This window comes from Carassius auratus, unplaced genomic scaffold, assembly GCF_003368295.1.
Source record: "Carassius auratus strain Wakin unplaced genomic scaffold, ASM336829v1 scaf_tig00216209, whole genome shotgun sequence".
Lineage (NCBI taxonomy): Eukaryota > Metazoa > Chordata > Actinopteri > Cypriniformes > Cyprinidae > Carassius > Carassius auratus.
This window is the reverse complement of record NW_020528458.1, coordinates 127,983-255,778: the sequence shown is the minus strand read 5'-3', so window position 1 is coordinate 255,778 and position 127,796 is coordinate 127,983. Positions and strand designations below refer to the sequence as shown.

At 38.2% G+C, this 127,796-nt stretch overlaps 4 protein-coding genes and 1 long non-coding RNA gene across 5 annotated transcripts; 3 read left to right on the top strand and 2 right to left on the bottom strand.

Moving 5' to 3' along the window:
- The first annotated feature begins 11,543 nt into the window (after positions 1 to 11,543).
- Positions 11,544 to 31,722, top strand: LOC113097378 (gastrula zinc finger protein XlCGF57.1-like). The gene is made up of 5 exons (XM_026262622.1): positions 11,544 to 11,566; positions 14,718 to 14,782; positions 20,583 to 21,614; positions 24,415 to 24,618; positions 30,020 to 31,722. Exons 1-5 carry the CDS (start codon positions 11,544 to 11,546, stop codon positions 30,202 to 30,204), a joined length of 1,509 nt encoding a protein of 502 aa, XP_026118407.1. The 3' UTR covers positions 30,205 to 31,722.
- Positions 31,723 to 39,730: 8,008 nt separating this feature from the next.
- LOC113097379 (gastrula zinc finger protein XlCGF52.1-like) lies at positions 39,731 to 42,769 on the top strand. The gene is made up of 3 exons (XM_026262623.1): positions 39,731 to 39,898; positions 40,699 to 40,777; positions 41,087 to 42,769. Exons 2-3 carry the CDS (start codon positions 40,744 to 40,746, stop codon positions 42,310 to 42,312), a joined length of 1,260 nt encoding a protein of 419 aa, XP_026118408.1. The 5' UTR covers positions 39,731 to 39,898; positions 40,699 to 40,743; the 3' UTR covers positions 42,313 to 42,769.
- A 653-nt stretch (positions 42,770 to 43,422) lies between these two features.
- Positions 43,423 to 47,886, bottom strand: LOC113097380 (gastrula zinc finger protein XlCGF7.1-like). Its single transcript, XM_026262624.1, has 3 exons — positions 47,667 to 47,886; positions 46,687 to 46,888; positions 43,423 to 45,823 (listed from the first exon to the last, which is right to left on the bottom strand). The coding sequence occupies exons 2-3, from the start codon at positions 46,742 to 46,744 to the stop codon at positions 45,186 to 45,188; spliced, it is 696 nt and encodes a 231-aa protein (XP_026118409.1). The 5' UTR covers positions 46,745 to 46,888; positions 47,667 to 47,886; the 3' UTR covers positions 43,423 to 45,185.
- A 1,080-nt stretch (positions 47,887 to 48,966) lies between these two features.
- On the top strand, positions 48,967 to 111,206 carry LOC113097377 (gastrula zinc finger protein XlCGF26.1-like). Its single transcript, XM_026262621.1, has 7 exons — positions 48,967 to 49,034; positions 51,289 to 51,344; positions 54,056 to 55,099; positions 70,804 to 70,824; positions 91,457 to 91,460; positions 110,660 to 110,892; positions 110,971 to 111,206. The coding sequence occupies exons 1-7, from the start codon at positions 48,967 to 48,969 to the stop codon at positions 111,204 to 111,206; spliced, it is 1,662 nt and encodes a 553-aa protein (XP_026118406.1).
- On the bottom strand, positions 84,027 to 87,410 carry LOC113097381 (uncharacterized). Its single transcript, XR_003288836.1, has 4 exons — positions 86,771 to 87,410; positions 85,870 to 85,939; positions 85,262 to 85,443; positions 84,027 to 84,299 (listed from the first exon to the last, which is right to left on the bottom strand). It is a non-coding gene; the product is annotated as an uncharacterized LOC113097381 (long non-coding RNA).
- Positions 111,207 to 127,796: the final 16,590 nt, after the last annotated feature.

Genomic DNA, 127,796 nt, shown 5'->3' with positions numbered 1-127,796 from the left:
TAATCAATCAATCACCTTTATTTATATAGTGCTTTAAACAAAATACATTGCGCCAAAGCACTGAACAACATTCATTTGGAAAACAGTGTCTCAATAATGCAAAATGATAGTTAAAGGCAGTTCATCATTGAATTCAGTTATGTCATCTCTGTTCAGTTGAAATAGTGTCTGTTTTAATTTGCAATCAAGTCAATGATATCGCTGTAGATGAAGTGACCCCAACTAAGCAAGCCAGAGGCGACAGCGGCAAGGAACCGAAACTCCATCGGTGACAGAATGGAGAAAAAAACCTTGGGAGAAACCAGGCTCAGTTGGGGGCCAGTTCTCCTCTGACCAGACGAAACCAGTAGTTCAATTCCAGGCTGCAGCAAAGTCAGATTGTGCAGAAGAATCATCTGTTTCCTGTGGTCTTGTCCTGGTGCTCCTCTGAGACAAGGTCTTTTACAGGGGATCTGTATCTGGGGGCTCTAGTTTCCTGGTCTCGCTGTCTTTCAGGGAGTAGAGGTCCTTTCTAGGTGCTGATCCACCATCTGGTCTGGATACGTACTGGATCCGGGTGACTGCAGTGACCCTCTGATCTTGGACACAGACTGGATCTGGTGGCCACGGTGACCTCGGAACAAGAGAGAAACAGACAAATTAGCGTAGATGCCTTCTTCTAATGATGTAGAAAGTACGGTGTTAATGTGAAGTGTTCCGGTTCCAGTTTACCTAATTAATGCCAGTCTACAAAATCCTTTAACGGATTTGGATATTAAAAGCATATTAGTATGTTATGTGTATGCCAGGTTAAAGAGATGGGTCTTTAATCTAGATTTAAACTGCAAAGAGTGTGTCTGCCTCCCGAACAATTGTTAGGTAGGTTATTCCAGAGTTTAGGCGCCAATAGGAAAAGGATCTGCCGCCCGCAGTTGATTTGATATTCTAGGTATTATCAAATTGCCTGAGTTTTGAGAACGTAGCGGACGTAGAGGAGTATAATGTAAAAGGAGCTCATTCAATACTGAGTGCTAAACCATTCAGGCTTTATAAGTAATAAGCAATATTTTAAAATCTATACGATGTTTGATAGGGAGCCAGTGCAGTGTGGACAGGACCGGGCTAATATGGTCATACTTCCTGGTTCTAGTAAGAACTCTTGCTGCTGCATTTTGGACTAGCTGTAGTTTGTTTACCAAGCGTGCAGAACAACCACCCAATAAAGCATTACAATAGTCTAACCTTGAAGTCATAAATGCATGGATTAACATTTCTGCATTTGACATTGAGAGCATAGGCCGTAATTTAGATATATTTTTGAGATGGAAAAATGCAGTTTTACAAATGCTAGAAACGTGGCTTTCTAAGGAAAGATTGCGATCAAGTAGCACACCTAGGTTCCTAACTGATGACGAAGAATTGACAGAGCAACCATCAAGTCTTAGACAGTGTTCTAGGTTATTACAAGTAGAGTTTTTAGGCCCTATGATTAACACCTCTGTTTTTTCTGAATTTAGCAGTAAGAAATTACTCGTCATCCAATTTTTATATCGACTATGCATTCCATTAGTTTTTCAAATTGGTGTGTTTCACCGGGCTGCGAGGAAATATAGAGCTGCGTATCATCAGCATAACAGTGAAAGCTAACACCATGTTTCCTGATGATATCTCCCAAGGGTAACATATAAAGCGTGAAGAGTAGCGGCCCTAGAACTGAGCCTTGAGTACTCCATACTGCACTTGTGATCGATATGATACATCTTCATTCACTGCTACGAACTGATGGCGGTCATATAAGTACGATTTAAACCATGCTAATGCACTTCCACTGATGCCAACAAAGTGTTCAAGTCTATGCAAAAGAATGTTGTGGTCAATTGTGTCAAACGCAGCACTAAGATCCAATAAAACTAATAGAGAGATACACCCACGATCAGATGATAAGAGCAGATCATTTGTAACTCTAAGGAGAGCAGTTTCAGTACTATGATACGGTCTAAATCCTGACTGGAAATCCTCACATATACCATTTTTCTCTAAGAAGGAATATAATTGTGAGGATACCACCTTTTCTAGTATCTTGGACAGAAAAGGGAGATTCGAGATTGGTCTATAATTAACTAGTTCTCTGGGGTCAAGTTGTGGCTTTTTATGAGAGGCTTAATAACAGCCAGTTTGAAGGTTTTGGGGACATATCCTAATGACAATGAGGAATTAATAATAGTCAGAAGAGGACCTATGACTTCTGGAAGCACCTCTTTTAAGAGCTTAGATGGTATAGGGTCTAACATACATGTTGTAAGTTTAGATGATTTAACAAGTTTATACAATTCTTCCTCTCCTATAGTAGAGAATGAGTGGAACTGTTCCTCAGGGGGTCTATAGTGCACTGTCTGATGCGAAACTGTAGCTGACGGCTGAATGGTTGCAATTTTATCTCTAATAGTATCGATTTTAGAAGTAAAGTAGTTCATAAAGTCATTACTGCTGTGGTGTTGGGAAATGTCAACACTTGTTGAGGCTTTATTTTTCGTTAATTTAGCCACTGTATTGAATAAATACCTGGGGTTATGTTTGTTTTCTTCTAAAAGAGAAGAAAGTAATCAGATCTAGCAGTTTTTAATGCTTTTCTGTAGGATATGCTACTTTCCCGCCAAGCAATACGAAATACCTCTAGTTTTGTTTTCCTCAGCTGCGCTCCATTTTTCGGGCTGCTCTCTTTAGGGTGCGAGTATGCTCATTATACCATGGTGTCAAACTGTTTCCTTAACCTTTCCTTAAGCGTAAGGAGCAACTGTATTTAAAGTGCTAGAAAAGAGAGAGTCCATAGTTTCTGTTACATCATCAAGTTGTTCTGAGGTTTTGGATATGCTAAGGAATTCGGATACATCAGGAAGATAACTTAAAAAGCAGTCTTTTGTGGTAGAAGTGATGGTTCTTCGATACTTGTAACAAGAAGTAGAATTTACAATTTTGGCTATATGAAGTTTACACAGAACTAAATAATGATCTGAGATATCATCACTTGGCTGAATAATTTCAACACTATCAACATCAATTCCATGTGACAGTATTAAATCTAGAGTATGATTTCGACAATGAGTAGGTCCTGAAACGTGTTGTCTAACACCAATAGAGTTCAGAATGTCTATAAATGCTGATCCCAATGCATCTTTTTCATTATCGACATGGATATTAAAATCACCAACTATTAAGACTTTATCTGCAGCCAGAACTAACTCGGAAGTAAAATCACCAAACTCTTTAATAAAGTCTGTATGGTGCCCTGGTGGCCTGTATACAGTAGCCAGTACAAACATAACAGGGGATTTATCATTAAAATTGGTTTCTCTGGATAATGTTATATGAAGCACCATTACTTCAACGAGTTATACTTGAAGCCTGCCCTCTGAGAAATCCTGAAAACGTTATTATAATTGAAGCAACTCCTCCCCTTTGCCTTTTAGACGCGGCTCGTGTTTATAACAATAATCTTGGGGGTGGACTCATTTAAAATAATGTAATCATCAGGTTTTAGCCAGGTTTCTGTCAAGCAGAGCACATCTATATTATGATCAGTTATCATATTATTTACAAAAAGTGTTTTTCGTAGAAATGGATCTGATATTCAATAAGCCAATCTTTATCATTTGTTTATCCATATTGCATTTGTTTTTTATTTGTTGAACCTCAATTAAATTGTTAACCTTAACTTGGTTTGGACGTTTTTTGTATTTCTAGTTCGTGGAACAGACACAGTCCTCTATAGTGTGATATCTAGGTGAAAGAGTCTCTATGTGCTGAGAATTAACTTACCTCTGTGACGGGAGGCAGCTAGCAGACGGTCGGTTTTAGCCAGTCTGTCTGCTTCCCTGACCTGGGCCCCAGTTAGTCAAGTATAAACACTAAGACTATTTGCCATATTTCTAGACAGGAGAGTGGCGCCACCCAGGAGGGATGAAGACCATCTCTTTTAAACATGTCAGGTCTGCCCCAAAAGCTCGTCCAATTGTCTATATAACCTATGTTATTCTGTGGGCACCACTTAGACATCCAGCCATTGAGTGATGACAATCTGCTATGCATCTCGTCACCACGGTAAGCAGGGAGGGGACCAGAGCATATTACAGTGGTCTGACATCGTGCTTGCAAGTTCACACACCTCTTTAAAGTTATTTTTAGTGATCTCCGACTGGCGAAGTCGAACATCATTAGCGCCGGCATGAATACAATCTTACTGTATTTACGTTTAGCATTAGCCAGCACTTTTAAATTTGCCAGATGTCAGGCGCTCTGGCTCCCGGTAAACATTTGACTATGGTGGCTGGTGTCTCTATATTCACGTTCCGTACAATAGAATCGCCAATAACTAGAGCACTTTCATCAGGTTTCTCAGTGGGTGCATCACTGAGTGGGGAGAACCTGTTTAATGTTTTGATCGAACAGAAGAGCGGTGTTTTGACCCACGACTACGCTGCTCACCGTCACCCCAGTTGCCCTGCTGCAGGGGCTCTGCTGGAACCGGACAATGTACAGGAATCCCTGAGCAAGACGCATCCAAAGCCCATATCTAGAGCCCTAACATTCTTACTGTCCTCAATTAAAGTTTGGATGCGTGTCTCTAATTCTGAATCTTCTCTGTCAGCCTAACTGTTTCCCTGCATTTAATCACATGTGAATCCCTCATCAGCGACAGAGATAGATAAACTGTACATGTGGCAAGAGGTGCAAATAACAATTGTAGGAGAAGCCATTACTCACCGTGCTTGATGAAATATTCTTACTGCGGTTGTTTGATGAACTTGTGGAAAAATGGGCCGTCCCTTTTTGTGGATTCACATTACTTTTCATTCAACAGTTTGCGTTCCAGACGGACATAAAACCTAAGGATGTAGTTTTCATACTAAACTTTAATATACTAGAATCAGTTACATTTTTCATAAGGCTACATCTATCATTACCATGTGTTGTCATTTATCTTAATTTCCATATTTACATGCCGCAACTTTGTGTGATTTTTAATTAAATATCTGACTAATAAATTTGCTCGTTTCTTCTCTAATCCTCCCCCACAAAGGACTGTTGATGCTGATGAAATACCATGCAATCTGTAATTTTAAGTCCTTTAAAATATATTTGTGGCAGATCGGCTTAAAAAAAAAACAGCTAACCTTCGATGGTTTCATTGGGCGCACGCACGTGCCTGTCCCTAAGTTAACTTCCGATTAATGTTTGTTTATCAATCTGGCCTTAGCGCCGTCTGCAAAAGCAGATAAATTTAAGGTGAAGAGTTGACTGAAGTTGGGCTCAAGTGTTTGTGCTGTGTGATGTGTTTCCCATACATTTGTTTATTTATGGCACTCACAATATCAAAACTGACCGATTTTTCAAAGGCTTCATTAAATAAACATGAGCACGTACTGCATAGTTAAAAATCTAAACGATGTGCATGTGTGTTTGTATCACTGTATTTACATTTTCTATTTAATTTTCATTTCATCTTGTTATGTCTGATGAAGTAGTGTTTGTGAGCTCAGCGCTGCTTTGTGTAGCTACAGTCTGTTTCTCCTGCTTTAAAGCACCTCCTGCTGGCAGAGAATTAATTAGCATTTCCAGTCAGTCTTGTGTATGCAGCAAACATATTTAGCTATTTATCAAAAATAATCTAATCTAGACATTTTTATTGATTTTTATTTGGAAGTCTACCGGAAGTTAAATTTGAACACAAAAGCGCACATGCGCAGTAACGTTTGTTTATATTGTTGCTATTGAAATCGTCTATAGAGCATGGGGAACTACGTCACTGCGCATTGCATTTTGGGTAGTCGCGGCCATGTTTGGGGACACGCTCATCAGTAAAAGTGAAAGTGAAAGTGACATGACATACAGATCAAGTGTAAGATTACATGTAAAGAAAAACAAAAATGCGGTATTTAGAAAAAAATCAAGACAATCAACGAACTCAATCTGCACGAACACAAAGAGTGGTCGGATGATCTTAAAGAGTTGCCGCTCGTAACCTTCCCCAATGTGTTTTCTAACCTTGTTTGTAGTGTCAGAGCGTACACCTCTGATCAGTTTAAACATGATAAATCTCTCGAGTCTCACCTGAAATTTACAAATGGATGGGTGCAGAACCTTCAAACTGTCCACGTCAACGAGCGGAAAACTGTTGTCTGCACAAAGGTCTTGAATTAATCAATTTGAACAATTGTCTTTCTATGTACCTTTTTCACTTATTACATTATCTATGTTCTTGATACTTGAAGGTTACTGTACTATACTTGAAGGATACTTGAAGTGCACTGAACGTATAAATTAAATAATCTTCCTTTTTTTTCAATTTTGACTGCCCTACCTGTGGTCTTGATACTTGTTTACCTAATTACCTTTTATGTGTTACACTGCCACTTTACTTTTTAATATGCGTTATTGTAAACTGTACAAATTAACCTCAGTGTGTTATGATGCACAAATAAAGAGATACAGAATTGATACATTTTGCCGTTTATTACTGTAACAGGTGCAATATGCATAACACTGATAATGCAGGAGATGTGGTTCATGCATAGGTAACATTTAATGTAAGTCTGTCAAATCAATTAATCACATCCCAAAAAAAGTTGTTTATATAACGTACATTTCTGTATATTTATATATATATAAATGCACATACATACTGTCAGACACAGACGAGGACACAGAGGATTCAGTGATAAGGTAGTTTAATGTGAATCAGAGGTTTCAGACACAGGTGAATCTTGACACGTAGACAGAACGGTGACAACACAACTTCCCTTATGGTGAACGGTGATCCAGATGGTGCTCAGATGAAGACGATGGGGACAGGAAGACTGACGAGGATGAAGAGGGTTCAAGAGCTCAGGTAGGTTTACTAATGGCTTTCAGGCAAGAGAGGAGATCGGTGCAAGACCAGACGATGAGTGATGGTGACTGATGGCTTTATATGTGGTTCTGGTGATGATGCACAGGTGTTCAGAATTCGGGTGATTGGGGACGAGTGGGTGTGGCGTAAGTGTCCGATTCCGGGAGTGTAGAAGGTGTGGCTGTGACAGTACCCCCTCCTCCACGGGCGGCTCCTGACGGCTGGGATCTTGTGCCACGACAGGGTCTACCTCGGCCACGAGGAGCGGGGCGGTCTGGATGGTCTTGATGAAAGTCAGTGAGAAGGCTGGGGTCCAGGATGTCGTTACGATTAACCCAGCAACGCTCCTCCGGGCCTTAGTTTTCCCAGTCCACAAGGTACTCCAGTTGAGGACCCCGTCGTCGAGAGTCGAGGATAGCTCTCACCCGGAAGATGTCGTTGTCGTCTTCGATGGCCGGAGGAAGAGGTACGGCATCATCACCAGGTTCTGTGGATGGAGGAGACAAAGGTTCAGTTAAGGGTTTGAGGAGTGAGACATGGAATGAAGATGAGATACGGTACTGTGCAGGGAGTTGGAGTCTATAGGTCACTTCGTTCAGTTGCCGTTCAATAGTGAATGGTCCGATGTATCGGGGACTCAGCTTACGGCAGGGCAGCCGGAGGCGGATGTCCCTCGTCGAGAGCCAGACTTGTTGTCCAGGTTGGTATTGCGGCGTGGGTCCTCGACGAGCGTCCGCTTGCTCCTTATGCCTCCGCACTGCCCGCTGGAGATGCATGTGAGCCAAGTCCCAGACCCTCTCGCTCTGTCGGAACCAGTGATCTACCGCTGGGACCTGCGAGGGCTCACCTGACCATGGGAAGAGCGGAGGTTGGTATCCAAGGACACATTGGAAGGGGGTGAGCCCGGTGGTAGATTGCTGGAGGGAGTTCTGAGCGTATTCGGCCCAGGGTAGGTACTGGCTCCAACAGTCCTGGTTACGGTGGCAGTAAATCCTCAGGAACCTCCCCAGCTCCTGAATCTTACGCTCCGTCTGGCTGTTGGTTTGAGGATGGTATCCCGAGGAGAGACTGACGGACACCCCTAGAAGACGGAAGAAAGCTGACCAGACTCTGGAGATGAATTGGGGGCCTCTGTCGGAGACGATATCTTCTGGGATGCCAAAGTGACGGAAGACGTTGTGGAGTAGTGCCTCTGCCGCTTCGAACGCAGTGGGGAGTCCTTTGAGAGGGATGAGTTTACATGATTTTGAAAACCTGTCGACCACTACCACTACACAGGTGTAGCCTTGAGAGAGAGGGAGGTCAGTCATGAAATCAATGCCGATATGGGTCCAGGGACGTTCAGGAATGGGCAGAGGCACCAGTTTACCTTCCGGGAGTCTTCTAGGGGTGTCTGCTATGGTGCAGACGGAGCATCCTTTGAGGTAACGGACCGTATCCAGAGCCATCGATGGCCACCAGTAACGCTGTTGTAGGAGCGAGAGGGTCCGCCTCCTGCCTGGGTGTCAAGAGCCCGGAGAGGTGTGAGCTAAGTCCAGGAGGGTAATCCGATGTTGAGGGGGGACGAAGAGTTTCCCTTCTGGACCTCCCGGCGGAGCAGGGTGTTGAAGGTTTTCTTGTTCAATCAGATGATCAATATTCCACTGGATAGGACTAACTATCATGGCTGGAGGGAGGATTGGTTCTGGAGATTCGGGTTCGGGATCTGCTTGATGAAGACGGGAGAGGGCGTCGGCTCTATTGTTCTGGGAGCCAGGGCGATAGGTGACCTTGAAGTTGAATCTCGTGAAGAACAAGGCCCATCTAGCTTGGCGATGATTCAGTCTTTTGGCTTCACGGAGGTATTCCAGGTTCCGGTGGTCAGTTACCACCTCGAAAGGGAACTGGGCTCCCTCCAGCCAGTGACGCCATTCTTCCAGAGCCAGCTTAATGGCCAGTAGTTCACGGTTACCGATGTCATAATTCTGCTCCGCCGGGGATAGCTTCTTCGAGAAGAAGGCACATGGATGGAGTCGTGGTGGATTCCCCTGCCACTGGGAGAGGACTGCTCCGACCCCGGTGGATGAGGCGTCCACTTCCACGATGAACTGGTGGCTGGGATCAGGGTGGATGAGGATTGGAGCGGTCTTGAAGGCTTGTTTGAGCAGGTGGAAAGCTTCAGTGGCCTCGGGGTTCCAGGACAGAGACTTGGGCCGGTTCCGGAGGAGAGAAGTTAGAGGGGAGCTGAGTAAACTGTAGTCCTTGATGAATCTTCGATAAAAGTTGGCAAAGCCCAGGAAGCGTTGAAGTTCTTTTATGGAGCCGGGTTGAGGCCAGTGTGTGATGGCGTCCACCTTCCCCTGGTCCATCTTCACGCCACATGGGTCGATGATGTAACCTAGGAACTGGACTGAGGGCGTATGGAACTCACATTTTTCGGATTTGAGGTAAAGGTGGTGTTCCCGGAGTTTTCGGAGTACGAGGATGACATGATGGATATGTTCTTGCTTGGATGTGGAGTAGATGAGGATGTCGTCGATGTAGACAATTACGAACTTGTTAAGGTAATCTCTGAAGACTTCATTCATGTAGTTTTGGAAGACGGATGGACTGTTGGATAACCCATACGGCATGACCCGGTATTCATAGTGTCCGGAAGGAGTGATGAAAGCGGTCTTCCACTCGTCCCCCTTCCGGATGCGGATTAGGTTGTAGGCGCTCCTCAAGTCCAGTTTCGTGAAGATCCTGGCTCCGCGTAGTTGTTCCAACGCCGCTGGGACCAGGGGAAGAGGATAACTGAATTTAACAGTTTGTGAATTGAGGTGGCGATAATCGATGCACGGCCTCAAGCCTCCGTCCTTCTTGGCCACGAAGAAGAAGCTCGAAGCGGCAGGGGAAGTAGATGGTCGGATGAACTCCTGAGCGAGGGCTTCCTGTATATACTCCTCCATGGCCTTCTGCTCCGGGATGGACAGGGGATAGATTCGTCCTTTAGGAAGGGTTGCTCCAGGCAGGAGGTCAATGGCTCAGTCCCATGGCCTATGAGGTGGTAGCTTCGTTGCCAACCGCTTACTGAACACATCCTGGAACGCCCGATATTCAGGAGGGATGATATGATCCATCTTCGTGTCGGGGCTCTCCACTGATGTGGACTGGACCGGTAGGGAAGACTTCCTTAAGGGAGGACTGACCTTGGGGATTTTAGCTGGAGGAGTGATGCAGGTATGATGACAGGACACTCCCCATTTCAGGATCTCGCCAGTGGGCCAATGGATGTGAGGTTGGTGGAGGTTAAGCCAGGGGCGTCCCAGGATGATGTCTGCGGTGGATTCCTCCAGCACCATGAACTTGATGTCCTCTTTGTGCAGGAGTCCCACGCGGAGGATGATTGTGGGGGAGAAATAGTGGACACGACCCTTGCCCAGCGGCTTTCCCTGTATGGTGGTTACTTTGAGTTCGACAGGGCTTCGGTGATGTTTGGCGTTGAGACAAGTTAAGGTTTGCCGGTTGATGAAGTTCCCCGCCGAACCGGAGTCGATGAGGGCTTGTACTGAAACAGAAGAGCAAAGGTGTCTTAGAGTAACCCAGGTCTTAGTTAGATGAGCAGTTTGAGGAGGTATATGGATGGTACTCACCGCTGGGCGTGGAGGTCGAACTGGACAGGATGGTAAGAGGTGTCCATCTCCCCCACAATAGAGACATAGCCCGGCGTTGATCCTCCGCTGACGTTCCGATGCGGACAGATGGTGAGAGTCCACTTGCATGGGTTCAGGTGCTGGAGGAGCGACAGATGGTATAGCGGGCGGAGGAAGTACAGCGGGAGTGAGCAGATGACAGGCAGTGAGTCTCTGGGCAACTCGAATGGATTTCTGAATGAGATTCTCTAGTCCTAGTGAGTCTTCGTACACAACTATCAAACTTTGTATCTTGTCATTCAATCCGTGGCGATATGCTGTAATTAAGGCAGTTTCATTCCAGCCGCTGATGTAAGCGAGAGTACGGAAGCGTATGGCATAATCACTCACAGATTCATCTCTCTGTTGGTGAATGGTAAATAATTGGTCATGGACAGACAATGCAGAAGTTTGATGGCCAAAGACGGATTTTAACTGGGAACAGAAGTTAGTGACGGATCCAAGGGCAGGTGAGTTTGAGTCCCAGAGAGATTCAGCCCATTGGAGGGCCTTACCTGAGAGTAGGTTGATGATGAAGGCTACTCAACTGCGTTCGGAGGTGAATAAATGAGAGTTGGATTCCATATAGAGGGAACACTGTAGCAGGAACCCGCTGCAATCCTCCGCCGTGCTGCTGTATGTCGCTGGTTTGGCCATGGGACTCGCAGGGGCAACTGAAGAAGTGAACGGAGTTGTAGCGGTGTTTGAGTTGTTGACAGCCGGTGAAGAAGGGGGAGTTTGTTGCATCAGTGAGGACCGTACTGCGTGAACCAGTTGCGTGAAGGGATCCGCGGTGCGGTCCTCGCCCGTGTCCGAAGAGCTCTGCATGCGGTCTGGTCTTCTGTCAGACACAGACGAGGACACAGAGGATTCAGTGATAAGGTAGTTTAATGTGACTCAGAGGTTTCAGACACAGGTGAATCTTGACACGTAGACAGAACGGTGACAACACAACTTCCCTTATGGTGAACGGTGATCCAGATGGTGCTCAGATGAAGACGATGGGGACAGGAAGACTGACGAGGATGAAGAGGGTTCAAGAGCTCAGGTAGGTTTACTAATGGCTTTCAGGCAAGAGAGGAGATCGGTGCAAGACCAGACGATGAGTGATGGTGACTGATGGCTTTATATGTGGTTCTGGTGATGATGCACAGGTGTTCAGAATTCGGGTGATTGGGGACGAGTGGGTGTGGCGTAAGTGTCCGATACTGGGAGTGTAGAAGGTGTGGCTGTGACACATACGTGTGAATATATCAGACCAAAGGGACAATCCTTCTTGTCCTTCTTACTGCTGCTAACCAAGCTATGTGACGCCGCTTTGTTAACTCGGAGACCTGAGATCAAGGTGCGGTTTTCCAGCAGGAAAGCTGAAAAATCGCACTCCATTCAAAATTATTTTTCCATGCCGGTCATGAGTACGAGTATGGCAGTTAATTACACAACAAGCTTTTACCATTGTAACTTATTTTTAGCTGTAGAGAGCAAACAAAACAGTCTATTATCAATTCAATAAAGTACATTCAGCAGCGTCCGTGTCCCCAAGTCCCAGAATGCATTGCGTCGCTGACGTCACGTTCTCAGACTCTATAGACGCACAAAGTCATTTTCCCCGCTTATTTCCATTCTCTAGTCGCTCCACTCTCCAGTCCAGTGGGTGGCGCGAAAACACACGTGTCTGTTTGCCAAATACCATTAAACCTCAGAGGAAGATTAGTTTCACCGTGCGAAACAATTAATCACATCTTTATATCATGTAAGAAATATATATTAGAAAGGCAAGAGTTTAAGAATCAGCTACGGGGAAATAGGTATGTTAGAATATAATGTAAATAATATAGTAACATATGGAAATAATGGCCAAGGACGGAGATATTTGTTTAATTTTCTGAGGAGAACTGGACTGGAAAGACGAGTTTAAATAAAAGTGAGTAAGCTAGAGTGAGACAACAAAACTAACGTGGAGGGAACATATAAAGTACACAGTGTGTAAATGTAAAAAAGTGCTTAATGTAATGAGGTGTCTTGCAGGATTGGACTGGGGAGCAAGTTTTTCAGATCTGAAATATATTTATATTGCACTAATAAGGTCTAAATTAGATTATGGTTGTATTGTGTATGGGTCAGCAGCAAAATCTGTATTAACTGAATTGAATTTGATGTTGTGCAGACACAAGCTTTAAAGGGATACTCCACCATGTTTTCATATTAAACTATGTTTTTCCCTTAACTAAGACGAGTTGATACATACCTCTCTCGTCTCAGTGCATGCACTCAATCGCTTTGGCGCGCGGTGACACTTTGAAAGCACTTAGCTTAGCCCATTCATTCAATATGGGCTAAGCAGAGAAGCTTCCAAACACCTCCACGTTTTCCCTATTTAAATACAGTTACTCGCGTAGTGTAACTCGACCTAGGACGGTAACACAAAACAAAACGTTGCGCTTTTCTAAGCGTGTAAAATGGATAACTATATTGTGTGGCGGAATACCATGGCAAGTGCTTGTAAGCACTTCGTCTTGGCGCAGTAATATCTTCACTAGAGGGAGCGGGGACTGGTGAGAGGATTTTTCACGAGTGAAGATATTACTGTGCCAAGACGAAGTGCTTACAAGCACTTTATTCTCCAGGCTTCTGGTTCCTCGTGATTTATTCTCCAGGTTTCTGGTTCCTCGTGTTTTGCTCGTGCTGTGGTGTGGACTAACAAGCCAATCTGGACAATGGAAAATACAAAGGTGGACATAGAGCTGTTAATAATAAAAGGCTGCAGTAGGAGTACAGATATAGTCAGTGAATATTATACATATATGGACTATATGTACAAAGATAGTATTCAGATATTTACAGATGGATCAATGGATTTACAATCAGAGGAAACAGGATCTGCTGTATATATACCTAGTCATAATGTGGGATTAAACAAAAGAACATCTGACAGCTTAAGTGTGTATACAGTCGAGTTGTATGCAATATTACTAGCATTAGAATGGACTGAACAATCCGGATGGGACAAAATTTTTATATGTAGTGATTCTGTTTCTGCCCTTATGAGCATAAAGTCTGGTGTGACTAGCAACCATCAAAAATTACTTTATGAGATTTTAATTACAAACTCAAGAATAAGTAGACAGGGGAAAAACATTACATATTTATGGGTACCAGCACATGTGGGCATTCAGGGAAATGAGAAAGTAGACAGACTGGCAAAAGAAGCAACAAAAAAAAAAAGGAAATATTGATGTCAAAATTAAATTATCAAAATCAGAAGAGTTTAGTGTGGAAAAAGATAATGGAAAAATGGCAGCAACAGTGGGATAATGAAATCAAAGGGAGACATCTGTACATGATACAAAATAGGATAGGTATGGAAAGTAAGAAAGGGGGGAATAGGAAGGAACAAGTCATAATGAACAGACTGAGGATTGGACATTGCAAGTTAAACAAAACTCTTCATATTATAGGAAAACACCCAACAGGATTATGTGATGAATGTCAGGAGGAGGAAACAATTAATCACATCTTTATATCATGCAAGAAATATATTTTAGAAAGGCAAGAGTTTAAGAATCAGCTACTGGAAATAGGTATATTAGAAAATAATGTAAATAATATAGTAACATATGGAAATAATGACCAAGGACGGAGATATTTGTTTAATTTTCTAAGGAGAACTGGACTGGAAAGACAAGTTTAAATAAAAGTGAGTAAGCTAGAGTGAGACAACAGATGGCAGTAATGTAACACTTTGGATGCAAACTGCCATAAAAGTCCAATGAAGAAGAAGTGGTTTCACCGTGCTCTGTTTTATTTGGCTGTAGTGCTGTTTTGTTACGAAATGTTAGAAATGTTGTTTCTGTAAATAGAGAAATACAGTTTTTGAATCAGGTCAATAAATACCTTTAATATTCTCATCCTCACAGTCGTGACTAAGGTTTAAAGCAAGCAGGAATATCATCTGAACTGAGATCTGCTGCTGTGAAGATTATGTTTTTTAAAGAGGAGAATGAAGAGAACACGAGTGAACCAAAAACCTGGAGAATAAAACAGGAGGAACCAGAAACCTGGAGAATAAAACAAGAGGAACCAGAAACCAGGATGATAAAACAAGAGGAGCCAGAAACCTGGAGAATAAAACAAGAGGAACCAGAAACCCGGAGAATAAAACAGGAGGAACCAGAAACCTGGAGAATAAAACAGGAGGAACCAGAAACCTGCAGAATAAAACAGGAGGAACCAGAAACCTGGAGAATAAAACAGGATCAAAGAGGTTGGTTTTTATTCTTCACTCATCTTTAATGACTGTTTGCCTACAAAAGATGGAATGAACAAATAAAAGCTTAAACATTTAATGAAACTGATGCCTAGGTCTAGGTAATGCCTAGAAATCTATTATTTTTTTTCTTTCACTCAGCTGTTTTTGTCAGTTTTGCAACATGCAAATTATTGTTTATTGTGTTAAAATAAAGCAGCTGTTTTAGAGAGAGAGAGAGAGAGAGGGGGGATAGATGGTCAAAATTATTGGCACCCTAAGAAAATATCATCAAAGAAGGTTGTGAAAATAAATCTGTATTTTTACCTTTTGATATTTTTTTTAAAAAAAAGGCTTTCACAGGCTTATTAAGAACATAAAGACTGGAAAGGCAATGTTAATTTGAGGTTAAACCTGCTTCCTGGTAGGTTTAATTTAAGCCTCAATTTAGTCTTCCTCCAGGAATTCAGTCGATTGAATTTTGGACTAGACTAAGGCTGTTTCTACGGTGGCCGTATAAATAATTTTATTTGCTGCGTGTTTCTTTGTTTGGCTGTGTTTGAGTATTTGCAGTGCATCTGTTGTCAAATTGATGAAGTTGTTTTCTTAGTTTGCAGGTGTTTTTTATTTTATTTTACATCCCATTTCTTTAATTAGTTTCACTGTGAGTATTAACAATTGTTAATATTTAGGCTGGCTTGATAAAATTCAAATCAAACACACTGAAGCCCATTAGACTCAGTCAGACTTCTATGTACTATTTCTAACCCATTCAAACAATGTTTTTTATATATATATATATATATATATATCACGATTCACAATTTTATTACAATTCTTTGTCATGTTGGTTTTACGATTTTGCATGTTGTCTGAAATTACAGACAAACTAATTTCCCTATTATAAAGACAGTCTTTGTAACAAAAAAAAAAAAAGAAGCAGATATTTAGGCCAAAGAGGGCGAAGATAAAAATCTTTGTTCTAATTTTTTAATAACAAAGATAAAAGAATGACAAAGATACACATTACAACTACACATAATATACAGATAAAACAAGCCATGCTTTATTTTTAAGATACAATAGCTTTATTTAGCAGGAGCATTCAAGAAATTGAATGAACAAATATAAAAATAAAACACTATATAAACTGATTCCTAAAGCAACTGTATAAAATTTCTTCCATCAAGAGCAGTGAGTGATTTTTCTCTTTGTGTTTTGTTGTTTTATTAATGTTAAATGAATAGTTCACCCAAAAATAAAAATTAAACCATTTACTCACTCAAAGGTGTTTTTAAACCTGAATGAGTTTCTTTCTTCTTCTGAACATAAATGCTATTTTGAGGAATGTGGAAAACCAAACAGTTGAGTATTTTTTGCTACTTCAATGTGGACCAGCGACTGTTTGCTTACCCATATTCTTTGGTAAATGGGACATTGACCTTTAACAAGACAGAAGAAAAGGAGTAATAAGGGAGGAGGATTGCAGAGAGGCAAACTCACAGAAATATCTGATAGAGATCATGATATAATCTTACAATAACCAACTTCAGTTTAATTGAAAACCTTGTGTTTTTTAATGTGATGTGACATTCAGCTAAGTATGGTGACCCATACTCAGAATTTGTGCTCTGCATTTAACCCATCCGAAATGCACACACACAGAGCAGTGAACACACACACACTGTGAACACACACCCGAAGCAGTGGGCAGCCATTTATGCTGCGGCGCCCGGGGAGCAGTTGGGGGTTCGATGCCTTGCTCAAGGACACCTAAGTCATGGTATTGAAGGTGGAGAGAGAACTGTACATGCACTCCCCCCACCCACAATTCCTGCCGGCCCGGGACTCGAACTCACAACCTTTCAATTGGGAGTCTGACTCTCTAACCATTAGGCCACGACTTCTTTTTAAAGTATTAGTTAAAGTGCAAGAGATAACTTGGTTTAATAATCAGGCGCTGTTTGACAGACTTAATCACGCTTCGGGTGTATGCAGCGCTCAGAAAAAGCACAGGTCAGACCATCGTGCTGCCTGGCATTCGCTAGAATTGACCTGTCGACTGTGTCTTCTCCTCCTATGCGGGTTCGGGTTTGAACCTCTGCACCGCTGTCGGCCAGTGAGGATTGCACTCTACATTTGGCTCTGATTAATGCTAGATTGCTAGCTAACAATACTTTTTTACTTAATTCTTTTTTTACTTCATGTTAGCTGGATTTCATGTTTTTGGCAATAACCTGGCTTAATAATCCAGTGTGCCTGAAGCTTTCTCTATTTCAGTTTTATCACGTGATAGAAAGTCTAAGGCCTTCTCAAGCCGAAGGGCAAACTCATCTAATCTGCGGCCTATTATGCATCAAACTAAGATTGATGTAAAGACACAAAGCACTGCCATCAAGCTAGCACTTTTAAACATTCACTCACTAAAACATAAATCATTTCTAATCAATGACTTTATAACCACAAACAATCTGGATTTTATGTTTTTAAACGAAACATGGCTTGAAGACAACTGCAGTGCAACAGTCCTTAATGAAGCAGCCCCTCCTAACTTCACTTACATGAGTGTCTGCAGGACTGTTAGGAGAAGTGGGGGTGTAGCTGCTCTATTTAAAGATGTCTATCAATGCAAGCAAGTGTCATTTGGTCAGTACTTGTCTTTCGAATATCTAGGGATTGTGCTGAAAGGTGTTTATTATTATTTACAGGCCTCCAAAATACTCTCCAGCCTTTGTTGAAGAGGTCACAGAAATGTTATCAATAATTTCCTCAGAGTTTGACTGTTTTGCAATTGCAGGGGATTTTAAAATTCACATAGATAATGCAGAAAACAAAACTACAAAAAAAATGAAAATGGTTCTAAACACTTTTGACTTGACTCAGCATGTGCATGGACCCACACACAAAGGTGGACACACTCTGGATCTAATCATCAGTAGGGGTCTAAACATTTCATCCATTGTTACTAAGGACGTAGCACTATCTGATCACTTCTGTATTTTCTTTGATATATTGATCTCTGCTACCACTGAATCTAGATCTGTCTCTGTCGGAAGGAGATGGATAAACGAGAACACAAGTGTACTATTTATGGAGGCTATATCTTTAACACCAAGCATTTCTGCAGACTCTATTGATATTCTCCTTGATTCCTTCAACTCAAAAGTTAAGAATGTTATCGATGATATTGCTCCAATAATAGTCAGTAAGAAAACAATTAGACAGAAATCAGTTTGGAGAAGATCAACAGCAGTTCAAACTATGAAAAGACAATGCAGAAAAGCAGAGCGGATGTGGAGGAAGACGAAACTTGAAATTCACTATAGCATCTATAAAGACATCCTTCATGCTTTTAATGTGAAACTAGCCACAGCTAGACAGAACTTCTTCTCAAACCTTATAAACAGTAACTTAAACAACACTCGTACTCTTTTTGCCACTGTTGAGAGACTGACAAACCCCCAAAGTCAGATTCCCAGTGATATGCTCTCAGACAGCAAATGCAATGAGTTTGCTTCTTTCTTTTCTGAGAAGATCATAAATATCAGGAAGGCGATTAGCACATCCTCAAGTAATGCAGAGGTCAGACAGATTCATCCAAAATATCAAAAAGATACTATGTCTATTTTTGAAACAATTGATAGCAAAATTCTGGAAGACATAGTGCAGCACCTAAAATCGTCTACCTGTTGTCTTGACACACTTCCCACATCTTTTTTCAAAAGTGTGCTTGACTGCTTAAAAGCAGATCTCTTAGAAGTGGTGAATGCCTCACTTCTTTCTGGGACATTTCCAAACTCCCTAAAAACTGCAGTTGTAAAGCCCCTCCTGAAAAAGAGCAATCTTGATAACACAATTTTGAGCAATTTTAGACCAATATCTAATCTTCCTTTTATAGGCAAAATTATAGAAAAGGTAGTTTTTAATCAGCTGAACAAATACTTAAACTCAAATGGATACCTGGACAATTTTTTAATCTGGTTTCCGACCGCATCACAGCACTCATTAAGATAATAAATGATATTCACTTAAATTCTGACTGGCAAAATATCGGTGCTGGTATTGCTAGATCTCAGTGCTGCGTTTGACACTGTCGATCAAAACATACTACTAGATAGACTGGAAAACTGGGTCGGGCTTTCTGGGATGGTACTCAAATGGTTCAGATCATACTTAGAAGGGAGAGGCTATTATGTGAGTCTAGGAGAGCATAAGTCTAAGTGGACGTCCATGACATGCGGAGTCCCACAAGGGTCAATTCTTGCACCGCTCTTGTTTAGCCTGTATATGCTCCCACTGAATAAAATAATGAGAAAGAACCAAATTGCCTATCACAGCTATGCTGATGATACCCAGATTTACCTAGCCTTATCTCCAAATGACTACAGCCCCATTAGCCGCATTTCCACTGTCGGGCCAGTGCGAGCCAGGGCTTAAAGCGGGCCGGGCGGGACTCATAGCCCCGGGCCAATAGCACAAGGCCAGAATAGCACAGGGTTTCCACACAGTGGAGCTTGAAGCACCGCTGCGCATCACTAAAACACGCCCTTTACACGCCTCTCAGAACAATGTCATGCAACCTCATCATTTCACCATCAAAGAGAAGTTATCAGAAAACTAAGAAATAAGTCACTGGAACATGCGCGATCACAAAATGAACATGATAAAAGCGGCAGTTTGTTTGCATGCTTTGTTATATATTCAAATTCAAAAGCATCGTTGTTTTAACTATAGAATTGATTTAATTTATCAGGACTCAAAATTAATCACACATAAATACACTTATTTCTATTTTATTTATTTTTAACACTTATGAAAATAGCCTGCTATTCAGTCTAGACTGTTTCTGTTCATTTGAAGCCACAGTAGCTGTCATATTTAGAATGAATGATAATATCTCTATTTTTATAAAAGCTCCCGAACAAAAAACATTATTAGGCTATATTCTTTTATCATAGGCAACGTGAGATAAACTCTCGAGACGAGGCTTGTGACAGATAATATAAGTTACTTAATAAATACACGATTGTGATAGAGAATAAGAAGTTGATGTCTGATTTCTTCAAGCTGTCATATGTTTACTATGGTAACATGTTTAGCGTGCATATCTTTTTCATCGCTTATAAATATTTCTGCCTTATTTAGTGATTATAATCCACATTGGATCAAGTTATTTCAAACACTCGCTGCTGACTGAAAGAGAGTTTTGAGCTCGACTTATTTAAAAAAGTGTTTAATGCTGGTGTTAAAGCTGTTATCTTTCTGAAATGATCCACAGCGCAGACTCGCTATTTTTATAAAAGCTCCCGAACAAAAATCATTATTATATTTTGATGATATGCAACGTGGAGCAAAACTCTTGAAACGAGACGACAGATAAAATGTTACTTAAAGACAACGGAAACAGTGCAGTCAAACGTGTGCTACAAAGTCAGTGCTGTACTACAATTAAATATATATAAAAAGTGGCAGAGCAAGAACACATCTGCTGCAGTTTTAGATTTAGTTTGTTGTAACAGAAACAATCTTTAGAGAAACTGAATAATAGAGCAGTAAATAATAAGGAATAGTTTTTTTCAACAAAATGTGTTTGTGTAGTTGATCAAATATTTAACATTTGTCATTATAGAAATGTGATTTGTGTCTATAATGCTTTAAAAATTATATTTTGAAGATCAATGTACTTCACTCATGAAAAGTTTCAGGAAGGGTAACATTTTGAAAATGACATCAAAAGGAGAAAAAAATTGAATAGAAATTGTCTGTTAGACCAGGGTTGACTTTTATGTACTTTCACATTTCTGTTCTTTTCTTTTAGAGTTTAATGAAGAAATTAGTGAAGATGGGGAGAAAGATCATGTCAAAACGGGAGATAAACCTTTGAGTTGTTCTCAAACCAAACAGAAAGATTTGAAGAAAAGAAGAGCTAAGAAATCTTTCACCTGCACTCAGTGTGGAAAGAGTTTGAAAAGAAAAAATAGTTTTGATGTTCACATGAGAATTCACACTGGAGAGAAACAGTACACATGTGATCAGTGCGGGAAGAGTTTTGCACGAAGAGGAACCCTTATGAACCATATGAAAATTCATACAGGAGAGAAACCGTACACATGTAATCAATGTGGAAAGAGTTTAAAGTGTAAATATAGTCTTGAGCGTCACATGATTGTTCATACTGGAGAGAAACCATACACATGTGATCAATGCGGGAATAATTTTGCATTGAAAGGAATCCTTATAACACATATGAGAATTCATACAGGAGAGAAACTGTACACTTGTGATCAATGTGGGAAGAGTTTGATTAGCAAATGTAGTCTTGAGATTCACATGAGAGTTCACACTGGTGAGAAACTGTACACTTGTGATCAGTGCAGGAAGAGTTTCTCACACTCAGCAAACCTTAAGAGACACATGAACACCCACACTGGAGAGAAACCGTACTCGTGTGATAAATGTAGCAAAAGATTTTTGAGGGCTTCAGACATAAAGCAGCACCTGAAAGTTCATACAAAGGAGAAACCACATTCATGTAATTTTTGTGGAAAGAGTTTTTCACGTCTACAACATTTGAAAGAACATCAGAAAATACATGCTGCTGTGAGAGACCACGTGTGCTTGGAGTGTGAAAAGACTTTTACTTCAGCAAACTGTTTAAAACGGCACCAGAGGATTCACACTGGAGAAAAACCTTTCAAGTGTTTACACTGTGATACGAGATTCAGTCATGCAGGAAATAAGAAAAGACATGAGAGGATTCACACTGGAGATAAACCGTATCACTGCACTGAATGTGAGAAGTGTTTCAGTCGTCCATCTGCTCTATACAATCATAAAAAAAACTATCACAGTAAGTATTCAAGATACAGCTGGAATTCTGATCAAATAAAAGATGTTGTTCCTCTCCAGATAACATTTTATTATTTTGGTTTCTTTTAATACACCGTTTTTAAACTGTCATGTAGCTTTGCAACTGATCCTTCTGTGCCTCTCTTGTAAGAAGGGATGGGTACCAGAAAACGGTATTTAATGAAAAAAATAATAACATTAAAGAGCTTGACTGATGTGCAGTATCGTGAGAATTATAATAACGTTAAAATCTTACATTTAATCATTTAGCAGACGCTTTTATCAAAAGCGACTTACAAATGAGAACAACAGAAGAAATCCGATCAACAAGAAAACAACAACTACAGTATACAAGTGCCATGACAAGTCTAGTCTAGTACAGAACATATAGCCAGGATTTTTTTGTTTTTGTTTTTTTGTATAAGAATATGAAAGACAAGAAAAGGTAAGTGCTAGTATTAGTTGGTTAAGTGCTGGCGAAGAAGATAAGTCTTTAGATGTTTTTTGAAAATGAGAAAAGACTCCGCAGTATGAATTGAGATTGGGAGGTCATTCCACCAGCTAGGCACAGTCCAGTACCTTGAATTTGATATGAGCGGCTACTGGTAGCCAGTGTAAACTAAGGAGTAGAGGAGTATTATGAGCTTTTTTGGCACACTGAAGACAGCCCTCGCTGCTGCATTCTGGGTCAAGAAGTTGGGTGGCTTGCTCTGACAAGGAGGGCCTAATCTTCCTAATGTTGTATAAGGCAAATCTGCAGGACTTGGTCATTGTAGCAATGTGGTCTGTGAAGCGTAACTCATGATCCATCACAACTCCTAGGTTTCTTGCCATCCTGGAAGGAGTTATGGGTGACGAACCCAGCTGTATAGAGAAGTTGTAATGAAACTTTGGGTCAGCTGGAACCACCAGCAGTTCTGTTTTAGTAAGGTTGAGCTGAAGGTGATGGCTATTCATCCAGCTAGAAATGTCACACAGACTGGCTGAAAAATAAGCGGGTCATCTGGTTGGAATGAGAAGTATGAGTGTCTTCAACGTAGCGGTGATTAGAAAAGCCATGCTTCTGAATGACAGATCCTAATGACGTCATGTAGATGGAGAAGAGAAGTGGTCCAAGTACTGAGCCTTGAGGAACCACAGTAGCAAGTTGTTGTGACTTAGAAACATCACCCGTCCAAGACACCATGAAGGATCCATCAAAGAGGTGGAACTTAAGCTTTACTGACGATACACCCATGATAATCGCATGCGATTAATCGTGCAGCCCTATTGCAGCGTGAAGAACGGAGTTGATAATGTGAGTAATTGAAGGTATGACTGAAGAAGAAATCGCTTGAAGGAGATGAGTGGGGATCAGATCAAATGGACAAGTAGTAGGATGATTGGACAGGATAAGTTTGGAAACGTCCATCTCTGAGAGTGGAGAGAAGGAAAGAGAGGAGAGACTGATATACACTGTGGTTGGTAGAGTTTCTTGATTTATGCCATCTCCTCTCTGCAGCCCTAAGTTTAGAGCGATGTTCACGGAGAACATCGGACAGCCAGGGGGCAGATGGGGTGGTGCATGCGCGTCTAGATGACAGTGGGCAAAAGTTATCCAAGCAAGAGGTTAGAGTGGAGCAAAGAGTGTCCGTAGCACTGTTCGTGTCCAGAGCTGAAAACTGAGAGAGTGAAGGAAGTGAAGATGAAACCACAGAAGTTAGGCGAGATGGAGAGAGTGAACGTAGGTTCCGTCGAAAGGTGACTTGCGGTGGAATTTGTGCCGCTTCAGGAGTAACTGCTAGGTTAGCAGTAATGAGGAAGTGGTCTGAGGTGTGCAGTGGAGCAACTGAAGAGTGTCCACGGAGCAACAGCGCGTGTAGATGAGGTCCAGTTGCCTGATTTGTGAGTCGCTGTAGTAGACGCTCGCTTGAGATCAAATGAGGACTGCAGAGTGTTGAAGTCAGCTGCCTGAGGTTTATCTAGGTGGATGTTGAATTCACCAAGCAGTACCGGAGGAGTACCATCTTCAGCAAAGTTTGATAGCAGCACATCCAACTCCTCCAAGAAGTTTCCCAATTGACCTGAGGGACGTTAAATGACCACAAAGTGGATTTTAACAGGGTGGGTTACAGTAATGGCATGTGATTCAAATGAACCATTACCTGTAGGTGATGGCTCAAGATCAAATTTCCATTATTTCGATATAAGGAAACCAGTACCTCCACCCCTCCCAGTTGTACGAGGAGTGTGGGAACAAGTGAAATTAGTGGAGAGGGCTGCAGGGGTGGCAGTATCTTCAGGTTTGATCCAAGTCTCTGTCAGTGCCATGAGGTTGAGACTAGAATGAGTAGCAATAGAAGAAATGAAGTCTGCTTTGTTAACAGCAGACTGGCAGTTCCAGAGACCAACTGGAACAGAGAGCGTAGTAGTAGAGGTCAGAGGGACAGGCCATATATTTGTCAGATAGGCCTTCCTTCGATGTTTTTTTCTTGCTCTCCGAGTGTTAGTAGTGATAGTAGAGATCTGAAAGCACATAGTGGCTACAAGTGACCTTAATAAGTATTTGAGAACAAGCTATAAAAAAATTAAAGGGGAGAAAAGCAAATCTCATGTGCCTTTTCGTTTTCCTTGCTCGGTGGAGTCACGCAGGTAGAGTCGATGGTCCTTACACTCTTATATCTCAACGATACCCAGGGCTCGAGTTGAGGGGGGATGGCAAAAAAAAATGACAAAAGCATCTCCTCAGTAAAATATTATAGAAACTGAAGTGCCTTAAACAAAAATTGTACCACACTGATTTTTTTTTTTTTTTTTTACAGCAAAGTGTTTAAAACCGCATGAGAGGATTCACACTAGAGAGAAACCTTATAAGTGTTCACACTGTGACCGGAAATTCAGTCATTCATCAAATCTGAAAAGACATGAGAGGATTCACACTGGAGAGAAACCGTATCACTGCACTGAATGTGGGAAATGTTTCAATCGTTCATCTGCTCTACACAGTCATACAAAAAACTATCACAGTAAGTATTCAAGATACAGTTGAAATTCTGATCAAATCAAAGATGGAGTTCCTCACCAAAAAACTGTCAAAACATTTTATTATTGTGCTTTTTTTTATTTGTTGTTATTTTTAAAATTACAAATTATTCTTCCCCTTAAGATGTATTTAAAAAATGCAGATGCAAGATATATTGTCATGTAGCTTTGCAACTGATCCTTATTTGCTTCTCTTGAAAGAAGGGATGGGTTAAAAAAGAAGACAACAGAAGATATTACTTTTTTCTTGATTACAATTGAAGAAATTCTCCTGACGTAATGTTATTTTACTTTATGTGTTACTGTGAGGCGATATGAGAGCTGACATTATCAAGTATGTCACAGACTTTGCAACAAACAAACAAAAACATGTCTTATTCAAAGTCCAAAGGCATTCACTGCGCAATTAAGTTTATTAGATTGCAGTTAGAAAGGCCTTATAATTCAAGCAATGAAAGAAAAAAATACCCATGTATGAGTTATTTTTATATTCATTGCACAAGCAATGTATTTTTCTGAATATCAGCACAAGTGCGCAAAAGCAAATGTGCTATTATTACTTTGTTACAGTGCATAGGAATACAGTGTTTTGTTTCATTTTTTGAATGAATCAAGTGAGCCAGTGATTCAGTGGTCCTTTCAGATGGATTCACTTGTTTTTGGGAAGTCGTGGCCTAATTATTAGATAGTTGGACTCGTAACCCAAAGGTTACAGGTTCAAGTTTTGTAGTGGCAGGGATTGTGGGTGGGAGAAGTGAATTTACAGTGCTCTCTCCACCCTCAATACCAAGACTGGGGTGCCCTTGAGCAAGTCACTGAACCTCCAACTGCTCCCTGGACACCGCAGCAAAAAAAAGGCTTCCCACTGCTCTGGGTCTGTGTTCACTGCTGTGTTTAATTTAGATGGGATACATTTGTATTGCTGTTACTGTGGCAATCGACAACAGCACAGGTTAACCCTCTGCACACGTTTTTATGTTTAGTTATATTTAAAAAAATTCAATTCAGTCAGGCGAGATGACATATAGCAGTGGCGGCACATATTATATCCACATTCTGATTGGTCAGATCACCTCTCAATCATGCTCCCTGCGAATGGTCAATTGCATAGTTAATCAAACATTTTTAAAGGGTTCGTTCACCCAAAAAGAATCCTAGGTTTATATGATTTTCTTCTTTCAGATGAGTTCTATTAAAAAATGTCCTTGCTATCTAAGCTTTATCAGTGCAGTCAGCATTTAAACAGTCCACAAATAAAGCATGCACATTCATAATAATTCATCGCTCACACAGTTCTGGTGGGTGAATAATCTCATTAGTAAATGCATGTATTTTTGTAAGAAAAATATCCATATTTCAAACAAACTCTTTTCTCTCACTTCCAATGTCTGTCATTTGTGGAAGCTGTTCTGGCAGATGACGGAGCACGTATGCACAGTGCACGAACCTCTGAGATATGCTAGTCTTGAGTTTTGTTTATTGGAGCAAAGGAAGGAAAGTTTCTTTACTTAAGCAAAGGAAAAACAGTCTACTCTTGTTTATATCTAAATCCTCTGACAATTTTTTTTTTTTTTTTTTTTGCAAATCCTCAGTTTGTACTTCCAATTTTCTCTGCATCCGTCACTAATCACGCAACGCCTGTCAGGGATCTGGAAGAAGTACCCATTAGCACAGTGATCCTCAAACCTGGCTCGCGAGATCCAGAACTCCTGAAGAGTTTAGCTCTAACGCCAATCAAACGCACCTGAGTTTGCTAATCAGTGTCTTCAGGATCATAAGAAATCCAGAGATAGGTTTGTCTGATTAGGGTTGGAGCTAAACTCTGCAGGAAATTGGATATCACGAGCCAGATTTGAGTATCACTGCATTAGCAGATTGAGTGATCTGGGTTTATTGACAAAACGGGCTGATACAAGAGGGTAGTGAGGTTCACAGGTGATATAACATCAGGAACACAGTAAACTAAGAAGCAGCAAGGGAAGACCACTGGAACAGTCTCTGACAGCAGGGTCATTATACGAAAACGTGCCATTTTGTGTCCCTCAGGAAAAAAAAGCTCTGTAAATCTTAATAAAACATAAAACAAATAGAATATTTTATATTTTAGTTTCCATAATGTCTCATAATATAAGAATAAATTATTTTCTGTTTCTTTGGATTTTAAAGGATTTTAATCACATTTTTGTAGAAAGCATCTTGAAGAAATGTTGAAAATGGCCTGTCCCTCAGTAAGATTTTTCTACTTCTACTTGCTATCGAGGCCAAAAAAGTCAAACTATCATAAAAAAACATATACTTGTATAAAGCCTTAAGTGTCAGTTCATTAGTCATAAATGGATTTTATTCTTAACGTGTCAAATAAAATAAAAAACACACAATTTAGTCGGGTCCCTAGGTTCTCGTCAACCCTGTTACTTTTTATAAAAACACCTCTTTAAAGATAATGGACTGTTCCAAAAGTTGCATCAGGTCCAGGAAGTGACATTATCTGACTTTCATGAAGTTGATGGTAGAAGACAAGTAAGTGTTCTCTTCTTTTTAATTAATTTTCTTTGAGGTTATGTAATGTCTGAAAGACAGGGACACGCTCATTGTGTCAGCCCTGTTACCAGAAAAGCATATGTTAAAAAGTTTTTTGTACAAATTTAAAAATTTACATATATGATAATATTTAAGGCTCTCATTAAGGCACGTAATGTAGTGTCATTGCCTATACCTCATGGCTAGTAATGGCTGGCAATAACCTTTTTCGTCAACCCTGTTACCGTCAACCCTGTAACCATTCCAGGGTAAGAGGGTTGACGCAAGTACGCTTTTGTGTGTCTTACCCATGTTAAGAAGGGTTAAATCAAGGGCAACTGGACTTGGTACGTCCATATTTGAAGCTATTGCCTCTCATCCAAGGGGTTTCTTCATTTCTAAATGACTGATGGGGAGTGCCAGGCATTTAACCTCTGTGGGGTTGTCACCCCTGAGCCAACCCTTCTTGGATAACTATGACCTGGATGACTGAGAATTTTAACAGACATACTTTTCTTACAAATAGTATACATAATATACATGTTTTTACAGTTTTCATCCCTAAAAATCATGTTTTTTTTATTTATTCTACTGATAGATAGGCTAAAATATGTTGAGGTTACTGATCTATACTGATACACACAAGTGCATTGGGTTTTATAAATGTGCTTTATAAATCAAAAGTCATTATTATATTTATTATGAGAAGTCAATAAATTAACAAGCTTTTCAGTTTGCATTTGGGATACTCTCCATACATGCACTCCATCCAAATAGTTTGAAAAAGTTTTCTTGTCAAAAAATAAATCAAGCTTGTGTGACTTGTATGGTTATTTGATGGCATGTGAACTACTTACATTTACAGTATGCTACACAATCATAAATAATCAGGGCTGGGGTGTAAAGAAATACATGTAACAGCGTTACGTATGTAAAATACAAAATATGAGTAACTGTATTTCGTTAAAATTACATTTTAAATAAGGGGTAATCAGATTACAGTTACATCTGAAAACTATTTTAGATTACCAGTGATTACTTTTATTTTGATGTAATTTATTAATTTAATATTTAAGTTTGGGGATTTCAAACAATACCGCGACTGATTTTTTCCCGTTACAAGCACATAACGACACAAACATTCTCCTAGAAATCACACTATGCATTCAGTCAACAGATCCATACGAAGCATGCATAAAATAAAGGTTTATGAAGTCAAACAATAGCTTTATGTGGTTTACAGATTAACTTCTTTATTCATTCGAAATGTTCAGTATCATCTTTGGCTCGGTAATGCAAGTTCACGATCCAGTTCGTGAACAGATGATTCTTATTCGTGAATCTTTTAAAATAATAATTTCCTTTATTTATTTAATGAAACCAGTGTGGAAACCAATGCTTCACTAACGGGATAGATCTGGGTCAGGGTATATTCTGGCAAACCGTTTACCAATCAAGTTTCTCAATTGGCAAAGCAAACTGTGGTACACGCCACTACCAACACACAATGGGTAAATCTGTGTTTTCTCAGCACAATATCATAGAAAGTATGAGGTTTGAGAAGTAGAAGGCGGGGCAACAGTTAAAACGTTTTAAAGTTAAAGTTCATGCAAACAGATAAGTTTCGGTTTTTCATCATTTTTATTCATCCCCTTAAAAAAATAAAACTTTCAATATTCTCAATTCACAAACACTCTTAATATAACAAGGGGGAGTATATCTTCCACAGTATATCAGATTTGTTCTATACATGTATTTAAAACCTTTTCAAAAAGTAATTAATATGTTGGTAACAGGGTTGACCAAAAACACACATTTAAATTAGTTAAATGAAAAAAATTAAAAAAATAAGATAGCCTGAGATGGCACGGCACATTTTCCTGAGAGGTAAGGATCTACTTAATCCAAAAAGGGGCTTAAAGATTTTCAAAACAGAAATATAATGACCGAAATATAATTCGTATAATGACCCAGCAATAGACGGCCATCCATCAATTATGAATATTAGGCCGCAAACATGAGGTGTGAGCAGTTTGAGAGCGAATGGGGGAATGGCGGGTGTTTTTTTTCTTTTAGGGGGGGGGGGTTGAGCAACTGGAATGGTGCCCCCCTGGGAGTTGCGTTGCTGCTTATACCGAGCGGTGATACTGCTGTAATAATTTTGTTGTTGTTATAAAAACTAAAACTTTAAAATGCATTATATAAAAACAATGAGGCAATAATGATTGGTTAATAAAACTGTTAATTATGTGTAGGCTAATACAAAATAATTTATGTACATAACATGTAATTGCTGCCTAAGGAGGATCAGATCTTTGTTTAGGCTATTTGCCAAAGCATTTAATTCAAATATTCACTTAATCTTTTATTTTTTTCATTTTCAAACCGTTTTGCTACAGATGACACAGCCTCTAACTTCTTTAAAAAAAAAAAAAAAAAAAAAACATGTGGACATCACAGTCCTTACACCAATAAACTATGGTTTTATCATAGTAAAACTTTTTTTTAAACTTCTTTTGCATGATTTCTGAATGCTTGAGACTATAAAATAAATATAGTCATAATAAAGTTATAGCCATTGGTATATGTCGAGAGTTACAATAAATTGTGTAAATAATAAAATGTATTAATTTATGAAAATTTTATTTTATTAATGTTCTATTTTCACTCCTATAGTATTTTTTTTTTTTTTTTTTTTTTTTTCATATTTGAGGAAGGGGGGCACAACAAAACAATCCTGCTTAGAGCACACATTTGGACAGCAGCGGCCCTGTTACATCAGGGTTCACTTCTATTTTCACATTTCTCCGCTTTTTTTTTACAAGATACTGAAAATAAACCATTTATTTTTTACTTTTATTTCAGAGTTGATTGAAGAAAATGAGGAGAATGAAGAATTAAGTGAAGTTGAGGAGAAAAATCAAGTCAAAACTGAAGAAAAACTTGAGTTGCTCTCAAACCAAACAGAAATATTTAAAGAAAAGAAGAGCCAAGAAATCTTTCATCTGCACTCAGTGTGGAAAGAGTTTGACAAGCAAAACGAGTCTTGAGCATCACATGAGAGTTCACACGGGAGAGAAACTGTACACTTGTGATCAGTGCAGGAAAACATTTTTGAGGGCTTCAGACCTGAAGAATCACTGAGAGTTCATACAAAGGACAAGTCACATTCATGTCATTTGTGTGGAAATAATTTTTTTTGTTTGTTTCTACAAAATTTGAAAGTACATAAGAAAATACATACTGGTGTAAGAGAGTACATGTGTTTTGAGTGTAAATTTTTTTTTTACTTTTAACTCAGTGATCTGTTTAAAACCGCACCAGAGGATTCACACTGGAGAGAAACTTCTTAAGAAACGAGATTCAGTGTGTCATCAAGTCTGAAAACATGAGAGGATTTACACTGGAGACAAATCATGCCACTGCGCTGCTTCTGGAACGTGTTTCAAATATTCATCTGCTCTACACAGACATAGCCTACAAAAAACATTCACATCAAGGCCCCATAAACAAAGGTGCATTTAGCTGTGTTCATCCAGACGGATCAAGCATTTTGGGAGCCTGAAACCGCAATTGTATTTTTTTAAACCAGATCCCAGAGTGGATAAATCTCAAATTGACACCTGATCTTTTTCGTGTGGACAGTCAGTCTGTATATTTTTTCAAACAGTGTTATCATCACCATACGTCTTTACCCATGGTGTTGATGATCCCTAAGTATATCATCTTCAGATCCAGCACTTTCAGATCTGAGTCATCAACAAATGTGAAACAAGAATGCACTGAGCAAGAAAATATACAGTATTCAGATTTCAGAATAAATCTGTTCTAACCATGACATGACAAAGAAGCATTATCTATCATTTTCACAGTAAATGAAGTTAATCTTCATCTTCGAAACCAGCTGATTCAACTGAGATTCAGATCAAATCAGAGATGGAGTTCCTCCACAAAGAACAATGTAACAAAGGTTTTATTCTTGTATGTCAGTTTGTTTCATGATTTAAATAATATCGTGCTTTCTTATGAGTTTCATTAAATCCATGTTCAGTTGTCTTACTGTATAACGCATTTCACCTGTAGTTTGCTTACATTTTCATGAAGGAAAGTAGCTTTTTACAAACTGTTCTTGTTCAGGACACTGAAGAGGAGACTAACACTTTTAAGAGATACCGAGATAAATTTTACATTTGTTCTTCATTATTTATTTTAAAACAAGTCATTCTTCGATGATATATTTAGAAAACACAGATGCAAGTTATACTGTCATGTAGATTTGTAATTGATCTTTAATTGCTTCTCTTGTAAAATAGGAATGAATATCTGAACTCCGTAATCATGTCATTTTGTATTTTAAGGTGCAAATATAAATATAAATAAACAAATCAATCGAGCATTCAGACAGATCATGGCATAAGAAAACAATTTATCCAGTTTAATAAAATAAATGAACACTAATAAAACAGAGTAACAAACCGATTCCAATATTTCTTTTCCACATCATGGTAAAGTTTTCAGACTAAGAGGCATTCACATATAAATGACTTATTATGGTTGCTATAAGTGATATAAGTGTTACTTTTGCAAACATTACTTGAACTGCTGCTGATCATTAATCTTTAGTCAATAATATTCTGACCATTGGTGGTCGTCTCTACATTTCATTGTTGTTGTGTTCAGTGGATGTTATCGAGCAGCCTCCCACTAACCCAACAGCTGAGTTACACAAACACTACCCAACACTGAAAAAATAAACCAACAGGCATAACTCCACAATGCCCCAGCAGTTTTTAGTGTAGTTAAAATAAAATCAGACTATATTTAGATTCACATAGACATATTATGCTGCTGCAGTAGTTGATAAAGACGAATAGTGTTTGTTTTTGTATGAAAACAACAAAATTTCCCTGAAATTTTCCATGATTGAGGTACATTGATCTTATTTTATATATATAAAAAAAAATTACATTATATAAAAAAGAATAACTAGTTTCTATAAGAATAACTCAAATGTTTGAACAACTACACAATTATCTTACATGCATATTATTGAAAAACAAAAAAAGTACCAATAACAACAAATGTTAACCTGCTTAAAGCTTTATAATTTGTTCTGTATTTTGCAGTATTCTCATGTTTTTTTCTCCGGGTTTCAGGTTCCTCATGTTGTATTCTCCAGGTTTCTGGTTCCTCGTGTTTTTTTCTCCAGGTTTCTGGTTCTAGAGCCGTTGTTAACTGAATAGATGCGCAAATCCACGTTCATTATCAGCGATTATTTGTGCAACTAGTCAGTTAACAACGGCTCTGTGTAGTAATAGCTGCTCTATGTGAAATCACGCACCTGATGAAAGTTACCGCTGATTCGAGAACCGACTTTACTGACAAGATGCGCATTAATTATCGGACGATATTTATTGCGCACCCCTAGGCTCACACAGTTCTGGTGGGTGTATAATCTCATGTAGTAAATGCATGCCTTTTTGTAAGAAAAATTTCCATATTTCAAACATAAACTCTTTTCTCTCACTTCTATTATATGTTATATGCGGAAGCTGTTCCAGCAGATGATGCAGAACGTATGCACAGTGCACAAACCTCTGAGATATGCTAGTCTTGAGAGTTTGTTTATAGGCGCAAAGGAAGCAAAGTTTCTTTACTTAAGCAAAGTAAAAACAGTCTACTCTTGTTTATATCTAAATCCTCTGACATTTTTCTTTGCAAATCCTCAGTTTCTACTTCCAATTCTCTCTGCATCCGTCACTAATCACGCAACGCCTGTCAGGGATCTGGAAGAAGGACCCATTAGCACAGTGATCCTCAAACCTGGCTCGCAAGATCCAGAACTCCTGAAGAGTTTAGCTCTAACACTAATCAAACACACCTGAGTTTGCTAATCAGTGTCTTCAGGATCATAAGAAATCCAGAGATAGGTTTGTCTGATTAGGGTTGGAGCTAAACTCTGCAAGAAATTGGATATCACGAGCCAGATTTGAGTATCACTGCATTAGCAGATTGAGTGATCTGGGTTTATTGACAAAAAAAGTACCAATAACAACAAATCTTAACCTGCTTAAAGCTTTATAATTTGTTCTGTATTTTGCAGTATTCTCATGTTTTTTTCTCCGGGTTTCAGGTTCCTCGTGTTGTATTCTCCAGGTTTCTGGTTCCTCGTGTTTTATTCTCCAGGTTTCTGGTTCCTCGTGTTTTTTTCTCCAGGTTTCTGGTTCCTCGTGTTTTTTTTCTCCAGGTTTCTGGTTCCTCGTGTTTTATTCTCCAGGTTTCTGGTTCCTCGTGTTTTATTTCTGGTTCCTCGTGTTTTATTCTCCAGCTTTCTGGTTCCTCATGTTTTATTCTCCAGGGTTCTGGTTCCTCGTGTTTTATTTCTGGTTCCTCGTGTTTTATTCTCCAGCTTTCTGGTTCCTCGTGTTTTATTCTCCAGGGTTCTGGTTCCTCGTGTTTTATTTCTGGTTCCTCGTGTTTTATTCTCCAGCTTTCTGGTTCCTCGTGTTTTTTTCTCCAGCTTTCTGGTACCTCGTGTTTTTTTCTCCAGGTTTCTGGTTCCTCGTGTTTTTTTTCTCCAGGTTTCTGGTTCCTCGTGTTTTTTTTCTCCAGGTTTCTGGTTCCTCTTGTTTTTATTCTCCAGGTTTCTGGTTCCTCGTGTTTTATTCTCCAGGTTTCTGGTTCCTCGTGTTTTTTTTCTCCAGGTTTCTGGTTCCTCGTGTTTTATTCTCCAGGTTTCTGGTTCCTCGTGTTTTTTTCTCCAGGTTTCTGGTTCCTCGTGTTTTTTTTCTCCAGGTTTCTGGTTCCTCGTGTTTTATTCTCCAGGTTTCTGGTTCCTCGTGTTTTATTTCTGGTTCCTCGTGTTTTATTCTCCAGCTTTCTGGTTCCTCATGTTTTATTCTCCAGGGTTCTGGTTCCTCGTGTTTTATTTCTGGTTCCTCGTGTTTTATTCTCCAGCTTTCTGGTTCCTCGTGTTTTTTCTCCAGCTTTCTGGTTCCTCGTGTTTTTTTCTCCAGGTTTCTGGTTCCTCGTGTTTTTTTCTCCAGGTTTCTGGTTCCTCGTGTTTTTTTTCTCCAGGTTTCTGGTTCCTCTTGTTTTTATTCTCCTGGTTTCTGGTTCCTTGTGTTTTATTCTCCAGGTTTCTGGTTCCTCGTGTTTTATTTCTGGTTCCTCGTGTTTTATTCTCCAGGTTTCCTGTTCTCTTCACTCTCTTCTTTAACAAACATCATCTTCACAGCAGCAGATCTCAGTTCAGATGATACTCCTCCAGATATTCCTGCTTGCTTCAAAACTTTTTTTTTTCTTTTTTGAGAGAGCGCGGTAAAACTTATCTTCTTCAAACAAGCACCCGCTGGACTGGATTGTGAAGCGGCGAGAGGAGGAAAATAATATGGGGAAACCCACATGAAAAAAATACTGTAGTAAACTGTAGTACTTTCTATGGTAAACTGTAGTAAATTATAGTACATATATATATATATATATATATATATATATATATATATATATATATATATATATATATATATTATCGGTATATATTACAGTTGTTTTACTTATATTGACTAAAGTGAGTTCATAAAATGTAGTAAATTGTAGTACACTGTAGTATATTATAGTATTTACTACACATTATTAATGTATATATATCATAAAGTTGTATTAAAGGGGGGGTGAAATGCTCATTTTCACTCAATCTGCTGTTACTCTTGAGTACCTATAGAGTAGTACTGCATCCTTCATATCTCCAAAAAGTCTTTAGTTTTATATTTATAAGAGAAAAATAGTCTGATTTTTCCGATTTTTTTCAGAAAAACACGAGCCACTGGAGGCGTGACGTGTGGGCGGAGCTGAAAGAATCACGAGCGCCAGTAAAGCTTTTGCGTTGAGAGCGTTTGGAAGCTGTGACATTACCGTGAGGAAAAAAACATCATCCAAAACAAACCATGGCTAACAATCAGATTCAGCGTATATTTATGATCCAGAATCAGATCCAGAGGCTGAAACTGAACAAGAGCAGCATCAGCAACGACGTCTCTATGTGGTATGTACTGAAACTGTATATATTTGCTTAGCGGTTTTGGAAAATGACTAAGTTCCACTTTATGTCGTCTTTTTTTTTTCTATGTGCTTACGCGCCGATAGCTAAGTTAACAACACAGAGATATTTGAAGCAGTTTTACTCACCGCCTGCGGTTCCAACACACGATCGTGACCCTTTTTAATTGGGATTGCATCATCCTTAAGAAATAAACGATACGCAAATCCGGCGTCAAACTGGGCCTTGTTTGTAAAACAAGCATCTTCGAAATGCAGGGAACAAACACAAACACTTGCACAACTCCGTCGATGCTCTGTAAAAATAAACTCCGTTCCACTGGTCCCTTAATGCTGTTTTTTTTTTTTTTTTGGTAATCTGTGCAGGGTTGTCTTGCCCTCGCAACCAAAAACACACTTCTTTTGTGACATTTCGTGACGCTCTCGCTGTGATCAGTGAATGTCTCTGCTCTGCTCTACGGGAGCGTGCGCTCTTCCGGCAGAAGTGCCTTAGACCCATATAAGGAAATCCGCTCCATCTAACGTCACACAGAGCCATACTCGAAAAAAACTTTCCGAAACTTGTGACAAACTGGAAGGAGTATTTTTGGAACAGAAATACTCCGTCAAGCGTACAACTTAATTTTTGAAACTTTGTCCATGTTTAGCATGGGAATCCAACTCTTTAACAGTGTAAAAAACTCAGTATGCATGAAATAGCATTTCACCCCCCCCTTTAACTACAGTGATAATCAGTGAGTTACTATAGAAAATATATAGTGTGTTCAGTGTTCATAAATAGTGCTCCTGTACTTTTAAAAACTGGTACAGTGTCACATTTATGGACTTCTGTTCTTACTGAATTTCCTTATTTGATCATGTTCCTTTTCTTGCTAATTAATTTGCCCCACACCTGTTTCTGTTTCCTACTGATTACATTACCAGTATTTAAAAATCTGTGCTCTCCATTATTGCTGGGTCCGCTATTGATGTTTGATAATTTGTATTTGTGTTTGGTTGTGCCCTTTCTCTCCTGTGGATAATTAAAATAACTATTTTTATATCTCCTTCATGCACAGTGCTGTACACACCAACACATGTGACATACAGATAGATATAATTTGTATCTTAGTCTAAAGGACATTGTATAAGGCAAAAAAAAAAAAAGTTTTCCTTATAATACTTTAACTACATGACGACAATCTTCCAGAGAGGCTAATTTTATGTGCTGCAGGTAAAAACGCTCTCAAAAACTTCCTGCCTCATTTCTATCAGAAACTGATAAACAAAATATTTGCAATACCATAAATAATGATAGCAGAAAGTTATTAAAATGTTTTAAATGCAGACAAATAAACACTATCATAACTGTCTTAACCTAACTGGCATAGGCTAAGCTCTTAAACGACATTATTCTCAATCAATATCTTCATGAACACATTTTTTTTAATTTTTAAGCCATTTTTTTCTCAACTCAACTTTAAAATTCACATTACTAATAATTAACTTTTCATTCATGAAGAAATGTAGCAAAAATGTGTCTCAGCAAAAAATAAAGCCATTTTAAGATGAAAATGAAATCTCCGTTCCCATGCTGCACCGTTGATCCACCGGTGAATCCACATTGGTACCATGGTTGAATCAACGTTGGATTTTCCAAATTGGATCAAAGTTAATATTGTGACGTTTCACCATTTAAATTGTGACGTTGTTTCACCAACTTACCTTCCACATGGGCGAATTTTGTTCATTCTGTAGACGTTAGATTAACGTTGAATTGGGTGTTTATTTTTGCTATGAGAAACAAGGTTGATAACGCAACACTGTTTCACTGTCATACCTTTCAACATGGGTATTAGAGCCTAGTAGTCATTTAGATCAACATTGTACATTATAAAGGTTACAAATCAATGGCTTTACAATCAACTTCTATAACTACCACATGCAAAAAAATTTAAAACAGCAGTTTTATGTGGAAACATACTGTATAAAACAGATGACTGAAACCAGCTGATCTTTTATTTTGGTGAAAAAATATAGTTTTTGCGAAAACGTGTAAGGATGAAAGAAACTGAGATACTTTGATCTCCTGAGAAACAGACAATACAAACATATATGGGCATCTTCTAGACACCCCACAGAGAGGAGGAGCAGGAGACCTCCTCCCCTTCTGGCCATTTGTTTCATTTTCAATCCCTTCACCCATTCTTCCTGCTACTCAGTCTGCTCAAAATGATTACATGAAAAATGTCAATGCAAGTGAACTAACACTCATGTATAGTATTATTGGAAATGTCTCAGTGCAACTGGTACAATGGTCTCAGTCTCACAAAAGTAGATTAGAAGATAATACAGATCTGAATAGTCAAGAGATATATTGATTACTGTGATGGGAGTGTCCTTTCTTAGGGTCTTCCATGTAAATTACCCCCTGTTCCCATTGAGTTGTAAAACCACCCAGGCTTGGGACCTGAGTTAATGCAAATTCCAATTGTTAGTTTCTGTCTCCATCTCGGGGGATGTTTGTCTTGGTCTGAGGTATTTAAAGGATTGCAGAAAAAGGATCAGGGTGATTCTGTAGCCAGAAAGCCCGTAGTGTGTTGTGTGTCTCTTCACTTCATACTATGTATTTTCTAAGGTCAGGTATGCATATTTTACTTTTAGATTCATCTCTGAGAATTCAATGTTTTATAATGCTATGATTTGATATGTTTCAATTGGATATGTAATTGGAAGAATACATATTTACCTGAGTGATAATAAATTGTTACATTTGATTTTATTCTGTTTTACTCTGTGATTATTGACTCTAGTAGATTACGTTGTATCCCTGTTAGCAACATGAGCACCCGAATGAACAAGTTAATATAAGAGTAGGAGTTAACTAGAATAATCAAATGTCAGAAGACATTTGATTTGATTTGTGTTTAACCTAAATTGAATAACTCTACGCGCTGAAAGACAGAACACGAAGGAAACCTTCATCCAGCACCGGATAGCTTCCTTGGGCCGAGTGCCTGGACCTTACACATGTTTTACTAATGTGTGTCATTACAAGAGATTTGTACATTTGTGCAGTGAAAATGTATGTGTGTGGGGGGTGGTTCTTGTGCATATAGTGTGGTTTTGTTTCAGGTGATCCTTGAAAGTGTCAGCTCTAGGTCCTTTCTGACGCCGTCCCCTCCATTCACACATTCGTGTGATTTCTGTACTTTACTGTAAAAACTAAAACAAAAACACCAAAAATAAATCATAAAATTTCAACTTTGATATTGTGAAATATATTTAACTGAAAACAAACCAAACAGTAATTTCAATTTACAGTTCAATAACAGTGGGGTTGGAAACAAATTGCACAACAATATTCATTAGGCAAGGCAAGTTTATTCATATAGCACATTTCATACACAATGGTAATTCAAAGTGCTTTACATAAAAGAGAGTAAAATAAACCTAAAGAAAAAATAAACAAAAATAAAACAAGCAATTTTAAAACTTTGAAAATGATTTAAAAATTTACTTATTGAAAAGGAATTTAAAACAGTTAGAAATTGACAATTAATTTAAAAATAAAAAAACGTGAAAATTTAAAATACAGTGCACTTAAACACTTATTTAATGTATTCAGATGAAAGTTTACAATATTAACAAATGATTCACAAGCTGTGTTTTCAGAGCCCCCAGTTAAACTGTTTTAATCAGAAACCTAGCTATAGATACAGTCGGCATCTAGTCATAGCTGGGGGCGTGGCCGGCGTGGGGGAAAACACTGCGAGCATCGTGTGTATCTGAATGGCAAAATGCACATATTGAGCACTCATTCCCAGAGACACGTAGAACAATTGTAGTCTCTTTTGACTTTAATATTCGTATACACTAGTACATATCGATATTTGATTCATTTTGCAGCCCTAATATAGATGTATTCATTCAAAAATAGCCAAATCCCGTGACGTTCTGCTTTATACAGCAAACTCTATTTTTGACTAGATTCCGCGATTCAGTCGTTTCGCAAACAGAGACGGGGTGAATTTATGAATGAAAGTGTAAAAGTTCTGACACAAAACTAAGTTGTTACGTGTCCACATGCTTTTCTAAGTGGGTTTTTGTTCGACACAATTGGCTAACGTTACATAGTTTTGCTTCATGTAGAATGATAAGGCTAATTATATATGCATTCCACTTTCTGAAACAACCTTACACAGTAAGCGTTAATAATGAACACAGTGTTAATATAGCCTGCCTGTGATGAATGCCGACTGCACACACACACATGCTTGGGATTCCACAACTTCCCTTGATCATCCTCACAATTTATAGCTTGTAGCCATTTTTTAATCTTTCCTGCTCTGTATGTTTGTTAGGAACTATGTAGAACTTCAATTCATAATTTGTTAGTTTATTGGAGGTACAGAAAACGACACAGCAGCTCTTCGGCGTGATTGTCCCGTTTATTTCAATTGTCGCCAAGATAATGTTTTCCCCCACGGGCTAAATTCACATCACGTGACGGGGCGTTCCTGGGGGCGTTCCCAGACCAACCGGCTGTATCTATACAGTGTGATTAGAAAACATGCGTCAATACTACACACTCCAGTTCAGATGTTGGCGGTAATGCACTGATAAGCTAGTCTGCCAACCCCCAGCAAACACTTAAAGAAGTAGGAGAAGCTGCTGCTTTCGGACGCAACAGTCCTTTGAGGAGAGGTGAGTAGTTAACAGCATGAAACACATTTTACGCAACGTGTACTGTGTTTTTTCATCGACTATAGCGCTGTTTGTGTGTTTGCTTAGTTAAATATACACATAGTAGAACAACAGCATGCGAGGAAAACGTGTTAAGTTAATTGACCTGAGTGATTTCGTGCCTTTTTCTTATATTTTTGTGAATGATTGTTTGAATGTTTGGAGTGATAATGTTGCTGTTACTGAATGTCTCTGTTAAGGAATTAAAGGCGAAGCGATATAAAGTATTGGTGCTGTGTTTTTTTTTTCTAACGCAAATTTCTTATGGTCGCTTTTATAACGGATACAGTTAGTAAGGTATTCTCAAGATAATCGCTAAATGTTGCGTAAGGGACAGTCTACAGATTCCAACCACAGTGCAAAACGAAAACAACAAAGTAAACGATTTCCAACCAGTTATACAAATGAATGGGTTTTACAACTTTGTAGTAAATGTGAATGGCCACACAGACTTAATGAATGCGATCTACACATTCCCAACATATAGAAAATGGGACCACAGCATTTTCCCCCTAATTGAATACTGTATAAATGTATAAAGAGAAATAGGAAATCGTGTGCTTTATTGTATTTGTATAAGAGGAGGTATTTAAAAAAAATATTTCCTGTAAAAAAATATATATATATTTTGTCACTAGGAAGCTACTACAAATGTGTTTTTAAATGATTTGTGTATGTAAACATAATACACTTTGTATTTGTAAGGCTTCTTAAATGTTAAAGTTGGTTTGAATTGTTGATTTTGGCAAATTTTCTTCTAGAAAGAAATTCACGTTCCCTGAAGCTCCTCCCACAAACCCTGCAGAATGAAACAGATTGAAGAGACTGAAGAACACACAGGTTGGTGTTTATTCTTGAACTCATTAATAATGCTGATGGTTATAAAGCTTCAAGCTAATTTAGATTTTTTTCAATAACTTTGTTAGATAATTGTGTAGTTGATCACACATATTTAATAGTCAGATTTGTGCCTATAATGCTTTAAAAGTAATATTAATTATAAGATCAATGTACCCAATTCATGGAGAGTTTCAGCGACATATAAAAAAAACATGCATCAAATGAACTAAATTTGGGACATCAATGGTCTACTTTACATCCGGGTTCGTCAGGGTTACTGAAAATGAACCAGTTTTACTTTTATTTCAGAGTTCATTGAAGAAAATAAGGTGAAAGAAGAACCGAGTGAAACTGAAGAGAAAAATCATGCTAAACCTGGAGAAAATCCTTTGAGTTGCTCTCAAACCAAACAGAAAGAATTCAGTAAGAGTAGAGTCAAGAAATCTTTCACCTGCTCTCAGTGTGGAAAGAGTTTCTCAAGGAAATCTAAATGTGATCTTCATATGAGTGTTCACACTGGAGAGAAACCATACACATGTGATCTGTGTGGAAAGAGCTTCACACAATCATCAAGCCTTAAGTTACACATGTACATCCACACTGGAGAGAAGCCATACAAGTGTTCACACTGTGACAAGAGATTCAGTCAGTCAGGATACCTGAATATACACAAGAGGATCCACACTGGAGAGAAACCGTACACATGTGGTCAGTGCGGGAAGAGTTTCACAATAAAAGCACATCTTACAGAGCACATGAGAGTTCATACCGGAGAAAAGCCATTCACTTGTGACCAGTGTGGGAAGAGCTTCACAATAAAAGCACATCTTACAGGGCATAAACGAGTTCATACTGGAGATAAACCGTACCCATGTGATCAATGTGGGAAGGGTTTCACACAATCAGCAAACCTTAAGAGACACATGAACATCCACACTAGAGAGAAACTGTACACATGTGATCAATGCAGAAAAACATTTTTGTGGGCTTGGTACCTGAAGAAACACATGAGAGTTCATACACAGGAGAAGCCATATTCATGTGATTTGTGTGGAAAGAGTTTTTCATGTTTAAAAAATTCACAAAATCATCAGAAAATTCACTCTGGTGTGAGAGACCATGTGTGCTATGGGTGTGAAAAGACTTTTATTTCAGCGGACCGTTTAAAACTGCACCAAAGGATTCACACTGGAGAAAAACCTTACAAGTGTTCACACTGTGACAAGAGATTCAGTCGGTCAGCAAACCTGAAAACACATGAGAGGATCCACACTGGAGAGAAACCTTACAAGTGTTCACACTGTGACAAGAGATTCAGTGTGCCAGGAGCCCTGAAAAGACATGAAAGGATCCACACTGGAGAGAAACCGTATCACTGCACTGCATGCGGGAAGCGTTTCAGTCGTTCATTTTCTCTACACAGTCATACAAAACACTGTCACAGATCATCTTCAGATCCAGCACTTTCAGATCGGATGCAGCATCCTCAGCAAATGAGACACAATAATGAATCAAGCATTAACATATCGTCTTGATAAATCTGTCCTAACCAGACATTACAAGTGACATGATGAAGAAACATTATCTAGTTTTCACAGTGAATAAAGCTCATCTTCAAAACCAACAGATTCAACTGTGAGATTTAGATTAACTCAAAGATTCAGTTCTTCCCCAAATAACAATTTAAAAAAGCTTTATTCTTGTATATCATTTTGTTTCATGATATGAATTATACGATGATCTCTCACAAGTGTTTTTTTCCTCTCCATTTCTGTCACTGATGGATTTTGGTTCCTTGCCACTGTCACCTTTGTCTTGCTTAGTTTGGGACACTAAATTTCTGGTAGGATTGTTGACTTGACTGCAGACAGAAACTATTTGAACTGAATTAAGATGGACGCTGAATCAACAACGAACTGAGTTGATCTAGTGTCCTCTTGCATGATCAGCACATGTTTTTTGTGCAGTTAATGTATCGACACAAAACATATTTTTTAATAGGTGGATCCTACATCCTCTTTTCCCCGGGATTTCAAAATATACCAAAATGTCTGGGATTCGGCTTTTGCTTTCTACAGTCACCAATATGTGTTGTATAACAACTACATAACATATTATGATTTAAGTACACGTTGATTGCCTCAAAATATCTTAATATACACAAATGCCAAATAATAACTTTAATAAAAAGTATTGTTTTTATCTGTAATGTAGGCAGACAAAACTGTCAATGGAGGAGCATAAAAAAAGAAGGAGAGAAAGAATTAACAGTGACCCAAAAAGCAAAGTTAGAAAATGAGAGACAGAGATGGAAGGATAATGTCCTAAACAAAATGTTAAAAAAGTAGGAGATATAGGACCAAGAGTATTGGAGTAAAGCAAAGAAAAGGTCCAGGACCCGGTTCCCATCGCTAAGTAGTTCTTAACCTATTCCTTAACCTCTCTCTTAATGTTATGACACGATTCCCGACACGTTCGTATGCAAAGTATATCTTCTGTAAGTCACACTTTCGTAAGGTTGGTCTGGACCATTCGTAAGCTCTCGCTTAGCATTGTTTGAGCTCAAGATGCTAATTGTCATCACTGTGCAGCAGTCTTTAGAAATCAGTGCAACGCAGTACAAGTCAAACTATGGTATTACAACAATGATTTTATGTTATGGATATTTTAAGACTAATAATAAAATATGTTCGCAATTGATACAGGCCTATTTATGAAGTCGATTTTATGTGGTATCAGAACTAAAATGGTGGTAATTAGCCTAGGCTATTTGGTAATGTCATTAAAGCGTTTAAATTGGCAATCACTTTTGATAATTACAATCTGGCAAACAATTTGGGTATAAATGGCTAAGATCTATAAATGAGTAAGCATGGTGGTGTCCAGTAAGTGGAACGTAAGAGGCAGCGTGTTAAGAAGCATCCTAAGGGACACTTCTGGGAACACACTTAGGAACATAAACAACTTTGGTAAGATATATCTTTCGAGTCTTCTTATCGGGGAACTGGGCCCAGAGCTATGCAGAATAGATGGCTGAATGAAATAGTCCACCAAAAAGCCCTCTGGACCAGACTGTTGAGGAGCCAACTTCAAGCAGGCATGCCCTTGCAGCTGAGAGGGAGAGGAGAAAGGGAGATAAAAGTATTGAAAGAAAAGGTTAAAGGGGATGAAGTAGTAAATATAATATATACAATCAATGAATAATGGACGGGAGCAGATTGGAGGAGAGGAAGCAGCGAGAGAGATGCTTAAATAAAAACTAAACAAAACAAAAACTCCCACTAACTAAAGTTAACTAAACCAAACTATCTATCAACAGAAAATGTAGAAACAAACATCTACAGAGAACAAGCATTACTAACCCTAGTTTTCTAAATACATCATAAATGAAGAACAACTATTTATTTCAAAAACAGAAGTTACAGCCTCTTCTTCCGTTTCCTGAACAAGAACTTAGAAAAAAATCTTCTTGTCTTCATGAAAAATATGCTACAGCTCACTAGAGATGTTACGAAGCTTGTATCAAAAAAAACAACACATTTCATATTGAAGCACTGTATCAGAACTTGATTCGTTTTGAGAAAAGCACATGATCTTTGATATGCAAAGCTTTATTCGCCTGAAAATCATGTGACTGCTTCAGTATGTGGTTCAAACTATCATATTTATCATAATTTAAATACTGTGCTGAAAAATAACTTTGGCCATGACATGACTGAGGGAGGGTTAAAATAAACGGATCACAGATTGAATTTATTAATTTGTTAGACTTATTTTAGTCCCAGTACACCGACACAAATTAATGACTTTGGCAATTACCATTATTCAGGTAAACCCCTTCCCTTGAGCGCAGAAGAGCCAATGGCAGTCGAGTATCAGTTGCACAGGGAGCAGAAGTTGGACATCTGTAGATGGAAACATGGGAAAACGATGTTCCTGGGATACTTGTTACAGTGATTCCAGGTATCCTGAGAGGATAGGCAATGGAATTTATTTTATTCTATTTTCTAAACCCAAACAAAACTGAGCAAAATGTTTCAAAACATTCTCTCCATTCTGTGCCAGAATTTATACATTTAAAAAAAATATAGGAACAAAGTTTTCACACTGATTGGGCGGGCCTTATCGATTGGTCAGTTGTGTTGAAAGCTTTGCTGGTACAGAACACTTGCATTATAAGGCAACTGAACATAATATAAAACGCATAAGCAAGCACATTGAAGAAAAATAATTAATCTGTGATATTGTTCTTTGGGGAGGAACACCATCTTTGAGTTGATCTGAATCTCACAGTTGAATCTGCTGCTTTTGAATTCATCCAGATGATATTTCACTGCTCGATGCATTATTGTGTCTCATCGGTTGAGTACGCTGCATCAGATCTGAAAGTGCTTGATCTGAAGATGATCTACTTGCTGTGATTGTTTTTTGTATGACTGTGTAAAGAAACTGAATGATTGAAACACTTCCCACATTCAGTGCAGTGATACGGTTTCTCTCCAGTGTGGATCCTCTTGTGTGTCTTCAGGTTTCCCGACTGACTGAATCTCTTGTTACAGTATAAACACTTGTACGGTTTCTCTCCAGTATGAACTCTCACATGTGCCTTAAATTGTTGTTTTAGTGCAAAACTCTTCCCGCACTGATCACATATGTGCAGTTTCTCTCCTGTGTGGACTACCTTGTGTCTGTTCATGTCTCCTGACCGACTGAATCTCTTGTCACAGTGTGAACACTTGTGAGGTTTCTCTCCAGTGTGGATGTTCATGTGATCCTTAAGGTTTTCTGAACGTGTGAAACTCTTCCCACATTGATCACAAGTGAATGGTTTCTCTCCAGTGTGAACTCTCACGTGAAGCAGAAGATGATGTTTGAATGAGAAACTCTTTCCACACTGAGTGCAGGTGAAAGATTTCTTGGCTTTTCTTTTCATTAAATCTCTCTGTTTGGTTTGAGAGCAACTCAAATGTTGTTCTCCATTTTTGACATGATTATTCTTTTCGGTTTCGCTGAATTCTTCATTTTCTTCATCTTCTTCAATCAACTCTAAAATAAAAGTAAAAATGATAAATTTTCAGTAACACTCAGAAACCCCGATGAACCTTGATGTAAAAATCTAAAATAATAATTGACAATGATATATAAAATGTTGGTTATTATAGTATTTTTTTTAATTATACACTTCTGTTAGTCTGGTAATACCAAACTCTGCTACTTCGCTGTGCTTCGTAGACAGACTCTGGAAGGGCATAACTGACAAGCATTTACTTTCTTGTGGAGTGGCGCCTGACTGAAGTTTAAAATCATTGGTGTACCCATTAGCCAATCACATAACGTTTGGTTATGATGTGTATTATTCGCCACCTCAGCCACTGTAAACACAGGTATGCTGCGGAAAAAACTATCGAGCGACCAAGAGGGACACAATCACAATTATCGCCTTGTGGACTTTGACCTCCCTAGTTTCTCGCGGACGATCGGTAACAGTTGATAAATTAAACTTTTCCCAAAACCTGTCAGGAGTAGGGCCGAAACAACACCTTCATTCAAAATGTTTAACAAACACTCTTCTTGTTCGGGCTTCAGTAGACAAATGCTGGGAATATTCTCCACAGTAGGGGTGCGGGATAAATATTGTGCGATAATTAATATGCATCTCGTCAGTAAAGCCGGTTCTCTAATCAGCGGTAAATTCCACCAGGTGTGTGATTTCACACAGAGCAGTTAACAAGGGCTCTGTGTAGTCAGGCTACACCTCTATAACATTACATGAAGGAAGTACATTGATCTTTGAATTATAATTTTTAAAACATAGACAAATCCCATATTTCTGTAGGGAAATAGATTAAATATGATTGATCAGCTACACTAATATCTAACAGAAATGAAGAATGAATAATACCACAAACCTGTTTCTTCTTGAGTATCTTCAGTGTGTTTGATTCTGCCGGGTTCTGGATCTCTCATCTTCTCTCTGTCCTCTTTAATAAACTCAGTCTTTACAGATTTCAGATCTTCCTGATGATTTAATGCTCGTCTTCACTTTAGCATTTATTGCTAAATTACTAAATGTGTAATTGTCATTGGAGGAGCTTCAATGGCCATGAATGTCTAAGGGAAAGAAGCAGATTTGCCAAAATCAACAATAAATAAAGCAAATCTATAAATAATGTTATAGTCAGTTACTTACACGCATGCATGCATATAAATATATGTGTGTGTGTGGGTGAAGAGACAAAAGCCTACATAAAAAAAAGTATTGCTTCTTTGTAGATCATTATATTACTATATTAAAAGATACAAAGAGCACATTAGTTTAAAATGCTCACTCAGTAATACTGTAAACTCTTGCGGTAATTCAAACAATATAAGCATTTCATAACCACATGAGACAATTCAGATCAATACATGAACAGATTTATAGTATATAAAAGAAATCTGTTCATATCCATGTATTGATTTAAAATGTCCCACGAAGCTCATTAGATAAGCTAAATATGATGTATTTATCAGGGTTTGTAAGTAATTATAATCATGTAAAGTGACTATAACAAGTTTGATCTGCCAAAGATAAACGACAGAGAAATAACGTTATTAATAAAATCTCATTAACATATCTTGATAACGGGTAACATTCATTCCTCTCCCAGATCTTGAGACATCAGTAACAGCAACATCACTCCAGACATCGAAACAATCATTGACACAATCATAGGAAAACGTGTTCTTGTTTGTCACTTATGTTTCTTTAAGTTAGCAAACGCATAAGCAGCACTGTGCACGATTAAAAAAAAGTCGGGAACGACTCGTATACTGTTGCATAAACATGCTGTGTAAAGTGTATTTTACAATTGTTTAAATAATATGTGAAATACTGTGAACTGTTTACCTCTCCTCAGGAGACTCACGCTGACTAGAGAGCGCGCTCTGGTGATGACGTCATCGCCGCGAGGCGGGATCTTCAAAAAAGCTTCAAATCTTGAGTACGTCTGCGTCCGAAATTACATACTCAATGAGAAGGTACTTCATTTCAACAAATTCTTATTTAACGAGCGCTAAAATAGTACGTACTCTACAGCCAAATTTGAGTATGAACGTGATCCGCCATGTTTACGTTATCATGTGACGTATGACGTTACAACATGTGCAACAACTTCAAAGATATGACTGCGACAGGTTTAATATCTACTGTCTCTTGATATTTTGATGTTAATGCTATTTGCTGATGTTTTGGTCTTGTTGAAGACACAGCTTTTATATAGTGATTGTAGTATAACAAATACATTTTGTGTGGATTTAAGTTTTTATATATTTAACCCAACTGAAATGACCCACAATTTAATCCTAAAATTAATTATTTTGTATTAGGAAAGCCCAAAATCGTTATCTCATGAATATTTAATCTACACACAAAATTGTCTTAAATCTGCTGTTATCCTCTTTTTCTTGATTAATTTCTCTCGTTTCATCCCTGAGGCTTATAATAACAAAAAGCAACAGCAACAAATGTATTTTTTTAAATGCATTTTGGTTATATAAATATTGATTATTTAAAGTGATTTAATCCTTTTTTCCTCTGTTTATAATTTCGTATTATGATGTACTGTATGCAAACCCATTACAGTTATGTTTTCTCTTGTCATTATGATTGTTTATTGTTAAAGATACTACCATCTGTCCCTGAGATTGTATGCAATTATTCGTTCTGCAGTAATAACAATATAATAAAAAGTAAATAAGAATGACAGGTACACAAACACCTCATAGCATCAGTAACAGGTTTCCTCTGGAGATGATTTAGTCAAACAAGCAAATTGTAAATAGTTTTTTTTTTTTTCTTATGCCTCAGCTATGCATGACTTCAAACTAGACAAATGCAGCCAAGATGAATACATCTAAATATTCAGTCAAGTAATGAATGAATGCATGTGTTAACTAAACAATTACGCTATATTTTATTTACTGACAACAACAGGAGACATGAATAAATGAGTAAAAATAAAAATAACCATCACAACAAATAAATACAAGTCCACAACACAAAACTTAATTCAATCATTGTTCTGTTTTTGAATGTTTACAGACAGTGAACCCACATCCGTCCATCAGGTACTTCACTGCTGCAGTCAGGCTGAATCTGATCATGATGAGAGAGGGACATCGAGTCCTTGTCTGAGAGGACAGAGAGGATGAGGAAGACCATGATGAAGACCCTGATCCACACAACCCTGAACACATGCGGGCAGTGGTGGATGAAGTACACAAATCAAGTGCTTGAGTGAAAGTACAGATATGTATAATAAAATATTACTCCAGTAAAAGTAATAGTACTCCTTTTTCAATTCTACTCGAGTGAAAATGCAAAAGTACTTGATTTTTTTAATGTATTTAAGGGTTACTGTATACTGTTTATGTCCAGAAAGGTAATAAAAACATCTTCAAAGTAGTCCATGTGACATCAGAGGGTCAGTTAGAATTTTTTGAAGCATAGAAAATACATTTTGGTCCAAAAATAACAAAAATGTTGACTTTATTCAGCAGTGTTATTTTTGGACCAAACAGAAAGCTCTTGGATTAAATCTGAAGATGAACGGAGGTTTTACGAGTTTGGGAACGACATGAAGGGTGAGTTATATTTCATTTTTGAGGGAACTATCCCTTTAAGAAAAAAAGTACTGACAGATAGATTTAGCAACATTATATAGGCTCCTTAATTACATTTTATATTAGAACAAATTTTACATAATCCTACTGCTCAAAATATCTGTAGTCAAGATACATTTTTGTTGTTGATTTGGAGTACATTGACGAGAGTGATGCAGTAATGTTCAGTGTGAAGACTGCGATGTACCTGAGAGAACACAGATCTGATCTGATCTTCACCAGGAAGAAAAAAAGTGTTGTTTTGCAGAACATCACAGTTATGACATGAGAATAAGGCCTGAAGTTCGGAAGAACATTCTAGCTTCACAACAGGAAAATACAATTATATTTTCATAATGATTTTTGTTTCCTCTCAAACCTAGTCTGTAAACACCCCTGGCCAAATACCCCCAGAGGGCATCACTTCCCACTTTGATAATTACTACATAACCATGTTCTGGACATAACATGCTTTCTTTTCCCCCAAATGTAATCTATCAAGGTGGTTGAATAAAAATATTTGGACTTTATTTTTTTTAATTACCTCTACTTAGCACAAGCAAACTTGTTAGCATCACTTATTTCCAGTATGGCTATTAATAATCATATCTGTCTACTCAGCTAGTTAATCCAAACAATATAAAAAAATATACTGGTGATAAACAGACGTCATATAGGGAATGCATAGCATCTTAATAAAAGTGTTAACATTATGTCAGCGGGGGAAATTAAACGTGCATGAGTTGTTTTATTTAATCTGTTTTATTTTATTTTTTTCTTTTACCTAAAACATTGGTGTGTCAGCATCATATGCATTTAAGCATTTCAATGGGCTTAAATAGATCAATCTTTACGGCAGATGTAGTTGACAAACACCTGACAGTTTTGACTTAAATATGATTTTCAGTTATAATAATTAATCCCAAATTTCGAAATTAATAACTTACTTTTAGCAGCGCAGATCTCCCGGTTCTTACTTGCCGGAATCGTATAGTAAACGGTTTGAATCAGTGAGTTGTCGACTCTGTAACAGCTGCAATCAGATCATTCTAATTCGTAAACGAATCGTTTGGTGCGATTTGCGATCCGATTTAAAAGGTTCATTGAAAATACTCAGTTCGTTCATGAATCGTGTGATATATTAAAAGGAGTAACTATATGTTTTATGAAGTGTAGTGAAGTACGATTTTATGCTTTGGAATGTAGTGAGGTAAAAGTTACTAAAAATAAATCTACTCCAGTAAAGCAGCTTGAAAAGTGTACTTAAAGACAGTATAACAGCTACTATCCACAACTGCGTACTTCTTTCTTCACATGAATACTCAGCATTCAAACATACTCATGCTCGACCACTGCTTTTGCCTACTATGTAGTAGGGAAGTATGCCATTTCGGACACAGCGACTGAAGATCCGTCTGCTTCAAATCTGCACCCTTCCTCTCCTCCTCTCATTGCTTCACTCTCCAGTCCAGCGGGTGGCGCTAAGCACATTCGTTTGTTTGACAAACACCATTACGTTTAGTTTCACGGTTTTGTTTTGTTGTGATGCTGTCTTCATACAAACTGTTAGAAATGGTGTTTCAGTACAGTTTTTGAATCAGGTCAGTGTAATAATCTCATCCTCACATTCGTGCCTAAGTTTTTGAAGCAGGAATATCTGGAGGAGTATCGTCTGAACTGAGATCTGCTTCTGTGAAGATGGAGTTTGTTAAAAAGGAGAGTGAAGAGAACACGAGTGAACCAGAAACACTGAGAATAAAACACGAGGAACCAGAAGCCTGGATAATAAAACAAGAGGAACCAGAAACTACAATAATTAAACACGAGGAGCCAGAAACCTGGAGAATAAAACAAGAGGAACCAGAAACTATAAGAATAAAACACGAGGAACCAGAAACCTGGAGAATAAATCAGGATCAAGGAGGTTGGTGTTTATTCTTCATTGATCTTTAATGATTGTTTACGCATAAAATATGGAATGAGCAAAGAAAAAACTTAACATTCAATAGAACATAGAAACAAATCCAAAGAAAGCAATAGCAGTGGAAAAATACTGCTTGAAAAAATAAATAAAAATAAAGCAAGCAAAGTAAACTGAACACATCAGGTGTCAAATAAAAGAAAAGGAATGCCTAGAAATCTCTTTGTAAAAATTCTTGCATAAATTCTTCTACTTCCGCTGTTGTCAGTTTTGCAACATGATTCACGAGTTACCCTAAGAAAATATGAGCAAAGAAGGTTGTGAAAATAATCCTTTATTTGTACCTTATGAGCTGATATTTTCAGAGGCTTATTTATTCATATCTAATAATAATCTAATAAACAGCTAATAATTTTGATACATAAAGAAGTGAAGTGACATTCAGTCAAGTATGGTGACCCATACTCAGAATTCGTGCTCTGCATTTAACCCATCCAAAGTGCACACACACACACACACACACACTGTGAACACACACACGGAGCAGATTAAAGTTCAAAAGAACTATAAAGACCCATAGGTATCATTTTACAATAAGACCTTATTATTTAACCTTAGTTAATGCATTCACATTCACAATGAGCAATAGCTACATTTGCTACATAAGTTATTAATCTTTGTTAGAAAAATACAACTCTTTGTTCATGTTATCTCATAAAATAACAAAGCTGCAATAAAGAAAACACTTTCAAACAATAATATAAATCCCTAAAAACCCATGAAATCCAAGTCCAAAGGATCAACATCTGTTTGTATTTTATTGTTTTACAACTGTTTTGTTTTCTTTACAAATCATGGATGCACTTTTTTTTAATTGATATTAAGACTTTATATGTTACAATTGTAAATTTAAACTGTGAACCTTTAGAGTAGGGTCTAATATTTATGGTCTTTTTATAAAATACATTTTATAGGTATAATACATTTAGCTAAAGGATCCTGCAAGCACTTTAATTTACATTTTTATTTATTTATTGCTAAGGTTTGCGTATGGTGGTGTGTTCTTACAACATACAGAACTACAAAATTTTGCTATAAGTTTGAATGCATCATAATAATTAATGTAAATAGTGTTCATAGTCTGTTTGATTACATCTTTAACTGATTTTTCAGTACATTTCTGCCATATGTACATAAACTGACAGTGACCACTGATAAGTGACTACTAAATATTGTAAAAACTTAATTGCTTTGCAATTTTATTTTGTCACATAAACATAAGACTATCAGTTTCACCTTATTAATATTAATATATTTAACTTTTAACTGTAACATAGGCTGATTATTCTTATAGATTGAAACAAAAGTGCACTTTATAGCAATTAATAGACTGTGCACTCCTAATACTTATGAATAGAAGAAAGTGCAATGCCAAATGTGGTGAATAGGCCCAGCCTACTAAATAAAAGAGCCAATCATTGATTGGTAAAGTCATTGCATCACTGCACAGCTGCCATTAGAAAAGCTCTGGTTCCCATAGAAATATGCAGCGTTCACAAACTCGCGCTCATGACTGCGCATGCACGTTTGCTCCTCTAGCCTGGAAAATAAACCCTTTTTATCGCTATTTGAGCATAAGAAACAACAATTATGAGGCAGTTGTTGTAAGATTTCATTGGTGATTTTAAATATGAAATTAGATTGTAAGCTTGGTGAACAGTTATGGAGAATTTTATGTTTCCTCATTCAAAATGATAGGATCTGCACTTGCATGTGGGAGGCATTTTAAAGATGGCCACGGAGTAAAATTACTTGTTTTCAAGGGACATTAACGGTCTTTCAATACCAAGTATGCAGAGTTCAGACTTGCATGCTTGATGGTTCGGACTTCACAAACTCTTGGGGACGGTAGGATGAAAGTCTGATAATTCTGCAAATGCAACAGCAGCTTACTTGATAACGTCAGCCAGCTTGACTTGGCTACTCTAATAATCCTCACTGTATGTTGATTTATAGTAAGACGAAATATGATTTCAAACCCCACTGCCTCTTTCCGCTCACCACGGGGACCTGCGGGAACCTACGGGTTTGGACAGACAAGGCGAGAGAAAAGGAGATAGAAGGATGAGGAGCACAAACAATCATTAACTAATACTTATAAGTTATAAGTTAACAATGAACTAATCATTTACAAAACATGAATATACATTTATAAATAATTAACAAGGGACATGATAACATTTTATAAATGTTTTATTAATTCAGTTATAAGTCATTTATAAATAATTAAGCCCAACGACTCTTTATAGATGCAGACTTGATAAAAGGGGCAGCGCAAGAACACATCCGTCGCAGTTTAGGATTTAGTTTGTTGTAACAGAAACAATCTTTAGAGCTTTTGAATGATATAGTGGAGCACCAAAAAATAAGGGACACTTTTTCAACAAAATATATGTTAAATAATTGTGTAGTTGACCAAACTGTTTAATAGTTCTCCTTTTAGAAACGTTTAGAAATTACATTTTGAAGATTGATGTTCCTCATTCATGAAAAGTTTCAGGGAGGTAGCATTTATTAAATTGCATCACATGAAACACAATTTTGACTAGAATTGTCTGTTACACCAGGGATGACTTTTATTTACTTTAACATATGTTTGCTTGTTTTTTTTTTTCAAGTTACTAACAAATGAACGGTTTTTGCTTTTATTTTAGAGTTTATTGAAGAAATTGAGGAGAACCAAGAATTGAGTGAAGATGAGGAGAATCATCATGTCAGAACTGGAGACAAACCTTTGAGTTGCTCTCAAACCAAACGGAAAGATTTAAAGAAAAAAGCCAAGAAATCTTTTACCTGCACTCAGTGTGGAAACAGTTTTTCAAGAAAAACTTGTTTTGTGCTTCACATGAGAATTCATACTGGAGAGAAACCATACACATGTGATCAGTGCGGGAACAGTTTCGCACAATCAGGAACCCTTAAGAAACACATGAACACCCACACTGGAGAGAAACCGCACAAGTGTTCACACTGTGACAAGAGATTCACTCAGTCTGGATACCTGAAAGCACATGAGAGGATCCACACTGGAGAGAAACCGTACACATGTGATCAGTGCGGGAAGAGTTTTGCACGGAAAGCAATCCTTTTGAAACATTTGAAATTTCATTCAGGAGATAAACTGTACATATGTATTCAATGTGGGAAGAGTTTCATATACAAAAGAAGTCTTTATGTTCACATGAGAGTTCACACTGGTGAGAAACTGTACACTTGTGAGCAGTGCGGGAAGTGTTTCACACAATCATCACAACTTAAGAGACACATGAAGATCCACACTGAAGAGAAACTGTACTCGTGTGATCAATGTGGCAAAACATTTTTGAGGGCTTCAGATCTGAAGAAACACCTGACGGTTCATTCAAAGGAGAAGCCACATTCGTGTCATCTGTGTGGAAAGAGCTTTTCACGTTTTTCATCTTTGAAACAACATAAAAAAACGCACACTGGTGTGAGAGAGTACATGTGCTTGTGTAAAAAGACTTTTACTACAGCGACCAGTTTAAAACAGCATGAGAGGATCCACACTGGAGAGAAACCTTACAAGTGTTCACACTGTGACAAGAGATTCAGAGTGTCATCAAGTCTGAAAACACACGAGAGGATTCACACTGGAGAGAAACCGTATCACTGCACTGAATGTGGGAAGTGTTTCAGTCGTTCATCTTCTCTACACAGACATACAAAAAACAATCATAGTTAGTATTCAAGATTCAGCTGAGATTCTGATCAAATCAAAGATGGAGTTCCTCCCTAAATAACCGTCAAAACATTGCATTATTTTGCTTTCTTATTCTTCTTCACTGTTTTTCTTAAATGACTAATTATTCTTCCACTTAAGATGTATTTAGAAAATGCAGATGTAAGGTATACTGTCACGCAACTGATCCTTCTGTGCTTCTCTTGTAGGAAGGGATGGGTACCAGAACATGGTATAGATCATAATTGTGAGAATAGTAATACTCTTAAAATCTTAACTATACCCAGGGCTCGAGTTGAGGGGGGGTGGCATACCCCTGATCTAATAAAAAATTACAAAAAGCACCCCCTCATTAAAACCACCATCCCTCCTTACCATCCCATTAGATTAATAATGTGTATTATGTAAAACTTATTTAAAAGAAATGTTAAAATACTCTTCTAAAAATTCACAAACTAAATAATGGCAGTGGGCCAAGCTGTAAGTACTGTAAGAAGCTGCTCACAGCTAAAGCAAGTTTTTGTCATTTTTTGCAAGGAAGGTATGACTTTTCCTTGATTAGAATTAAAGGAAATTCCCCTAACGTTGTAATGATGTAATGTTATTGTACTGTATGTGTGTGTGTGACTGTGAGGGACTGAGAGATGATAGTAGAGCTGATATTATCAAGTACGTCACCGACTTTGCAACAAACAAAAAAACAAACAAAAACACATTTTGTTCAAATGCCTCCCAAAAAATTGCCCTTATAATTCAGGCAATGAAAGAAAAAAATACCCATGTGTGAGTATTTGTTTTTTTATTCATTGCACAGGCAATGTACTTTTCTGAATATCAACACCTGTGCGCGAGCACAAATGTACTATTGGTCTGACAGCTGCGCTGCAGGAGGAAAAGGCCAGTTAGCACAGCTTGACAGAGTTCGCCAACACTATATTTTTTTAAAATAATGTAGCTTTATATCTAGCAAACAACATCAGGATAAAAGGTATTAAGTTAAAATTAACTTACCACACTCTTGTGGGCTTTCATCTTCACAATAAATCTGCCATGGTGCCATGCCATCTCACGAGGAGATGTTTGTTAACATCTAAAAATGACTAACACATAAAATGCAACTCATTACACTCTCTGTGCTGTCTGTTTTGAGGGGAGGAACATTAATAAATCAGACATTATTTTAGTTTATTCCAATTTGTTGATACTTTACTACATATTAGGTATGGATAAATATATTATTCATGCAACAATGCTTATTACTGTAATAACGTTCATTAAAAAGCATAGCTATATGGATGATAAGAACTTGCTCTCATGAATGTTTTTAATCAGGATTTTTGTAAAAGGTTAACTACCAAACTGAATTAAATAGCATAGCATTCTTCATGACCAGAGTTTGCTTATTTCATTCTGTAATCTATACATTGTATGCTCTCCAAAAAGACACTTATAATATCTGGATCTGGCAACACAACTGAGAAGCAACTCCCTATCAAAGGCCGCTCGGTGACCAAATAAAGTAACTGTCGCTATAAACACATGAAGTCGTCTTGTTTGTTTTATCAATTAAGCTGTGCTGACCAGCATTTCCCTCCCGCAGTGGAGCTGGCTGACCATCGTGAGGCAGGCGGGAAATGTTTTTAGATGACCTCCGGAGCACGCATCCTTCTAAATGAGACACTTAGGAAAATTAACCATGGTTTTACTACAAATGAAACCAAAAAACCATGGTTTCTGTAGTTAAACCATGGTAACCACAAATTAACCATGGTTTTGCTTTATTAACCATAGTTTAACCATGGTATTTGTAGTAAATCTGTGGTTTTACAAATGGCAGTCAATACGCCAAAAAACCATGTGTTACTACAGTTTTACTATAATAAAACCATGGTTATTTTTTGTAAGGGTGATATCTGTTCTCTAATTATTGTTGTATAGTCTTACTAATTAAGCACATTAACTCTTCAAACTTTTATATTTACACTGGCACATCCGACACGTTTGCCCATAAAGATAGAATTTTTAATCTATTATGAAGCAGACGTGCCTGAGCGTTTGCGTTACACGCAGAAACATTCAAAAGCATTGAAACTATTGTTAAGCCTCTGCCAAATGGATGTATAAATAAAACATCCTACGTTTGCTAAGAAAACTGCAAACATTTTAATTTTTTATACAACGTTAACGTTAACCCTTCAGCAAGACAGTTCAGTCCCATGGCTTCGTTAAGTTTCATTAGTGATTCTGCCATTACTGTATTTTCATATATATATATTTAATTTACATCCAATTACACAACAGCAGCAGAAATTCGGCTAATATAAAGTGAAATCTAATTATCTTACCTTGACAGTTTAGAGAGTTTATCCATTGACACGCGCAGACCGTGTTGAAGTGGAGAGTAGCAAGGTTTTTTTTTTTTTTTTTTTTAATGAGAAGGGGCGGGAAGACACACACGCCAATCATCGCATGACTCAATGACCGCATAACACAAGTACTTTTCGATTATAAGGAAAAAAAAAAAAAAAACCTTTGACATACTTATGAATAAAATAAAATAGGATTATTCATAAAATAAATAATCTTGTATTGTTACATTATGATATAACCCTAAATTATATAAAACGTGAACTACATAGAATTAAATCAATTTAATCCCAGACGGCATTTCAACGTTGAAACAATGTTGAATTACCTTTCTATTTTGCAAATTGGATCAACATTGATATTGTGACGTTGATTCACCGTTGTAATCGCGACGCAGTTTAAACTTCTTACCTTCATCATGGGTGATTTATGGTCAATCTGGAGACCATGGACGCTGAATGAGGTGTTGACTTAAAAAAGTTAATCAACGTAACACAACGTTGTTTCATCGTCGTACTGTGCACCATGCAAATACACAATTTTATGTTCTATTAGATAGTTTGCATTTAGATCAAAACTGTACAGGATCAAGGCTAAAAATCAAATGACTGGCAGCAATGGCTTGACAATCAACTTCAATAAACTACCACATGTTCAAAATTGTGAAACAGCAGTTTAATTTTGGAAACATTATTGTACAAAACAGATGAAAATAATCCCAAACTTTATTTTGCAGAGTATACATGGATGTATTTTTAAAACATGTAGAAGAACAATTCAAATTCAGTAATATTTAAAGAATATTTTTATATTATTTGTAATATTTTTACATATAATTGCATATTTTTAGCAGCACTTGGAAGAGAAACACTTGTACCTTAATGACTGAAACCAGTTGATCTTTTATTTTGGTGGGAAACTACAGTTTCTGTAAAAAAAACATGTTTTAGTTATGCGTCTCATTACAAGAGATATGTACATTGGTGCAGTGAAAATGTGTTGCACAGTTTAAGAAGGGAACCTTCAACCAGGGACGCTGTCAGGGGAGGGAAGATTAGGAAAATTCCAAGGGCCCAGCGTTAGAGGGGGCACTTGTGTGCTTTCTGTACTGTCCTGTATAAACAAAAACACCAAAAATAAATCCACATAAAATATCAACTTTGATATAGTAAAATACATTTAACTGAAAACTGAATACAAAATAAATCACACAATATTTTAACTTTTCAGTTCAATGACAGGGGGGTTGGAAACAAAGTGCACAACACTATTCATTAAACACTTTTAATGTATTCAGATGAAAGTTTACAATATTAACAATTTATTAAAAAACAGTGTTTTCAGAGCTCCCAGTTACAGTTTTAAAAATCTAAAGTAAAATCAAAACCTATCCCAAAAGTTGCATGAATCTCTAGCAGAAATTTCATACCAATGTTGTTTCAAGAATAAACTGTATCCTTGATAACCACAAGGGGAAAGAAGAAATGGTTTACTGAAAAGTTCTTAAAAAGCAGGATTTCACTTTAAACCAGTGGTTCTCAAACTTTTTTATACCAAGTACCACTTCAGAAAATATTTAAGTTCCACCATAATTACTAACATTCAATTTCAGCATTTTAGTAGGCCAAACTATTCAGCTACAGCTGTACAGTTAGAAAAATTAGGAAGTTTTATTCCTAATAAGAATATTTATTGTTGTCAGCCACTTTAACACTGTAAATACACAGTTTACTGTGCTTACATAAAGGTAAATGAAAGACTTAGTTTAAATTAAAATGTGTTATAACAAAAGTAACATAAATCATGATCAAAGCAATACCAATAGGAATTGTTTCAGCGTGATAAAGCAGCGAAATGTATTTAGTTTTATTGTTGCTAATGATGATAACATACACCTTTAGGATAGGTATTATGATTAAAATATAGTGAAATACTATAACAATAATAATAATCATCTTAAAATAATTTAATATAAATCATTTAAAAGTTTATTAACCTTTTTCAATCACTTAGCATTAAACATTTTCAATGTTGTTTGAGAGTTTAAACACCTGACCTTATTTCAACTATATTTCATCGTTGAAGGTTGGTCATGTGCCGGAAGTTCTACAACCGTTCAGCTTTAAACATTGAATCAACGTGGTTTCAATGCTGAAACAACAACCGTCATTATTTCAACCATATTTCAATGTTGAAGGTTGGTCATGTGCCAGCTGGGATTGTTAGGGTTATGTAGCTACATATTTTATTTTATCATAGCTTTATTTATATTTATAAAAAATAAATAATCTGCAAAGAAAAAAAGACAATTTATGTATCTATAAATATATCTTAATTTAGCCCAAATTTGGTCCATCTGGGACCCGCAAATAAACAATAATGGGCAGCCTAACTGGGGCCCATAACTGTATCCAAGCTGGGGCCCACTCTCAGCCCATCAAAGTCCCCACTCTGAGTCCATGCCCAGTTGAGGTTTCCTTTTACCACTCACAGGCCGGCGAGGCTTACCCGTCTTATGCCGTTGAGTATTGTGCTCATGTCAAATGTAGGCTTGGGTTTTCTTTACGTGCTGCCCACAAAAAGGTCTTATTCATCTGATGTCGTGAGTATTGATCTCCCGTTGGGTGTCGCAAGAGTCCTCTTTGTTGGCGACCCAAAGCCTGTTTATCTGCTCAACTGAGAGGATGTAGTCTTGATCTCTAGTCGGAGGCTTCATGGGTCCTCTCGGTCAGTTATCTGCCCTGGTTGCCCAATGATTAGCAGGGGCTCATCAGCCAGTAGGGCCCGTACACCAAGACCTTGACCTATTCCAGTTGAGGCAACTCGGGCCCTCCTGGTCGGGCCACCCAATCACGTTGCTCCTACTCTATCGGCCTGTAGGGATCATCAGTTTCAGTGCAGTGAGGTGCTCCGGTTGTTCAATGGCTCGAGCCCTCCCGACCGGGCGCCCCAAATCACATAGTCCGATACAAGCAGCCGGTGGGCCTATCTCTCCAAATATGTAAAGTTGCTCCCACTGGAGTACATAGGCTCTTCCAACTTGCCAATCAGCTGACTTTCTAAATATCAGCCCCCACCAAATCTCAAAGCTATTATGGGGGGGTCCTTAGTCTGTCAGCTGTCCCTTCCGCTATTGGTTTTTGGGGGGTACTCTAGGTTCGGGCCATTCCCGAGCTCAGAGCCCTTCCCCGGACAGCATGCCAAATATGCATAATAATACTTAAGCTAATTATATGTTAGTGTGAACTCGTGAAATGTAGTTTCATTAACAAGATTCTGGAAGAGCACGTCAGATACTTAGTGTAATTAGCACAGGTGGAGCCCACTTAAGATAATCAACCCTAGGGTATAAATACAGCTGACTTATACTACCTGTCTCCATTGACGGTTTATCAGTCTTCCCCATAATTGTGTAGCCTATGGAACTTGACTCAAGAGACCATTTAATGGCCTTTGTAGGTATTTTGAGTTAATAAGCTGATTACAGTGTGGCTCCAAGTGTCAAGCCAGCATTTTTTTGCTGGCTTGCCAGTTGTCCAAAAGTCGACCATTCACACCTTGCACAAGGAGGGCAAGACACAAAAGGTCATTGCAAAAGAGGCTGGCTGCTTACAGAGCTAGGTGTCCAAGCACATTAATAGAGAAGAGAAGGGAAGGAAAAGATGTGGTAGAAAAAAGCGTACAAGCAATAGGGATAACCGTACCCTGGAGAGGATTGTGAAACAAAACCAATTCAAAAATATGGGGGAGATTCATAAAGAGTGGACTGCAGCTGGAGTCAGTGCTTCAAGAACCACTACACAGACGTATGCAAGACATGGGTTTCAGCTGTCGCATTACTAGTGTCAAGCCACTCTTGAACAACAGACAGTGTCAGAAGTGTCATGTTTCAAAAAGGACTGGACTGCTGCTGAATGGTCCAAAGTATTGTTCTCTGATAAAAGTAAATTTTGCATTTTCTTTGGAAATCAGGGTCCCAGAGTCTGGAGGAAGAGAGGAGAGGCACACAATCCACATTGCTTGAGGTCCAGTGTGAAGTTTCCACAGTCAGTGATGGTTTGGGGTGCCATGTCATCTGCTGGTGTTGGTCCACTGTGTTTTCTGAGGTCCAAGGTCAACAAAGCTGTATACCAGGAAGTTTTAGAGCACTTCATGCTTCCTGCTGCTGACCAACTTTATGGAGATGCAGATTTCATTCTCCAACAGGACCTGTACAAATTGCCAAAGCTACCAGTACCTGGTTTAAGGAAAGCCAGCAAACTCGCCTGATCCTAACCCCATAGAAAATCTATGGGGTATCGTGAAGAGGAAGATGTGAATATGCCAGACCCAGGAATGCAGAAGAGCTGAAGGCCACTATCAGAGTAACCTGGTCTCTCATAACACCTGAGCAGTGCCACAGACTGATCCACTCCATGCCACACCGCATTGCTGTAGTAATTCAGACAAAATGAGCCCCAACTAAGTATTGAGTGCTGTACATGCTCATACTTTTCATGTTAAATACTTTCAGTTGGCCAAGATTTCTAAAAATGGTTTCTTTGTATTGGTCTTAAATAATATTCTAATTTTCTGAGATACTGAATTTGGGATTTTACTTAGTTGTCAGTTATAATCATCAAAATTAAAAGAAATAAACATTTGAAATATATCAGTCTGTGTGTAATGAATGAATATACTATACAAGTTTCACTTTTTGAATGGAATTAGTCAAATAAATGTACTTTTTGATGATACTCTAATTTTATGACCAGCACCTGTATAAAAAAAAAAAAAAAGAGAACTTAAAAGGAACTCAGATTATGACTCAAAGCTGCATTTTGTATTTATTTATTTATTTATTAAAAAAGGACAATGCACATTAATCAACATGAGCAAACAAGTACACCATGTAAATGTGCCAGGTTTAGTCATTCGGTCTAATTTTCATCTGCAGTCCCTCAATTAAACATGTCAAATAATACAAATATCCTTCATGAATTGAATCCAATTTTATTCACCAATTTGCCACTGATCTTCGATTATCCAATTCAACCATACTAATAAGCAAAAATTTGAAAAGATAAACATTTCTTCTTTATTAATTGCTGAATGGTGTTGAACTTTCTTCTTCTTTATTCTAGTGTACAGACGTGAATTTACATTTCCATTAATTTTAAAAGTAACCTTCCCCAACAGTGGTGATTAGAATGTGTTGGTTACATCCATCACAAGGAGTTATGCATTGGAAGGATATTTGTTAATTTGTCAGTTTAGCATTATTTTGATTTATCTCTGATGTATTTATTCATTTAAAATATAGTCTCTGTGTAGTTCTGTGAATGTGAGAACCAAAAGGTAAAAAAAAAAGGGTCTAGAAAGAATCTGTCTGGTTCTTGTCTTCTCTTGCTTTTTTTCATGGATTTGCATGTGATGGTCATGCTGTGTGTCTCTTTGACCATTAATCTTTGTTATTTGTCCAAAATTTGACAATCTCCTTCCGGAGTTGAATGATCAATAAGTTGTCTTTTGTTTTAATGCAGCAAGGTATTCAAAGCTGAAAGAGTTGGTTGGTTAGGCTTACTTCAGGCTGGTGATGAGATCTGATTTACAGTATGATCATCTGTTGTCTTGAGCGTCTTCGTGGAATTCAGCTCTCTGTCTTTCAACACTGTTCTGTTTGAATCTTAAATTGTCTGATTTGCTCTGATATGCTTTATTGTTGATACATTGAAAAGTATGTTTAAAGGGGTCATCGAATGCAAAAATCACTTTACATATTGTTTGAACTGTAATGTGTGTTGGCAGTTTTCTCGAGACATTTTTACATACATAAATATAACAGTATTTTTCAGGATTTGTCGTCAGCAGCCCCCACTAGATTTACCAGGTAACAACGTTCAAAACAAACTTTAGGTAATTTAAATAGCAGATTAGCGGACCGCAAAAGATGAACAACTAATCAACGATGTAGGGAAATATCCAGAATTTTATGCAACCAACCATAGATTCTTCAAAGACAACATGAGGAAGTCATAAACATGGAGGAAGATAGCGTTTGTCATCAGTTTTTCAATTAAGAATGTCTAATTTTCAATCTGAGGTAAAATGTTCAGTGAGTCTTAAGAAACGTTAAGAAATAACCATACTTATAAAATATATGTAGCTTCTTTGTTTTTATTTAGCAAACAAATCAGTATTAGTAGATACAGCATTAGAAATTTAGAAATTTCTTATAATACAAAACAATTGATGAATGGCAATCTAGAATGCTAATGATAACCTAGACTAAATTATAACAGATTATTTTCATAAATTAATGTACAAAACTCAGTTATTATCAATTAAAATAATGTATTTAAAATAATAATAAATGAATTATGACTCATTCCTCTTGCTGCTCAGAACTTGATTCGATATTGAGCTCCAGTGTACAGAATGTGAGCGTCCGGTGTGCAATATCTCGAGTTGTCCTAGACGTGGACTGGAGCGGCCCTGCACTTCTCGTCCAGTGTGTGACCCCCTTAAGTCACATTTATAAACCAAATAACTTAAGCTATTCGTGGATTAGTGCATACTGGAGACGTAAACCGTTTCAAAGGATTCAGATAGATTTGGTGAACTGGTTTGACTAAGAAGACCCGGTCAAATAGAAACATTTGTTCGTGATAGACAAAACAAATAAAACCCATTACAAACGAGGCATATGTTGCATCCAGCGGGATATAATTACTAATTATAATGACTTATGTCTTTTTTGCATTACGTATCGCGCTATGTAAACATAAAACTGTCTGCATTTGTGATCTGAGAAACAACAAGCCTACTCTACTGCAAATTATTTAAAATATAAAAAACGTACCTACAGGCTGTGAGTCAGAAGAGCCAGACTGTCTTGAAAACTTTGAATTGCCCAACCATAGGAAACATCATCCATAAAATGTGCAGCAAACATCTAAATATTAACATACAACTTAACCACTGAATTCTAGTCATGTCCTCTTTTGGAAGACCAAAAAAACTTTCACTTCAACGAAACACACATAAAGAGAATAAATGTTACGCCGCCATTCTTTGTCTGAACATTTGGGCGGTGTTATGCAATTCTTCCCACAAAGAGACATCGAGATGTGGGGGCATGGTAGAATAAGCCATTTAAAGGGTTGTGGTTGACCCTTAACTTTTATTAAGTTAAGTCTTTGGATTTAAGACTTTAGTCTTTGCAACTTTACAGATCTTCTTTATGCAGCAAGAGCTTGTAACACTCCAAAGAGTAAGGAAAAATTGAAATCGCATCATATGACCCCTTTAAGACCCTAAAGAATTATATAAGCTTGTGGAAAATGGGTATTCGATGACCCCTTTAACATGCCTGAGAGCACGTGAAAGGCTTTTATTAAGTGTGAGTTACCAAATGAACCTTAAGTTGTCGCTTCGACGTAAAACTCTTTCCACATTGAGAGCAAGAGAAAGGCTTTTCCCCAGCATGAATTAACATGTGATCCTTAAGGCATGTTTTCTGTTTATAACTCTTTCCACACTGAGTGCAGGTGTAAGGCTTTTCCCCAGTATGAATTAACATGTGCTGCTTAAGGTGTGATTTACATCTAAAACTCTTTCCACACTGAGAACAGGAGAAAGGCTTTTCCCCAGCATGAATTAACATGTGATCCTTAAGGCTGGATTTCTGTGTAAAACCATTTCCACACTGAGTACAGGTGTAAGGCTTTTTCCCAGTATGAATTAACATGTGCAGCTTAAGCTGTGATTTAGATCTAAAGCTCTTTCCACACTGAGAGCAGGAGAAAGGCTTTTTCCCAGCATGAATTAACATGTGCATCTTAAGGCTTGCGTTACACGTAAAACTCTTTCCACACTGAGAGCAGGTAAAAGGCTTTATCCCAGTATGAATAAACATGTGCTTCTCAAGGCTTGCTTTATGTCTGAAAGTGTTTTCACACTGAGAGCAGCTGAAAGGCTTTATCCCAGCATGAATTAACATGTGCATCTTAAGACTTGCTTTACACGTAAAACTCTTTCGACACTGAGAGCAGTTAAAAGGCTTTATCCCAGTATGAATTAACATATGCTTAATAAGGCCTGATTTCTTTGTTAAACCCTTTCCACACTCAGAGCAGGAGAACGGCTTTATCCCAGCATGAATCAACATATGCTTCTTAAGTCTTGATTTGTTTGTAAAACTCGTTCCACACTGAGAGCAGCTGAAAGGCTCTGTCTCAGCATGAATTAACATGTGCTTCCTAAGGCTTGCTTTACACGTGAAAGTGTTTCCACACTCAGAGCAGGTGAAAGGTTTTTCTGATGAGTGTGTTACCAAATGTTTCTTAAGGTATGATTTCAGTCTAAAACTCTTTCCACACTGACAGCAGCTGAAAGGCCTCTTGACTTCTGTTGTTTTAATGCTGCAACTCACAGATTTTTCTTCATTGACATCATGATCTTTCTGATCCGGATATTTCTCATCCACCTCAATCAGATCTTGTCTTTCTTCTTTCATTTTCATCAGGCCTAAAATTAAATCATTACAAAAATGAAAATTAATTGAAGCATTTGAAAAATAAAAAAGATAAAAAAGGATAATAATATAATAATATTTGTGTACAGACAAAAACTTCCTTTTTAACACAGAGCCATGAAAATATCTCAAAACACAGCATTATGTTGTCGAGCCAGTAGGTGGCGATATCATTTTGTAAAGAAACAACAGATTTGGGGGGGGGGGGTTGTTCTTGGATCATTTTCTGTCATTTTGGTTGGACTGCAACAACTAATCGATACAATTGATAATCATCAATAATGAAAATCATCAACAACGATTCTCATTATCGATTAGCCCGGTCTGCCCACAGTGCACGTTCAACTTCATCCTGTGCCGATAAATTACATCACTAAATTATGCATTTCTATGGACAAAATGCATCTTAAAATAATGGAGAAAACAGGATGACATGCTGCGGGAGATTTACGTGATCCAAGCTTCCCAAAACATGAGAATTTTTATTTTAAGCTTTAAGCTAATGCAAATTTGCACCTTTGCATAAAGTCTCGCCCCGACAATTTGTGTTCAGTTTAAATTTTTTACTGAGGCCATCCTTAAAAATATTTTGGTTTGCAGTAACAGTAAAATAAAATCTAAAAAAGGGTCGGTAGGTAGATCTATATATATATATATATATATATATATATATATATATATATATATATATATATATATATATATATATATATATATATATATATTTTTTTTTTTTTTTCAAGTTTCAATGTAAAAAAAAAAAAAAGTACAATTTTGGTGATGGTGATTACGTAAGTATGAATTTAAAGGGGGGAGGGGGTGAAATGCTATTTCATGCATACTGAGTTTTTTTACACTGTTAAAGAGTTGGATTCCCATGCTAAACATGGACAAAGTTTCAAAAATTAAGTTGTACATTTGAAGGAGTATTTTTGTTCCCAAAATACTCCTTCCGGTTTGTCACAAGTTTCGGAAAGTTTTTTTCGAGTATGGCTCTGTGTGACGTTAGATGGAGCGGAATTTCCTTATATGGGTCCTGAGGCACATCTGCCGGAAGAGCGTGCGCTCCCGTATAGCAGAGCGGAGAGAGCACAACAGACTTCACTGATCAGAGCGAGAGCGTCACGAAAAGTCACAAAAGAAGTGTGTTTTTGGTTGCCAGGGCAAGACAACCCTGCACAGATTACCAAAAGAGAAACAGCATTAAGGGACCAGTGGATGGAGTTTATTTTTACAGAGCATCAACGGAGTTGTGCAAGTGTTTGTGTTTGTTCCCTGCATTTCGAAGATGCTTGTTTTACAAACAAGGCCCAGTTTGACGACGGATTTGTGTATCGTTTATTTCTTAAGGATGATGCAGTCCCAACGAAAAAGGGTCACGATCGTGTGTTGGAACCGCAGGCGGTGAGTAAAACTGCTTCAAATATCTCTGCCTCCTTGTTAGTGCGTCCCCTCCCATGCCTGAGACCCGGGTTCGAGCCCCGCTCGGAGCGAGTCGTTGCTGCTGCTGCTCTCGTTCAGTTTCAGCCTCGGGATCTGATTCTGGATCATAAATGTACGGCTGAATCTAAATGTAAGCCATGGTTTGTTTTGGTTGATGGGTTTTCCCTCATGGTAACATCACAGCTTCCAAACGCTCTCAACGCAAAAGCTTACTGGCGCTCGTGATTCTTTAGCTCCGCCCACACGTCATGCCTCCAGCCGGTCGTGTTTTTCCGGGAAAAATCGGTACAGACTATCTTTCTCTTATGAATATAATAAAACTAAAGACTTTTTGGATTTATGAAGGATGCAGTAGTACTCTGTATGTACTCAAGATTAACAGGATATTGAGTGAAAACGAGCATTTCACCCCCCCTTTAAACAAGTTAGTATATCGTGACGTCACTGGCTGGGTCTTCAACCTGTGCCTTCGGGCGCATCATTGCAAACCTCATTTTGATAGAGGCTATATAGACCACTTTAAATCTTTGTCAAAAACATGTTTATTGCAGGAATTTCAGGTGAGAAGAAAAAAAAATAGGTATTGTTATACTGTTTTGCAACCTACAAATGAGAGACTGTTTACTTTGCTTTCTTGGGTTGTCACTTTTGTGAAAAAAAAATCCTGTTTGATTTAAGTGTTCATTGAATCGATTGTAAAATCAATTAACATAGTGGACAATTAACATAGTGGACTGCCATAACGCAAAACATTTACTTCAGGCTTCAACATGGCTGTGTTTACGATTAGAAATGCCAACAACAACAAATTGCATACGTAGGCGATTCTAGCCCGAATCTGTATCTGTATGCATGAGACTGTCTGAATACCGGCAGAATTCACATTTCTGTTGTAAAAAGAGAAACATTGTGCAGAAATATTATTTGCTGTTATGCATGCGTGTCCGAAGCTGCAGTTGCTGTGTGACGTATGTCCAAAAAAAAAAAAAAAAAACCTGGACGCGCTCCAAGAGAAGGTCGTTAAAGTCAATTTCCTATTTTCGAAACTTGTGTTGGTTGATTCGTGCAATAGATTTTTTAAAATAAAGTGACAGTCAACACAGTCAAGGTTTCTGATTCTGTGCTAGTGTTATGAGCGCGGGTAAAACAAAGGGTTGAATAAAGTGCAATCATCGACAATGACGCCATTACGTCGAGTGCAAAAGAACCGGTGAACTGTTTTCTTCAACCGGTTTTCTGAATCAAACTGTCTGAAAGAACTACTGGTGATCCGAAAACCGATGCAACCGGTTCTTCACTCGTGAACGAGTGAGTCTGTTGTTCGTTATCTGGCTCGGCTCTGTGTTCATCTTCAGTTCTCTCTTCACAGCAGTTCAGTCAGTGTACTGTTTGAGTGCATGCATTACTCCAGGATATTGGTTTGTTTGAACTCAGAGCAAGTGTCAGCCACATTAAAAAAAGTGAACAGCTTAAGTCATTTGTGGATTAATGCATATTGGAAACACGAACAGTTTCAAACAATTCAGTTTGAACTGATTTTTGGACCAAAATGTATTTTCGATGCTTCAACAATTTCTAACTGACCCTCTGATGTCACATGGACTACTTTGATGATGTTTTTCTTACCTTTCTGGACATGGACAGTATACCGTACACACAGCTTCAATGGAGGGACTGAGAGCTCTCAGACTAAAAATATCTTAAACTGTGTTTCGAAGATAAACGGAGGTCTCACGGGTTTGGAACGACATGAGGGTGAGTTATTAATGACATAATTTTGATTATTGGGTGAACCAACCCTTTAACGCAAATGTACAACAGGTAAGTCGGTCGGACTAAAAGCAAAAAAAAAAAAAATTAATTTGAGTCGGTCCTAAATTCACAGTGTCGTTTGGATTATGGCAAACAAGAATATTTCTGAGGATGGCCTGAATGAGCACTGGGGCGACGGACAAACTGAACACGGACAGAGAGAGACAATACTCAACACAAATATCTGTTGTTGAACATTAAATTAAAGTTTGTCAACATACAGTGCACATATTTTATCAGTAGGAACTGTAAAGGGGATAACGTTAGACACTTCATAACTGCCTTTTACAGGATAAAGATGTGACTCTGGTCAAAGTAAAGGTGTTCTTGCAGAACATTTCTCTCACCTGTTGGTTAAAACTGAGTTAGTGATTTTATTCGTCTTTATCAACTTCATTAACTTCATCAACATTTTTTAACATTTTAATGCAGTGATTTCAACTATATTCACTATTAAAACGTTATTTTTAATAGTGCTTTATTAAAACAAATTTATGCATGGTTTTAAACAAATTATGTAGAGTTCATGCTAATGTTGCTCTAAACTAAAAATCATATTTTAGCTTTCTGCATTGGTTAGTCCTAGAGGTCGACCGATATATCGCTCGGCCGATATTTGTCATTTTTTAATATATCGGCATCGGCCGATATCCGTGTTTAGTAGCGCCGATTTAAAGTCAGGCACGTCGGCGGGCAGCCCCGTGTTATTGGCGCGGTGGAAAGTGCTGCTGCAGCCACTGCATGTGTGGCTTTTGGAATATTCAACAACAGACCTGCGAGATAAATGTAGTCAGAGAATTTCACTCTGTAAATGGGGTGGAGAAGTTGTCAGCTCTTACAAACACTGCAGCGTGATTGAGGGCTCCGTTACTCCGCCCCGCTCACAGACAGCACCGCGCTCTGAGAGACAGACGTCCTGGAGCTGCCCAGAACGGTGAATCACATGTGTTCGGAAGCATGGTTTGATGCAGACAATAACCAGTTTTCCATCCAACTCATTTGTATTTAGGGATGTCAATATTTGATAATTTCCATGATCGATCGTCGTTTAAATTAACGATCAAGTAATAACCTTAATGCTGCAAAATGCGTCTGCAGTGGTATTATTATTATGTGCAAAAGCCACTTGGAAAAAAAGCTTTCTCACCTGAATTAAAGGGGTTTTAGTATGAATAAAATGCTAGTAGCAGGACTGTAAAATGAATAAATGTGATTATGATCGTTTGATAAAATGAAGAGAGCGCGCCATACGTTTGAGATCATTTTACTTTGCTGAATGTTTTCTGTCAAGGAGACCGCTGAATGCGCCTCTTTAAATGGTTTCGTGGTGCTCGTTGTTGTATTTTGAAACGCAACTGCAATGTTTTCAAATGACACTATAGTAGTGGTGCAACGGATCATCATTGATCCGTGATCCGTTCAGATCAATAACTTCAGTTCGGCATACGCGTGACCCGCGGATTGATTTATGAAAAAAAAAAAAGTTGCGCATATTCAGTCCACACTCAGTGATAATGCCGAGCGGAGGAGCTTGAACGCCCTGCGCATTTTGGCTTCCCTGTCAGATATAATGATGAAGGAAAGAGGTTAGAGTGAAAAGATTGTGCCAGATCTTTATGAACAGGAGAAGAAAAAAGTTGTGGATGAACTATCCCGAGCATCCCATGTTGCGCTTACGACAGACGGGGACAGAGAGCTATGTGACGAAAACTGCTCACTTCATCACAGCAGACTGGGAGATGAGAAGTCCTTATTATTATGTTAAAAAGAAGATATTATGCCATGTGCACTAAGTCCATACGAGGACGAGCGAGCGCGGGTTTGACTAGATGTATTTGGAGGTTATTGCTCACGTCTCGTTCTGCACATATCCAAATGTTTCCATATTCGCAATGTATCTGAATGTTAAACTATAATATTTTTTTTAATGTAAACTAGACGGAAAAATAATCTTCTTCACATGAGCAAAAACGTCCTTAGCATAACAGCAGAGAGGACCGGTATATGGTGTATTTAAACTGACCAGTGTAACTTTTTAAATGTTTGGTTGACTGTACTTTATTTTAATAATGAACAGACTGCGATGTAAGTTTGAACTTAGAATGCACTTTAGATGTTCTGTGTCATTTATACCAAACACAAATGTTGCTGGTTGCTAGTGTCTTTGCAGCACTACTGTTATTTATTTTTTATATATTTATTTTTTTTTATTTTTCAGTTTAATTGATTTTTATTTCTAAAATTGTATTTATTTAAATGTATATTTAAGTTTACATTTATGTTCCAACAAACTTGAAAAATTCTACTTGATAAATGTAAATGCTCTAAAACTTTTATGTAAATGATTGACATATATATATATATATATATATATATTACCTGTTTTATATATTTAATACTTGGTCAGTTTATTAATTTTAGTGCACTAAATTAAGATGAATGAAGAGATGGTTCAAGTCAGTGCTCAATAAATTATGATAGGTTTAGAAAAAATGTGTTGTGCATCCACTTATTATTAGTGTGACATTTTAGCATGCAAATCAAGGGGAAAACTCCAAGATATCGGCCCTAAAAATCGGCAGCACATATCGGCCATCGGCTGACCCTGACCTCTAAACATCGGCATCGGCTATAGAAAAACCCATATCGGTCGATCTCTAGTTAGTCCTCCAATTTGTGTAAGCTCTTTAGTAACAGTATTAAGCCATTTCTTTTTTTTCCTTGTTTGTTTTTGGTTCAACAAAACAACATCAATAAAAAAAACTGGGAAGGGGGAACAAGAGACATTTTTAAATAAATAACAAATCATTCAAAAAGTCATTCATGTCTATAAACCAAAGTTTGGGTAGAAAATCATTTCCATGCACTAAATGGTACTAGGTTTAGCCCTGTTCATTGGTGCTGTTGTATAATCACAAGTCACTATTTTAAGGAGGATGTGAACACAAAATCTTTTGAACACGTGAGTTTTGTGTTATTGTCTTTTTTGCAGCTATAAAACCAGCAAGCATTCTCTTCTTTAATGAACTTATACGAGAGTTAGAATCAACATTGACAACACAAAAACATTAGACATGTAATCAAATTGTAGGAAAAATGATAAAACTGAATTCACATGTCCATAGGTTGACAACAATTGGACATTCCCAAAACATGTGGAGAAAAGTACCTGATGATACAGCGTTAAAGACAATACAGTGTTAGAGATATGGCAGTTATAGGTCGATTGCAGTATCATTTGAAACCTTTTTAGGGAGTTATTTATGCCCTATGAATGACTTTGAAATGGATAAGATGATGAGCCAAGTTTTTTAAAGTTGAGATCGGTTTGACAACACCCTCTTTGTTTTTGTGTGTATATATATATATATATATATATGACCCTCTCCACCCCTTAAATGGAAAAAAAAGAAAAAATCTTCTCACAAAAGTCACCTAATTTCAAATATGAAATTCAGGCCCTGAATAACTGTCTAAAAATCTTAATTGGATCATCACTATAAATAAATCTACATGATAAAAAGAAGGCTTTAAAAAGATCGGTATCATTGATCAGATCAGCAGATACTGCTATCTGTAATTGGCCTAAAAAAATCCTGATCTGAGCACCCCTAATAAATACTAGAGATCGACCGATATACCACATTTGTCTTTAGTGTTCGAAGAATAAATACCAACCTCCTTGTTCCTCGTGTTTTATTCTCCAGGTTTCTGGTTCATCTTGTTTTATTCCCCAGGTTTCTGGTTCCTCTTGTTTTATTATCCTGGTTTCTGGTTCCTCTTGTTTTATTCTCCTGGTTTCTGGGTCGTGTTTTATTCTCCATGTTTCTGTTTCCTCGAGTTTTATTTTCAGTGTTTCTAGTTCAATCGTGTTCTCTTCACTCTCCTTTTTAACAAACACCATCTTCACAGCAGCAAGACACCAGCACACCTGCTTGCTTCAAAACCTAGTCACTACTGTGGGGATGAGAATATTACAGGTATTTACTGACCTGGTTCAAAAACTGTATTTTTCTATTTACAGTAACAACATTTCTAACAGTTTGTATTAAGCCAGCATCACGACAGACCAACAGTGAGCGCGGTGGAACTAATCTTCTTCCTCTGCGGTTTAATGGTGTTTGGTAAACAAACGAACGTGTTTAGCGCCACCCGCTGGACTGGAGAGTGAAGCGAAAATAAAACGGGATTCTTTGTTAATATTTTTCAAAGACTCTTTCGTTTTCGCTTATCGTGGATTCTGAATGCATTGCCACGAGTTAAGCGGCTAAAGGAGGAAAATAATACGGGGATACTTTTCCCTTGGGGAACAACCTGATCTGCACAAATAAATGATAAATAAAATATATATTCTACTGGCAGCAACGTCTTTAAAATCAACTTCAATAAGCTACCTAATGCTCAAAATTGTAAAACAGCAGTTTTATTTCGGAAACATACTGTATAAAACAAATGAAAATTATCCCAATATTTAGTTTGCAGTGTGCATGGGATTTATTGTTAAAAAACCTGTAGAAGAACAATCCAAATACAGTAATATTTAAAGCCTTTTGTAAAGAGACACCCATGACTGAAACCAGTTGATCTTTTATTTTGGTGGTTTCTGAGGTAAGTGGAATGTGATTTCTACCGAAGGGGTCCCTAAACAGACTTGAGCATAGTGTGGTTGTGCTTGGGGTGATCCTTGAAAGTATTCCAGCTCTAGGTCCTTTCTGACACCATCCCCTCCACTCTCTCCCACTTGTGCATTTTCTGTACTGTCCTGTATAAACAAAAACACCAACAATAAATACTCATAAAATATCAGCTTTGATATTGTGAAATATTTTAACCTGAAAACAAATCACACAATATTTTCACTTTACAGTTCAGTAACAATGGGGTTGAAAACAAAGTGCACAACAAATTTCATTAAAGATGGGCAGAGGATCACCAATTCCCCCAATGCTGTGGCACTAAAATAGTGGAGCAATGTCAGAAAATAATTTATCAGAGAAAAATTGCAAAGAGTTTGAAGTTATCACCATCTACAGTGCATAATATCATCCAAAGATTCAGAGAATCTGGAACAATATCCGTGGGTAATGGCCGAAAACCATACTGGATGCCAGTGATCTTCAGAGCTTAGACGGCACTGCATCACATTCAGGAATGATACTGTAATAGAAATCACAACATGGGCTCAGGAATACTTCCAGAAAACATTGTTGTTTTAGGAAAACTGGGACGCCAGGTCATCCGGACTAAAGAGGACAAGGATTTTGGTCTTCTGGACTGAGCAACCGGCACCTCTTTGTTGGCAAAGAACCACTGCTTTGCTCACCAATGTAATGGAGAGAGTTTCTGCAAAGGACAAAGATAATTTATAATAATATTGGCAAAGGAGAAAGAGAGTTAATAATGAAAGAGAAAACAAATAATACAGTTACCTGATCATTTGTATTTCCTGTTTAAACTGTTGGATGCTCACTTTGATATGAACTGAAACAATGTTCTACTGCTGTCTCACTTTATCCAGGAAACACGTCCACTTGGGTGACTTGGAAAAAAAGCTGTCAAATCCACCAATGTTAGAAAAAGAAATTCTCGCCTTTGAAATGTGAGAGGTGGCCTTTTGCATTATCAGGTTTAGCTGATGTGCATAGCAGTGGATGTAGTGAGAGTAATCAGATTGGATAAAATAACATGTATCCGATTCTGCTTCGCCAGGGATGCAGCAACCTGCATCCGGAGGAGAATCTTTAAGAAACCAATTAGAGACCAGTTTCAGGTCACATGCTCCCTGAAAATTGAAGGACTCAGATAGACATCCATTTGTCCGGTGTCCCTCTCCCATGAAATCACATTAAACTTATTGAAAAACATAATAAAGAAAAAAGTTTACCAATAAAAGTCCGTTATTATTAAATGCTGAGGCTCTTGCTACCAGCCGGTTGTATTTTATTATTATTTCATTTTTATATAATTTTTGTATACATGTATAATTCTGACATTTTTATGGGGACGGCACCCCAGTGCCCTCTATTGGCAAGCCGCTACTGCTCTAGATGATGATAACTTCAAACTCTTTGTAATTTCTCTCTGAGAAACTCCTTTCTGATATTGCTCAACTATTTTTGACCGCAACATTGGGGGAATTGGTGATCCTCTGCCCATCTTGACTTCTGAGAGACAATGCCACTCTAAGAGGCTCTTTTTATACCCAATCATGTTGTCAATTGACCTAATAAGTTGCAAATTGGTATTCCAGCTGTTCTTTATATGTAAACGTAACTTTACATTTACATTTATTCATTTAGCAGACGGTTTTATCCAAAGCGACTTACAAATCTCTCACTTTCAACATTTTATATGTTATCTATATTCTATTGTGAATAAAATATAATGAGTTTATGAGTGTCAGGGTTCTTCCATAAAATCTTCAGGAGGCATTCATAGAATCTTCAAAATTAAATTTTATTAACTGGCACCCTCATATACTGTTCACAATAGTGCAAGAAAACATGGGAAAACAAAAGAAAAGGGGGGAAATAAACTAACTGGTGAATAAAATCAAAATGCTACTGAGTTCTGGGCCTTACATGTTTCTCCAGGGATCCCTCACCAGAACTGACTCAGCCCTAGACAAATCACACCCTTTTAACAAAACAGATCAAACCATTTTATAATTACAGGAGGACTCAAGTCCGTACATCAAACCTAAATAAAAAAGAAAAGTATAATATATACACAAATAAACTTTATAAACATTTAATTAAACATTTAATATAAACATTAAAATTAAAAGTCTAGAACAATTGAAATAAACTAGTCAATTCATTAATACAAGTGTGGCCTTAGCCATCACTTTGAGATTTGTAAATTATTCCATTCCTTTTTTACTCACAATTTGTACAGTGTCCCAACTTTTTAGGTATTGGGTTTGTAAATGTAATTGTGCTGTATTTCTTAAAAAATATATTTCAATGGCATTTGTACAGACATTGTATTTTGTCTCCCAAATAAAACTGACAAAGAGAAGATTTAGATTGTAATGATTTGTAAATTAACAGTGTTTTTCTGTAGAACACTTTGTTCTTTCATTGTCATAATCAAGGAAAAATGTGTAAAAAACAAAAAAAAATTAGTCCTGTATAAAAAAAAAAAAAAAAAAAAAAAACGGTCCTTCCTATGACTGCCAGCTATCGCTGCCAATCAAAAACAGTCAAATGTAATTATCTTTACACATTTAGAAAATGGATCTATCTGTAAAATAACATTTTCACTAAAACCTTTAATGAAAATATCTGTAAAAAGATATTTCACTATATTTGAATTAAGATATTTTACTTAATTTATAATTAGATTATTATTGTTATTATTTTACAGTATATTCTGGCCTGTTGTTTGTTGAGAGTATTTTATTCTAATACTGTATTCATCACTATTTCCTCTCGGTGCTGTGAGTTCTTCCTCCCTGCAAAATAATTCAACAAAACATTTTTTTTGAGCTCTCATGATTGCACATTTTTCCAGATCATTTCTAAAACTCACCAGCTCTTCTTGCACAGATGATCTGAAGAAGAAATCACAGTAGGAGCAGCAAACACTGCAAACTCAACGATAATCACAATCACTGCAGGAAAGATGAGAGGCACAGTCAAGATTAAACACAGACTTAATCTGTGTAACGTGGAATCAAATCAAAGATGTAAAACAATGAACAATATAAAGACGTGTGGTACCTCTGAATATTGAACCAGCTGTCAAACTGACTTCAGTTTCTGTTGGATATATGATCACGTTTGTTAGTTCAGCTCAAACATAATGAACATCGAAACCAAACATCAACATCACAACATACTTGAGCTTCACATCACATCAAATGAATGAACTTTCACTGCTTCATGAGTTTATCATCTATTATTATTTAGGATTACACGTAGGACCCTTTTATGCTCAGAAATGCCGGTGGTGTAATGAAATGAAGTAAAGATTCTTTGTTACAGTAATTAAATATATTTTGGGAGTACAGTACAGTATCTGTACTTTACTTGAGTTTTTCTATTTCAGGCAACTTTTACTCCACTACATTTCCTAAATAAAATGTATACTTTTACTCCGATTCATTTCTCATAGCAGTACCGCCGCAGTCAGCGTAGTGCACCAATTCCTAGCTATTAGAAAAAAAAACAAAAAAAACAACAACAACTGTAATGTGTTCATTTAGGTGTCAGCTACAATGCACACCTTAAACATTTGTAATATTTATTAAAATAGATTGTAAATCACGTAGGTAAAAATGAGGTCTGTGCATCCCCAGGGCGGAGCGGAAGACCACCACATCCTTGTGGTCGATGTCGGAGTCCCCCAGGGCGGATCAGACCTCCGTGCGGCCGGACCAGCGGAACGATGAAGCTCTGGTAATCCCCTGGTGTTCTTACTCGACTCCAGAAGATCGGCGCTGGCCTGACTCTGCTCGCGAAGATCATTGGTGACTGGCACTTGTTCATGAAGATCACCGGTGACTTGACTCAGTCCTAGAAAATCACCGGTGACTTGACACAGTCCTTGAAGATCACCAGTGACTTGACTCTGTCCTTGAAGATCACCGGTGACTTGATTCTGTCCTTGAAGATCACCGGTGACTAGCCCTGACTCTGAAAGGTCAACGGTGACTAGCCCTGACTCTGAAGGGTCCACGAACACCTGACTCGACTCTGGAGGGTCAACTGGAACCTGACTCAACTCTGGAGAGTTCACTGGAACCTGACTCGACTCTGGAGGGTCAACTGGAACCTGACTCAACTCTGGAGAGTTCACTGGAACCTGACTCGACTCTGGAGAGTTCACTGGAACCGGACTCGACTCTGGAGAGTTCACTGGAACCTGACTCGACCCCTGGAGGGTCAGCTGTGACTGTCATCCTGTGCAGCGGCGCTGGGCAAGCAGCCATCTTGGGCCATGACTCTGGACAAGGAGCCCTCTTGGGTTGTGGTGCTGGGCCGGTGAGCATCTTGTGCTGTGGCGCTGGACCGGTGGCCAATTTGGGCATTGGCGCTGGGTTAGCCGCCATCTTGTACTGTGGGCAGACGCCATCTTGTACGCTGGGCAGACGGCCATCTTGTGCTGTGGCGCTGGACTGGCGGCCATCTTGTGCTGTGGCTCTGGACCAGTGGCCATCTTGGGCATTGGCGCTGGGTTAGCGGCCATCTTGTGCTGCGGTGCTGGGCTGGCCTGGCTACCACCCGGTGCTGTGGTCATCTTGGGCTGTGGCGCTGGCTCAGCAGCCATGACGTGAACCATCTTGGGAATCTCTAGGATCTTTGACAGCATATCGAAATAATTGAAAAATGTGTCAGCGGCCATCTTGGGCGTTGGCGCTGAGCTGGCAGCCATCTTGCACTGTGGCGCTGCACTGGTGACCACTTTGTGCTGTGGCGTTGTGCTGGCGTCCCTTGTGGCGCTGGGTTGATGGCCATCTTGTGCTGTGGTGCTGGGCTGGCGGCAGTCTTGCTTCGTGGTACTGGGTTGGCGGCCATGTTGCCTCGTGGCACTGAGCTGGCTGCCATCATGTACTGTGGTGTGAGGCTGGCTTCCATCTTGCCTCGTGGTGCGGAGTTGGTGGCCAAGCACTGCAGCGGTGCTTGGGTGGCGGCCACCTTGTGCTGTGGCACTGGACCTGTGGCCATCATGGGCAGTTGCGCTGGCTTTCTCCTTCTGCCATGGTGAGACGGCGGCTCGGGTCCCTCCCACATGAGCCCCGAGTCGAAGGGGGGCCATGGTAAAGAGCGATGCTGAGCTTCCTCTCACCCACCTCCTCCTCGGCAACCTCCCCTGGTCCCGGGAAACAGAAAAAACTGATTGCTTCTCTCCCGCTCGGTGGCTGGGGAAGAAGCGTCAACCGACATACCGCTGGATCTCAGGGTGACGGAGTCCTTCTGTCACGTTCGGTGATACAGGAAACACAGGACAGATCCAAGTGCAGGTAAGAGGTTTATTGAGGGGCAATCCAAAAGGGTAAACAGTCCAGGCAGGGTCAAAACCAGAATATCCAATAAACATGAAGGACAAAACAAGAACACACGGCAAGAGCAGACTATGGAATATATCACACATAAGACAAGGACTCCGTGACACAGACTCAGACAGACTGGGTATAAATACACAGAAGGATGATGAGGGAACTGGAGACAGGTGGGGAACAATCAATTAACTCAACAAGGAGGAAGGTGACCAAATAAGGGAACAGGAAGTGATAAGGTGACAGACACCGTGGAAAAGGAGGACACCTAGTGGAAACCCAGGGAACACAACCCAGACACTGTGACAGAATCAGCCGTTTGAATGAGTTGGTTAAATCTCAATGACTCACTTATTAACATTCACTTCCTGTCACCTATTAGCGGGTTTAAATTCACAATTAACCTTTTTTTCATGTTTTAAATTATTTCAAATATATTCAACGTTTTATGTTAAAAACAAATAATTAATCCTATTTCTGCATCTGTATCTGCAGTTTAAATGCATCCATGTCCCCTCTGAGATACATAAACTGAGTAAATACATACTATTTCAGATGCAGATTCCAGACATGTTTTCTTATGTTGGAATGAGAGACATGACATGTGCATGCACAACAACGAAGGATTCTTAATCTTACCCAATAACACAAACACAAAATGGAAGAAATGCCTTCAACTGAACACAATCTTGCTACTGAAGATGTGTATGAATATATATATATATATATATATATATATATATATATATATATATATATATATATATATATATGTATATATATATATATATATGTATATATATATATATATGTATATGTATGTATGTATATGTTCATACACATCTTTTCCATTTCACATTTACTAGTACTTTTACTTTCAATACTTATTTAGGTTAAAAAAGAACAGACTTTTCGTACGTAATTAGGCTAAAATACGTATCACATACTTTAAGACTTTTATTCAAGTAATATTCAAAACGGTGACTTCAGCTTCTACCAAAGTCATTTTCTGGTAAGATATCTGTACCTTTACTTGAGTATGACTTTCGGGTACTTTATACACCACTGATAAAGGCACTGGTTACCATGAGACTAATTGAAGCAATTAATGCCTCATTTATATGCAACTCTTTAGTTTATCCTGAATGAATGAAATTATTAATGTCTCTGTATCAGATGGCCTTCTGAAAGTAAGTTATGAAAGTTTGTTTCTCACCTGAATACCTAACAGTAAATGTGACTGAAGTCTTGACTTGAGTAACTTCACATCTCCACTCTCTGTTGTGATCTTCATTCAGGATTGTTGTCGTCAGAGAGATGATACAGTGATCTGGAGCTGATATCTGATATCTGGAGTCTGAGTTTGTCAGTTTAACACCAGCCTGATTCACCCAGAACAGATCAATTCGTTCAGAACGGATCAAATCACCACAAGAGACTTGAGGATATGAATATAACTGACAGGAAAGATTCATAGATCGGCCTGCACTGATCTCAGATGAAGAGACTGAAACACAAAATAACACACACATCACATAAATTACAATCATCATGGGAGTTTAAATGTAGAGATTACACTTGAACACATAATCATAAAATTACCATGAAGAACATGCAGAAAAACACGAGCATCAGTTCTCAGTTTGTGTCCATTCACATATTGTTGGCAGATGTAAGATCCACAATCTTCTTTTGTGACTCTCTTGATGTTCAGAGAGCAGTCAGACTCCAGACTCAGTCTCTCATGTTTCTCTATGTCTGTCTTCTTTCTCCCTCCAGTGATCAGTTCAACTGCTGGTGAATAACTGAATCTGTTATAGATCCATGTAGTTGAGTTACAGTCATGAAGAGCATTATTACAGGGCAGACGGACATCTTCACCAGAACTGATGAACACATGAGCATCATCCACTCCACTGAGACCTGAAACACAAGAACATATGAGTGATTATTATACTATATATTAATAAATTAAAAAAAATAAAACACACCAGCATTTAAAGATTCAGATCATGCAGTCTGTTTCCTTGTTCAAGGGTTAGTTCACACAAAAATGAAAATAAGCCTCTCCCTCAAGACATCCTAGGTATCTTTGACTTTCTTCTTTCTAATTTTCATTTTAGGGTGAACTAATGCAATCACACTCTCCAAAATAATCTATTTGTCTTGATCAGAGAGCTGTTCAAATCACAAACACACTCTTAATATAAAAATGACTCTTTCTCAGATTAATTCACTAACTGTCTTGAAGAGAAAACACAGATGTCTTTACCTGTGAGAAGTGAAGAGAGAAAGATCAGTCCCAGCAGACACAAGTGACACTTATCAGCCATCTTCTCTTTCTGTCAGTCTTCCTCTTCATTATATTCTCTCAACTCTTTCTATAAATACTCTCAGCTCTTCCTGTGTTTGTTCACTTCCTCTGATCTGTTTAAATCATGCTAAAGCTGCTATTACTGACATGATGTCAGTGTGTGATGGAGAAGAGCTGCTTCACATTGTGTGAAATGTGTCAGAACTGAATATTGTTAACAACTTTAGATCTATACACAATCTAAATACATTACTGATGCTTTCACTTTTTTCAGTAGTTTCCTGCATGTCTTTCAATTCTAGAAATAAAATAATTTACTTATTAGTGATAAAACCAGGTTGTGTTTCCACTATACACAACTTACTTGTAGAAAGTTAGTTTTTTTAACTGCTTACTGTAACATGGAGTCAGAGACTGTCGGATCCATATGCAGTAGTTTATTAAAGAGAATGGCTAAACAGGCAGAGATCAGAGAACATTGTGAGGTATGTCAAGGTATATCCGTAATTGAAAACAGAAACAAGCAGAGGTCGGGGCAGGCAGCAGAGAATCACAGTCGGTATAAACAATCCAAAGTCAAACACGGAAGGAACAAACACAGGGAAACCGCTTGGAAATACCAGACAGAACTAAGAACTAAGACTTTGCAGTGAGTTGGCATAAGGTCAGGCATACACTGTGCGATTGTCATCTGATTTTGAGCCGAATTCTGACTTGTGCGACTCTTTTTTCGGGTCGGGCCGATTTTCAACATTATTGTGTATCGTTTGTCATGCAGTGTTTGTACAGTGTACAAGGGGAAACGAGAGGCGATTAATTTCTCCCGACAGGTAATCGGTTGGTCGGATGGATCTCTGACATGTCCGAAATTTTGGTCGCCTCTCGTGAGGTATCGCAGTATTGAAGCAGGGCTACGAACCCATAAATGAAACCATGGCGACACGGCCTGTAGTGTGGACTGAAGTGATGGAGGGAAAACTTGTGGAGGTATGTCAGCAACATGTCAGCCTTTTTGACATGTCATCGTAAACTTACCTTGTCAGGAATAGAGAAAAGTTGGGATGATATAGCTGCTGAGCTGCAGCTTGCTGCCTGCCTTTTGTTTTTTTTGGATGTTTCAGCACACAGAATTGTGCATATCACCAAAGCAGTGCGTTTATCCCTCTATGGTTTATCCCGGGAAAGCTTGTCTATTCTAAAACATGCCACAAACATCCGGGTTCTGAGGGATCCTGCGTGTGGATTCCCCACATATAGTGTGAGCAGTCAAATCTCAACTGGACGATCGGACCAAACAGTGAGCGCATAAAAATCGTATATATAAATATATATACTGTATGTGTGAGTAGAAAATAAATTTTGGTAAAGTGGTACAGTTTATATATATATATATATATATATATATATATATATATATATATATATATATATATATATATATATATATATATGTACACTCATCAGTCAGTCAAGCATTATAATAATCAAGTATTATTTAATAATATAACTTAAGTAATTAGAAATAAACTTGATAAGCATGTGCTTTTTTTGGTATCAGTATTTCTGCAAAAACAAAAATGGGGAAAAAACTGGCAAAAATACTGATAAGATAAACGCATTAAGGATTACTAAAGATTAATGAGCTGCTGTATTCATGAATATGTGACGAGTGGGGCGGGGCCAAGAGATGTGGGAACGGGCGAAGCTGGTGGAGTGATTGGAGATGAGCCACACCTGCGACACTCGCCGGTCTCGAGTCCCACGGAGGAGATGGAGGGATATAAAACAGGAGCAACGACAGTAAAGGACGAGAGAGGACCAGGCCTGGGCTTTTATTTTATGTTTTGGTTTTTATTTGTGTGCATCAGTCGTCCGTGAGGGGCTGATGCACTGTTTTGTGTTTATTTTGAATTATTAAAGTTTCTGTTTGATTGTATGCCGGTTCCCGCCACCTCCTTCCCGATGATTATGGAGTTTTCATTATTACAGAATATTAATCAGGTTTTGTGCGTTTGGTTCAACTGATTTGCTGAAATCAAGACAGGGACAATAATAAGTAAGCACCAGCCAATAAGCTGACAAACAAAGCAGTTCTTAAAATGCGAAAAATTCCAAAAGAACGCCATTATATTGACATGAAAATACACACTGTAAGAAGAATACTGTGAAATTTACAGTAACTTGCTGGCAGCAATTAGCTAGTAAGTTGCTGTAGTTCATTTCACAGTATGCTTACTGTAAACTTAACTGCAGTAACTTTACAAATACTGTAAACTTTTTTTACAGTAATAATCACAGTACTGTGTTTCATCACCTCACATATTTTACTACTGTAATAAGGATTACAGCATTAATTTTGTGTACTGTAAAATGAAGACACTGTTTTTGCCAAAAAAATGCCATTTATTGATAACTTTTCACACTTTTAATTTCTAAATTCATAAAATAAAAATAGCATAGCAAAAAAAAAAAAAAAATCTTCAATAGGTAAACATTTGTCTGTTAACATTTCATTTAGTTTTGTATACAACAACACTTTTCTGAACATACAAATCAATCCTGTTCAAATGGATTAATATGTTCGGTTAAAATTAGAATGTATAAAAGGCAAATTTAATTATTTAAAAACAGCAGGATTTCAAACAGTAGAATTTGGTCCCTGAATGTTGTTTTTCTCCCAGAACTGTATTTTTCTTCAGAAACGGGCCTGAATTAGACAATTTCCTGGGCTGGAGTCTTCTACCCTGCAGTGGAAGAAATTAATTATTAATGGAAAGGTTTATAAGCAAGACAGATGGGTTGATGACAATATATAAAAGTTTGATTGGATCATTTGATTTAGCCAATCAACGTGTAATACAACATGTAATACAATGTCCACTTCTCTATAAACCAAAACTCTTACTTAAAACACACATATTAGGGCCTGGAGAGAAAAATCGATTCACCTAGCTATTGCATAGATTCTAAAATCGTTTATTTTTTTATTTCAGAATCTAAAATCTATGTTCTTGCTTGTAGATGAGGTTGACAGAAGTTAGCCACTTTCGTTCCAAGAGAGGATGAAATGTGTTGTTATCTAGGAGTATTAAAGTGTTGTAACATCCAGAGTGGACATGTAGAAGAGACATGAGACTGAACACACTGAAAAGCCTTTGCCCTGCTTAGATGCTGAGAGAGAGATTATAAAATAGAGCTGCTCAATTCATCTTCAAAGACTGTGATCTCGGTCATCGCGACCTTTCAAGTCTGTCTATTAAACTTTGACAAAATCATATTGCAACAATTCATAGACATTAGTCATGAAACAGCTTCACAAATGGTCTTTTAAATAAATATTTTTAGTTTTGATATTTTATATGCTCATAACAGTGAGCACAATAATGGAAGTGTGAAGAGTAGAGATGGGAAGTTTGAGTAATTTAGAAGTACTCTAAAAACCAAGTACTTTAGTAATAAAGTGACGAAAAGAAAATGTGATGTGCATGAATTTTAGACTTTAGAGCGGCTGTGCTTACTTTTCTACCATTTGCATGGTGAGTTAAAATAAAAGTTTGATGTTTAAAAATTACACAACAGTCCATATAATCCCAAATAAACACTTTGATAAGTATTTTACTAATCAGGTAGGTGGTTAAAGAATGAGTACTCAAATATTTGTTCCCATTCCTAGTCAAAAATATATCAACAACAAATAAGTGCTTACCTCTGGATACATTCTAATGTGGTGGCTGCCTCCGCAGGATATTCCATGTTAAATATATAGTATGATGCAAAAAGGACAGCCAGAGCAGAAGTGAATTCGAAACGGTCACTCAGTTGGATTTGGTTGGAGAACTCTGCCCTCGATGGAAAGCATCCACCTATTTGCCCCCAGAATGGACTCTCCTAAAAAATGAATTTGTATAGCATTCAATCTGATAGGGTTTACTGTTTGGCAAAAAAAACACTTTGCTACCCAGTTCACTTTCATAACATCCTCTGATGCACAGCCAGGTAGTGAGCCTGCACATGTATGCACATGTATGCACAGTGCAGAATTTGTGCACTTCATTTAGTAAAAATCTGGGTGTCTGTAAAGTCCTGATCATATAACAGAATACTGGAGACATGGATTACACAGGATGAGTGAGTGTGACCTTTTAAAATGAAGTTTTGAATACATGCATTGACCTCATTTTTTTCTATTGGATCAGTGTAAAATGACGTAAAACCTTGTTCACACAGTGAATCGATACAAATATACTAAACACTTAATATACATATATACTTAAAATGGGGATCTATTGAGTATGTCTAGTGCTGGGATCTTACCGAGCATGATGAGTCTTAGAGTGCTTGGCAGAGAAATCTGGTCCTCAACGTCTGCTTGGGGTGAAGTTTCCTGTAACACAGAATAAACAGAAAAAACACTTTTAGAAATCACAAGTACAATATTCATAAGGGAAAGTGTGTCTTTTGAGATCTAACGTTAGCTGGTTTAGGTTTTGAGTAATATCGGTACATGTAGGTCTGTAACACACAAAATGTCTTAATGTTTGCACGTTTTATGTGCACTTTCTAGGGATTGTGTCTGAAGAGAAACAACATTCCTTGCATTTGAAAAACACTGTATAGTTACATGCCAGTTCATGTAATTTATGTAACGTTACCTGGATTAATTGTTAAGGCCTCTTTGCTGTAAGAAATGAACCAAATGGCAAATAAAAATACGAGTAAGATCTCGAAAAATCTTAATATATATATATATATATATATATATATATATATATATATATATATATATATATATATATATATTATTATGCTTCCACGTGTCATGAATAAAACTCTCGAATGAATAAAACTTTCGAATCGGCCCGCTTAAATGTCTGACTCTTCAGGCGCCAACGTTAATAGCAAGCAAAAAAAACAAAAACAAAAAAAAACAAAAGACGAGTGAGATTATTCAAACGGCTACCGCGTCAGCACATACATCAAATACACAATTTCAAATTAATGTTATTCAACAATACTAAACGTTACTCTTTAATCAAACTGAAGACGTTATAAATGTACGTTAATGTTGCCAGAGAAGACAAATCTTTATACAGTATGCTCCCACATGTCGGGAATGGCACTTCAAATTAGACTATCAACAATCTTGTTTCTGCGGTTTGACTTGCGATGATTTTCAGAAAAATCATGAACCTATGAAAAATGTGTTAAGTCTTACCTCTAACTGCGTTTTCTGTCGAGTCTGGACTCTGGAGTCGGCTGGCTTGGCTTCACTGCTCCACACGCACGCACGCGGTGTCGGCGGTGACAGTTGACGTTAGCTGGCTGGAGAAAACTCCTGCTAGTGCACCAACAGACACATACACAATTCCAATTTAATTTTTATTCAACAATGCTATCCTTCTCTAAACTGATGACGTTATCGAATGTTGCCAGATTAGAAAATCGATCGAAATTATGCACTATTTTTTTTTTTTTTTTGCTAATAAAATGCACACAAGACACGAGTTTACTAGGAAGTGTCCCGCTCTTTTACCTCTCTCTCTCTCAGTGCACTCTTGAACAAATAATAATAAATAATAAATTAGTTGAACAAATAGTTAACTTGACTAGAGTAAACTGTGGAAATAAATCAGCAAAGTTACCTTTCTGAAGTTAAAATTCCAATGAAAGTGTGGAATCTAGCTTTTCAGCTTTCCATTTCTGGGGAAAAAAAAATCCTCTAGAAATTGCTGTATTGTGATTCACAGAAAAAAATATTTTTACTGTAGAATTTCCCACCATTGAAAATTGACCATGATGCTTTGCAGATCTACAGTAACATGCTGTATACAGGTTTTACAGTAAGCATTTGCCCGTTTTACAGTAATAATGCTGTGAAAACTACAGAAATTTGTTACAGTGCAACTAAAGCCATGCGCCTTCACACTAGAGTTTACGGTACATCAAATATTTATAGCCCTCAGTCAAAGGGCCCTATCTTGCACCCAGCGCAATTGACTTTGTACACCGACGCATGTGTCATTCCTATTTTGCACCCGCGCAAAGCGCGCTTTTCCCTCCACAGAAGCACGTCGCTAAACTAGTGAATGAACTTGCGCTCCCTGGGCGGTTCAGCGCAAAAAAGGAGGCGTGTTCCGGCGCAAACAATCCCTGGTGCTATTTTGCTGTTCCATTAAACAATTGCGCCACTGACCAGAAAAAACCTAGTCTAAAGTCAGTGGCGCGTTGCTAGTTGTTCATTATGCTATTTTAAGGGCGCATGCTTGACCATAATGTATAGCGTGCACAACGCGCATACACTTTGCTCATGTAATCTACACAGATGCAACAGTTATTTTTGCAAATCATAAATTGTTACACTAAAAAAATATTAACACATGAGATGACGGAAATCATTGTGGTGTGACACGAAGATGTGAAAAAAAATAGGCATAAAACTAGCTCACAAATTATTCAGGCTAATTATTCTCCCATCCCCATACAACACAACTTCTCTGTCTTTCACTGCTCTTACAAGAACATCAGTCTCCTCGGCTGTGAACCGCTCCTGGCGTGCGCTTGGTAAATACGCCATAATAATAGCAATCCATAATGGAACTTGCGCACCTGCTTTTAAAGGGAATGTTGGACGACGCTCTGATTGGTTTATTTCACGTTACGCCCAAACCACACCTATGAATAATGAAGCTACTTCAGACCAACCCATTTTAGATTTGCGCCGGGCGCAAGAGCCATTTATCCCGCCGGGAAAATAGCAACAGCGCCGAGACCCGCCCACAAAGTTACTTGCGCTTCGCGCTTTGACACTTGCGTTTCAGATCGTTAAAATAGGGCCCAGAGTGTTCACGAGTGAAAAAATGTCTGTGCTAAACTTATACTTAACCTCTAACTCACACACTGGCAAGTAAAATCTGATAATTTATTAGCCATTGGCTAATATTAAACATCATTTAGGCGCCAGAGTGAAGATTTAGTCGCATATGCGAGTAATTTACTCACAATGTAGAGGGTTGAAATCACTTCAGAGATGCTAGGAAATACAACTAATTTGAATTTGGAGCTAAAATGCTATATTTGATGAACGTCCAAGCATATCATTATGAAAGTTTGTAGGTGTCATGGGCACCATGCCCAGAAGATACTCAAAATATTCAGGGGCAAAATACTGAAGTTAAAATGAGGGTAGTTTTTTTTTTTGGATTCATTGTTTCAATTGTAATGATAGATTCCCTGAGTCATAATGATATCAATGATACCAATGATGCCACAGTCGATCAAACTTGTTGTTTTAAAACATTTTCAGACAAAACATTTCACCAAACTCGATTCAGATCATCTTCAGACCATGCTGGCACAAAGATTATTGCTGATATACCAAACTGTTAAACACATTATGGCACAATAACAAAACGATTTTATCTCTTCAATGCTTTCGCATATTGACACCAACACTTTGACCAAACTTAAGACCCATCTCAAAATCCACAGTTGCACAATTACTAAACACAGTTACATAGAGACTATTGAACAAGTCAGAAAACAAGAGAGCATGAACAGAACACAAGCCATAAAAACACATGCTGTAAAACATGCTGCTGCTTCAACAGACACATTTCAGTATTAAGACAAACACTTGCTGCTCAGAGACGTCTTTAAGAGTCCAAAACATCACTTTTCCATTCATTCCTTTAGTTTTCTGTGAAGCTGCTTCACTGTGGTTTGTGTCTAGTGTGTTCTTAAGAGTGTTCCTGCAGTTAGTTTGACCACACTGGTTTAACCCACACAGATCTGAGATCACCTCTGAACCCAGTCTGGACCGGTTTAAACCACACAGATCTGAGATCACCTCTGAACCCAGTCTGGACCGGTTTAAACTACACAGATCTGAGATCACCTCTGAACCCAGTCTGGACCGGTTTAAACCACACAGATCTGAGATCATCTCTGAACCCTGTTTGGACCGGTTTAAACCACACAGATCTGAGATCATCTCTGAACCCGGTTTGGAACGGTTTAAACCACACAGATCTGAGATCATCTCTGAACCCGGTTTGGACCGGTTTAAACCACACAGATCTGAGATCATCTCTGAACCCGGTTTGGACCGGTTTAAACCACACAGATCTGAGATCATCTCTAAACCCAGTTTGGACCGGTTTAAACCACACAGATCTGAGATCATCTATGAACACGGCGGTTTGGATGGATGATGCTCACACATTAATATCACAGTTCCTCTTCTTTCTTTAGCTAGGTTTATACAGAAGAACTTCTCCTTGGTAAACATGTTTGCTGTAGTCCATTTACAAATTCACTGTTAGTTTAATTGGTGCAGTGTTTCTAAAGTGTTTATTTGAGTGATTTTATGTGAAGCAGGGTTCCTCATTCACACACCTGGCTGTGATGTTCAAGTGAACTCAAAGACCAAGTTTACATTTACATTTATTACATTTATTTATATATTACTTTTATATTAATCCAGAACCAAATATCTGAGGGCTGCCTTGTTGAAAAAATAAATAAATAAATAATATAAAATAACTGGGTATGATTTGAAGTATAGTAGCTGGTCTGTGCTCAAGGTTTTTTATTTAAATGGGGGGTGAAATACTATTTCATGCATACTGAGTTTTTTACACTGTTAAAGAGTTGGATTCCCATGCTAAACATGGACAAAGTTTAAAAAATTAAGTTGTACGTTTGAAGGAGTATTTCTGTTCCAAAAATACTCCTTCCGGTTTGTCACAAGTTTCGGAAAGTTTTTTCCGAGTATGGCTCTGTGTGACGTTAGATGGAGCGGAATTTCCTTATATGGGTCCTAAGTGCGCGCTCTTCTGCCGGATTTGCACATCGTTTATTTCTTAAGGATGATGCAGTCAAGCACATCAAGTAAACAACATGCGATGTTGTCATCAAACTGCACTTTCCGAATGTACAGCTTAAAAAAAAAAAAAAAAAAAAAAGATGACATAAAGTGGTACTTAGTCATTTTCCAAAACCGCTAAGCAAATATATACAGTTTCAGTACATACCACATAGAGACGTTGTTGCTGATGCTGCTCTTGTTAAATTTCAGCCTCTGGATCTGATTCTGGATCATAAATATACGCTGAATCTGACTGTTAGGCATGGTTTGTTTTGGATGTTTTTTTTTTTTTCCTCACGGTAATGTCACGACTTCCACATGCTCTCAACGCAAAAGCCTACTCGCGCTCGTGATTCTTTAGCTCCGCCCACACGTCACGCCTCCAGCCACTCGTGTTTTTCCGGGAAAAATCGGTACAGACTATCTTTCTCTTATGAATATAATAAAACTAAAGACTTTTTGGATCTATGAAGGATGCAGTACTACTCTATAGGTACTCAAGATTAACAGGATATTGAGTGAAAACGAACATTTCACCCCCCCCCCCCCTTTAAAATAATAATCATTCTTCTTTTAAGCATAGTAACCACGTAGTAACCAAGGGCCTGTTCTTCGTACGTTGCTAACTCAGTTAGCTGGATTTGAATGTTGACGATTTGGCGGGATCTTGGATCATTTGGTTCTTTGAAGCTCATCCCGGAGCTTCTGTCATAGCAACAGGTCTGTAAGCTTAAACCTGCTCGGGAGCAGGTTTATTTCATGTACACAGGATTAGATCGCTTCTTTTCAACCAGAACTCAAAATATGTCTGCTACCACCGCTACTTTATTACAAGAGTAACATACTGATCCAGCGACAATAATTTAAAATAATAATCATTAAAAAAAATATTAAAAAATAATATAAAAATGTTGTGTAGTCCATAACAGCCTACTATAGACACAGCCAGTTTTACTCACTGAAATATTTATTTGTCATAAAATTATTACTTCAAAATTGTATTAAAGTCTTACACACATGCTATACAGATAATAGAGTCGTGCATTATTTTGAGTGATGACTGCTATTATAAGAGTGGCTTGATGGAGCACAGTAGATGCAGATAACATGATATTGACCCTTAAGAAACTTTCATTAATGCTGTCACTTAACAAATCTGTTCAAATATAAAATGAAATGAATAGATTATTTTTTACATTGAAATAAAATGTAAAGACTGCACAACTATTATAAATTGCGAATCTAAATAATTCTGAATCATGAAAAAAATTATAATAAAATAAAAACATTTATCTATTATCTGTTTCCTGTATCGATTATAACATTTATGTAGTTATGTTTGCTTGGCTGTTTCCTTATAAAAGTCCAGAAATTTGTCAAGTTTTTCGTCGGGTGTCTTTTTAAATTATATGACGTCTTTACATTGCCGTCTTGCCACCAGCCAATCGCTGCAATGCTGATCATGGTTTTGAGTATCGATACATATCCCCTTTTAAGACAACACATGAATGCGCAATTATCTCAGATAACTCAATCCAGCGATACTAATCATACACAACAGGTGTGTTCGAAAAAACCCAATTAGCCGGATCATGATTAGCACGATGATATCATCTTGGATGTGTCATTTGATCTCGGATGTAATAAGCGACGTACGAAGAACGGGCCCCTGGTTTTGTTACTTCTATTTATCATTTACAAAGATTTATTCAGATAAAATGTGTGTGTGTGTGTGTGTGTGTGTGTGTGTGTGTGTGTGTGTGTGTGTGTGCTCTTGTTTTCGTGTCATATCAGGACACAACTCTGTATAATGACATGGGTATGACACAGGTATTACAAGGAGAGGGTGACTTATGAGGACATAACCCATGTCCCCATTTTTCAAAACGCTTATAAATCATACAGAATTAGTTTTTTTGAGAAAGTAAAAATGCACAAAGTTTCCTGTGAGGGTTAGGGTTAGGTGTAGGGTTGGTGTAGGGCCATAGAATATACAGTTTTTACAGTATAAAAACCATTACACCTACTGTATGGGATGAAACCCCTTTTCACAAAAACAAACGTGTGTGTGTGTGTGTGTGTGTGTGAGAGAGCTTGTTTCGGTGGTAAACGAGGACACAAATTTGTTTAATGACATAGGTATGACACAGGTATTACAATGAGGAGGTGGTTTATGAGGACATTTTTTGTGTCCCCATAATTCAGAATGCTTAAAAATCATAGAGAATTAGTTATTTTGAAAATCCAAAAATGCACAAAGTTTCCTGTGAGGGTTAGGTTTAGGTGTAGGGTTGGGGTAGGGCAATAGAAAATTCAGTTTGTACAGTATAAAAACCATTACACCTATGGAGAGTCCCCATAAACCACATATACCAACATGTGTGTGTGTGTGTGTGTGTGTGAGAGAGAGAGTGAGTGTCATGGCGGCGGCAGGCTGCACTAAAAATTTAACATCTACACCCGTTGTAGCTGCCAGCGAAAATGCAGAAAACAGCCTGTTATGTTAATATTAGCAGTACTCACAATGTGTTTGGTTTCAACCTTGAAGTTTGCATCCAGATCTGTTTAATAAGCGGTAAAATCCGTAACTTCGGATGGCGAATCCATGACCCGACAAATGTTTGTCCTGAAAGTAACCATCTGTACCTCACCTGGGCAAACTTTGAACAGTACAATTGCCCACTTTCTGACCAAGAAATGAAGCAATGAAGCGACAAATTCCAACAGTATGAAAGAACCCAGAGCTGTAAGTGTTACACCCTGATAAAGGGGGAAAATAGGAATTGATAAATGAAGACACAAACTTGTGATGTTGTCTCTGCGTCAGTCTGTATGGGCTGTGTGATGTCTCTTTCATCAACAGATATTACTTATAAATAACAGAACTTTGAATAAATGAATACATCTGTACATTAAATCACATCAATATGCGTCTGAAAACAATAATACAAATACATCACTTCTTCTATAACATTCATAACGTAACACCCTTCCATCTGTGTCCTCTTGCAATTGCAAAATGAGTTATTTCCTCGTGATGACAATACAGTTATTTTGTGTTTAACATCAATTTGTTCTTCAGTAACATTTTCCACTTTCCATGAGAGAGATAACTATTCAGAGTCCAAATCTTGAAGAAACACTATTTCAACAGTGTATTATAAAGCATTGAACTCATTATGAAATACACACAAAAAACATGAACTTCATTACACATAACTTTCAGTTGACATTGTACAACTATACTCTTCTGTTCCACTTAAACCACTGTGACACATCTCATTTAGTTTTCTCCACCCTAATGGTTAGCATGTTAAGCATGCCGATTAGCATATGTAACATTACAGTCTTTGTTTGCATCAAACATCACACCTGGAGCAGTGGGCAGCCATTTACGCTGCGGCGCCCGGGGAGCAGTTGGGGGTTCAGTGCCTTGATCAAGGTAAGTCGTGGTATTGTGGTATTGTACATGCACTCCCCCCACCTACAGTTCCTGCCGGCCCGAGACTCAAACTCACAACCCTTCGATTGGGAGTCCGACTCTCTAACCATTAGGCCACGACTTCCCCAGAAGTGGTGTTGTTATGATTAGGGATGTAGAATAAGGTCATATTGAATATGTGCTTTAATAATCAGCCAATATGTTAATAATAGACATGTAGTAAGCAAACAGTTATACTAGGTCCCTATACTAAAGTGTTACAGACTAGATTTAAAGTCAGCTAATTTTATCAATCACCTTTATTTATATAGTGCTTTAAACAAAATACATTGCGTCAAAGCACTGAACAACATTCATTTGGAAAACAGTGTCTCAATAATGCAAAATGATAGTTAAAGGCAGTTCATCATTGAATTCAGTTATGTCATCTCTGTTCAGTTTAAATAGTGTCTGTTTTTATTTGCAATCAAGTCAATGATATCGCTGTAGATGAAGTGACCCCAACTAAGCAAGCCAGAGGCGACAGCGGCAAGGAACCGAAACTCCATCGGTGACAGAATGGAGAAAAAAACCTTGGGAGAAACCAGGCTCAGTTGGGGTCAGTTCTCCTCTGACCAGACGAAACCAGTAGTTCAATTCCAGGCTGCAGCAAAGTCAGATTGTGCAGAAGAATCATCTGTTTCCTGTGGTCTTGTCCTGGTGCTCCTCTGAGACAAGGTCTTTACAGGGGATCTGTATCTGGGGCTCTAGTTGTCCTGGTCTCCGCTGTCTTTCAGGGCAGTAGAGGTCCTTTCTAGGTGCTGATCCACCATCTGGTCTGGATACGTACTGGATCCGGGTGACTGCAGTGACCCTCTGATCTGGATACAGACTGGATCTGGTGGCTACGGTGACCTCGGAATAAGAGAGAAACAGACAAATATTAGCGTAGATGCCATTCTTCTAATGATGTAGAAAGTACGGTGTTATGTGAAGTGTTTCCGGTTCCGGTTTACCTAATTAATGCAGCCTAAAAATCCTTTAACGGATTTGGATATTAAAAGCATATTAATTTATATCTATATTTATATCTAAAATCAGTTATATAATAATTAATATATATAAATATAAAAATTGTATTTGTACTAAATGGAAAGGGAAAAGCAATACAGATTAAGCCCTTGGTTAACTGCGAGTTGGTCAAACTAGTTCATAAGACTAGACTAGTATTGAGACTAGTTGAGATGTAAATTGATATTTCAGAGATGCTCCACAGAACTTTCTGGATTAATAATTGTGTGTATGATTGGTCCAGGTGCTGCACTATGTATGGAGTATCCCTAGATCTTCAATCTTCTACTTCAACGATAAAAGTTTGGGATTCAGCTCTTCAACATCAGTTTCACTCATTTTCAGACTAAGGCTCAAGGGGAAATGATCAGACAGAAATATATCATTGCATATTTCACAACTTTGCACATATTTCAGATCCTGTTTTAACATGAAAAAATAGTATAATCTGGACTTGTGATTGCTGCGCTGATACGTGTATCTTTCTGATTCTGCTTCATGCTTTTCTTTCCAGACATCTGACAACTGCAATATACTCATGAACCTAGTCAGTCTTTATCTCCGTGGCTCATGTGCTTTCTTCACATCCTGGTCATTGAGTGTTGTGTTAAAGTCTCCATCAAATACAGGCCTGCATTTAAAAGCTTCTGAGCCACTTCTTAAGAAACTGGAGAAAATCTTTACCATGAGATCACAGATTAGATGGTCGTCGTCAGAATGGTAATAGACACTCACAAAGGTGTACTTCTGATTGTCAATCTCAGCATGAATCCAAGCGTAATCTCCACCCTCACAGTTTGCTTCTAGACGTGTGTGTGCTTTGTTGAACACCTCTGCTTCTTGAACTGAAGAGAGTCAAATACATCGTCTTCCTCTCCCTTTTCAGTTGCTCTTTGAATTCCTTATCCTTCAGTGTTTCTATGTCATATTCCCCTCCAAAGGCCACAGTGATTTAACGAATGTCTTTCTCACCAATATGAGTCTCTTGCAGAAGCACAACATCGTATTGTCCAAAGATTGCCAGTAGAGCTTCTTTTTCATTCAGTCTTGTTTTCAGACCATGAATATTCCAGGACAGAACTTTGAATTCTGATTCCGATGCCATCATGTGGAGGAATGTTGTCTTGTCTGTGAAGTTTACTAAAAGCAAACACATGTTAAATGACAGAGACATGTTTTTCTCCATTTAGACCAGACCTGAGCCACTCACTCCATTCACATTTAATTTATTACATTTATTTATGTGCTGCATGAACCTGCAAGTTCAATAAAAAATAACAATGTGTTTGAGTACAAACTGTCCAGTATAAAATGCTTTTAAATATCTGGCTAAAATGCTGCAACACGCATTAGCAAACAAGCATTCATTTTTTTATTAATTTAATTTGTAAGTCACTTTGAATACAAGTGTCTGCTAAATGATTAAATGTAAATGTAATTAATTTATAACTCCAAAGCAGCTATGTATCCTGGGGGATGCAAATATATATATATAAAAAAATAATAATAATAATTAAACTAAAGTAAACGTTGTATTAATCTGCTGAGCGATGAACAAGCTTTTCATTTCTAAAAACTGTGGTGAAATGGTTCTTCTTTCTGAGTTAACTTTAGAAAATTGATCCGTCTCTTTATCATTGTGTAAAACGTCTGAAATGTTGCATTAATATCTTGTGGGGTATGGAAATTTTTTTCATTTTTAATTGTAGGTATAAGTGTTTTTACTTAACTACATGTAAGCAAGTTGCCTAGATATTTATATTTTAATGCAGTTGTTCATTGTTAGTTCATGTTAATTTACAAGTCAGCAAGTCACTGACAGATTTTTCCCCCAAATGAATATTTATTGTTGTCAGTCACTTTAACATTGTGTTGAACATTAACACTGCACTGTGCTTACATACAGGTAAATGAAAAACTTAAATAAAGATGAAGTTAAAATATGTTATAATAAAAGTTACATAACTATACTGTACTCAAATGTAAAAAACAAAAGAGTTAATTGTCAGTGATCCACGGCTCTGTCTATTAAATGCCGTTTCATTTGAAGTGATGGTGATTTAGGGGTAAACACGGAACCAGATTTACTGACTAGATGTGCATGATCATATCATTAGATATATCACCCAGCCATAGTCCACAAGAACACAAGTACAAACAAGACCGCATATTGAGAAATGAAAATCTGGCAACCCTGATCACTAGTAGCCTTTGGCTGGAATTTTTCCTGGGATCTGGCAACACTCACTCCTCATTCAGTCAGCGAGTGTTGTGTCTTCTGAGGAGAGATGAGCAGCTCACCGTATTTCTCTTATTTACTTTAGTTAAAGTTTATTGTTTTCATCAGGTTCAGGGCTACTTGTGCATCTTTTCTTGCTTCTTTCTACAGAAAGATATATATAATATAGTTTTTTTTTTTTTTGGCAGATACTTTACTCTTCCCTCACAGTAGTTGGGATGTATTGACAGCAATAAATGTAGGACTATCTTCATCAGTTTACAAGTGAAGACAAGCATCAGATCATCAGAAGAGCTGAAATCTGTAAAGACTGAGTTTATTAAAGAGGACAGAGAGAAGATGAGCGATCCAGAGCCCTGCAGAATCAAACACACTGAAGATACTCAAGAACAAACAGGTTGGTGTTTATTCTGAAGGCCTCCTTACACACGAGAAACAAATGTTCATAATAGTAGAATAAATTGATTACAAAAATAAATGCATTTTATACAGATTGTAAGTTAATTTTGATGATCTCGGATTAATGAACAGTTCAGAGCTTTGAAATAAAACAATGCGAGTATGAAGCCATACAAATCATCTACAACATGTTCTTGTCCTCCCACCTGCTCAGATGAGGTCACTTTCTTCATTCAGTTTTATTTTCAGGTTTGATTCTTGCCATTAACAAACCATTATCTATGACTTTTGCTTCAATAAACTCCTAATTTGCTGTTTATTAATTGTTAGTAAGGTAGTTGTTAAAATCAGATATTGGTTAGGATTAGATATATAGAATATGGTCATGCTGAATATTTGCTTTATAAGTACTAATAAACAGCCAGTATGTTATAAATATGCATATAGTAAGCATATAGTTAACATGAGAATTGGTCCCCTACAAAAGTGTTATCAGTGTGATCAGAATATAAATTAAGTATATTCAATGGGATTCTAGCCTTTCATGTGAACAAGTTATTTTGCTATTACACTCATAATGTATTTGTCTGAATGCAGAGGACTGTGAAGGAAATGGAGTGTGTGAAGCTCCTCGTCACCTGTTTACGTCTTAAAATAAAAGACTGCAAACAGTGACATGTATGGACTGCTGTTGGAGTGTGTGGGTGGTGTGTATGTATATTATATATATATATAGGAACATGAGGCCAGACTCCACAGCTGCTCTGCAGACCGACTCAGCACCTCAAGACTTTGAGAGTGGTTTTCACAGAGCCAGAAGAAATCATAACACCGGCAGTGAGAATGTGGTAAAAATAGAGCTTAACACATTCAGATCTGGGCGATTTCAAAGTGTGGCATGTGACCAAGTATGTTAACCCATACTCAGAATTCATTCTCTGCATTTAACCCATTTGAGTGTACACACACACACGCACGCACGTACGCACACTTGGTATAGAGGGTGGAGAGAGCACTGGTTGACCCACCTACAATTCCTGCTGAATCTGAGACTCGAGCCCGCTACCTTTAGGTTACAAGCCCGCCTCTCTAACCATTAGGCAACGACTGCCTCCTAACTGTTTGTGTGATCAATGTTTAGTTTAAAAAAAAAAACTGGTATTGAATGTCAGGTCAAAAGTCAAGTTTAAGATCTGTGATGGGAATTGATAGGAATCGATATGAAGTGTTGCTGCTGCAATTTCATTTACATTTCAGGTTTATTTGTATAGCACTTTTCACAATACAAATCATAGCAAAGCAGTTTTACAGAAAATTAAATTTAGACAATATATTTAGTAGTAGCTTATCAGTGGTAACTGTCAAATTAATGTACATATGGCAGAAATGTACGGTAAAATTCAGTTGATGACGTAATCAAACAGACGATGAACACTATTAACAGCAATGATTATATGTTGCAGTCAAACTACAAAGAGCCGTTGTTCACTGACATGCTGCACAATATATGATTGTGGTTTTTCATTTCATTTCATTTCATTTCATTTATTTATTCTCTTTTCATGGTAATGCAACACAAAATACCACAACAACAAACCAACAAACACACAAAAATACTTTCCATGACAAGAAGAACAGGAGTAAGATGAAGAAAAAAAATCTTACAAACTCCTACCCCATTCTTATATTAAGAAAATTACAAATTACAAATTAGATGGCCTCACTGACATGACATATATAAAAAAAACAAAAAAACAAAAAACAAATAAACAACAACGATGCAATAATGACGACTCCAGCAACAAAAACAATGACGAAACCATCATTGTTGTTATAGTTTTAATGATTTTCACATTCATCTTCGTACAAATTAAATATCTTCTGTTTATACTTATATTTGAATTGAAGAATATTTGAACAACATTTTAAATCATTTTCTAAAAATTCCATTTTTTTCACACCAGAAACTGAAACACACATTTGTTTGAGGGTATTTCCAGCAAAAGGTTGTTTAAAATCATTATTTCTTCTGCTTGTCTCAATATTTACAGTAAAAAGGGTTTGCAATCCATGTGGTAACAGGCAGTGTTTCGCTTTATGAACAACTAATAAAGTTTGTAAAGAAACCAAATCCTTCAATTTGAGTAGTCCTGACCTCAGAAACAGTCCTGTAGTATGTTCTCTTGGAGCAACTCCATTAATTATTCTTATAACCCTTTTTTGCAAAATAAATAAGGGCATTAAATTAGTAAAATAAGAGTTTCCCATACCTCCAAACAATACATCAATTATGGCAAATTAAAGGAACAATATAAGATTCTCATTGCCTTATAATTTAACATAAACTTTACTTTGCTCAAAACGGCAATGTTTTTACAAATTTTATTTCTTACATAAGCTATGTGTGACTTCCATTTAAATTTTTCATCAATGAGTACTCCTAAAAACCTAAATTCTGACACTCTCTCAATAATTATTCCATTTAAAGTCAAACTAACATTATCAGGACATTTTTGATTTGTAAACAACATAAATTTTGTTTTACTTAAGTTTAACGACAGTTTATTTTTATTAAACCATTTCTGAAGTAGGACCAATTCTTGTTCAATAGTTTTCATTAATATGTTTAAATTCTTCCTCGATACAAAAAAATTTGTATCGTCCGCAAAAAGAACAAAACGCAAAATCTGTGAATAGTCACAGAGGTCATTAATATGTAAAATAAATAATTTAGGCCCCAGCACAGAGCCTTGAGGGACTCCCGACTGTATTGTTACCAACTTAGATTCATGGCCTATATACTCTACATCAGGGGTGCTCAACCCTGCTCCTGGCGATCAACTGTCCTACAAAGTTTAGCTCCAATCCTAATCAAACACACCTGAAGCAACTAATTAAGGTCTTCAGGCTCACTTAAAAATTAAAGGCAGGTGTGTTTGATTAGGGTTGGAGCCAAACTTTGCAGGACAGTCGATTGCCAGGAACAGGGTTGGGCACCCCTGCTCTACATATTGTTGTCTATTTTCTAAGTAACTAATAATCCAATTTAATACTACACCTCTAATTCCATATGTCTGTAATTTAGATATCAATATAGCATGATCAAGAGTGTCAAAGGCCTTTTTAAGGTCAATAAAAACTCCAACTGTGTGATTTTTATTCTCCAATTCTGTAGTAATGTCTTCTGTGATTTTCATCAAAGCCATAGCTGTTGAGCAGGTACTTCGAAACCCAAACTGATTATCATGTATCAAAGAATGTTTTTCAAGAAAACAATCAAATTTTTTAACAAAAAGCTTCTCCAGAATATTTGAAAATTGAGAAAGCAAAGATATAGGCCTATAATTTGTGAGACTATGTCTATCACCAGATTTAAAAAGGGGAATAATTTTAGCCACCTTCATTTTATCTGGGAAGAAACCTGTATCAAAAGACAAATTAATTATATAGTTTAATGGTCTAATAATACAACGTGTGTATAATAATGTTTTTTTGCACATCTCATTATAGAAGTCAGCTTATTTTTATAAGCTTTATATTCTTTTTCTGCGTTTACGGTCCGATATTTTACAAAATCCCGATAAAGCTTATTCTTCTTTTTACAAGATTTCAATATACCCTTCGTTAACCAAAGCTTATTATTATTTCTTGCTTCATCATTCAATATTTTTATTGGGCAATTTTTATTATATAACCATTGATACTTTTCAAGAAAGAATTCATAAGCCTTATTTACATTATTTGTACTATAAACATTGTCCCAGTATTCCATGATAACGCAGCAGCTTGTTAGTGAACAATGGCTCTGTGTAGTTAATGCTACTCCATGTGAAAGCACGAAAGTGATGGAGATTTACCACTGATTACAGAACCAGCCGTGTGATTTATAGTGCAGCCCTAACTAACATACACATGTTTCACATTGTTAGCAGATGTTTCAGCTGTGTAATGAGAGATTTGCAATGGCAGGACATCAAAAATGTTAAAATGCAAGCTGTTACCCAATCACTGCATTGGACGTTATCATCGAAGTCTCACTTTATATTATGTAAGAAATTACACTCTTTTTTTCATGATTCCTTCTGACTAGATACATAATCAATATTTTTTCACAAAGCTGACACTTCAAAGTTTACTGTTCAGGAATCAGAATCATGCAGACTGTTATGATAATAGAGATATATAAGTTCAAACATAAAAACAAAAATAAAAATATTAAAAACATATTTTTAAATGTAATAAAAACATTTTTGATTTAAGAAATTAGTTTAGAGATACAGTGTAGCTAAAGTCACAAGTATTTCAAAACTTCATTAGAAATATCAAAATCTAATCTGTAAAACTGTGAATTTTATGGAATATTTTCTAAGGCCATGTCATGTGTGTTTTTAGAGAAGGCTAATCTGGGGTGCGTTTCCCAAAAGCAATAGTTGCTAACCTGTTAGCAACTTAGTTGGTTGGCAATGGGAAATTGTATTGCAACCAACAAATTTGGTAACTTAGTTAGCAACTATGCTTTTGGGAAATGCACCCCTGATTGATTTATGGCACTTGTCATCTCTGTAAGATCTCACATGTAAACAATCCTGTGCTCTCTGTATGTGTGATGGCTTTGAAAACTCCCCGTTTTCATGGTTCTATTGTTCTCACCAAACGAGTCTTTCACACTTCCGCCAGGTATGACACATTATCCGCATTATTCTTTTATCATTATTATTTTGTTTTATATTCCACCTTTATCAGTCTTGTTTGTGGAATTTCAATGTTTACAAAGTAACAAAGCAGCGATCTCACTTCAGTCTCTGTATGCATTTAGCCCTTATTTATCAAAAGTCTTTCTGTAAAAATACAACAAAACATTTTACGGCCTTACATGAATTATTGTGACAGAAATGCACTATGAAAAAGAAATGCACCTGCTATTAGTAGCATTAGAGCTACGGTTAGCATCAAGCTACATCAGACAATTTATTAAATTATTAGTACACTTTTACTCAAAACTCACCTTAAACCCCGATCGAGTGTTTGTAATAACATCATTTTGTGATCACAGGTGGAATTTGGTCGTTTACTATTGTAAAAATTTGCCATTTGTAGCCTTTACAAATGTAACTTTACTTTATTTACATTTTTTATAAAATGCCCCAGATCTCAAGAAAATCTCATACCAAGCTTTTCTATCGTAATCGCGGGTTTATTATTCGGATATTTCGTGTATACAGAGGTGTTTCAGTGTTGTTGTGAGCAGATATGAACCAGGAACTGTTCACGAACCATGTGACACGATCTGACGCTGTCCGGTTTTGGGACTGTCAGATTGACAACCCAAAGGTCCAATCAGAGTCTGTCTGGGTCACAGCTCGAGCAAACGGAAGCAAACAAACAGAGATGGCTCTGGCAGAGGCTATTTATCATCAGATCGCGTAAATCAGTGGAAAATGAATAGAAATTACGATTCTGTCTGAAGAAATATGAAGTAAACATCAGTAAATATATCCATATATCTCCGCAGATATGCATCTTTGGTCTATAAATCCTTATTGACGCTGTTCAGTGAGTTTATGTGAACACAAATAAACCGCTGCGACGTGACTGAATATGAATGAGGGATGAATTTCTATTCAAAATGTAGCATAATACGGATTTATTATTTTGCACTCCTGACATAAATTACTAAATAATTGTCACTGCAACAATGTTTTATCAAAATATTGGTCAAATATCGAAGCTAGAGTCTTTAAACTTTCAATTGATGCACAGTTTGTCCAGATCAAGTAAGAGAGTGATGTTTAACGTGCTGTGAAAGTTAAACAATAATAAACCGGGGCCATCGGCGATGCTTGCACGTAAAGGAGTTAAAGGTCTTACTGAAGACTATTATGTCGTCAAGATATACTAAAGTCTTGGACCAGTGGAGGCCACGGAGAACAAGCTCCATCAATCTCTGAAATGTTGGGGGGGCATTAGTAAGACCCATTGGCATGACCTTATGCAGTAGGGAACTTTTGACGCTCTAGCGGTTAATAAACAGAACTGCTTGCGTCTTCTGGAAGAACATTGTAGCCGGAACTACTTCTCTCTGTTTATGTCTATGAAGAATCACAAAGGTACTGGGTTACTCCGCCGCGGTACCCCCGAAGCAATCTAAAATAGTCAGAATATAAACACTTATTATAGGTGTACCCTAGTGATTCAGGACAAGCTAAAAACACGGTTTGGAAAATTTATTCATGGTGTACTCGCTTATTATGTAAATTTTTCTACATTTTGAACACAAACAAAGTTACGGACCGCAGCTCTGATTGGTTGTTTTTTACCGGGAGCGATGGAGTTTCTGCAAATGGCAATAGGACCACTGGGAGGAGCCAGAGGAGCTTGATTTTTTTTCACAGATTATCTGTCTCATATTCTACTGTCAGGACATAATGACAGGTTTAACAAATATGTAAAAAATATATTTTTACAAAAGTTCCCTACTGCAGCTTTAAATTGATAGAGGGAATCACCTGTAGTAAAGGCAGTTTTCTCCTTACTAGCATCATCCATTTGAATTTGTCAATAGCCACTGGACAAATCTAGAGTACTAAACAAGGTGGCTCCAGAAAAGGCGTCTAAACTGTCACACACACACACGTGGAAGTGGGTGTGCATCTTTGATAGTAATTGAGTTCAATCTCCGGGTAAGCCCATGGACTATGACTAGGCTCAATTAAGTCAGAATCAAGAAGTTTCTGTACTTGGTTGTCGATTTCCTTTCGTAGGACAGGAGATATACGGTATGCTCTCTGACGTACAGGGGATGTAGAGGATGTCAAATCAGTTCTACCTAGATCCGCAGAGGTAGTGCTAAAGACATCACAGTTCTCTTGTAGGAGGGAGTTAACTACTCTACCTCACTTGGAGTAAGAGTGTCAGTACCAATGTGAACATCAGGTGTTTGGCATGAAAGGCTCTGTAGGCTAACCTGAGCCAAAAGACTATCCATAGGCCTATAAAAATCAGAAGGGACACTACGTACAGTGTAGAATTGACCTAAATGGGTCTGTTTGGGCAGCTCAATATCCTGGTGTGTAGGATTAAGTAAATGAACTACAGTGAGCCCATTTTCAACATTTTCAACATTTCAACAGTCAAGTCTTTGTCAAATGTCACATTCGGTTCTAGAATACCTTGAAAACCAAGAAGCTGAATTTTTGTTTCTGAGTTGCATGCTACTGAAGCAGGAACAATCTCTGTCAAGGGGGGCGACTGACACCTGTGAAAGCAAGAACACATTACAGCAAAAGGGTAATGCATGTGAGGAACTGAGAAGGGAAATTTTCTCATTATTGAACATAAAAGTACCAGAGGCTGTGTCATTTGAGGCACCATGTGTTTTGAAAAAGTCCCACCCAAGAAGGGCATCCTGTCTAGAGTCCCTTACAACATACATGTTCATACTGAATGTGTGTAACCCAAGACGTAATGTGACAGGTAATGAGCCTAAAATGTCTAATTGTTGTCCTGTCAGTGTGTGTGCCAACTGGAAACTTCAGTAAGGGGCGGTGTTTCAGTGCAGGGATGCGTTGATGTAAGGCCTCACTAATGAGTGACAAACCAGCACCAGTGTCAAGAAAAACACTGATTCTTGGTCCTCAATGAGTCCTTTTATGTACAGTGTCCAGATTGCAGAGTCTGAAGATTTCACTGTGTTGTCGCTATGGGCCGCTGACAGTTGAACTGAAGATTGGCCCTAATCTCCAGCTACCATTCGTTTCCCGACTGCTGCTGTTCGGTGAAGCATACATGGTGTGAATATGGTCGTTGTGGACTTGGAGAGCGATGTCTGTAATACTGCTCACCCCTCTGTCGATCTCAGTTCTTGCCTGGACTGCTGTCGTCGTTTGATTGATGCCTATAGTTGGGCTGAGCATCGTATGCAGCAAATCCCCGCTGAGGACTAAAGTGAATATCTCGACTGTCATAGTGTAAGGATCTTTCATAGCCTTGCTGCAGATGATAACTTTGCCTGGGGCTTCCTTGTGGTCTGCGATGGCTGTTACTGGAACGTACAGGAGATCTACCTCTGAAGTAGGGCTCATCGGATGCAGTGAAATGTTGATAGCGAGAAGATGACAAATAATGATTGTCTTTAACTCTGTCTAGTGAGGGTGATCGTGGACGATAGGCAAAGTGATGTTCTGGGGATGAAATGGAACTGGTATAATGAGACTTTGTAATTGTAACAACAGACTGAAGTTTGTCTTCTTTCAGATGAAGGTCATTGAGCTGTGCTGCAAGCATATTGGTCGACTCTGTCGTGAGGCTGTGTACCACGGCAGGTTGAGGTGCAGCAGGCCCCGGCAGAGGAAAAGACTCAGTGGCTGCAGAACGTGCTCTCTCACACCAACCAGCTAATTTAATCGCATCTTCAAGTGTAGTAACAACAAACTCATACAGCATAGTTTGCAATGCAGGTTCAAGTCCAGCTATAAAACGTCACAAAATTTCACCTTTGATGGCTGATTCTCCATAGTCTGGAAAAGCTTGGTGAACAAGGCAAGTCAATTCGGCAGCATAGACTTCCAATGGCTCGTTACTCAGACGTGGACTGGCATTCAAGTAAGTTTGAAATATTCTTAATTTTGATTGAAAACTGCAGCTAATTTGCTACAAGTGGTGTTATAATTAGCTTTTATATTATCTGAAAAACTATCCCAGTAACTAAATGCAGCACCGGCCAATCTTGAAGGAAGTACTATGGCAAGCCGAGGTTTGTCCATACCTGAGGTCTCACAGCATACTTTAAAACAACGAGCCCACTGAGAAAAGCTTTCGTTGCCATCTTCAGTGAAGTCTGGAGGTAAAACAGCTCTGAAGTGCACTTGCGGGTTTGTTACATTGTCCTCTGCCATGTTTGAAAAGAGTGAAGTCAATGCAGTGTTGTATTAGTTCAATCCAGCAAAGTCTTTTATAGATAAAGATGGTTTGCAGATTACACTTAATGTACTGAAGGTAGTGAAAAAAGAGAGCGCTATTAAATCCTGGCAATAAGCCAACTTCTAATAGTCCCGTTGCATTCGTCTGCTTTTACCTATTTTCCCCCCTCTTTCTCCGACATAAAAAAAATGTAAGAAACATATAACTGAACATGGAATGAAAACTCACACGATGGTGAAAACAACAAAACTGCTCTAAAGTTATAAATAGACCGTCAGAATACAGTCCATGTCATTGAAATGTTACTTAAAGCCAAATGCGTTTCAGTCTAAAATTAATTCACTAATACAAATGATCCAGCATATATGATGAAAGGGCAGTGATTATCATATATTTTAGTCATTGTCACCATACCAGTCAAACAGCAAGAAAGACAACACCCACTGCCACCAATAAGTATGTAAGGCGTAGGGTTTAGATGCCCGTAGGTTGATATGAATAAAGACGATGGACTTGAAAATATTGACGGCTAGTAACTTTTTATTGAGCAAATTCCTTGAACTGGAGGAGAGCAACACTCGTCTCCGTGCCCGCCGCACTCTGCTCTCCCTCTCTTCCCGCACTTCCTTTTACAATACAAGATCCTCCTTCTCGGAGGACGCAAGACCAAAATAAAAGTCTTTGGCAAAAACATGCAGAAACAGAAGACAATCAGTCAATCAATCACCTTTATTTATATAGCGCTTTAAACAAAATACATTGCGTCAAAGCACTGAACAACATTAATTTGGAAAAGAGTGTCTCAATAATGCAAAATGATAGTTAAAGGCAGTTCATCATTGAATTCAGTTATGTCATCTCTGTTCAGTTTAAATAGTGTCTGTGCATTTATTTGCAATCAAGTCAATGATATCGCTGTAGATGAAGTGACCCCAACTAAGCAAGCCAGAGGCAACAGCGGCAAGGAACCGAAACTCCATCGGTGACAGAATGGAGAAAAAAACCTTGGGAGAAACCAGGATCAGTTGGGGGGCCAGTTCTCCTCTGACCAGACGAAACCAGTAGTTCAATTCCAGGCTGCATCAAAATCAGATTGTGCAGAAGAATCATCTGTTTTCTGTGGTCTTGTCCTGGTGCTCCTCTGAGACAAGGTCTTTACAGGGGATCTGTATCTGGGGCTCTAGTTGGCCTGGTCTCCGCTGTCTTTCAGGGCAGTAGAGGTCCTTTCTAGGTGCTGATCCACCATCTGGTCTGGATACGTACTGGATCCGGGTGACTGCAGTGACCCTCTGATCTGGATACAGACTGGATCTGGTGGCCACGGTGACCTCGGAACAAGAGAGAAATAGACAAATATTAGCGTAGATGCCATTCTTCTAATGATGTAGAAGGTACATAGGGTGTTATGTGAAGTGTTTCCGGTTTCCGGTTCCGGTTTACCTAATTAATGCAGCCTAAAAATCCTTTAACGGATTTGGATATTAAAAGCATATTAGTATGTTATGTGTATGCCAGGTTAAAGAGATGGGTCTTTAATCTAGATTTAAACTGCAAGAGTGTGTCTGCCTCCCGAACAATGTTAGGTAGGTTATTCCAGAGTTTAGGCGCCAAATAGGAAAAGGACCTGCCGCCCGCAGTTGATTTTGATATTCTAGGAGTTTTGAGAACGTAGCGAACGTAGAGGAGTATAATGTAAAAGGAGCTCATTCAAATACTGAGGTGCTAAACCATTCAGGGCTTTAGAAGTAATAAGCAATATTTTAAAATCTATACGATGTTTGATAGGGAGCCAGTGCAGCGATGACAGGACCGGGCTAATATGGTCATACTTCCTGGTTCTAATAAGAACTCTTGCTGCAGCATTTTGGACTAGCTGTAGTTTGTTTACTAAGCGTGCAGAACAACCACCCAATAAAGCATTACAATAATCTAACCTTGAGGTCATAAATGCATGGATTAACATTTCTGCATTTGACATTGAGAGCATAGGCCGAAATTTAGATATATTTTTTGAGATGGAAAAATGCAGTTTTACAAATGCTAGAAACGTGGCTTTCTAAGGAAAGATTGGGATCAAATAGCACACCTAGGTTCCTAACTGATGACGAAGAATTGACAGAGCAACCATCAAGTCTAGACAGTGTTCTAGGTTATTACAAGCAGAGTTTTAGGTCCTATAATTAACACCTGTTTTTTTCTGAATTTAGCAGTAAGAAATTACTCGTCATTCAATTTTTTATATCGACTATGCATTCGATTAGTTTTTCAAATTGGTGTGTTTCACCGGGCCGCGAAGAAATATAGAGCTGAGTATCATCAGCATAACAGTGAAAGCTAACACCATGTTTCCTGATGATATCTCCCAAGGGTAACATATAAAGCTTGAAGAGTAGTACTGAGCCTTGTACTAGTACTGAGCCTTGAGGTACTCCATACTGCACTTGTGATCGATATGATACATCTTCATTCACTGCTACGAACTGATGGCGGTCATATAAGTACGATTTAAACCATGCTAATGCACTTCCACTGATGCCAACAAAGTGTTCAAGTCAATGCAAAAGAATGCTGTGGTCAATTGTGTCAAACGCAGCACTAAGATCCAATAAAACAAAATAGAGAGATACACCCACGATCAGATGATAAGAGCAGATCATTTGTAACTCTAAGGAGAGCAGTCTCAGTACTATGATACGGTCTAAATCCTGACTGGAAATCCTCACATATACCATTTTTCTCTAAGAAGGAATATAATTTTGAGGATACCACCTTTTCTGGTATCTTGGACAGAAAAGGGAGATTCGAGATTGGTCTATAATTAACTAGTTCTTTGGGGTCAAGTTGTGTTTTTTTTTTTTTTTATGAGAGGCTTAATAACAGCCAGTTTGAAGGTTTTGGGGACATATCCTAATGACAATGAAGAATTAATAATAGTCAGAAGAGGACCTATGACTTCTGGAAGCACCTCTTTAAGGAGCTTAGATGGTATAGGGTCTAACATACATGTTGTTGGTTTAGATGATTTAACAAGTTTATACAATTCTTCCTCTCCTATAGTAGAGAATGAGTGGAACTGTTCCTCAGGGGATCTATAGTGCACTGTCTGATGTGATAATGTAGCTGACGGCTGAATGGTTGCAATTTTATCTCTAGTAGTATCGATTTGAATACACAATGAATATTAAGCAAACCACTTCACTCTATATTTTGCTGATTGTGCTTTTGTGCTGGTCTTGACTGATTTAATTAATAATAAATAATAATAATTCCTTACATTTATATAGCGCTTTTCTAGACACTCAAAGCGCTTACATAGTCAGGGGTATCTCCTCATTCACCACCAGTGTGCAGCATCCACCTGGATGATGTGACGGCAGCCATAGTGCGCCAGAACGCCCACCACACACCAGCTTACTGGTGGAGAGGAGACAGAGAGATGAAGCCAATCAGCGGATATGGGGATTGTTAGGAGGCCATGTTGGTCAGAGGCCAATGGGCAAATTTAGCCAGGATGCCGAGGTCACACCTCTACTCTTTTTCAAAAGACATCCTGGGATTTTTATTGACCACAGGGAGTCAGGACCTCGGTTTAACGTCTCATCCGAAGGACAGTGCTTGTTGACAGTATAATGTCCCAATCACTACACTGGGGATCATTGACTCAATAGATTTGTTTAAAACAGTCGATTCATTTAGAAACTGAGCAAGTGACTGTCATTATGAATGGACTCAAGATTTTTTGGCCAAGTGACAATTGATAATGTAATTTTGCAACAAACAACAATTAAGATATTATGGTATGATAAATATCACACACCATAAATATCCTTACATCCATATTAGTGGAAGCAATGTTTAAAAAAATAATAACCTGAAGATGAGCTTGTTCATGCAACGTTTCAATTCATTTATAAAAATGCATCAACATGATTGATCACTTTGTATTTCTGTGTTTTCATTTTGATAATGTGCTGAAAATGAAATTTTATTCATTAATTTCAGAGCGGATGGAAGGGAACGAGGAGAGTGAGGTGGAGGAGAAACACAATGACAAACCTGGAGAAAAGCCTTTCAGTCGCTTAAATACTAATACAATATTTTTAAAGAAAAGAAGAGCCAAGAAATCCTTCACCTGCACTCAGTGTGGAAAGATTTTCTCATGGAAAGACAGTCTTGTGCTTCACATGAGAGTTCATACTGGAGAGAAACCATACACATGTGATCAGTGTGGGAAGAGCTTCACACAATCAGCACACCTTAAGAGACACATGAACATCCACACCGAAGAGAAGCCGTTCACATGTGATCAGTGCGGAAAAACATTTTTGTGTGCTTCATACCTGAAGAAACACTTGAAAGTTCATATGAAGGAGAAGCCACATTCATGTTCTGAATGTGGAAAGAGTTATTCACTTCCGCAAAGTTTAAAAGAACATCAGAAAAAACATACTGGTGTGAGAGAGTACATGTGCTTTGAGTGTGACAAGACTTTTATTACAGCAACCAGTTTAAAACAGCATGAGAGGATTCACACTGGAGAGACACCATACAAGTGTTCACACTGTGACAAGAGATTCAGAGCGTTAGTAAGTATGAAATCACATGAGTGGATCCACACTGGAGAGAAGCAACACACATGTGATCATTGTGGGAAGAGTTTTGTTTATAAAAGTCACCTAAAGAGACACATGAAGATCCATGCAGTGGAAAAAACACTTAGTGAAGAAACCAGTTAGTTTCCTAACAGTCATGATGAGCAACAGGATGTTGGTTGAATGGTATCTATTAACTCCTGTTCACACCATCACGACTGTCCGGATTTTCACATGGGATTTGTCTGGTCAGACCAATGAAAAAAAAAGAAAAACAGCAATAACACAGTCACTCTCCATTCACGTGTGGAAAGACTTTTTTTTGACTCTGCAAAACATAAAAGCACAGAATCAAATATCTTTATTCTCAAACAAACTTTAAGTTTTACATTTTTACATTTAAATTATTTCTGGGGAAATAATAAATCCTAACCTTCCAAATTTGCTCTTGTAGCACAGGTGAAGTGTGTGGAAGTCATTAGTTTATCAAAATGGATTTCTGAACTAACCACAATAGAGTTATATCAATTATTATAAACATTAATTAATCACTTCATTATCTGTACATCTTTGATGCTTTCCTCCACAGTTGAACACATCCTCACATTACGAGCTCGTAAGAAATATTTTAGCACAGGAAAAAATGTAAGCGCAATTGCAGATGTTTTATTAAGGAAATTAGTATCACCCAAAATATAAATAAATTAATAAAAATAAATGCTAAACAACAAACAGATAAAAGATTCACAAAAGCAGCCCCATCACACATAACAGAGATTATTATACAATCAATTTGCTCATTTTGCTATTTAGTATTATATTTAAAGCAGATTATATACCAAACACAAGACAATGATTGTAAACACTGCATGCAAATATCCATTAACTCCATATTAATCAAAATACAGCTTGCCAGTTATTTGTAAAAAAATAAATAAAAAGAAAATGGATGGCATCATTTCCTCAAAATGGTCAGGGTTTTTCTTTGTTTTCTGGGATATATATATAAAAAAAAAACATAAATAAAACAATGGATAATGTTTGCTGTTTTAAATATTGTTTCAGATAAAAACTCACCAGCTCTTCTGTCACAGATGATCTGAAGAAGAATCACAGTAGGAGCAGCAAACACTGCAAACACTGCAAACTTAACAATAATCTCAATCACTGCAGGAAAGACGAGAAAAAACGGACTCAATCTGTGAAACTGGGAATGAAATGATAAACAGTATTTTATTTGCTTTCCAGATAATTGTTTATAGACATGATTGTGTAAGATCATCTGGGTGAGAGTGACATCTCTTTGATATTTAATAAAGTTACTTTTCACATAACAGTATTAGTTTTCATGTTAAAGGATTGTAGATGAAGTACGAGAGAATTAAATGAGAAAATGAATATATAAATTACAAATTAATCATGGCTTGAGTTAAAGTTTGTGTTCAGCTGCTCTAATAACTCCAGAGAGGACTACATTTAGATTCTAGTGTGATTCTAGTGTGAGTTCAGTGTCTGAAATGAAGATCGTGATTCTAGTGTGATTCTAGTGTGAATTCAGTGTCTGATATGAAGATTGTGATTCTAGTGTGAATTCAGTGTCTGATATGAAGATTGTGATTCTAGTGTGAATTCAGTGTCTGAAATGAAGATTGTGATTCTAGTGTGAATTCAGTGGCTATAAATGAAGATTGTGATTCTAGTGTGAATTCAGTGTCTGAAATGAAGATAGTGATTCTAGTGTGAATTCAGTGTCTGAAATGAAGATAGTGATTATAGTGTGAATTCAGTAACTATAAATGAAGATTGTGATTCTAGTGTGAATTCAGTGTCTGATATGAAGATTGTGATTCTAGTGTGAATTCAGTGTTTGAAATGAATATTGTGATTCTAGGGTGAATTCAGTGTCTGAAATGAAGATAGTGATTCTAGTGTGAATTCAGTGTCTGAAATGAAGATTGTGATTCTAGTGTGAATTCAGTGTCTATAAATGAAGATTGTGATTCTAGTGTGAATTCAGTGTCTATAAATGAAGATTGGATTCTAGTGTGAATTCAGTGTCTGAAATGAAGATTGTGATTCTAGTGTGAATTTAGTGTCTGAAATGAAGATTGTGATTCTAGTGTGAATTCAGTGTCTGAAATGAAGATTGTGATTCTAGTGTGAATTCAGTGTCTGAAACGAAGATTGTGATTCTAGTGTGAATTCAGTGTCTGTAAATGAAGATTGTGATTCTAGTGTGAATTCAGTGTCTGAAACGAAGATTGTGATTCTAGTGTGAATTCAGTGTCTGAAATGAAGATTGTGATTCTAGTGTGAATTCAGTGTCTGAAATGAAGATTGTGATTCTAGTGTGAATTCAAATTGATTTTCTTCTATACTTATGCTTCTCTCTTTCTGTGCTTCTCTGTCAGTGTGTCTTGGCTACCATCCGTTTCACTACTGTCCTTAAAACTATTGTGCTCAAGTTGTGCCTAGTTGTCATGCCCTGTTTTTCATTTAATCTTGTTTTTTGTCTTTTTGGTGTACCCAGTCCCGTACACAGTCCAGTTTTGGATTCCTTCCCTGGTTGCTGATTGTCAGCGTTTGTTTTGGATTATTGCCTTTGTTTTGGACTACTGTCTTTGTTTTGGACTATTGCCTGTTTTTGTTCAATAAATTTTGGCAAACTGCGAATCTGCTCTTGGGTCCCTTTTTCTGAACGTAACCTACTGTCAACAGCCACCGGACGTTCTTCAGTCACCCCTGAACCACGCATCAACAATCCTCCCAATTACTCCGGTGAGCCTACGGAATGTCGATCATTTATTATCCAATGTGAGGTAATTTTCTCTCTGCAACCCCTCACTTATGCCTCAGATTCAGCCAAGGTGGCATTTGTCATCTCCCTTCTTACCGGTCGGGCTCGGGAATGGGCCACTGCTGTATGGGCTGCTAAGGCAGCATGTTGTATGGAGTTCGCCAGCTTCAAAGCGGAATTTGTCAAGATATTTGACTGCTCAGCACTCGGTAAAGAGGCATCGCGGCTGTTGGCAGCACTTCATCAGGGGAGGCGTTCGGTGGCGGACTTCGCTATCGAGTTTCGCACTCTGGCTGCGTCCAGTAAGTGGAATGATGCAGCACTGGCAGCCAGGTTCACGGAAGGCCTGGAAGATGAGATAAGGGATGAGATGTATGCTCACGATCTTCCTGAACATCTAGATGAACTTGTTGACCTGGCTATCCGTTTGGATAATCGACGGGATCTTCGTCGGAGAGCTCGGGCTTCTACATTCTTGCCTTTTGTAAACCCTGTGTCTGCCTTTTCGCGGTCCGATACTCCCGTTCCCTTATCTGCTCCGGAACCTATGCAGTTGGGCAGGTACCGGTTATCTGCAGAGGAGAAACAGAAACGTCTTTCCAAAGGATTATGCCTCTACTGTGGCCATCATGGACATTTTGCTTCTTCCTGTCCGGCAAAAGCCAACGCTCGCTAGTAAGCAAGGGGGTACTGGCGAGCGCTACTTCCACCACCCCGTCTACTGGTTCGCGCTCTATGATTCCTGTCTCAGTCACTTATGAAGGTGCAGTTCATCAACTCTCTGCTCTCATCGATTCAGGAGCTGATGGGAATTTTATAGATTTTTCTTGGGCTTTGAAGAAGGGCATTTCTTTTCAATCTCTCTCTCCTGTCCTTACTGCTCATGCTTTAGAATGTCGCGAACTTACCACCATTTCTCAGGCCACAGTTCCATTACAATTAATCACATCTGGTAATCATAGAGAGGAAATAGTATTCTTTGTCACTCGCTCACCCCTCACTCCGGTGGTCTTAGGCCATTCCTGGTTAACCACTCACAATCCACACATTAATTGGTCTGAAAGCACCATCCTATCATGGAGTCCCTATTGTCATGCCCATTGTCTTGTGTCTGCCTTGTCTTCTGTCTCTTCTTTTCCTGTGTTGCAGGAGGAGCCGATTGATCTCTCCAGTGTTCCTGAGGTCTACCATGATTTGCGGGCGGTTTTCAGTCATTCCCGGGCTGCATCTCTCCCTCCACACCGTCCCTATGATTGTGCCATCAATCTTCTCCCTGGCACTTCTCCTCCTAGGGGGCGATTGTTCTCCTTGTCCGGTCCTGAAAGGGCGGCCATGGAGAGGTATCTGTCTGAGTCTCTGGCGGCCGGTGTTATTCGTCCCTCCTCTTCTCCGGCGGGGGCGGGGTTCTTCTTCGTGAAGAAGAAGGATGGTTCCTTGCATCCTTGCATTGATTATCGGGGGCTGAATGACATCACCATTAAGAATAGGTATCCCTTACCTTTGATGTCATCAGCCTTTGAGATCCTGCAGGGGGCAAGGTACTTCACGAAGTTGGACCTTCGCAATGCCTATCATCTGGTTCGGATCAGGGAGGGGGATGAATGGAAGACGGCTTTTAATACACCCACAGGGCATTTTGAGTACAGGGTCCTTCCCTTCGGTTTGACTAATGCCCCAGCCGTCTTCCAGGCGCTCGTCAATGACGTGCTGAGAGACATGATCAACAAATTTGTCTTTGTGTATCTGGATGACATCCTAATTTTTTCTCGTTCACTCCAGGTACACATTCAGCACGTCAGACGAGTGCTGCAGCGGTTGCTAGAGAACCAACTGTTTGCTAAGGTGGAGAAGTGTTCCTTCCACAACCAGTCAGTTCCGTTCTTGGGCCACATCATCTCGGTGGAGGGGATCTGCATGGACCCTACGAAGGTAAAGGCCGTCTCTGACTGGCCCACCCCTGGCAACCGTAAATCTCTGCAAAGTTTTATTGGATTTGCTAATTTCTACAGGCGGTTTATCCGTAATTTCGGCCAGGTGGCGGCTCCTCTGACAGCATTAACCTCCACAAAGAAACCGTTTTGCTGGTCCTTAGCTTTTCAGGCAGCCTTTGATGAACTTAAGAGGCGGTTTTCATCCGCACCTATTTTAATAACTCCGGACCCTTCCCGGCAGTTTATTGTGGAGGTTGATGCGTCAGAGGTAGGTGTTGGAGCGGTTTTATCTCAACGATCCCCTATTGACAATAAAATACATCCTTGCACTTATTTTTCACACCGATTGTCCCCCACAGAACGGAACTACGACATCAGAAACCGGGAGTTGCTGGCTGTACGGCTAGCTTTGGGGGAGTGGCGCCACTGGTTGGAGGGCTCGGCGGAGCCGTTTCTGGTCTGGACCGACCACCGGAACTTGGAATATATCCAAACTGCCAAACGACTAAATTCCAGGCAGGCTCGCTGGGCACTCTTCTTTGGTCGCTTTAATTTTACCCTGTCTTACCGACCAGGCTCCAAAAACATTAAGCCTGATGCGCTCTCCCATCAATTCGCTGCCCCGGAGGATGCAACTCCACCAGACACCATTATTTCACCTGGTTGTGTGGTGGGCTCCGTCACCTGGGGCATCGAGGAGCATGTCAGGCTGGCTCAGTCGGAGGCAGAGGTGCCAGAGGGGGGCCCGGTGGGTCGGCTGTTTGTTCCGGAGTTGGTTCGGCCAGAGGTTCTGGAGTGGGGTCACGCCTCCAAACTGGTCTGTCACCCAGGAGTGAGGAGAACGTTGGCTGCCATTTGTCAGCGTTTTTGGTGGCCAGGCATGGGGGGGGGAGGTTCGTGATTTTGTGGTCGCCTGCTCGGTCTGTGCCCAAAACAAGTCCTCTAGTTCTGTACCCGTTGGTTTGCTCCAACCTCTTCCTGTCCCATCTCGCCCCTGGTCTCATATTGCGCTGGACTTTGTGTGTGGTTTACCAGAGTCCAGTGGCAATACGGTTGTTCTCACTGTAGTGGACCGCTTTTCTAAGGCGGTTCACTTTATCCCTCTCCCTAAACTTCCTTCTGCCAGGGAGACTGCTCGGGCGGTCGTGGACCACGTCTTTCGGATCCATGGTCTTCCGGAGGACGTGGTTTCTGACCGAGGACCCCAGTTCGTCTCCCACTTCTGGAGGGAGTTCTGTCGACAGATTGGTGCTACCACTAGCCTGTCGTCAGGATTCCACCCACAGACCAATGGCCAGAGCGAGCGTGCGAACCAGGACCTTGGGAGGACCCTTCGTTGTCTGGCTTCACATAATCCCTCGTCCTGGTGCCAGCAGCTTACGTGGGTTGAATATGCGCACAATACATTGCCGGTGTCGTCTACTGGATTGTCTCCTTTCTTTTGCTGTCTCGGATATCAATCCCCTCTGTTTCCTTCACAGAGTTCCGAAGCTGCGGTTCCCTCAGTTCAGGCATTTATCAGTCGATGCCGGCGAACCTGGAGGAGGGCCAGGGAAGCGCTTCTGAGAACTAGGGAACGCACCAAGAGATTGGCGGATCGTCGTCGGGCTGAGGCACCCAGATACATCTGTGGGCAAAAGGTATGGCTCTCCACCAAGAACCTGCCTCTTAAGGTGCCCTCCAAGAAGTTGGCACCGCGGTTCATTGGGCCATACCCCATTGTAAAGGTGCTCAGTCCGGTGGCGGTTCGGCTTCGGCTTCCGCATCCTCTTCGTCGAGTGCATCCAGTGTTTCACGTGTCTTGTGTCAAGCCTTTTATTCGTTCTCTCTCTTCATCATCTTCCCCTAAACCCCTACCCCCTCCTCCCCTGATAGTTGAGGGAGCTCCCGCTTTTACCGTTAGGAGGATTCTTGATTCCAGGCGGCGGGGCAGGGGATACCAGTACCTGGTTGATTGGGAGGGGTACGGTCCAGAGGAGAGATGTTGGGTCCCGACTGGGGACATTCTGGACCGCTCTCTTATTGAGGATTACCATCGATCTGCCCCTCACCCTGGAAAGCCTGGTGGCATTCCTGGGGCGGGGGGTCCTGTCAGGACACTGGTTTGATCATCAGGACTTCTGTTGTGTTATGTCTTAAGTGGTTAATTCCACTCACTCTGTCTTCACAGCTGCACCTCATCCTAATTAGTGTTCCAGCTCACACACACACACCTGTCTCTCAATTTCACATTGATTTTCTTCTATACTTATGCTTCTCTCTTTCTGTGCTTCTCTGTCAGTGTGTCTTGGCTACCATCCGTTTCACTACTGTCCTTAAAACTATTGTGCTCAAGTTGTGCCTAGTTGTCATGCCCTGTTTTTTCATTTAATCTTGTTTTTTGTCTTTTTGGTGTACCCAGTCCCGTACACAGTCCAGTTTTGGATTCCTTCCCTGGTTGCTGATTGTCAGCGTTTGTTTTGGATTATTGCCTTTGTTTTGGACTACTGTCTTTGTTTTGGACTATTGCCTGTTTTTGTTCAATAAATTTTGGCAAACTGCGAATCTGCTCTTGGGTCCCTTTTTCTCCCAGCAACCCTAACACTACTCTGACTCGATTTCTATTCCTGAGCGAAAACATGCTTTACTTGTTACCCTATAGACAAAAGAAGTGTAGAAATAAATATATGTGAATATAAATAAATGCATAAATAAATAAATGTGGAAATAAGTAAAGAAATGTATAAATAAATATGTGTGAATATATATAAATGTATAAATAAATAAATAAATGTGAAAATAAATAAATGTGGAAATAAATACATACATAAATAAATAAATATATAAATGTGAAAATAAATAAAAATAGAAATACATTTATAGATAAATAAAATAAGATGTTGAAAAAAAAAAGTTGAATGAAATTATAATTATAAATAATTATAAATAATTATTTATTTTTTGCTTTTTTACATGTCTTTGTATATTTATTTATACATTTATTTAATTCTATAAATAAATTATATTCCCCTCCAAAAGCCTCAGTGATTTTACGAATGTCTTTCTCACCAATATGAGTCTCTTGCAGAAGCACAACGTCGTGTTGTCCACAGATTGCCAGTAGAGCTTCTTTTTCATTCAGTCTTGTTTTCAGACCATGAATATTCCAGGACAGAACTTTGAATTCTGATTCCGATGCCATCATGTGGAGGAATGTTGTCTTGTCTGTGAAGTTTACTAAAAGCAAACACATGTTAAATGACAGGGAAAATGTTTTTCTCCATTTAGACCAGACCTGAGTCACTCACTCCATTCACATTTAATTTATTACATTTATTTAACTGCTGCATGAACCTGCAAGTTCAATATAAAAAAATAACAATGTGTTTGAGTACAAACTGTCCAGTATAAAATGCTATTAAATATCTGGCTAAAATGCTGCAACATGCGTTAGCAAACAAGCATTCATTTTTCAAGCGTCTGCTAAATGATTAAATGTAAAAGTAATTAATTTATAACTCCAAAGCAGCTATGTATCCTGGGGGATGCAAACATAAAAAAAATAATAATAATAATTAAACTAAAGTAAATGCTGTATTAATCTGCTGAGCGATGAACAAGCTTTTCATTTCTAAAATCTGTGGTGAAATGGTTCTTCTTTCTGAGTTAACTTTAGAAAATTGATCCGTCTCTTTATCATTGTGTAAAATGTCTGAAATGTTGCATTAATATCTTGTGGGGTATGGAAATTTTTTTCATTTTTAATTATAGGTATAAGTGTTTTTACTTAACTACATGTAAGCAAGTTGCCTAGATATTTATATTTTAATGCAGTTGTTCATTGTTAGTTCATGTTAATGTACAAGTCAGCAAGTCACTGACAGATTTTTCCCCCAAATGAATATTTATTGTTGTCAGTCACTTTAACGTTGTATTGAACATTAACACTGCACTGTGCTTACATACAGGTAAATGAAAAACTTAAATAAAGATGAAGTTAAAATATGTTATAATAAAAGTTACATAACTATACTGTACTTAAATGTAAAAAACAAAAGAGTTAATTGTCAGTGATCCACGGCTCTGTCTATTAAATGCCGTTTCATTTGAAGTGATGGTGATTTAGGGGTAAACACGGAACCAGATTTACTGACTAGATGTGCATGATCATATCATTAGATATATCACCCAGCCATAGTCCACAAGAACACAAGTACAACAAGACCGCATATTGAGATATGAAAATCTGGCAACCCTGATCACTAGTAGCCTTTGGCTGGAATTTTTGCTGGGACCTGGCAACACTCACTCCTCATTCATTCAGCGAGTGTTGAGTCTTCTGAGGAGAGATGAGCAGCTCACCGTATTTCTCTTCTTTACTTTAGAGAAAGTTTATTGTTTTCATCAGGTTCAGGGCTACTTGTGCATCTTTTCTTGTTTCTTTCTACAGAAAGATATATATAATATAGTTTTTTTTTTTTTTGGCAGATACTTTTCTCCTCCCTCACAGTAGTTGGGATGTATATACAGCGATAAATGTAGGACTATCTTCATCAGTTTACAAGTGAAGACAAGCATCAGATCATCAGAAGAGCTGAAATCTGTAAAGACTGAGTTTATTAAAGAGGACAGAGAGAAGATGAGCGATCCAGAACCCTGCAGAATCAAGCACACTGAAGATATTCAAGAACAAACAGGTTGGTGTTTATTCTGAAGACCTCCTTACACACAAGAAACACATGTTCATAATAGTAGAATAACTTGATTACAAAAAATAAATACATTTTATACAGATTGTAAGTTAATTTTGATGAACTCAGATAAATGAACAGTTCAGAGCTTTGAAATAAAACAATGCGAGTATGAAGCCATACAAATCATCTACAACATGTTCTTGTCCTCCCACCTGCTCAGATGAGGTCACTTTCTTCATTCAGTTTTATTTTCAGGTTTGATTCTTGCCATTAACAAACCATTATCTATGACTTTTGCTTCAATAAACTCCTAATTTGCTGTTTATTAATTGTTAGTAAGGTAGTTGTTAAATTCAGGTATTGGTTAGGATTAGAGATGTAGAATATGGTCATGCTGAATATTTGCTTTATAAGTACTAATAAACAGCCAGTATGTTATAAATATGCATATAGTAAGCATATAGTTAACATGAGAATTGGTCCCCTACTAAAGTGTTATCTGTGTGATCAGAATATAAATGAAGTATAATCAATGGGATTCTAGACTTTCATGTGAACAAGTTATTTTGCTATTACACTCATAATGTATTTGTCTGAATGCAGAGGACTGTGAGGGAATGGAGTGTGTGAAGCTCCTCGTCACCTGTTTACGTCTTAAAATAAAAGACTGCAAACAGTGACATGTACGGACTGCTGTTGGAGTGGGTGGGTGGTATGTATGTATGTATATATATATATATAGGAACATGAGGCCAGACTCCACAGCTGCTCTGCAGACCGACTCAGCACCTCAAGACTTTGAGAGTGGTTTTCACAGAGCCAGAAGAAATCCATAACACCGGCAGTGAGAATGTGATAAAAATAGAGCTTAACACATTCAGATCTGGGCGATTTCAAAGTGTGGCATGTGTACAAGTATGTTAACCCATACTCAGAATTCGTTCTCTGCATTTAACCCATCTGAGAACACACACACACACACAGCAGTCGGAGGTTCAGTTCTTGCTCAAGGATCTCACCTCAAGTGTGGTATAGAGGGTGGAGAGAGCACTGTTTGTTCACTCCCCACACCTACAATTCCTGCCGAATCTGAGACTCAAGCCCATTACCTTAAGGTTACAAGTCCGCCTCTCTAACCATTAGGCCACGACTACCTCCTGACTGTTTGTGTGATCAATGTTTATTTAAAAAAAAAAAACTGTTATTGAATGTCAGGTCAAAAATCAAGTTTAAGATCTGTGATGGGAATTGATAGGAATCGATATGAAGTGTTGCTGCTGCAATTTCATTTACAATTCAGGTTTATTTGAATAGCACTTTTCACCCTGGTTGTGTGGTGGGGTCCGTCACCTGGGGCATCGAGGAGCATGTCAGGCTGGCTCAGTCGGAGGCAGAGGTGCCAGAGGGGGGGCCCGGTGGGTCGGCTGTTTGTTCCGGAGTTGGTTCGGCCAGAGGTTCTGGAGTGGGGTCACGCCTCCAAACTGGTCTGTCACCCAGGAGTGAGGAGAACGTTGGCTGCCATTCGTCAGCGTTTTTGGTGGCCAGGCATGGGGGGGGAGGTTCGTGATTTTGTGGTCGCCTGCTCGGTCTGTGCCCAAAACAAGTCCTCTAGTTCTGTACCCGTTGGTTTGCTCCAACCTCTTCCTGTCCCATCTCGCCCCTGGTCTCATATTGCGCTGGACTTTGTGTGTGGTTTACCAGAGTCCAGTGGCAATACGGTTGTTCTCACTGTAGTGGACCGCTTTTCTAAGGCGGTTCACTTTATCCCTCTCCCTAAACTTCCTTCTGCCAGGGAGACTGCTCGGGCGGTCGTGGACCACGTCTTTCGGATCCATGGTCTTCCGGAGGACGTGGTTTCTGACCGGGGACCCCAGTTCGTCTCCCACTTCTGGAGGGAGTTCTGTCGACAGATTGGTGCTACCACTAGCCTGTCGTCAGGATTCCACCCACAGACCAATGGCCAGACCGAGCGTGCGAACCAGGACCTTGGGAGGACCCTTCGTTGTCTGGCTTCACATAATCCCTCGTCCTGGTGCCAGCAGCTTACGTGGGTTGAATATGCGCACAATACATTGCCGGTGTCGTCTACTGGATTGTCTCCTTTCTTTTGCTGTCTCGGATATCAATCCCCTCTGTTTCCTTCACAGAGTTCCGAAGCTGCGGTTCCCTCAGTTCAGGCATTTATCAGTCGATGCCGGCGAACCTGGAGGAGGGCCAGGGAAGCACTTCTGAGAACTAGGGAACGCACCAAGAGATTGGCGGATCGTCTTCGGGCTGAGGCACCCAGATACATCTGTGGGCAAAAGGTATGGCTCTCCACCAAGAACCTGCCTCTTAAGGTGCCCTCCAAGAAGTTGGCACCGCGGTTCATTGGGCCATACCCCATTGTAAAGGTGCTCAGTCCAGTGGCGGTTTGGCTTCGGCTTCCGCATCCTCTTCGTCGAGTGCATCCAGTGTTTCACGTGTCTTGTGTCAAGCCTTTTATTCGTTCTCTCTCTTCATCATCTTCCCCTAAACCCCTACCCCCTCCTCCCCTGATAGTTGAGGGTGCTCCCGCTTTTACCGTTAGGAGGATTCTTGATTCCAGGCGGCGGGGCAGGGGATACCAGTACCTGGTTGATTGGGAGGGGTACGGTCCAGAGGAGAGATGTTGGGTCCCGACTCGGGACATTCTGGACCGCTCTCTTATTGAGGATTACCATCGATCTGCCCCTCACCCTGGAAAGCCTAGTGGCATTCCTGGGGCGGGGGGTCCTGTCAGGACACTGGTTTGATCATCAGGACTTCTGTTGTGTTATGTCTTAAGTGGTTAATTCCACTCACTCTGTCTTCACAGCTGCACCTGCTTTACTTGTTACCCTATAGACAAAAGATGTGTAGAAATAAATATATGTGAATATAAATAAATGTATAAATAAATAAATGTGGAAATAAGTAAAGAAATGTATAAATAAATGTGTGAATATATATAAATGTATAAATAAATAAATAAATGTGAAAATAAATAAATGTGGAAATAAATACATACATAAATAAATAAATATATAAATGTGAAAATAAATAAAAATAGAAATACATTTATAGATAAATAAAATAGATGTTGAAAAAAAAAAGTTGAATGGAATTATAATTATAAATAATTATTTATTTTTTGCTTTTTTACATGTCTTTGTATATTTATTTATACATTTATTTAATTCTATAAATAAATTATATTCCCCTCCAAAAGCCTCAGTGATTTTACGAATGTCTTTCTCACCAATATGAGTCTCTTGCAGAAGCACAACGTCGTGTTGTCCACAGATTGCCAGTAGAGCTTCTTTTTCATTCAGTCTTGTTTTCAGACCATGAATATTCCAGGACAGAACTTTGAATTCTGATTCCGATGCCATCATGTGGAGGAATGTTGTCTTGTCTGTGAAGTTTACTAAAAGCAAACACATGTTAAATGACAGGGAAAATGTTTTTCTCCATTTAGACCAGACCTGAGTCACTCACTCCATTCACATTTAATTTATTACATTTATTTAACTGCTGCATGAACCTGCAAGTTCAATATAAAAAAATAACAATGTGTTTGAGTACCAACTGTCCAGTATAAAATGCTATTAAATATCTGGCTAAAATGCTGCAACATGCGTTAGCAAACAAGCATTCATTTTTCAAGCGTCTGCTAAATGATTAAATGTAAAAGTAATTAATTTATAACTCCAAAGCAGCTATGTATCCTGGGGGATGCAAACATAAAAAAAATAAATAATAATAATTAAACTAAAGTAAATGCTGTATTAATCTGCTGAGCGATGAACAAGCTTTTCATTTCTAAAATCTGTGGTGAAATGGTTCTTCTTTCTGAGTTAACTTTAGAAAATTGATCCGTCTCTTTATCATTGTGTAAAATGTCTGAAATGTTGCATTAATATCTTGTGGGGTATGGAAATTTTTTTCATTTTTAATTATAGGTATAAGTGTTTTTACTTAACTACATGTAAGCAAGTTGCCTAGATATTTATATTTTAATGCAGTTGTTCATTGTTAGTTCATGTTAATGTACAAGTCAGCAAGTCACTGACAGATTTTTCCCCCAAATGAATATTTATTGTTGTCAGTCACTTTAACGTTGTATTGAACATTAACACTGCACTGTGCTTACATACAGGTAAATGAAAAACTTAAATAAAGATGAAGTTAAAATATGTTATAATAAAAGTTACATAACTATACTGTACTTAAATGTAAAAAACAAAAGAGTTAATTGTCAGTGATCCACGGCTCTGTCTATTAAATGCCGTTTCATTTGAAGTGATGGTGATTTAGGGGTAAACACGGAACCAGATTTACTGACTAGATGTGCATGATCATATCATTAGATATATCGCCCAGCTATAGTCCACAAGAACACAAGTACAACAAGACCGCATATTGAGATATGAAAATCTGGCAACCCTGATCACTAGTAGCCTTTGGCTGGAATTTTTCCTGGGATCTGGCAACACTCACTCCTCATTCATTCAGCGAGTGTTGAGTCTTCTGAGGAGAGATGAGCAGCTCACCGTATTTCTCTTCTTTACTTTAGAGAAAGTTTATTGTTTTCATCAGGTTCAGGGCTACTTGTGCATCTTTTCTTGTTTCTTTCTACAGAAAGATATATATAATATAGTTTTTTTTTTTTTTTTTGGCAGATACTTTTCTCCTCCCTCACAGTAGTTGGGATGTATATACAGCGATAAATGTAGGACTATCTTCATCAGTTTACAAGTGAAGACAAGCATCAGATCATCAGAAGAGCTGAAATCTGTAAAGACTGAGTTTATTAAAGAGGACAGAGAGAAGATGAGCGATCCAGAACCCTGCAGAATCAAACACACTGAAGATATTCAAGAACAAACAGGTTGGTGTTTATTCTGAAGGCCTCCTTACACACAAGAAACACATGTTCATAATAGTAGAATAACTTGATTACAAAAAATAAATACATTTTATACAGATTGTAAGTTAATTTTGATGAACTCAGATAAATGAACAGTTCAGAGCTTTGAAATAAAACAATGCGAGTATGAAGCCATACAAATCATCTACAACATGTTCTTGTCCTCCCACCTGCTCAGATGAGGTCACTTTCTTCATTCAGTTTTATTTTCAGGTTCGATTCTTGCCATTAACAAACCATTATCTATGACTTTTGCTTCAATAAACTCCTAATTTGCTGTTTATTAATTGTTAGTAAGGTAGTTGTTAAATTCAGGTATTGGTTAGGATTAGAGATGTAGAATATGGTCATGCTGAATATTTGCTTTATAAGTACTAATAAACAGCCAGTATGTTATAAATATGCATATAGTAAGCATATAGTTAACATGAGAATTGGTCCCCTACTAAAGTGTTATCTGTGTGATCAGAATATAAATGAAGTATAATCAATGGGATTCTAGACTTTCATGTGAACAAGTTATTTTGCTATTACACTCATAATGTATTTGTCTGAATGCAGAGGACTGTGAGGGAATGGAGTGTGTGAAGCTCCTCGTCACCTGTTTACGTCTTAAAATAAAAGACTGCAAACAGTGACATGTATGGACTGCTGTTGGAGTGTGTGGGTGGTGTGTATGTATATTATATATATATATAGGAACATGAGGCCAGACTCCACAGCTGCTCTGCAGACCGACTCAGCACCTCAAGACTTTGAGAGTGGTTTTCACAGAGCCAGAAGAAATCACCGGCAGTGAGAATGTGATAAAAATAGAGCTTAACACATTCAGATCTGGGCGATTTCAAAGTGTGGCATGTGTACAAGTATGTTAACCCATACTCAGAATTCGTTCTCTGCATTTAACCCATCTGAGAACACACACACACACACACACACACAGCAGTCGGAGGTTCAGTTCTTGCTCAAGGATCTCACCTCAAGTGTGGTATAGAGGGTGGAGAGAGCACTGTTTGTTCACTCCCCACACCTACAATTCCTGCCGAATCTGAGACTCAAGCCCATTACCTTAAGGTTACAAGTCCGCCTCTCTAACCATTAGGCCACGACTACCTCCTGACTGTTTGTGTGATCAATGTTTATTTAAAAAAAAAAAAAAACTGTTATTGAATGTCAGGTCAAAAATCAAGTTTAAGATCTGTGATGGGAATTGATAGGAATCGATATGAAGTGTTGCTGCTGCAATTTCATTTACAATTCAGGTTTATTTGAATAGCACTTTTCACGATACAAATCATAGCAAAGCAGTTTTACCGAAAATTAAATTTCTACAATATATTTAGTAGTAGCTTATCAGTGGTGACTGTCAAATTAATGTACATATGTCAGAAATGTACGGTAAAATTCAGTTGATGACGTAATCAAACAGACGATGAACACTATTAACAGCAATGATTATATGTTGCAGTCAAACTACAAAGAGCCGTTGTTCACTCACAAGCTGCGCAATATATGATTGTGGTTTTGCGCAGCTTGTTAGTGAACAATGGCTCTGTTTAGTTAATGCAACTCCATGTGAAAGCACGAAGGTGATGGAGATTTACCACTGATTACAGAACCAGCCGTGTGATTTATAGTGCAGCCCTAACATACACACGTTTCACATTGTTAGCAGATGTTTTAGCTGTGTAATGAGAGATTTGCAATGGCAGGACATCAAAAATGTTAAAATGCAAGCTGTTACCCAATCACTGAATTGGACGTTATCATCGAAGTCTCACTTTATATTTGTAAGAAATTACACTCTTTTTTTCATGATTCTTTCTGACTAGATACATAATCAATATTTTTTCACAAAGCTGACACTTCAAAGTTTACTGTTCAGGAATCAGAATCACTCAGACTGTTATGATAATAGAGATATATAAGTTCAAACATAAAAACAAAAATAAAAATATTAAAAACATATTTTTAAATGTAATAAAAAAATTGTTGATTTAAGAAATTAGTTTAGAGATACAGTGTAGCTAAAGTCACAAGTCTTTCAAAACTTCATTAGAAATATCATAATCTAATCTGTAAAATTGTGAATTTTATTAAATATTTTCTAAGGCCATGTCATGTGTGTTTTTAGAGAAGGCTAATCTGGGGTGCGTTTCCCAAAAGCATAGTTGCTAACCTGTTAGCAACTTAGTTGGTTGGCAATGGGAAATTGTATTGCAACCAACAAAGTTGCTAACTTAGTTAGCAACTATGCTTTTGGGAAATGCATCCCTGATTGATTTATGGCACTTGTCATCTCTGTAAGATCTCACATGTAAACACTCCTGTGCTCTCTGTATGTGTGATGGTTTTGAAAACTCCCCGTTTTCATGGTTCTATTGTTCTCACCAAACGAGTCTT

Excerpts from the sequence above, each read along its gene's own strand:
- LOC113097378 (XM_026262622.1), top strand. The coding sequence starts at position 11,544 with ATGAAGAGGGTTCAAGAGCTCAG. Across the intron at positions 11,567-14,717 it reads AAGAGGGTTCAAGAGCTCAG|ACCAGAAACCTGCAGAATAA; the intron begins GTAGGTTTACTA and ends AAAACAGGAGGA. Across the intron at positions 24,619-30,019 it reads TCATACAAAAAACTATCACA|AGTTGATTGAAGAAAATGAG; the intron begins GTAAGTATTCAA and ends CTTTTATTTCAG.
- LOC113097379 (XM_026262623.1), top strand. The coding sequence starts at position 40,744 with ATGAAACAGATTGAAGAGACTGAAGAACACACAG. Across the intron at positions 40,778-41,086 it reads AGAGACTGAAGAACACACAG|AGTTCATTGAAGAAAATAAG; the intron begins GTTGGTGTTTAT and ends CTTTTATTTCAG.
- LOC113097380 (XM_026262624.1), bottom strand. The coding sequence starts at position 46,744 with ATGAGAGATCCAGAACCCGGCAGAATCAAACACACTGAAGATACTCAA. Across the intron at positions 45,824-46,686 it reads AGATACTCAAGAAGAAACAG|AGTTGATTGAAGAAGATGAA; the intron begins GTTTGTGGTATT and ends CTTTTATTTTAG.
- LOC113097377 (XM_026262621.1), top strand. The coding sequence starts at position 48,967 with ATGAGGAAGACCATGATGAAGACCCTGATCCACACAACCCTGAACACA. Across the intron at positions 49,035-51,288 it reads TGCGGGCAGTGGTGGATGAA|TATAAGAATAAAACACGAGG; the intron begins GTACACAAATCA and ends GGAACCAGAAAC. Across the intron at positions 51,345-54,055 it reads AATAAATCAGGATCAAGGAG|AGTTTATTGAAGAAATTGAG; the intron begins GTTGGTGTTTAT and ends CTTTTATTTTAG.